General features: G+C 36.5%; 14 protein-coding genes and 1 non-coding gene across 17 annotated transcripts; 5 read left to right on the top strand and 10 right to left on the bottom strand.

Moving 5' to 3' along the window:
• Positions 1–3,905: 3,905 nt before the first annotated feature.
• LOC145639863 (protein FAR-RED IMPAIRED RESPONSE 1-like) lies at positions 3,906–6,231 on the bottom strand. The gene is made up of 3 exons (XM_081691190.1): positions 5,085–6,231; positions 4,840–4,909; positions 3,906–4,143 (listed from the first exon to the last, which is right to left on the bottom strand). The coding sequence occupies exons 1-3, from the start codon at positions 6,229–6,231 to the stop codon at positions 3,906–3,908; spliced, it is 1,455 nt and encodes a 484-aa protein (XP_081547316.1).
• A 7,029-nt stretch (positions 6,232–13,260) lies between these two features.
• Positions 13,261–13,668, bottom strand: LOC145639861 (uncharacterized). The gene has a single exon (XM_081691189.1). It carries the CDS (start codon positions 13,666–13,668, stop codon positions 13,261–13,263), a length of 408 nt encoding a protein of 135 aa, XP_081547315.1.
• Positions 13,669–17,490: 3,822 nt separating this feature from the next.
• LOC145640789 (uncharacterized) lies at positions 17,491–24,700 on the bottom strand. Its single transcript, XM_081692022.1, has 11 exons — positions 24,362–24,700; positions 24,155–24,212; positions 23,964–24,071; positions 23,474–23,611; positions 22,550–22,619; positions 22,392–22,447; positions 20,209–20,334; positions 18,977–19,116; positions 18,394–18,466; positions 18,240–18,314; positions 17,491–17,851 (listed from the first exon to the last, which is right to left on the bottom strand). Exons 1-11 carry the CDS (start codon positions 24,493–24,495, stop codon positions 17,546–17,548), a joined length of 1,284 nt encoding a protein of 427 aa, XP_081548148.1. The 5' UTR covers positions 24,496–24,700; the 3' UTR covers positions 17,491–17,545.
• A 4,956-nt stretch (positions 24,701–29,656) lies between these two features.
• On the bottom strand, positions 29,657–33,395 carry LOC145638800 (butanoate--CoA ligase AAE1-like). Its single transcript, XM_081689838.1, has 3 exons — positions 32,855–33,395; positions 30,600–31,425; positions 29,657–30,424 (listed from the first exon to the last, which is right to left on the bottom strand). The coding sequence occupies exons 1-3, from the start codon at positions 33,050–33,052 to the stop codon at positions 29,772–29,774; spliced, it is 1,677 nt and encodes a 558-aa protein (XP_081545964.1). The 5' UTR covers positions 33,053–33,395; the 3' UTR covers positions 29,657–29,771.
• Positions 33,396–56,053: 22,658 nt separating this feature from the next.
• On the top strand, positions 56,054–59,854 carry LOC145639860 (uncharacterized). Its single transcript, XM_081691188.1, has 4 exons — positions 56,054–57,034; positions 57,227–57,701; positions 57,810–58,018; positions 59,846–59,854. Exons 1-4 carry the CDS (start codon positions 56,054–56,056, stop codon positions 59,852–59,854), a joined length of 1,674 nt encoding a protein of 557 aa, XP_081547314.1.
• LOC145641246 (small nucleolar RNA R71) lies at positions 56,438–56,544 on the bottom strand. The gene has a single exon (XR_014115302.1). It is a non-coding gene; the product is annotated as a small nucleolar RNA R71 (small nucleolar RNA).
• A 13,283-nt stretch (positions 59,855–73,137) lies between the features above and the next one.
• Positions 73,138–80,852, top strand: LOC145638799 (metal tolerance protein 10-like). Of its 2 annotated transcripts, none has more exons than XM_081689836.1 (6): positions 73,138–73,403; positions 77,808–77,920; positions 78,369–78,614; positions 78,938–79,018; positions 79,730–79,960; positions 80,269–80,852. In XM_081689836.1, exons 1-6 carry the CDS (start codon positions 73,211–73,213, stop codon positions 80,611–80,613), a joined length of 1,209 nt encoding a protein of 402 aa, XP_081545962.1. In that variant the 5' UTR covers positions 73,138–73,210; the 3' UTR covers positions 80,614–80,852. The 2 variants fall into 2 exon arrangements, with proteins under 2 accessions (XP_081545962.1, XP_081545963.1); XM_081689837.1 differs by lacking the exon at positions 73,138–73,403 and adding an exon at positions 76,120–76,441.
• Positions 80,853–81,353: 501 nt separating this feature from the next.
• LOC145638798 (butanoate--CoA ligase AAE1-like) lies at positions 81,354–85,185 on the bottom strand. The gene is made up of 2 exons (XM_081689835.1): positions 84,867–85,185; positions 81,354–82,913 (listed from the first exon to the last, which is right to left on the bottom strand). Exons 1-2 carry the CDS (start codon positions 85,062–85,064, stop codon positions 81,444–81,446), a joined length of 1,668 nt encoding a protein of 555 aa, XP_081545961.1. The 5' UTR covers positions 85,065–85,185; the 3' UTR covers positions 81,354–81,443.
• Positions 85,186–86,701: 1,516 nt separating this feature from the next.
• LOC145639859 (putative germin-like protein 2-1) lies at positions 86,702–93,973 on the top strand. Its single transcript, XM_081691187.1, has 3 exons — positions 86,702–86,828; positions 93,187–93,312; positions 93,414–93,973. The coding sequence occupies exons 1-3, from the start codon at positions 86,702–86,704 to the stop codon at positions 93,971–93,973; spliced, it is 813 nt and encodes a 270-aa protein (XP_081547313.1).
• A 1,704-nt stretch (positions 93,974–95,677) lies between these two features.
• On the top strand, positions 95,678–96,904 carry LOC145640788 (protein MIZU-KUSSEI 1-like). Its single transcript, XM_081692020.1, has one exon. The coding sequence runs from the start codon at positions 95,705–95,707 to the stop codon at positions 96,458–96,460; it is 756 nt and encodes a 251-aa protein (XP_081548146.1). The 5' UTR covers positions 95,678–95,704; the 3' UTR covers positions 96,461–96,904.
• Positions 96,905–99,676: 2,772 nt separating this feature from the next.
• On the top strand, positions 99,677–100,468 carry LOC145640787 (putative germin-like protein 2-1). The gene is made up of 2 exons (XM_081692019.1): positions 99,677–99,800; positions 99,921–100,468. Exons 1-2 carry the CDS (start codon positions 99,677–99,679, stop codon positions 100,466–100,468), a joined length of 672 nt encoding a protein of 223 aa, XP_081548145.1.
• A 4,292-nt stretch (positions 100,469–104,760) lies between these two features.
• LOC145640786 (butanoate--CoA ligase AAE1-like) lies at positions 104,761–107,767 on the bottom strand. Its single transcript, XM_081692018.1, has 2 exons — positions 107,570–107,767; positions 104,761–106,265 (listed from the first exon to the last, which is right to left on the bottom strand). Exons 1-2 carry the CDS (start codon positions 107,765–107,767, stop codon positions 104,769–104,771), a joined length of 1,695 nt encoding a protein of 564 aa, XP_081548144.1. The 3' UTR covers positions 104,761–104,768.
• Positions 107,768–108,565: 798 nt separating this feature from the next.
• On the bottom strand, positions 108,566–110,455 carry LOC145640784 (uncharacterized). The gene is made up of 3 exons (XM_081692016.1): positions 110,230–110,455; positions 109,967–110,082; positions 108,566–109,416 (listed from the first exon to the last, which is right to left on the bottom strand). Exons 2-3 carry the CDS (start codon positions 110,079–110,081, stop codon positions 108,917–108,919), a joined length of 615 nt encoding a protein of 204 aa, XP_081548142.1. The 5' UTR covers position 110,082; positions 110,230–110,455; the 3' UTR covers positions 108,566–108,916.
• Positions 110,456–112,303: 1,848 nt separating this feature from the next.
• Positions 112,304–120,014, bottom strand: LOC145638797 (1,4-alpha-glucan-branching enzyme 1, chloroplastic/amyloplastic-like). The gene is made up of 15 exons (XM_081689834.1): positions 119,713–120,014; positions 119,459–119,578; positions 117,850–117,966; positions 117,388–117,598; positions 117,079–117,148; positions 116,711–116,980; positions 115,722–116,628; positions 115,339–115,455; positions 115,114–115,176; positions 114,767–114,874; positions 114,460–114,561; positions 114,246–114,313; positions 114,018–114,099; positions 113,762–113,878; positions 112,304–112,895 (listed from the first exon to the last, which is right to left on the bottom strand). Exons 2-15 carry the CDS (start codon positions 119,522–119,524, stop codon positions 112,593–112,595), a joined length of 2,601 nt encoding a protein of 866 aa, XP_081545960.1. The 5' UTR covers positions 119,525–119,578; positions 119,713–120,014; the 3' UTR covers positions 112,304–112,592.
• Positions 120,015–127,545: 7,531 nt separating this feature from the next.
• LOC145638796 (BTB/POZ domain-containing protein At2g30600-like) lies at positions 127,546–136,017 on the bottom strand. 2 transcript variants are annotated; one of them, XM_081689832.1, is made up of 13 exons: positions 135,790–136,017; positions 134,363–135,198; positions 133,372–133,701; positions 131,779–132,009; positions 131,278–131,439; positions 130,575–130,787; positions 130,432–130,479; positions 129,997–130,055; positions 129,506–129,638; positions 129,322–129,396; positions 129,156–129,236; positions 128,184–128,252; positions 127,546–128,083 (listed from the first exon to the last, which is right to left on the bottom strand). In XM_081689832.1, exons 2-13 carry the CDS (start codon positions 135,158–135,160, stop codon positions 127,865–127,867), a joined length of 2,418 nt encoding a protein of 805 aa, XP_081545958.1. In that variant the 5' UTR covers positions 135,161–135,198; positions 135,790–136,017; the 3' UTR covers positions 127,546–127,864. The 2 variants fall into 2 exon arrangements, with proteins under 2 accessions (XP_081545958.1, XP_081545957.1); XM_081689831.1 differs by lacking the exon at positions 135,790–136,017 and having other exon boundaries at positions 134,363–135,500.
• Positions 136,018–142,990: the final 6,973 nt, after the last annotated feature.

The raw sequence follows: 142,990 nt of genomic DNA, 5'->3' as shown, positions 1-142,990 counted from the left end.
TGAATTATATACTATTGAATTATAACTATTGAATTATATACTACTGGAATTATATTCTAAACTTGGTGGCAGTCCTGGTCCAATCATGTTGCAATGTGATGGTGAGTTTGCTTGTCTGGATTCTTGCCATGATGTTCTACACTGTCGGAGGAAAGTGGGTACCCAGTACGTTAATGTTGTATCAAAGATCTACACAAAGGAATGGGCTATATAATATGAAGGGCACAACTAACGGATCATGATGCATCCGGCTTATGGGGTATGTGAAATTGTGAATTATATTTCATACGATACATGTAGTCAGAAACATGTAGTCATAATGCAAAACATGTACCCATGATGCTTTACCTTCAGTGTTAATGGCAAGTGGTTTTTTATTTTCAGATTAATTTGATGACTGACATGGACACTTCCACAATCCTTGCCAAAAAGCACGGCCAACCTATGCGGGGTGTAGTTGCTAGCCAACTAGCAGTGGTAAGTTAGGGTACTTTTAGAGTGTCCAAGTGTATTTTCATGGGAGAAGTTCACCCACTCACATGTGATGTTGATCTTATCGGCAACATGAACACCCACCCCACATTCACCAGAAAACTTGCGGCCTAAGATAATAATACCCCATTTCCCCGACTCCAGCACATTTTTCTCAACAATTTCTTGAACATCTTCAAACCAAGCTTCAAGTGGCTTAAACAAGGCCAAGAATTTTCCTAGCCAAATGTATGCACGTTTATTTTCCATGCATTATGGCAAGTATTTTTTTAACTTCACAACGTCAACAATGAAAGCCATTTTGTATACATCAACTAAGTAAAACAAGAAGCAATATGCATTTTTTTTAACTCTCTTGGCGGCCCTAGTTCTAGTAGTGTTAAGTAAGGATAATCAGGATGATACCTTAAACCCCGTATAACACCTGAACCTTTACCACCATAAACAGTAAGTTGAAATGGCAGAAGTAGATTCTTTGACCGATTCTCGAGAATAATTGCACCTATGGAATCTTTCACATCCCTTTCTCCCGGTTTTTCAAGTTCCTTGCATATATCAAAATCTTCCACTTTTGCTTTTCCCTTTTCGGCATATGTGTACCGACGGGTCATGCTTCTTGTGGTTCTTTTGGTTGAAGGAGAGGCACCATTGTTGTTGGGTTTGTTTTTCATACTGAAATAGGAGATTTTTAGTAAGGAAAATAGTAGGAAATTTTGGTTAACTTGAATTTTGGGAGTTACTTTAACAGTAGCAAGTTACAACCATTTAGGTATTTATTCTGATGCAACATGTTTTTAATTAAGTGGTTGGTACGATATTAATGTATTGTACGGATCAAATACACTGGATATTTATAAATTGTATTCACCACTCCCATCCAAGGCAAGATTCGTATCTTTATTGCCTAGGTTGGTATCATTTTTGCATACCCATCAACTTCTAATTATATCATTAAAATACATGACGGTGCAGTTCTTTGCATTTAAAACATAATAATACAAGCCATAATAATACAATGTACTTCTAGGATGGTATCTTACAGCCACTGTTAGAACACCATCAATTTTTAGGATACTAATTTGACAATCCATTAGGTGTTATACTAAACGCACAGCGACGCCCTTGTAGGTGGGAAGAGCTGCTCTTTATTACCGTCCATTCCCGGTACCATGATTGACTTTGACTATTGAATTGCTTCAAAATAAACATCTTATTCGAAATCAGACCTTCCCCCCAAGCACTCCCCAGGGATGCTTTCACTTCACGGCCTGAAGTAAAGGTTTGCAAGGTGCTTTCCGGAGTAGTCGTTACGTTAAATACATCAGTTACCTCGTTTACCACAATGAATCCAATGCTATAACATGTGGCGATGTGTTTCATTTTTCTCGCAATACTAACTAACATCCGGTGACGTTGTAAAAATCCTGTCGATGTGTTGTCATGTTCAACACGGAATAAATGTGCTATTGAATCAAGCACAAATACCCTCGTGTCCCTACAACCTTCGTGAGAATTCAATACCATTCGCTCTACTTGGTTCAACACTAATAGAATTTGCTGAGGATTGTCTACTTTTTTTAATTTGAACCAAACTTAGTGGATTTTCATCAATAACATGATTTTGTAGTAAATGTGTACTTATCTGACAGAGCGGGTTCACAGGAAACACTAGACATTCTTGTATGTAAATAAAGGATCCATACAAGCCACCGTCTTCCGGCAGCAACGTACAAGTCAACAGCAACTGCAAACATATTTGTGTTTTACCCACGCCACTTTCACCAAAAATTTCAGTTACCTCACTGGTGCGTACACCCCCTTCTAAGAGCAGGTCTAATCTTTCACACTTGGTCTTAAGTTTTTGAATCATACTTTGAAAAAAAAAAACTTACGACACTATATTTTAGTTTATCAATGTAGATAATGCCTTGGATTACATTATCCACAAGTACATGCAACATATGATAAACACACACGTGACTTTCATTCTTTAGGCATTACTACTTTTTATCCATTACTATCTATGGGCCTTGGATGGTATGTGTTATTGTTTACTGTCTATTGTCTGCCTTCTGATTGGTGTAGACATAAACCTTAATGTATATCATTAACCTATTCAATGGTATGCTTCAATGTTTTTTTAATACCATCCAAGGTATGTATTTCACCCCACATTGATATCATCTACCTTTTCCATGGTATGGTTCTATGTCTTTTCCAATACCATCCAAAGATGTATGTATTTTAAGGAACTCTGTACTAAAACCATCTGTTTCATAAGCCAGACCATTTCAAGGAAATCTATCACTAAAACAAGTTAAATATACATTTAAACTACATAATTCAACTTCATAATTCTTAACTATAAAATCAAGTATTATTCATTGAAAAATTGGGATGTGGAATACGCAAATGGGGATTCTGCATATGCGGATGCGTATTATGCTCTAAGCTCGTCTTGGGCACATATGAAGGGTTGATAAAAATGGCTCGTATCCCCAAACTGTAGTTGACCGTGGTACTCATTGTTGTTGGCGGTGAAGTAACCAACTGCCTCACTTTGCTGGCTCATATGAATCCCACCAACGAGCACCCTCCTGTTAAAAGCTTGGGAAGGGCCACCACCACTTCTGGTGAACATTAACAGGTCATCACCATAATATCCATTGTTGACCTATATATAAAGAACATGTGGGAATCAGAATCTCAAACATATCTTTACTGTGGTGGGATAATTTGACTCATCAGTTCAATTCAAACTCCAGAATTAAAACTAAAAAAATCAACGGGCAATCAAATAAAACTGATTTTTTTAACTGAAATACTTATAGTCTGACTGGCACATAACCACTGAGTTTGGGCAGCATTATATTTTTTTAACTACCTGACTATTTGGGAACATATGATGGTGGTGAGGAACTACATTTGGGAAAGCAACCTGCACACATATATGCATACGTAAATATAAAATAATAGTAAAAAAAGAAATGCTGCCATATACAACAAACACTGAGAACAGGAAGCCTTACTTGTTGATGCATGAATTCAGGTGGATGTTGGTTATTCCCCTGTCCATATTATATTTCTTTGTCTTGTCCCTTCTTGTCCTGTTTCTTCTTACCCCCACCCCTTGTCTTCGCAACCTTTTCTGCTGGGGGGACGTACCGTGTTGCTCGAGGTCTACCCTTTTTATTACCCCGAGGTTCAGGATCTTTCACACATGTAGAAGAATTTGGTGTGTCCGTGGAATCTACAACACTACCTTTATTAACTGAGCTTGGGGTTTTGGGAGTTGGAGGTACAACATGTTGCACAGGCTCCAATTCCTCGCCACTAGGCCTTTCTTCCCCACCCGAACCTTGGCCAGAGCCCTCAGCCAACACATGTAGTTCATCGACTTTTAGGCTCATTATCTAAATCATATCCATTAACACCTCTACAGCTTCATCCGATGCAGAAGCACGCAATACAACAGGTTCAAGGGCTAACATCAACTTATCATATCTTCGAACCTCTTCGGTTTTTGATGCGTCATGATACGCAACTTTGACAAGCGTATGTTTCCTACTAATATCCTTTCTCCACCTATCCACAATGTACATGGATGGAACTTCAGTCACTCCACTCATGTCTAAAACCTTTATTATATGCCTGCAAATAATTCCATGACATTCAAAATGTCGGCAGTCACATTTTGCCTCTTTTCTTTCTGTATTATACATAACAGTGTAGTCCTTAAGCCGACCTTCAAGGGGAGGCTCCTTCCTTTTTTTCTTGCAGTAAATCCATATATGATCTGAAAACACATACTCCTCATTTTGTGACATTAACTTCTTTTACACAAGGGTGAGATATGCCACACGGTTACACTGGTTTTGTACCTTCACAAACTTCGCATCCGTATACACCTTCTGAAATTTACGTTCCAAGGCAAATTCCGATATTAGAGGCCTAACGAAACGCGCAGAATTAGCATCCGCTGCATGCTCATCATTAGCTCAGCTTTCCATCACCTTACACTAATTTGGAGCAAACTCACACAGCCGGGTATGCAGATTAATATAACCATAAAAAAACTGTTGATGCTCTCAACACGTTGAGTAGTCTGCATTCCTGCCCAAAAGACACCTTTAACATAGGCGGGGATCCACATCTCTCGGTCCTTGTATAGGCCTACCCAAAACAGTAATACCATGAATTGAAGCAAAGCACAAAAACAGACCAACATTGGAAACAGACCACAAAAACATCATCATAAGGGGAGGGGAGCAGGGGGACAGAACAAACCTCAACAACAGAAAACCAACATATCATAAAACCATCTAACATGTTGAAGGTATTACTTACAATATAGTTGGTATAATAAGAGTACCATTTGACATATTGAAGGTATTACTTACAATAACAGTACTACCATCTAATAAGTAGACACAAATAGGACTGTAGTACTCTACTGAATGTAAATGGTTTATCCTAAATAGTCGGTCATTCAACAAGAATTTTCACTTACATTCAAAAATTCAAATCATGTCACACAGCACCAAACTTAAAACACATGAATGAATGGAAAAAAATGAATCAAGCTAACTGACCTTCTAGCCACTCAAAGCATTCATACTGTTCTAACTTGAACTTATGCACTACTTCCCACCAAGACTCAACAAATTCATCTGGCGATATGCTGTTGTAGATCACACCTTGCAATGCATCTTTAACAGTTTCGTAATCTTTTACATCACCCAATTTCGTACCAAACTTCTTCATGATGTGCCACATACACCACCGATGTCGTGTCTCCGGTATTGGGAATACAACTCTTATTGCCTTCCTCATCGCGGCATCTTGATCTGTCATGATAGCCGCCATGGGCTTTTCCCTCATGCACGAAAGCCATGTCTTGAATAGCCACTCAAAGGTCTCAGCATTCTCATGTGATACCAAAGCACATCCTAAAAGGATTGTCAGACCATGGTGGTTGACACCAACAAAGTTTGAGAAGGGAAGTTCGTATTGGTTAGTAAGGTAGGTGGAGTCAAAGCAAAAGACATCTCCAAAATACTGATACGCCTCCCTGCTCCTAGCATCAACCCACATGATGTCTTTCAATAGCCCCTTGTCATCAACCTGATGCATGTGAAAAAAAAATTGATTATCGGCGGTCATTCTATCAAAATACTCAAGCATAGCGGCGGCATCACCATTTTTCAACTTCAATCTCCTTTTCCTATTCACCAAATTATGAATATCTTTTTTTGTAAAACCAACATTCTCCACACCGTGTCTTTGGCTCGCCATGTTGTTGAAAATCTGACTAGCCGAGGCACCAGAAGCATGGTCATTTTCAATCCTATTCTCCAAATGCTTCGTAATCTTTTGCTTTCTATACATTGCAATGTGCCTTGATAACTCAGGAGTCACACTATGATTGTGCTCATTCACTGCTTTCTTAATCTGCCACACACCCTCACTATTGCCTTGCCCATACAACATCACTGGATAGTCACATTTTTTACTCTTCTTCTTCTTCGACGGCTCATCATAAACCACAACCCTCTTCCCATTAACCCTCTTCTTGTATGTTGTAACTCCGTAACACTCACACTTCCAAACATAAGTGCTATAAGCCGCTTTATGGAAAACATCATTCTTTCTCCCACCTATACACACAACCCCAAATCCCTCTTGCTCTCCATATCTACGATAGTAATTATTCATGACATCCCAAGTACCAAACTCCATTCCTACTTCTGGATGAGGTACTACAGCTTCCCCTAAACATCTAGCTGATCCTGTATAACTTTTCACATTCATTATTCAACTCAGCATCGTCGCCAAGATTGCTACATTCAGCACCAGCAGGGTCATTATTCAAATTGGGAATGCTACAATCAGCAGGGTCCTTATTCAAATAAAAATCCTCCCCAACATCAATATTGAGATCTTCATTCAAATCAAAATCCTCCCCAACATCAATATTGAGATCTTCATTCAAATCAAACTGCAAACTATCATCACTATCTGATGAACTATCTGAACTACAGTTCACACATGTGCTCCCCTCCATAGCACGGTTCTCATAATTAACATTACAATCCTACCCAAACAACCAAACAATCCAAATATTAATCAAAACTAACTCTGGTCCCATTATAATAAATTACACAGCAACAACACAACAACATTAACAATCCAACATATTTATGAAGAAGTTACTTACAATGACTTAATTTAATTTATAGTTCTAATCAATTTCAAAACAGAAGGTATTCATGTTCTAGTTCTAATCAACTACTTCTTATCAATTAGAAATATAAGGTATTCATTTTCTACTTCTTATGAATTTATAACAGCAGGTGCTCATATCAATTAAATTCAGCTAATATATCCACCAACTTCATTCACAAATTTAATTCAATTGATAAAAGTCCTTTAATATTAACATATACATAGGAATAAAAACCATGTATATTTTCAAACATAAACTACCATCTCACAAGTTCAATTCACCTTTTCCCAAAGACATTGCAATGCTACCAATTCACAATGTTATATTTCACTTCAATTAGCCAATACCAATAACTCAGTTCAACAAACACCAATTACTAAGCAAATTCAAAAAATCGAAAGCAACACTTACCTCAATCATCTCGATTTCTTTGTTAGAAATATTATCATGACTCATATCGCCTACCGCTATGTACTTCAACTCAGAGATTAATTGATGAAATAACACTCAAGTTGCGTCAATTTATTAATAAAAAAACTAGGGTTTCACACAACAATTGATTTACAACTCTGGTCTTGCAAACACACCAATTCGAACTCCTCCCAGCTGGTATGTCCTTTATTGATGCTCCAAATCGGGCCTTCAAAAATGCAAGGAGGGGAATCCATTATTATTTCACACAAAATTTGGAGAGGAGGGAAAATTTTGGGGGATTTCGATCCCGCCATTATTTTGGGGGAAAATTTGAGGTTGGAATCTTTCGTACGAGCACTCTCACCAATGGGGAGAAAAATGCCCATGGGGAGTTTTTGGGTTTTAATCCAAAAATAAAAGTCCCCATCAATGGGCTAAATAAAAAATGCCCATGGGCAAAACATTTTTTGATCAAAGTTTGGGCAAAATTAAAATCAGACCAAGAATGAGTGGGCCCCACGTGCGACGCTGGCAATAGCGTTTTTTTTGCTCACCACGCCTCAAAACGCAGCGTTTTGAGGAAGCGTGTGCTGCGCTTCAACTCAAAATGCAGCGTTTTGAGGAAAGGAAAGCAAAAAAAAAATACTAAATGCACCCCTGACAGGCGCGTCAGCAACATGTGTCCTGTTAGGGAGCTTGGACCAATCAGGAAATTCCTGATTATTGCAACGGTTATATTTTTGAAACCGTTATTTTGTGCTTTTAAAATTAAAATAAAAAAAAAAAATTTACCAACGGCTAGAAAAAAAAATTCCCTACAAATAGAGACCCATTTTGCCTATATTTTCATATTTCCAAAATTCACATAAATTTGTTGTATTTACATTTTCTCTCAATTTCTCCCTCATAATTAGTCATCCTTTTATTATTATTATTATTATTATTATTATTATTATTATTATTATTATTATTATTATTATTAAAATAAATATTATTATTATTATTGGAAGTATAATTATTATTGTTATTATTTTAGTAGTATTGTTATTAATATTATTATTGTTGTTATTATTATTTTTGTTATTAATAATAATATTATTATTATTTTTATTTGTGTTAATTATTATTATTGTTATTATTGTGTTAGTTTTTGAAATTAATAAAAAAAAAATAGATATGGATCCCAATAACCCCTTTTACTCACTACTTTCTCAAAATTGTAATGATTTAGATGAGAATTTCATGAATCAACCTCAATTTCAACTTTTCCTACAAAGAATGAGCAACACCTCTCAGCAAAATCCTCCACAACAACAAATACCTCCACAAATTCCAACTGAAAACACTGATTACGAGCAATCACCTCCTGTCTACCAAGGAAGTAACTCTCAGTACGATGATAGCCAAGAAGAAAATGTTCTTGAGACACCTCAATACCCTCCGTCGACTCAAAGAATGCCGGTGGGTTCCAACCAACGAGTCGCTAAAGCTAGTTGTATTTGGTCAGTCGTAGAAGATGAAGCTCTTATTGGGCTATATTTAAAATACAGTGAAAATGCGATAGTGGGTACGAGCATGAAAGCAGCTGAACTTTGGCGAAAAATATCTGTGGCGTACGACATGGTTCAAGCTAGGCAGCCAGAAATACTACCACCCAGAAATGCGAAGAGTTTGGAGAACCGTTGGAGAAGGATGGCGGCAGATGTACTGTTATGGACAAGTTGTTACGATGAAGCGGGTCCGTTAACTGGAAGTGGATTCAACGAAGTTGATCGAATTCAAAAGGCCTCGAAGTTGTTCCATATATCATCCAAACCACCACACAATTTTGTTTTTCCCCACGCTTGGGAAATGATAAAGAATGACCCAAAGTGGAGGCCGAAGATTAGATGGGCATTGTCACTAAAGGAACGATAGGATTCTCAAGTGCGTTCGGAAGGGGACACCGAGGATAGCAGTGGAAGTGGAAAGAGATCGAGAACTGACAGTGAAGCTGAAGGAGATGTTCCCGTTGGTGGGTTTTCATCAGGAGGTATACCCAGACCCGACGGGGTAAAAAAAGCAAAGGCTAAGCGTAAGGGAAAAGCTATTGCTCATGATAGTGCAATTTTAAGTATTGGTGAACAGATACAGGCTTGTACTGAAGTTAGAAGCTTTGAGGCAAATTTACGGCAACAAAGGTTGGACCTTGAAAGGGAAAAGGAAAAGAGGAAAAACAAACAGGTCTAATTACAAGAGAAGAAGATGAAATTTGATATGTTGCAAGCCATTATGTAAAAAACGACGCCACTTACACCAGCTGAAGAAGCGTGGAAGGAGGAACTAATTCAAGAAGTGTATGGTGGAAAGTAGAGTAGTTTATTATGCATTATGATTTCAAGTTATGTTGCAATGAAATAAAAGGTATTTTGTTTATTATGTTGCAATGAATTAATTTTTATTATTAATTTTATCCAAAAATTAATCAATTTATATTACATTTTCATATATTTTGTTCAATTATGAGTCAAGTACTAGCTAGTGTGTGTAGATTTGTCTTATACAATTATGAGTCAAGTGGTTGGTTTTATCAACCATTGAACTGTCAAATCCCAAAAAGTAGTCAAGTCCAATTGTAGTTTTTGTTTTATACAAGCATTGAGTAGTCATTTCATACATAACTTGAACCGTATGACAAGCATTGGTATTGATTATTAAGAATAGAGTAGTCATGTATTTTGTTTTTACTATACATTGAGTAGTCTTTTCACACTCAGCTGAAGGACATGCACTGAAAAGCTTTCCTATTTAAAGGTGTGAAATCCATAAATTGATCCACAACACCAAAACATTCAAAAACCAAACACAGAAAATGTTTTCCATAAGCTCAACCTCAAGCTCAAATTCTTCTGATTCAGATCAATATACGGAATTTGATAATCTAGTTGACGAATTTGTCACAAATCACTTACCTAACATAATGCTTCCTCAACCACCTCCATCCGAGATCGAAATTGTAAATGAAGATGAAACTGTCCCGCAGCATAGGGGAGATAGAGAAAGGGAGAAAGGGCATTTGCAATTGTACAATGATTACTTCGCAATAAATTCTGTGTATTCCGAAAATCAGTTCCGTCGTCGATTTCGAATGCACAAACCTTTATTCTGTCGGATTATGAATAAAGTGGTTGAGGGCGATCCATTCTTCCAGCAGCGTAGGAATGCAGCTGGTAGGCTTGGCTTATCACCTCTGCATAAATGCACCGCTGCAATAAGAATGTTAGCGTACGGTGTTGCTCCGGATGCCGTAGATGAATACATACGCATGGGTTAAACAACATCTAGAAAATCAATGCAACATTTTACTCAAGGGGTGATCAAGCATTTTGAGGCCGAGTACTTAAGAAGTCCAACAGATGAAGATTTAAGGAGAATCCTTCACCAAAATGAAATGCGTGGATTCCCGGGCATGATCGGTAGCATCGACTGCATGCACTGGGAGTGGAAGAACTATCCTATGGCTTGGAAAGCACAATACGCAGGTCGTAGCAAGAACGCAACCCTTATCCTGGAAGCTGTTGCGGATCAAGACTTATGGATTTGGCATGCATTTTTTGGAATACCCGGCTCTTGTAATGATCTTAACGTCCTATACCGCTCTCCGATGTTTGACGATGTTTTGAAAGGTTGGGCACCACCAATTAGTTTTATGGTAAACGGCCATGAGTACAACATGGGATACTACTTAACAAATGGTATATATCCGAACTGGGCAACATTTATCCAAGGTATCACATATCCTCAACTCCAGAAGGACAAGTTATTTGCAGATAAACAAGCTGCAGCTCGGAAAGACGTTGAACGTGCGTTTGGAGTTCTACAGGCTAGGTTTGCCATATTACGACAACCCTCACTTGTTTTCGACGAAGACATTTTGAGCGACATAATGAAAGCTTGTATCATTATGCACAACATGATTGTCGAGGATGAACGACACAATTACACTCGTGCTGAAGTTTTGAGAAGGTATTATGAAGAAGATCGCTCTCAGCTTCATAGAGCAAGGTCCGGACCGAGTACAAGTGTCACAGTGAATAACAACGAGCCTTTCGAATTTGACGTTGGCCGACCACCAAACGTTGATTTTGACGCGTATATTCAAAGAAGAATTACCCTGCGTGATAGCCAAACCCATTTTTCTTTGAAAGATGATTTAGTTGAGCATATTTGGCAAAAATACGGTTGTACAAATGAATAAATAGTTTTGTAATCGTTAATTTATTTGGTTTGTATGATAGGTGTACGATCATTATGTTCCAATGTTGTAATCGTTAATGTTGTACTAATGAAAAATGAAATTTCGCATAAAATAATTAATATTGTACTTATAAATAATTTAATCAATAAAAAAATTTAGTTAAGAATAAATATTATTATTTTATTAAAAAATAAATTTCGCATAAATTAATAATAAAAATAATTAATATTGTACTCATAAATAATTTAATCAATACAAAATTTTGTTAACAATAAAATTAAGAAATACTAAATTACAAATTTAATGATGTGTAGGAGAGATAAATATTGGTGGGGTATAGGGTTAAAAATAGGAGAGAAAATGGTGGGGATTATAATTTTTGACCATTGGTGTAGAAAAAAAATGACCAAGAAAATGCCCATGGGGAGGAGGAGTGAGAAAGTGGTTAGAGAGAGATTGGGCAACCAAAAAAATGTCCATTAGTGGCAATGCTCTACAAGGGAAAAAGTAATGGTCCCCCAGGTGTTGTATTATGCTTTTCTTTCTTTCAGTAATTTTGTTTGTATTATCCTTTTCCAATTTATGGCTCTTTTTTTTTTTTTTTTTTTTTTTTATTTGGTAGAGACCAACTTGGTCTCAAGTAGGTAGAGACCAAGAATTTTCCCCTTTTTAATTCTTCGTCACTCATATAATGTTGATAAACTACTAATTTATATCGAGTTAAAATAACAAATAGGGTCCAACTTTTTGATAAATATTGTATTTGAGGTTCAAGTTTTTTGTTTTTTTTTTTTTTTTTTGTTAACTTTGTTTCTGGGGTCTTGGTTAGAAATTCTGGTTAGTTAACCTTAGTTTAACTCACCGTTAACCTTACTTTAACTCACCGTTAACCTTAGATAAAAATTAAATAAAAAAAAAACTAGACCCTATTTAAAAAATTAGACCCCTTATCTAATAAATTTATACTCTTAATGAATTTAATTATAGAAATAGCTAATAAATTTATACAAAAATTCCAAATTAACTAATTAATAATAAAAGCTGATACAATGTTAAAATCATAAACCTCTTTTCCAAAATAATCTGATTCTTTAAATTACTATGAATGATTTAGACGCTTATTTTTTAAAAATAAAAAATGCTTTTTTTTCATTAGACTAAAACGTACATCTTTTTTTTTAAAATAAAGAAGACTAAAATACCTTTTTTATGGGTGACAAAAACACTTTTATTAAACTAAAATCATACAAAAATAATCTGGTTTTATTTTAAACGATAAAATATTTTAGTAATAGTTTGTAAGTTCTAGTACTTTATGAAAATAAATATTTTTCATAAAATAATAATTAATATCATAATAGTTATTTCCAAAATAATTTTTATTTTTTTGTTGTATGCCTGTATCTGAATTCTCTAAAAATAAGGGGGTGCGAAAAAACCTCCAATTTTTTTTATTTTTTTTTTTATTTTTAAATAACAGGATACGTCATTTATGCATTTTTTTTTTACTATTAAAATCTAAGTTTATATAATAGGAATCATATTTTATTAAATTTGTTTCAAATCATAGTTATATTAAAAGATTTTACCGTTAATTTAGTTGTTAGTATTGTGAAATATATCAAAATTTATTTATTTTCTTCTAAATTACATATTTATTGAAATGAAGCATGAATTATTATTAAAGAACTAATTAGCTAAATATGTATTTTAAAAGTGTGCTTAACTACCAATAATAATAATTAAAAAAAAAAACTAAGTTAAATTGTTATTAATAATAAAAAATATTATACAGGAAATAATATTACTAGAACTAAAAAAAATACTAGATTATTTAGAAGAAAAAAATAATAATTTTTTTTTTTGATGAGAACCGATCAACCCAGCTTTATTAATCAACTAAAAGGCTCAAGTCAGCCATTACAACATCAGAAATACTCAAAGGAACTTCATCCATCCACACTCGAAGTGAGTCAAAGGAAGAATAAAGTTTGGCAAGAGCATGAGCCACTCGGTTGCCGTTCCTTTTAACAAAAGTAAAATGACAAGAAAGACAACTACTAGAAAGCTGGAGTATATCATGGACTATTGATCCAAATGCAGTAGCAAGTGAACATCGCTTGATCAAGTGGCTGTGAAGCTTGAGGCTGTCTGTTTCCAAACATATTTTCCAAAAACCCAAATCGATGGCAACACTTAAGGCGTGTCTCATAGCAAGAGCTTCAGCGATATCGACTTCAAAATTACCATGGAGGGGCAAGCAGGTTGAGGCAACAACATCACCCACGACATCTCTCATAAGTCATAACACCCCCTAATCCCACTCCGTTTGGTTTGAAAATCAAAGCATCCGAGTTAACCTTAATCACCCCTTGTGAGGAAGGTTTCCATATCTCATTCAGCTTCGGTCTTACATTACTCGCACTAGGAGCACTCTGAGCCAGAGCATACTCCCCTGCCATGCCCATAGCTTTAATTTGTGAATAACCTCACCTATATCCATTTTTCTCCCCTCAAACACCCATGCATTTCTACGAAGCCATAATCCCCAAAGCAAACAGGAAAATAAATACCACCACTCTCCATCCTTATGTCTTTTACGAACAGCAACACACCACTCCTAAAACGAATCCCCTTCGTATCGCTCCACCTCCAATCTTAAAGGGGAGAGATACAAGAGCCTTTTTGAGTCTTCACACAAGCTAAGCATATGCAATACACTTTCATTCTCAATCCCACACAAAGGATATATAGGATCGATTTCCATACCTCGTTGAATCAGACTCTGACGGGATGCCACATCACCCTTGATAGCTCTTCACGCGAAAAACTTCACTTTCGGGGGGACCTCAGCATGCCAAATAACATTCCATCAAAATTGCAGGACTCACTCGAAGAAGAAGCCTTGTTTTGTTTTTGCTCAATCGTGATCAAATTATAGGCACTTCTAACCAAGTATCGCCCATCCTTTGTATGATGCCAAACCCACGCATCCACTTGGTCATATAGAGGAATAGGAATTTTACAAATTTCAGCAATTTCTACTGGAGAGAAAAGAGCGTTTAAAGCCTCCAAATTCCACGATTTATCAATCCACAAATCACGCACAGTAGCAGGACCTCCATCCATCTCACCCTGCGTCGAGGAAACCTTAATGCCAGGGAGATTTGGCACCCAAGGATCATGCCAAATGCTGATGGAAGAGACGTTTCCCACAGCCTTTCTAACACCCTTCATTAACACATTTCGCGCTCCCAAGATCGACCTCCAAGTATAGCTTGCATTAGGACACACCTTTGCATCAAAAAGTGTTGAGTGAGGAAAATACTTGCCCTTAAGAACTCTTGCCGCTAGAGAAGTCGGATTCGAGATAATACGCCTAGCTTGTTTTGCTAATTAAGAGAGCACTATTGAAATTTCTCATATTTTTAAACCTGAGCCCTCCATCTTTTTTTGAGGTATATAACTTTTCTCACGCAATCCAACACAACTTCCTTTATTTCTTCAGCTTTTTGTCCCCAAAAGAAAAGTCGATATAACCTCTCAATTTCATTAAGTATACTAGCCGGAAGAGCAAAACATTGCATTGCATAAGTTGGAATCGCTTGAGCAATTGATTTAATCAATACCTCTTTACCCGCTTGAGACAAAAAAATTTCTTTCCACCCTTTGAGTTTTTTCCAAACACGATCCTGAATATTTTGGAACACTTGTTTCTTCGATCCACCAATGTAAGTTGGCAAACCAAGATACTTGTCATGTCCTTCGACGGCCTTAAAAGATAACTTCATCTGAAGCATATTTTTCCGTTCATGCTCAATATTTCGGCTAAAAGACACCTCCGATTTGTCCATATTCAGTTTCTGTCCCGAAGCTAACTCATAAGTAGAGAGGATATTCAAAACATTCTCAATCTCTTCCTCCGTTGCTCTCACAAATAAAAGGCTATCATCCGCAAAGAAAAGATGGGAAACATATAGGTTCCACATTCCTTCCGATTTTCACACCATGGATGAGTTTCTTACTCTCTGCGTCACGAAGGAGAGCCGACAAGCCTTTCGCACACATGATAAAAAAGAACGGTGATAGAGGATCACCTTGTCTAAGCCCCCTACTAGGCTTAAATCGTCTCGACGACTGCCCATTCACCAAAACATCAAACTCCGTAGAGCTGACACAATTCATAATCAAAGCAACAAATTGGCCCGGCAAACCCAATTTTAGCATCATTTTTTCCAGGAAATCCCACTCCACTCTATCATAGGCTTTACTCATATCAAGTTTGAGCCCCAAGAAACCTTTCTTCCCTGTTTTCTTCTTTCTAAGGTAGTGGAAGCACTCATACGCAACCAGAACATTAATTATCAGTGATCAATCTCCCAGGAACAAATCCACTATGCGACTCATGAATAATAAAAGGTAGAACTAACTTTAAACGGTTAGCAAGTACCTTGGTGACAATTTTATATATTACATTGCACAAACTAATAGGTCTATAATCAACAGGAGACTCACATTCTTTTTTTTTCGGAATTAAAACTATATGAGTCTGATTAATAGAACCTATGCCACCATTATTATTCAAAATATTTAGCACTTTATCTACAACATCCACCCCCACAATATCCCAAAATTTCTGAAAAAATATGGCGTACATACCATCGGGCCCGGGGGCCTTCGTCGGATGCATCTGGAATAAAGCAATTCGCACTTCCTCGGCTGTAAACGCTGCGTTTAAAGTGCTACATTGTCTGTCGCTAACCATTGGAGTCACTTTTTCGATCCCAGGTTCCATCTCAATGTGGCTGCTACCCGCAAAAAGATTTGAGAAATATTGAACGAAGGTTTCTGTAATTTGCTCTTCCTCTTCAAAAATATTCCCTGCTTCATCTTTTATTTTTTTGATGCTATTTCTTTCACGTCTCTGCTTTGCCTTTGTATGGAAAAAAGAAGTGTTTTTATCTCCATTTTTCAACCACTCTTGTCTACTTCTTTGTTTCCAATACATTTCTTCTCTCCTCTCCAATTCATCCATTCTATCGTCAATTGCCTTCATTTGAGCAATAATTTCCTCCGATTGCTCCTCCTTCATCAACCTTTCCATCTCCGATCTACAAGCTTGCATTTCCTGCACAAAGTTACCAAATTTCTCCCTACTCCATGCACTTAATCGACTAGAGGTTGTTTTTCGATTTTTCTAATTGGTTGTTTTTTTGTTTTTTTTAGATTTTTTTTAATTTATTTATTTATTAGTTAACTAAAAGGGTCCAAGTTTTTTTAATTAAGGGTCTAACTTTTTTGCACACATTTAATTAAATCTCACCGGAAAAACTATTCTAGACCCCCGAACACTAAGTTAAAAAAAAAAAGTTAGACCCAACCACAGTATTTTTACAAAGTTGGACCCCAATTATGATCTTAACTCAATTCATATTATTTTTAAGGTATTATTTGTGACACATAAAATATTTCACAGTTATAAATAATATAAAAACGAGGTAGTATTTATAGTGTAGGCAATGATTGCGTTGAGGTATTGAAGATTCCCATAGTGTGTGACATTCGAAAGCAGCCTGATGCAACCACAGATTAATTTATAGAAGTTTCAGTTTAGTTCAATTTAGCTCTAATCAGTTCAATTCAGTGCAACTCCAATAAGTTCTGTTCAATTCAGCTCCAATAAGTTCAGTTCACTTCAGTTCAGCTCCAATCAGTTCAGTTCAGCTCAGTAAATGTGAACATGCCCTAATTTCAATTCATATGAGTAAGGGTTTGTTCTGATTGAATGAACTGAACTGAACTTAACTTAACTTAACTTATTGAAGCTGAGCTGAGCTGAGCTGAAATAAATTGAATATTTTATGAGAGAAGGAAATTAAGAACCGAACTTAACTTAATTTAACTTATTAGAGCTAAACTGAACTGAAATGAAAATAATCTGAAGAGAACAGACCCTTAGGCCTTAGTGTCACTTATACTTCATAGAGTATTTCTTTTTTCCATGATTGCAACATTTTTGGACAAAAAAGAAAAGTAAAATAGTGTGCATAATTTGGTGCGGACTTGGAAGTAATAAAATGGAATTATGATTGGTTGATATTAACTCTACCGCGTTAAAAAGAATACATAATCAATGGGATTATATTACGTTACCAACAAAAATTATGCCAACAGCATCAGGTAGGCAAGACAGGAGCATTAGGCCTCTGAAGCTTGCTCTTTGAAATTCTAGTACAGAACATGAACATCAAAATAATGCAAGATAGCATGAAAAGTCTAAAATAAGATCGTATCTCCTGCAATCCAAGCTCAAACACCTCCATTTTCTTTCCATATCGATTGCGTCTACTCATCAAGTATCCATCTAAATAATCATCAATTGATACCCATTTAGCTGATTCCTCTGAGTTTGCTAAACCTAGCAGCTGTGGCCCAAACTTGAACAAAGTAAAGAATGCTGCCGACCAGTCATTAAGAACAGCCTACAAAGCACAAATCAATATAAGGATTTCAGGTTTGCTTATCACATTTGTACAAAACAAGCAGTCACACCAGTAAAATAACACAAGAAACCAAGTACTACGAATGACCAGAGGGCTGCTCATGTTGGATTGTTGGACCAGCCTAGCCCAGCATAGATTTGTCCACCAGGTGAGATAGGTCAAGGACCAAGCTTCAAGCCCACCTGTGTGGTAGAAACAGTAGTTCAGGCGGCCAGAGCCGTTTACCCTGTTACTTTAAAGCTGACACAGTCTCAGCCCGGTCAATTCTTAGACTGGTACTAGAACCGCCCTGAGCCCCTGACCCATATTGCACAGACCAGCCCACTGGCCACAATATTTAAAAAAAAATGTTAAAGAACTATCATACCTTAAAAGTGGTTAGATTTGTTGGGTTAAACATTCTGAAGCAGTCTTTTGCTGGAGCTGACTCATCCCCATAGATCTGCAAATTTGAATAATTGTAAAACCGTAGCATGAAGACACTTCATCAATTTAATACATCAAACAAGTATCTCACAAACCTCGAAAGTGAAAGCCATGGGAACTTTTGCAACATCGTATATATAGTCTGTTGCGGTGCCATGTGCAAGGTACCTAAAAAACAAAGCAGATGATAAGCTTAAAGGACGATTTCGAAGTGAGTTGCACTTTAAGTGCAGCCCATGGACAGGCAATCCATTGATTCACCTATACTACAAAACATTAAAGCCCATTAGACTCAAGGAACAAACTGTGAATTCTTCTCCCTATTTTTGTCTTGAATCCTATGAAATATAAAAGATTAATATCAATCTAGAATTCTAGACCAATGAACAAAAATTTCTATTCCTTTCTCTCCTTCACCTCTAAGAAGTAAGAACAATACGCAAGTTCATTATTGGGAGCAGCTATGAAATAATATCAATATATCATCATCTCAAGGCTTGTTAAAAAAAGGGCCTAAGGGCAAATGTGCTTCTACATATTAGGCAAAAACCAAGTGTCTCTAAATTCAACTGATAGAATCAATGTGCATTAAGCCATTAACAGAAATGAAAAGACTTTTACAAGAGCTATAGATAAATATCAATACAATTAATTTTAGCTTTGGTAAAAGAAACTTACCCAACAGAGCCTCCCCCTGAACCAGTCATGCAATGACCTTGGAAGTGACGGTAATTCAAATCATTAACCATTTTTTTCATTTTAACTGAAGAAGATCCATCCGGAGTAGTATTTCTGTGGTCATATGGCATGAATAAAGCCTGAAAACAAAAGGTTGGTTAATAATACATATAAGATATAAATAAACAATAGCTTGATGTAAAAAAAAAAAAAAACATCAGATGATACTTTAAGATGTATAATTATTGTCATTCATGATTCATGTGTTTAGCAGCTTGGTACAAAACCACATATTGTGTTATTCTGTCACTCTGTAATTGTTTCTATAAAATAGTAATGGAGAATAAATTGTCACAAGCACCTGATAATTAAGATTCAAACTTGCAATACACCCACTTCGATGTCCAACCATCTAAGGCTTGTTTCACCTTCAAAGGTTGACTAGGAGTATCTAGATGCAAATCCACCCAAACCCTACTTACATACTCCCTTCGTTCCCCAAATATTGCAACATGGGGATGGGACACGAATTTTAAGAAGAGTAGAGACATAGAGAGGAATAAAGTTAGGTACCCATGTGGTGAAGAGAGAGAAAGAGAGAAAACATGTGCAAATAGGGAAATGTGGCAATATTCATGAAACTTCCTAAAATGGTAATTGTTGCAATATTTATTATTCTAACAAAGTAAAATAAAATGCCAAAAACTATGCGCCAGTCAATTGTTGAACTTCAAAAAATCAGAAAGAGCACTAAGTTATTGTTATGGACTGACTTAGTATTTTCTGATTTAAAGACTAATTAAGAGATAAAAGCTTGATACTTTGATTAATAATGGCTGAAATCAGATACAAAAGGATAGATTAATAGCTTAAGGCTATCACTCTCTTGATAACTTTAGGTTATCACTCTCCTAGTAACTTGAGGTTACTACTCTCAACATTTTTCCTCATAATTCACATGATCGCAAATGCATATACTATCCCTTATTTATACTAAGGCTTAGTTAGGAATGAGGGCTACTAACCTAAAAGTACTAAAATTCCCAAACTACCCTTGTTAGTGTTAGTCTATTACAGTAAGAGTATATATGAAATAGGGGAAGGGGTCCACCAGCTTTTCAGTTCTGCCCTTGACGGCTTGACCCTTACAGGAATACATCAGTTAATCTCCAAGTTTAATTAAATTACAGAGTATAATGCAAAGTATCAAACATAAATAAACATGTCATTACCTGCATTCCAGAATGTACATTAACCCATAGATGTGGCTCAAACGACAAAGCAAGTTTCCGCATAATTTGGCTCTCTGGCTCGCTGAAAGGAGCAGTTCCAGGATTTTCTTCATAAGGATCATAATCCTATTATAAAAAACCAATAACAAAAGGTAAAATGGTTAAAGAAAACCCAAGTGGTCAAGTGATACAGAGGTAGTTCAACTACATAGACAAAAAAAAAATAAAATTGAAAAGAGCAAGTAGTTTCTCTCTTTCTCTCTCTTCACCACATGGGTACCTAACTTTATTCCTCTCTATGTCTCTACTCTTGAATCCATTTGCCTCCCTACTGACAATAACTAGCCTATATCAGCTGCTAACATATATGAAAGGCATGATAAAACATTTTTTGCATTATCTTGACTTCTTGAAAAAACAATAGACAGCCATCCTTTAATCACTGCCTATCACTATCATAATTCTCACAAACCCTGAAGGTTAGTCTGTTGACAACTCTCAATTTACATCCTGCATAACTCAACTAGTCTGTTGCATTCTTATCTAACATACAGAATGAATCAAGTGGAAATGGGGGAACTACAGGGTGTTGTCTACTACTCCCCCTGTTTTTCAAATTGTTCCATATGGTCTTTTGCACTATACATGTCTTTCCTTGACCATGTTTTTCTACTCAAAATTAAAAGGTGAAATATTGTTGGATTTGGCTAGATGTATTTTTCAAAATATAAACTTTTTATTATTTACTTAAAGATAACTGAACTTTTTGATGGTCAAAGTTGTGCATTGGCAAATGAGAAAGCCAATACGAAACCATTTTATAATTAATTTAAAAAAAAAGGGAGAGCTTTAAGCAAAAGATAAAGCATTCCAACCATGTCTAAAAAGAAATAGATTGAACTTTACAGCATATAGCACAAACCAATCTTTTAAAGTTAAACCATAATATCAGCCCTGTACGCATTCAATACTGTCTAAGATCCCTCACTAGGACTATGTACGTGACACGGAAAGAATGAGAGTCGCTAAATAAGGATGGAGAGAACAGGCATAACGGTAGAAAGGGGCCACTTTTTGTTTTCTGATTTCTGCTCTTGCTACTACCTAAATTAAAATCCTAGAATTTACTGATAAAAAAAATATAATAAAAATGCTATTGCACTGCCAAGACTTACAACAATCTCCATCAAATCACATCAGCTTAAACGCCACCTACTTGAGACGTTGAGCGCCAATTAACAATTCACTAGGAGATTTTAACTCCCTTCAAGTAGAAATGACAACGGTTCATTCATACACCCATCTCATGTACATTGGAACAAGAGATGTACACGCATTAGAATTTAGACACTTGCATACTTTTCCACAAAACTGAACCTTGTTCAGAAATTCTAATTCATGGATCACAGTCTTTTCTACAAATGAAAAAAAAAAAAAAACTCCAACTTTATCTCCTTAAAAATCCAAGAAGGTTATATAAAATAAATCTCATCTCAAAAATAATTCCAAGGTTTCAAACTGTGCCTCGGTACCTCCAGCCTGGAGCCCTAGAATTTACTTGATGAGGCCCGAGTGATCACATCTGCTAGGCAGAGAAACTCATCTCCCCTAACCAATTCGTGCTCTAAGCCTTTAACATCGCATAAGCTTCAAATCTTTAACACACTCTCACTCATCCAAAAAACCAATGACTTTTCTAGACAATTAACATGTGCTCTCACTTAGCACTCACTATACATTCATATCATAATAAGCATTAAATTTTCACTGGTCTAAGCAAACAATAAGAGAAGTACAAGCAACAATTATCACACACCATACAAGCAATCTCCCATCTCAAACAGGAGGAAGAACCATAGGGTCAGATCACCAAAGTATAATCAATTATCACATAAATGACATTGAATAGGGACCATGATGGGGCAATAAAACAAAATATCTCTTTCCCTCATGTTAAACCAATCCACACTCACCATAGTAGCCAATATATCCCTTACATTCAAGTGTAAAATATGGGAAAAAGATGCTGAACTCCCCTCACATAAAGCTTACTAACCTTCATCCTAACCTATTACTGAGAAAGACCACAACAACCACATGGACTTTATTAAACCTTGTCCTTTTTATATTTATCTCCTGAACATATTGATAAAGAATGATTCAGCACAATGTGAGAGACTAACCTTCTCTTTTTTGCCCCAATCTACACTCCAGTTGCGGTTGAGATCAACTCCTCTTCCTGTCACCCAAACAAGATCAGCATTAAGGGCCATCAGGGGTACACATCATGTTAGTCATCAGATTAAGATTTCATAAAAGATACACAAAGCCATGTACACACCATTTCTCCTTTCACAAAGATCTCCTGCCTCCACACGTTTTCGGCCATTCAAATTTTCCATTGGCACAACCTAATAGATAATGATTAGAGGTATTAGATTCTCTACATCAGATCATGACATGAAATCCAAGCTAAAGCAAAAGGAAAATTAAATGACTCAACATATTCATTCTGACCACCAAAATAACCTGGTCTATAATACAGACAGAGACCACAGAGTACATTAATTAGAGATTTAGGTCTTAAAAGCCAGGTCAGCCCATTGGTGGTGATAACAACTTAAACTCAACCGCTGAGGTTAATTTGTTGGGTCTTCAAAATATCATTTTCTAGGAAAAAAATGAAATTGCTCAGAAATTTTTTTCAGGTTGAAGGTGAATTGAGCCCATGGTAGCAGACAAAGAAGTTAACTTTGTACAAAATTATAAGCTCATCTAAGTATCCATATTATATACACTACAGAATAAATTTGATTTATTTGATGAGACATTTTAGCCTACTATCTGACAATGAATTGTTATATGTGATGTACTCAAATTTGTATACCTAGTGTCTACCTTTGGTTGCCAACAATAACAACAACAAAGCCTTAGTGCCAAAATGATTTGCGGTCAGCTAACATGAATTGTCATAAGGATGTGACTTTGGTTGCTAAATGAAACAAAAAAGAACCAGTTGCATCCTTGCTAATAATTACCAAATTCAACATGACAAACATATCCTCAAAGAAACACTTGAGTCTAAGTAGCATATGTTTGCAGAAATGTCAATCAATGTGAAATAATTGACATGAGGAATTTACTCATTTAGAAGTGAATTATTTCAAATATTAAGTTGAGAGTACATTTGCAAAGAATCACCATTTCCCTCCCTATAATATAATATAGAATTACGGTAACTTGAAGGTTATAAGGAGAAAGTTACCTTGATAACAAGCTTGTCAAGCGTGCTGTTCATAGACTTCCGGTCTAGTTTGGGCAGAAACTCTTCCTCACTCAAAATAGAAAGGATTCGCAATGCAAGCTCGGATGTAATGAGCTCCCTCCCGTGCTGCCCAAAAGTCTGGAAGACAAGGAATCATCTGTCAAAAACAGCACCATCACCAATCTGAGACAAATCTAAATCTTGATAAATGCAGTACAGATTTTACTCACATTGCATTTCATTTCTTTTTTCAATATTACACTTAACTTAATTATACAGCAACATCAACATTGAACAACCCAGCAATTGATCCAGTAAAAAATCATAATGATGCATAAATTAAACCAGAAAATAACAAAATTAACTGCTATACATTTTCAAAATTCTTAGTTCGTATCGTCTTCCGTGTGTTATAAATCTCGTCTACGTCATTGCCCTTAACCAATTAAGGCAACAAAAATAACTCTAATAAGAGTAGAGTAACACTTACAAGAAGGATTCTAAACTTTGATTTATCATCTTCCTTTCTATCCCTGCAGTAAGTTACAACAGCTACTTGTGCTTCATACCCTTTATTTTCAGATTCCATAGTTTCTATCTGTCATAAATCACAAACAACTAATCATTGATCCCAACTATTCATACCATTAAATAATCAAAAATTAAACAAAAAACACTCACACTAAGCTTGTTTGGATGACGATGAACTAATGCCTCAATCTCTTCCATCAAATCAGCACTGTTAAAAAAAATCATACAAAATCATCATAAGCCCAGAAAAATTCGAAGAAACCCCACAAAAATTAGCCGAAAACCCATCAAAATTAAGGTTACAAATCAAACTATCTCACTGAAATTGCAACCAAAAAAGATATTTTATTTTTTTACCTGGAACGATAGAGATCGCGATTGATGGGAGTGACAATGGAATTGGGGTCAACTTCAGCATAAACAACAGATAATAAGAATGGGAAGAAAGCAAAGAATAGAAGAAAGATCCAATGGAAGGAGAAAGAATCCATCTGAATCGAAGAATAGTTGACGATGTAAAATTTCAGTAGATTGGGAAGAATAGAATTAGTAGTACTGCTGTATCATTTTTGGATTGTTAATCGAATCAATGATGAGAGGGGGCAGTTGTCAGTTGGACCTCTGAATCTTGAGTCTTAGACAACTTGCACCGGCAAAATGCCCAATTCGACCATGTGATTATAATGTCAACATTTTAGCATTTTTATTAACAAAACTTCTTTAAACAAAACAATCAATTGTTTGATTACATAATCGTTATGGACTGTCTTGTAATAAATTGATTATATATTGATTTCACATGTTTGTTCATGTTGACATTCTTCATCTCATCTTTTAACTAAAATTATTTTTACTCACTTTAAAAATGACTGTCTTAGGATTTTCACTAGGGGATTTGGAAAAATTCTACTATGTTTGTTTGGCAATATAAAAAGCTAAAATTTTCATGAATTTTAGTTTATTAAGGGGAGGATAGTAATTTAGGGTCTATTCTGATTTACTAAATTGAGCTGAATTTAACTAAAATGAACTGATTGGAGCTGAACTGAATAGAGATGAAATGAATTGTTTATGAGAGATGGATATTATGAACTAAACTGAACTGAGGGCCTGTTCATATTTGCTTATTTTCAGTTCAGTTCAGCTCCAATCAGTTCAGTTCAGTTCAGTTCAGCTCTAATCAGTTCAGTTGTTAATTTTTTTGTTTTAGATGTTTTAGCATATTACAACTACGACAATAATAATAATAACAATAATAATAACAATAATAATAATACAATAATAATAATAATAATAATAATTATTATTATTATTATTTATAATTATTATTATTATTATTATTATTATTATTATTAAATTAAATTATATTCATCGTTCAAAATGGTCACATGTTTTTTATAGTTGAACTCATTGACAAAATGAGAGTACTACACAACAGTTACTAGCTTTCATAATCGGTTAGTTCTTCGTCTTCTTCTTCTTCATTAAGTTGCTCCATTACCTCGGCATTCCTCTGAATTGACTCCCATATCTGATCAGTTATTTGGTTTCGTACAATATCCATAGCTGTTTTTCTGTTATCATCGTACATAGTATGATCTTCTGTTGGTCCCATGACTTCAACTTGGTGCGTGAATGGAATCCCTAGTTCATGTAAACGAACAAAATTATGTAGAGTACAACAAGCAACGATTGACTACAGTAAAATATTGAAGAATACTTTTTATTTATATATATATATATATATTTAAAATATAATACACAAAAATTTAATAATTTAAAATACAGAGTTATTTTTAAAACACTTTTATATTTTTCACAATCCACTATATATATTATCATTAATTTTCATAAACATTTTCATATATTTTTATGCATTTTAATTTTCAGTTCAGTTCAGCTCCAATCAGTTCAGTTCAGTAAATATGAACAGGCCCTGAATTATTTGGAGTTGAACTGAAATTAAGCTGAAAAGAACATACTCTTACTTTCCATGTTTTGTGGAAAGTTTAATTTCACATAAATTCTCACTTCCCTCTCTTCCTTTTGTTGTTGTTGTTGTTGTTGTGTGTGTGTTAACCAAACTATTCACCTTATCAATTCACATGAATTTCCAATATCTACATTTTATGTTGTCAACCAAACAATACATAAATTAGATCAGAAAAAATCGAGACCAAATCAAACGGTCAGACCCAACTCAAACGGTCAGACCCAACTCACCCATCCTCATTAATACTACGTATAAAACAAGCTCACCTTATTTCAGGCAAAGAGTAATTAGGTATAGGTATTAGGTATTACTATGAAAGATACATAAATTGAAACTGTACTAATCAAACCCAATTCGGCATGTTTAGAAAATTCAATTGAAACACCTTATATTCATGATGAGAACGTAGACATTGACTAACTATTATGATGTATTTAGCTAAAATATGAGGAAAAAAACCGAGATTAAGGATTTTTAATTTACTGTAATAATGCTTGTATACGGTCCAAATCACTTTATTTGGGCCAAAGTCAATTTAATGGCCCAATATCCATATAAGCCACAAGCCCAAAAGTCCTATAGGACCTTTTCCACAATGCCTCTAAGTCCAAGTACTCAATTGTCCATAAGGCAATCCATTTGCTACATCCTACATAGTCCAAATCAGCCTATCATTGTCTGGGGCCCACATCTTAAAGGCATAACAAAACCTTTTGCATGCACCCGGTTTACAATAATTTTATTGTACATCAAACATTTTACGAAAAGTGACCATTTTTTCTTATAAAAGGGACCCTTTTTTCTTATAAAAGTGACCATTTTTTTTGTATAAAAGTAACCCATATTTTCACAAAAGTAACCTTTTTTTTTTCCACAAAAACAGAGTATCAAAATCAAAAAGTTACCCTTTTCTTCTACAGTTAGCAAGTATTTTCCTCCATTTTCTCTCTCCTTTAATGGCGAAATCAATCCCAACACCGAAGATCCGCCAAACTCCTCCGACCCGAATTCCTCCCTTGCGTCCTTTGTCGTTCTTTCAAAAAAAAAAAAAAAAACAATTGTCGTAAACTTCTTTCAAAGCTCAACTAGTCAACTTTCACTATTTAATTTTAACCAAAACTTTCACTATTGTTTCGAAAAGGAAAAAAAAAAACAATAGTTTTTTTAAAACAAAACTTCAAATAGAAAGATGCATGAGCATCAGAGCACGCCTCGAAATTAGTTAGAAAAAATTAAAATAGCAAGATCAGTACGTAGTACTATAAATCAATGAAGAATACAGAGGAAGAAGAAACACAAATTAAAGTGTGCTACTGTGCTTTGTTCCTGTAAGGAAAAGGGGAGGAAGGAGAGAGAAAAAGAATAGCGGAGAGAGAAAAAAATATTCTTTAAAGAAGAGAGAGAAGGAAGATTGTAAAATGTAAATGAAAAACTGAAAAAAGAGTTGCTCACACGTGTAAGCAGCAAGTCCCACTTGCTTTAGTTGGGCTGATTTACAATAAAATTACTATACATCCAGTTTTTTTAAACTTTTGTGAAGGCATAAATACCCCAAATTTTACCCCTTTATATTTTATTATTTGTTTTATTTATCTATACGCGGAGTAAAAGAAGGGCTAGTATACATTTACTGAACTGAGCTGAACTGAACTGATTAGAGATGAACTAAGCTGAAATGAATATTTTATGAGACAGAGAAATTAGGACTTGAACTGAACTGAACTGATTGGAGCTTAACTGAACTGAACTGCATTGAACTACACTCAATTGAACTAAACTGAAATTAAGTAAATGTGAACAGGCCCGAAGTGGGGTTGGTGGATGAATAAAGGGAGAAGTATTGGCATATTTGCTTTGAAGCAAATAAGATAATTAAGTTTTAAATATTAACATAAGTATAATAGTACCATAAAATGTTGTAATTAGGGGTGAACATGGTCTGGTTTGGTGTGGTTTGAGTCTAAACCAAACCAAACCGCAAAATACGGTTTGGTCAATTTTCCAAACCAAACCATATTAGTATTGAAACCAAACCAAACCAAACCGTAATAATGCGGTTTGGTTTGCGGTTTATGATGAGACGATATTTTTTCTTAAAAATTGTCAAATATTAATAAATTTATAATAAAGTTCTAATAATTAGGCCAAAAGGATTAAATTAGACTACAAAATTTTAATAAAAATAACAACCAACTAATCAAGTGCTAAGTGCTAACACAATAGTGCATAATAAAAATAATACATAACAAATTAACAATAGAAAAAAACATAATACATTTGTCCAAAAAAAAAAAAAAAAATCATACTACATTATAGTATTTAATAAATGGCAGCAACATGTGACAAGTTGACAACATCAGAGGCTTTCTTCTAATGATTTTTGAGTATTGATATTTGAGAATAAGTATAGAGTATAGAAGTATACTGATGTATAGTCTTCTAATGATTTTTCACTTTTTTTGTTTTTTTTATTTTATTTTTTTTATAATATATACTAATTATTTTAATTTATTTAAAAATTATATAAATATTAAAATGCGGTTTACTGGTTTACGGTTTGGTTTGGTTTATAATTTTTGTAAAACCAAACCAAACCGCAAACCGTATTTCCCAAAAAATCGAAATCAAACCGTATTTTTCCAAACCGTAAACCAAACCAAACCGCTAAAATGCGGTTTGGTCTGGTTTGGTTACGGTCCAGATCAAACTGTGTACAGCCCTAGTTGTAATGGCATAAATATTTTTCTAATGGTACAAATAAGTAGTATGTAAATTGTACATTAAACATTAAAGCATGGTGACATTGGTGAGATATAATAGTTAAAGGTGATGTGCAGGTGATATTCGACCATCTTCATACGGACCGAGCCAGTCTTCAACTCACAGTTAAAGGTCATAATCTTGACCTCATTGTTTTCAATGGAAACAATGCTTATTTTCATTTACATGATCTTCAAGATGTTGACAGCTAACAACTACCCTCACAATTACACTTTAATCTCTAATCCTGTTGGTAGCAATTGTGAACATGATTTAAAGGGGACCAAATTAAAGATCGTTATTATTACCAAAGATCTCAAAACCGAATAAAAACTACTTAAATTTTGTATTTGAACTTATCAGACAAGTACATTCTTTGATTGCATAAAACAATCAAACTAAGGACCACACATCACCCTCAAGCTTTGCAACACAATCAGTTTAATCTCTTCAAATTGAAACTATTATTATACACAAATATCAAAATTTAGACCATGATTTTGACTGAAACTTTGTTTTTACAATTATACAGTACATAGAAATTTTAAGCTTGTTAGTTTGACGATCATCATACATCCATAAAATAGCACTTTAAAGAGATTTCCACTTGATGTTTAATACGAGTGAGATTTCATACAGATGAATGAATAATAAATAAGCAAATGCTAACAAAATTAAGTTGCTTTCATTTATTTTTTCTTTATGGAAAAGTAATGGATAATGATATATACTATCCTTTAGATTGTAAATTTGTAATTTAGCATTTCACACAATTCTTAATATATTACGAGTATTAATTTAGGAATGCATGACTAAATCAAACATTGATCGGTATTTGTAATGCTTGACAACATATATTAGTTCCATTTGTGGCTCCTTATTTTAACAACCCTTAAAAGTTGTAAGTAATATTCTCCAAACTTACTATAGGATATGTGCAAAAGTTTGCTTACAAAAGCTTAAAACAATTTAACACAATCTTAGAAAGCAAACCTATTGACAAATGACTTTTGCTCAAAGTTTGCTGGTTTTTTTGTGAGAAAGGCTCCCCATTGCCTTTGCTTTCTCTCTAAGAACAAATTTCTGTGTCTTTCCAGTTGAGGTCTTTGGTAAATCCCCGAAAACAACAGTTCGAGGAGCCATATAATGAGGCAGTGAATCTCTGCAGAACCCAATTATTTCTGCAGCAGAAACCTGATCATGTCCATCCTTCAACTGCACAAATGCGCAGGGGGTCTCGCCCCAGTGATCATCAGGACAGCCAACAACAGCCGCGTCTAGAACAGCAGGATGACTGAATATTACTGATTCTACCTCAATTGTGCTTATATTTTCGCCTCCTGAAATTATAATATCCTTAGAACGGTCTTTTAGCTGAATATAACCATCTGAATGCATCACTCCTAAGTCCCCACTATGAAACCATCCTCCTTTAAAAGACTCCTGAGTTTCCTGAACATCATTTAAGTACCCTGTCATGACAGTGTTTCCTCTCAGCATAACCTCGCCGATTGTCTTTCCATCAGCAGGCACACTCTTCATGGTTTTTGGGTCTTTCACATCAACGCCCTCTAGGCCAATGTGATGCACACCTTGCCGGGACTTGAGTTTCGCTCTCTCATTAGGAGGCAAAGCATCCCACTCTGGCTTCCATACACAAACTGTACCTGCAATAGCAATTCCAAAAAATTCTGTTTTTTCAGGACTTGTTTTGATTACTACTGAACATTTACTGATTTTTTCTGATGAAACTGTTTTTCTGGATCCAAAACTGAACAAAATTTCTAGGACTATTGTCCTAATATGTACCTATAAATTTACAATATGAATTAACCAATGTACCTGGACCATAGGTCTCTGTCAACCCATACGAATGTGTCACAGAAAACCCGAGATCTTCCATTTTGAAGAGAACTTCTGGAGGAGGTGGAGCAGCACCTGTCATCACCGCGATTTTTCCAGGAAGAGGCTTCTTATCATTAGCAGGACAGTTTATGATCATGGTAAGAACTGTAGGTGCACCTCCCATGTGAGTTACTTTGTGTTCTGCAATATTACTGAATATGCCCTTTGCAGTCACATTCCTCAGGCATACATTCGTGCCACCTTGTGCTGCGACACCCCACGTAAGGCACCACCCGTTGCAATGAAACATAGGGACGGTCCATAGGTAGACTGGCATTGAGTGCATCTCATTTAACAAGACAGCAGCCAACGAGTTTAAGTATGCACCTCGATGACTATACACGACACCTTTAGGCCTCGAGGTTGTTCCAGAGGTGCAATTCAATGAAATTGGTTCTAATTCATCTTTCGGACTGTAAACTTCAAAATCAAGTTTACCTGACATAAGAAAACTCTCATACTCCAGCTTATTCCTAGAAAGATGTGTTTGATTTACAGCTCCGACTGCTTGTTTATCGAGAACTAAGACAATCTGTGGAAGGTTTTTAGCTGCTGTATTCTTGGACAGAATCTGAATAGCATTGCTGGCTATTTCAAAGAATTGCTCATCTACAAAAATGAGTTTTGCCCCTGAATGTTTAAGTAAGACTGATACCATTGCGGCGTCATGACGTACGTTCAGGGTACACAAAATTCCACCAGACATTGGAACCCCAAAGTGTAACTCATATATTGCAGGAACATTAGGAAGCAATGCTGCAACCTGCAGACCCAAAAGATCATTATTCCATGACATTTTTATATAATTTTACATTTCAGACTCACTTTATTGGTTCACACCATCATACTTGGTTGATATTCATGGTTTTACTGAACTAGCTTGAAACATTAGTTTTAAACTTTTGCATACTATTATGACTTTTTGAGGTTTGAGAGGATGACTTGCCCAAACTAGACACTAGTGTAAAGTTAGGCACAGGTCGAACCGTGCAAGCCTATATGTCATGTTGTGTCTAAAAAGAGTCCAAGAAAAGTTGTAATGTATCATATTCCCTCATTTCCTAAATTAGAAGCCTATTTCTCTTTTTTACGTGAGTAATAAATATTAGAAATAGTCATCGACGAAGAGAGTAGCGTATTGATCAAGTTCACACTAACTTTCCATAAATGAGCCCATGCATCTAATGCATGACCCAACTCAATTAATAGAAAACCCCCTTAAAATTAAAAAGTTTGTTATTTAATAAAAGGCGTAACGAATTAACAAACCCCCTTAATAAAATTTTAAAATTTGTTATTTAATAAAAGGCGTAACGAATCAATAATGCTCATGCCAAATTTGGAAATTATTTCCATTTATTAATTACGGTTCATTATTGTGCATCTCATACCATACTCGGCCTAGAATCAGACCAATTTGTGCTAGACCTAGTAGGGCTAATACCTAATTAGTTTAAATAGAGGTGTTAATTCAGATATTCGAGTCGGGTTTGGTGAAGTGTGATCGGATTGAGTTTATTACAAATTAGTTTGTGTGTCGGCCAGACCCATACCTATTTTCTACGCCAGTGAATAATGCACACAAGTATAAGGACATTTATCATTTGTTTTTCATCAACTACTACGTATCTTTTTCCTCCTCCAATTGGCCAAATATCTCCTCTGTCACCTTTCACTTTTTCCACAAGGCTAAGCTGTTACGAATCTCTCATAATTTTGATGAATCAAGCAAGACACGTTTAGGGACCAGAACTTTAGTAAGACAAAATTCAAAATTAAGAGGAAAAAAAAAAAAAACCATGCATACATAATTATTTGCAAATAGCATGGGAGTGATGGACCAATGAACTGGAATTAAGGAAAATTACAAAAAAGAGTAAATAAAAAAGATCTAAAAATTGTACTTGTAATTCCTAGTGCCATAAACTCTACATTTCTAATTACTCCATAAAATCATACATGTACTACGTACAATAGATTTAAGTTTTATACCCAATGTTATTGATACAATATTATTCTTGAAAGTTGTTAGTCTTATTAATAAATTTTTCATACTCTATGTAACGGTGGAAAAATCCGACAATAAACAATTAAACATTAACACGAATGATTTGACTAAATTAGTCGACATCCAGTAATTCAATAAAGTTGTCAAAAATGCGAAAAGTAAAAACAAGGTAAAGAAAACTGACCACATTGCCACGAGAGATGCCTAGCTGAGATAGAGCAGAAGCAAGCTTGGTGCACCTTTGTAGAGTCTCCCCCCAAGTGTACTGCACATCTCCGTAAACAATCGAAGGGCGGTCTCTATAAACAACGGAGGATCGCCGGAGGAAGCTGATCGGGGAAAGAGGCACGTAGTTGGCTGGACAACGGACTACTTCTTCCATAGCACAATGAAACTTTACACAAAATCACAAGATGTAAATGTTTTGTATATATGAAATTAGGAATTATACTATGTATGTGGTGTACAAGTGTTGCATTTTTTAAGAAAGATAAGAGTTAGCTTGATTGTGTGGGCCGTTTAATTTTTTCTAGAGCGGTATGATGACTTTCTATCATTATCATGTCCATCAAGTATAAGGCATCAGTAAATTATGTGGGGAGTATGCAATTATTAAAGGGATGGTGAATTGTGATCATGTAACTAAAAGGTTGGTTTTTTTTTTTCGGCGCAAATCAATAAGATAATACAGATATCAAGAATAACATGTGTCAATTTCTATTGTAGTATTTTTTACCTCAAAAAATACTCCTTCCCTTTTTGCTAAAATCTGCTTTGGAAATTTTGGTATAATAAAGTATTATAATATTATTTCAAATCTTATATACCCGTATCTTTTGTAATAAATATATTCTTTTATAACTAGAAAAAATTGCTAAAAATAATACTCCATCCGTTTCATAATGTTAGTCCCATATGGAGTCAATCACATAAAATAAAAAAAAAACAATTATTTTTGGAATCTAACATTAAAATACAACAGATTTCATAATTAGTTTACCTCATTTAACTTTTTTTTTTTTTCATTAGGAAAACACAAATCATAATTGCATAATTTAAGGTAAACATTTCCTTAATTAGAGTCATGTCATCAATCCACAATAAATTAATTCCAAAAAAAATCAAGTCATAAATGAAATATATTCAATTTGGGTAGAACTTTTTGAAACGTCCAAAATAGTATATGGGACTAACATTATGAAACGGAGGGAGTACAACATTCCCCCCCCCCCTCTTTTTTTTAATAATACAACCTTTGGATTATTTTGTAATAATACAACCTTTAGGAGGTGATTTGGGTATTTTATACCCTGCCAAGTGGCCCAATCAGAGCATGACACGTGTCACTGGAAGGGGCACTTAGTTGGACCATCCAGATGGCGACACGTGTCGAGCAGATATTGCCCCCTGGGAATGGCGGCTTTCAAGGCCCAAATCCCAAGGGGCCCTCAAAAACGGCGTGCCCTAATCCCTAGGTCACCAGATCCTAGGGAGGGCACACTTTCCAAAAGGACCCTATAAATAGGGACATTCTTACATTTATGACAAGACAGAGAATATACACGCAATACGAGACAATACGTCACTTACTACAGAGTCGTCATTTTCAAAGAACAGACAGCACTTTACCTGAGCTTGGAATCCGAGCAGATAACTTTACTTCCGCACGTTTTATTACCGAACGCTTGCTAACTTAATCTTCGGAGGCGGACCACCGACCATCCGGCGGTCCGTTTGCTTTGCAGATACAGGCGTCCTTTGCTGAATCCAGTCTCAGTGTTGTAACTATCCCAAGGGACAAAAACCCCCGAAACATTTGGCGCCGTCTGTGGGGAGAGTACCTCTGAAATGGCTTCACAAGTACCTGTACCGAACCCAGAGGCCAATCGGCCTCCAGAAGATGTAGTGGTCCAAACGGATCACGACTCAGGTGACGACGCTGACGTCGAAACCTATGTGGATCCAAATGGATCCCTCATCTCTAAACGCATCCGCAGTAAGGAGAGGCGGGAGCGTCACCACGACCAGGCAAGGCCAAGCAAAACTGCTGGACAGCCAAAGAAGCCCTCGGGGCGGCCGGTTGATCCTTCCCGTCACTAGAGATGAACTAATGACACTCCTGAGCAGCCTCAGGGGTGAAATCAAACAACTCGCCTCAAAGAAGTCGCCTGCTCCTAGAAAGGAGCAGTCGGCCAAGAAGCCAGCCCAAGCTGGCAAACAGAAGTCGGTCAGGGACCGTCAGCCTACTCCTCATCCTGCCCCTAAGGAGAAGGCCCGACCCCAATTTGACCTTACTCGGCTCCGTTTCCCAGAAACGGGCACAAGAAAACCCATCCGGCACATACAGCCGGATGGTAGCAAGAAAACGTTCTCTGACGCTCGGTAATACATTGAGGAGAAGAGGACCCAGCTATCAGAGTCGGCTTCAACGTCGACTTATCATGATAGCTTTCGGAATACCTCTGGGAGGTGTTCCCAGTCTGTACATGAGACTCCAGCAAGCAGCCTACGGGTTCAGTCTGGTCCTCATATGATTCAGTCGGCCCAGTACATGGCACAACCATTGTACCAGGCGCCAGTTTTACCTTACATGCAACCTGCCCTCTTTGGAGGACAGGCGGCATACGGCTATCAGCCGATGGACTGGCAGCTTAGGCTGCAACACCTTGGAGATCAACCCTCCGCTTTCTCCAGGGAAATAACTGAAGCCGTACAGCCGGCTAAAGTTAAAACCGTTCTGGTTGGAGCCTATGACGGGACCTCCAACCCAAAAGACCACCTGCTAGCATACACCCACCTCATGTATCTACAGGGGTTGGATGATGCCGCATGGTGTCGGTGCTTTCTAGCCACCCTGAAGGGCAAAGCCCAGCAGTGGTTTGGCAATCTGCCGGCTGGTTGCATAAATAGCTTCAAGACGCTTGCGTTCTTGTTTGCTTCAAACTTCTCTATGAACATCCCTGCCAAAAAGACAAGTCTTGACTTGGGCAATGTACAGCAGGGAGATAGAGAAGGCTTGCGTTCCTACGTCAGGCGGTTCAATCTGGTCCGAATCCAGATTCATGGGCTGTCTGATGAAGTCGCTTTCACAGACTTCTTTAAGGGTCTGAAGGACGGGTCTACTTTTAAGTACGAACTCGTCCGCAAAAAAATCTTTACTCTGCAAGGAGCCTTGCGAGAGGCGGAAGCCTATATACAGGCGACCGAACTCTGCTCCTCCAATAAGCAGTCGGACCATAAGAAGTCCGACCGGCAGAAAGAGAGTCTGGGCCATTGATAACTCTGATCAACCGGCCCAGAAGAAGAAAAAAGAGTGGAAACCGTACGTCCCAAGGTACGAATTCCACAAGGACTGCTGCTCCATCCTCTTGGAAATTAAGGATTGGCTGACTCTTGAAAAGCCGACTCCTATGAAAGGTTCCGCTGAGAATCGGAACAAGAACAAGCATTGCCATTTCCATGAGGATGTTGGCCATGATACGAACGACTGCTTTAGTCTCAAGCGGGAGCTCGACCGTCTGGCCGACAAAGGATAGCTGAAGTCCTATGTGAAGTCCAAAGTGACTTCAAAGGCAAATCCGGGGCAGTCCAAGAAAAAGACTCCCCAGCCTGCTGTGAGTGCCGAAACTGATGAAGATCCGGTATACACCATAGCAGGCGGATTTGCCAGTGGTGGCCCGACCATTCGGGGCACCAAGGACCATCTGAGAAAGATAGTCAACTCTTTTGAGGAAGGGGATGCGGCAGGCACATCCACCTTCCCTAAAGTTGTCATCACCGAGCAGGACAGAGGCAAAGTCCGTCGGCCGCATGATGACCCTGTTGTCATAGAATGCAAGGTCGCCAACCAGCTGGTTGGCCGAATTCTAATTGACACAGGAAGCTCCTCTGACCTCATCAGCCTTAAATGCTTATCCAATCTCAAGTACAAATCGGATAGCATGATGGAGGTCTCCCACACCCTTGTTGGGTTTGGGGGAGGACTTGTGCACCCAGTCGGACGAATTGACTTACCTGTCCGCCTGGGAAGCAGGGGAGACGGTCGGCACATGACCATCCATTTCCTAGTGGTTGAAGAGCTCACAGCTTACAACCTCATCTTTGGCCGTCCCACTCTTAATGAGTGTAAGGCCGTCATCATCCCTGCACTCATGCTACTTAAGTATGAGAAGGATGATGGAACAATCGGTTCCCTTAATGGGGACCAAAAGACGGCTCGAGAGTGTTACCTCTCGGACGTCAAGCCCGCGGCCGTAGCATCCGGTCGGGGCAAGCAAACAATCGACCTCGACGATGTCGAGGAAGAGCAGTCGGCCCCACCAGCCGGAAAGAAAAGAAAAACTGATCAGTTGGTGGTGGTCAAAAAAGAAAAACAATAGCAATCACTGACCGGGGAACGGTCAGATGATCTCCGTCCCCAGCCTACTGGCGAACACATTGATATCCCTCTGGACGACAGTCGTCCAGAACGGACGGTTAAGGTGGGGACGGTTGCATTTGCGAAGCTGGGTGAAAGCCTTTACTAGCTACTCAGAGAATTCAAAGACATATTTGCCTTTTGAAGTGGAGGAGATGCTAGGCATCAGCCCGGATCTCGCTGTCCACAAACTCACCGTGGATCCTAAAAAGAAGCCCATCTGGCAAAAGAAAAGAAACCACGGCGAAGAAAGAAGTCAGGCGGCAGCTGCCGAAGTAAAAAAGCTGCTGGATGCCAAGTTCATTCGGCCGTGCAATTTCCTTGAGTGGGTAGCTAATGTTGTGTTAGTAAAAAAGCCGAATGGAACTTGGCGGATGTATGTTGAATACACATACCTCAACAAGGCATGTCCAAAGGATAGTTATCCATTGCCTAAGATCGACAGTCTGGTCGACTCAACAGCCGGACATGCCTTGATGAGTTTTATGGACGCCTATTCGGGTTTCCATCAGATCCCCCTGTGGAAAAAAGATCAAGAAAAGACGGCATTCGTCACTGATCAGGGGTTGTTCTGTTATGCGGTGATGCCGTTTGGTTTGAAGAATGCGCCTTCTACTTTCCAACGAATGATTAATACGATCTTCATTAATCAAATCGGAAGAAATGTAGAGGCGTACATTGATGACATGATAGTCAAATCCAAACAACAAGTGGATCATCTTGCTGATCTCCGAGAAACATTCGCCACACTCAGGCGGCACAAGGTCATGCTAAACCCAAAAAAGTGTGTCTTTGGTGTTGAGTCTGGGAAGTTTCTCGGATTTTTGATTGACCAAAGGGGAATAGAGGCCAACCCCCGAGAAAATACAGGCGGTAATCGACATGCAGTCGCCCCGTACTGTGAAGGAAGTGCAAAAATTAACAGGTTGTCTGGCGGCCCTGGGGAGATTCCTCAGTGGGTCAGGCGACAAGTGCCTCTACTTTTTCCAGGCAATCAAAAAGAAGACAAACTTTGAATGGGGGGACGATGCAGAGGCGGCCTTTCAAAAGCTGAAAACTCATCTGCACTCTTTGCCGAGGCTTGTCAGCCCTTTGCCCAAAGAGAAGCTCTTCATGTACTTAGCCGTCTCTGATCATGCCCTCAGTGCCGTTCTCTTAGCTGAAAGAGACGGCATCCAGCTTCCGGTGTATTTCATTAGCCATGTTCTGAGAAACGCGGAGCTTCGGTACCCCATTGTTGAGAAATTCGGCCTTGCCCTTTACATGGCCATCAAGAAGATAAAACCCTACTTCTTGGCGCATGCGGTAGAGGTCTACACTGACCAACCGATCAAGCGGCCTCTTACAACCTTGGAGTCTTCTGGACGAATGCTCAAATGGGCAATTGAAATGCAAGGATTCGAAATCACTTACGAACCAAGGAAGCAATAAAGGGGCAAGCATTCGCCGACTTTATTGTGGAAATGACAAGGCCGGTTGCTCCGGATGATACTAGTCAGGTTTGGAAAGTGTATGTGGACGGGAGCTCCACTGCGAACGGCTGTGGTGCAGGAATTATCTGTCAGTCTTCTGAAGGAGACAAATACGAGTATGCACTACGGTTCAAGTTCTAGGTCTCTAACAATGAGGCCGAGTATGAAGCCCTGCTTGCTGGCATTTGGTACTGTAAGGCAGCAGGGGCAAAGAAAATTGACGTCTGCTCGGATTCACAACTGGTCGTACTCCAAGTCAATGGGACGTACGAGGCCACTCATCCGGCTATGATTAAATACTTGTAGGCGGTCAAGGATGAAGTTGGGACACTTGAAGAATTCAATCTAAGTCAAGTGCCCAGGTCTTCAAACAATCAGGCGGATGCTCTGTCCAAGCTGGCATCATCCGCCTCCTGTGAAGCGCCTCGGTCAGTTTTCTGGGAGGTTATGGAAAGAAGAAGTATATCTGAGGAAGACCCCATTGGAATTCTTGACCGAAGCTCAACCTGGATGGACAGCATCCGGGCCTATCTTGCAGACGGCACGCTCCCTGACTCACCATAGGAGGCGGCTGTTCTGAAAAAACGAGCGGCTAACTTCGAGTTGCGACAAGGAGAACTCTTCAGGGCTGGTTTTCTGAAACCCCTGTTGAAGTGTGTTACCCCTGAGAAGGGTAAGGAAGTCCTTCAAGAGTTGCATTCGGGGTTCTGCGCCTCCCATATAGGCGGCAGATCCCTCGCTGCCAAGGCAGGCGGCTTTACTTCTGGCCAACTCCGGAGTCGGATGCAATGGAAATGGTAAAAAACTGTGACAAGTGCCAAAAATTTGGCAAGCTCATCCATCGTCCGGCTACAGACCTGACGGCCATCCACAGCCCAATACCTTTTGCCAAATGGGGCATGGACATTCTGGGGCCATATACAGCTGCACCAGGCGGCAAGCGCTATATACTGGTGGCTGTGGATTACTTTACCAAGTGGGTAGAGGCGAAGACAGTCAAAAACATCAAGACAAAAGATGTCATTTCCTTCATCTGGAGGAACATACACTCGTTTCGGGGTGCCCATGTCTATGGTTTTTGACAATGGTCCTCAATTTGAGACGCCTCAACTCAAGACTTGGCTGGGAGACCAGGGGGTCTCAAGCTTATTTGCATCAGTCGGCCGGCCTCAAGCAAACGGCCAGGTCGAAGCCTTCAACAAGTTAATCTCAGACGGGATTAAGAAGAAAGTTGAACGGGCTGGTGGCCTTTGGGCGAATGAATTACCACACGTCCTCTGGTCCATCAGAACGACTGCTAAAGGGGCAACTGGAGAAACCCCATTCCTTATGGTGTATGGAGCAGAAGTTGTTCTGCCCATTGAGCACTATGAGCCGACTCTTCGAATCATGTTGTATGATGAAGAGGCGAACTGGGAGGCCATGCGCCTAGCATTGGACTCACTTCCAGAGCGCAGGGGCAATGCTGCCTTGCGTCATGAGATATATCGTCTGAGAATGACTCGGGCTTACAACAAAAGAGTACACAAGCGTCCTCTCTAAGTGGGGGACTTTGTGCTACGGAAAATGGAGGCAGTCGGTAGGGCGAATGAGCAGGGAAAGCTAACCCCAAATTGGGAAGGCCCCTACCGAATCTATGAGGAAGTAAGAGACGGCACCTACCGCCTGGAAGACCCAGACGGCAGGCAGCTGCCTAGAACTTGGAATGCAGACAACTTGAAAAAGTACTACTTCTAAGTACGAATGTAAAGACCTCAATTTTGTTATCTCAAGTTTTGTTAATGAGAATATGCCTTCATTTCCCAACTTGTCTTTTTATTTAAGTTTCTTAGTGTCGCCTGTACAAAATACAGACGGCCAATGCGTTTGGAAAGCGTCTGTCCCACCAGCAGACGCCCCAATCCTTCTGAAGAAGCCGATTGCTTTAGAACAGTCGTTCCTACGAAATTTATTAAGTTAATATCGACACTTAACGAATATTTACCCAACCATTTAAGAGGCATAAGGCCAGATAAAATCATGATGAAGCCCATGGCCGGATTTTAATAAACAAAAAGAGACCGAATGGTCACAGTCTGCTCCAACATGAGTATGACCGTCTGCTCCAACATGAGTCAGATAACCGGCGACGCCCATTCGGGCGAATTCGTCGAGGAGAAGCATCTCCCATTTGGGTGGCACATTGCTCTACAAGTATAACAAGCGGCCCTACCGAATGCTAAGGCAGCATTCGCAGTCATTTGTTTTAATCGAAAGTGAAATCTAAAAGGCCTGAATTTTCTAACTGTTCTGGCACAGCTCGAAAATGGTCACTGTTTCATAAGTAGAGGCTAATGAGGCAATAAGCCAGATGCGCCTGTTTTTGCCCAGAGGCAAAGCAGGCGGAACATTCTTGTTAATATACGAGTTAAGTTAACTACTTAAGCACCTAATAAGGCTTTTGACCGGATGACGCCTGTTCTTTGCTTTTGGGGCAAGACAGGCGGACAATTCTTTTTAAAGAACATTTGCTAAGTTATAAACTTATCTTATCTTAAAGAGGCCTATGGCCGGATGCGCCTGTTTTTAGCTCACGGGGCAAAACAGGCGGAAGTTTTCCACTAGCAAAATTTGCTAAGTTGGAAATTTGAGTTTTGTTTGAGCCAATGGCCGAATGAAAACTTTAAGTTGCCAATTCTGGATGGACGTCTGCCGAGTGGTTTGGGGCAATCACCATAGTGATTGATTGACTTAGAAACCATGAATACTCTTCTAAGTATCAATAATTTCTAAGTCAATCAATCCAATAAACCGAAACCACTCGACATCCGTCCAGGGGCAAGAACATTCGCATAGTATACAGGTTATAATACTTAGCCAAAAATATGCAATGAAAAATCCAAAAATGCAAAGGACAACAATATGAATAACTTCAGCCAAATGGCCGAATGATTTAAATTAAAAAGACCAATCGCCATCAAACGACTGGTTAAGATTGTTTTCTGGCAAAGCCAGAGAAATTGTCAAAGTACCCGACCCCTCGGTCGGTAATGATACATCAATACTCGGCACGCAGGCCGGAAAAGCAAGTACATGGCCATTCGGCCGCTTAAAACATAAAAAGCTTAAGTGATCAGGGGAGAGTTTCTTCATTGGCAGTCGGCCTATTGTCCTTCGGCTGCTCTTCATCATCTTTCTCTCGTCCCTCCACCTGATCTTCCTCTTCCCCACCAGAGGACGACTCCCCAGAAGAATCGGACCCAGAGCCTTCCTCGGCCTCAGCAGCAGCCTTAGCTGCATTCTCAGTCTCTTCAAGAAGGCGAGCATCGAATGCTTTGCTGGCATCATCAAACTTGGATTTCCAAGTCTGATAGTCCGAGTCCGGCTGCACAGCCGCCCAAGTGTCCCGCATGATGGCATCATAGTCGCTCATCATTTGCTTAACAAGAGCTTATCTCTCTTGTTCAGCTACGGACTCAAACTTGGTCTTTAGCTGATGCTCCTGGTTGGTGAGGCGCTGCTCTAGGCGGCCCACCCTCTGCTTGGCTCTCTCGGCCTCTTCCTTGGCATCCTGAAGAGGCTCGAGCTTCTCCTTAAGACTTTTGACTTCTTTCTTAAGGGAAGTGATGTGCAGGCGGGCTGAGTCCAGGTCCTTCTTCAGCTGCAGATTGGCTTCCGCCTGCGAATACATCATATCAAGCGTCAGAAGCTCATTCTGAGCAATATCAAATTGAGCTCGATCCAAGGCGAACTCGGCTCGAGAATTAGCGGCTGTCACCTCTTTGGACTTGTCCTTGAGGGGTTGCCTGAGCCCTTGGACGCGCAGCATGGCCTGCAAAAAGAGCCGAATGGTTAAAACCAGGCGGATAAAGACTTGAGCAAAAAAAAAAAAGAAGAAGAAGAATTGCTTAAGTTAAGACTCATACCTCGCAGAGGTTCCCCAAGATGCCATCCAAGTCCAGAGTGCCGACTCCTCTGACAGACGCCTTGTCGTCAGGATTAACCGCCCTCAGCATGGACTTGGCCATCTGGATTACAGTCGGCCTCTGCACAGGGACTGAGAAGGAAAGAGAGTTAGAAAAATAACACAAGTATATCTAAATGGAAGAACAAAAAAGGCAAATGGTTTTTACCGTCGTCCTGTGCTTCCTCCTCTTTCCCCAAACTCCCCCTCTCTCCTGCTGAGCCGACAGCAGTGGTGGGTTGCTTGAAACCACCCTTCGATGTCCTCTGGACATCCGGTTTGCTGATCCCCCTATCAGCTTCGAGAGAAGAGGCTTCTGGGCCTCTCTTAGGCTTGTGAGCAATGTGCTTCCGACCGCCCTTGCCGGATGCGCTCACATCACCCGCCCTTGTCTCTTGGATTTTAGGGTCGGATGGTTTTGAGGGAGATTTGGTAGGGGCACCCTACATCAACACAAGATAAAACAAGTCAGGAATCATTCGGACAAATTTAGCATTAGTCAGAAATGATAAGTGTAACAAGTTCTCACCTTAGGGGTGCCGCCAGTTTTCTGCTCATCCACCTTGGTGTGGGTGGTTGCCTCTGCCCTGTTTAGGACATTTGATCTGTATCGAGCAGCAGATACAGCCGGCTTCCTTGAGGCCGAGAGCTTCTCCATTGCCTTGTCTGCAAAAATGAACAAGTGTTAGCACCATCAAACAATTATTGAAAAGCAAAATGAAATTGCATATTAAACAGACGGCCGACTACCTCTCGGCATTTCAGAGCTTAGCCCACAGGCGGCTAAGAACGTTCCTTCCTCAAACCATTTGTACAAGGGGAGATAGCATTGAGGGGTGACCTCCTTGTCCCCCTCATCATTCGTCCTCACGGACACGGTAAATAACCCTTTGTCCATGATCTCCTCCCTTGCCCGCCTAGGAATAGGCGGCAATGCACTCCTGCCTGCTAGGAGAGGTGGATTCTTATTCCACCTGTTATACTTTTGGTTCAGGCGGCTGTCGGCAGACTTGACTATGTAAAATTTAGTCCTCTAGTCTTTCCACTTATTCTCTTTGCCAATAGCCATCATGTACCCCTTGCAAGTGGTCAAGGTGTACCAGCCCTCACCGCCCCTAGCAGGCGCCCTACTCAGATAGTGCATGTGGGCGAACGCTTCAAAGCTTGCCTCCACCTGCAGCATCTCACAAGCGGCAACGTACCCCAGAATATTAATCCAGGAGTTGGGTACAAGTTTTCAGATACCCAGTTGGTATCCATCCAAGATTCTCTCCACGGCCGGATGGAGAGGGAAGCGGAGGCCAGCTTGGAAGGCCGCTTCATAGCAGCCGAATGCTCTGTCCTCATAGCTGGCCAGGCTCGGCCAGGTAATGGTGTCGTCCTTGTTAGGAACCGACAAAGTATAGCCATAGCCCAGAACGACCTTGTGCCTAAAATTGGCAAGGCCGGATTCCATGGAGCTCCGCCTGCTGGGCGGAACATGATGATAGTAGGGGGCTCTCTCCAAGCGCCTAGAAGCGCTCGGATCGGCCCAGCTTTCCCCCTTATCCACTGCCAGGGACTCCCTGGCAGAATCTATTTTCGTTCTTGCCTCCTCCGAAGTTATGGAGGCGTTCTCTGAAGAAGATGACGAGACCGACTCGTCATCAGAGCTCTCATCAGAGCTAGGGGACCGCCGACTGGTGCCAGCGGGGTCCTCCCCCAGACTCTCTTCCAGCGCCTGTCCAGAAGGCCCGGGTTGATATTGTTCATCCGCCTCCCCCAGGATTCCATCACTGGGAGTTCCACTAGATGTGGGCGAATGGTAATAGGTGGGGGTTGGAGGAAGATAAGAAGGGCTATCAGGATGCTCCGACACCTCACTTCGAGGCACCCTTATTGAGCCGTCTGAATATACAGTCGACCCATCCGAATGGTAGAAAATTCCATCGGAGCTATACTGTCTTGCTGTTCTTATGGTTATGGCCATAGTGTCCTGCACAGACACGGAAACGGTCGGATTCGGAGAAGTTCGCAAAGCAGGGTCTTTGGCCAAGCATTCGGCACTGCTAGTTCTAGATTCAGCCGTCCCCGGTGACCGGCTGATCACTATCCTATGCCGTGCCGCATGCGATTGGGGAACCTTTTTTTTTCGAAAACAAAGAAAAAATGAAGAGTAAAAGAAAAAACAGGCGTTACCTTTAGAAGAAGGGTGAAAGACGCTTGGTTGGCTGAAGAACGGTCGGACAGTTGGCCGAGTGTCGGATGCTTGAAAAGTTAAAACACTTAGGGAATTTTGAGATTCTTTAAGTCAAAAGTCCAAGATTCTCCAGAGATTCGCAAAGGTGTGAATCTAAGGGGGGGGGGGGTCAAACCTTACTATTTATAGGGGGGTAAAACCCTAAAAATTTCCCTCCAACGGTAACTTTTTGAATCAGACCACTCGGATACTAACACCTGTCACAGGTGCCACGTGCAATACACGTGACCCTTGTGAGGGGCAAATGATTTGGGTATTTTATACCCTGCCAAGTGGCCCAATCAGAGCATGACACGTGTCACTGGAAGGGGTACTTAGTTGGACCATCCAGATGGCGACACGTGTCGAGCAGATATTGCCCCCTGGGAATGGCGGCTTTCAAGGCCCAAATCCCAAGGGGCCCTCAAAAACGGCGTGCCCTAATCCCTAGGTCACCAGATCCTAGGGAGGGCACACTTTCCAAAAGGACCCTATAAATAGGGACATTCTTACATTTATGACAAGACAGAGAATATACACGCAATACGAGACAATACGTCACTTACTACAGAGTTGTCATTTTCAAAGAACAGACAGCACTTTACCTGAGCTTGGAATCCGAGCAGATAACTTTACTTCCGCACGTTTTATTACCGAACGCTTGCTAACTTAATCTTCGGGGCGGACCACCGACCATCCGGCAGTCCGTTTGCTTTGCAGGTACAGGCGTCCTTTGCTGAATCCAGTCTCAGTGTTGTAACTCTCCCAAGGGACAAAAACCCCCGAAACAGGAGGTGTTCATTTTAAACAAGATAAAATCAAATTTTCGGTGGACTTTGAGCTTAGGAAAGGGGACGGATGAGTTATTGGTGGTGGGGATGAGGAAGGATGGAATATCCCCCGTCCCCTTCTTCCACCTCAAAACTCACCGAAAATTCAATTAAAAGATATGGAAAATGAACACCCCTAAAGGTTGTATTATTACAAAATAATCAAAAGGTTATATTACTAAAAAAAGAATAGGACAAAGGTTGTATTACTTTTAGCAATTTTTCCTTATAACTATTACACCATTTTCCATATCTTTTAATAATGAACAATTTTTAAAATGATGAATTTATTAAACAATAGATTCATACAATAATAATAATGATAATAATGATGATGATGATGATGATGATGATGATGATGAGGTAATTATTATTGTTATTATTATTATTATTATTATTATTATTATTATTATTATTATTACTATTATTATTATTATTACATCTCAAAAACATACAAAGTTATACAACCTATATTATAAAAAATTAGTGGGAAGCCGAGATACAATATGGACCCCCACTCCTCTAGCAATAGAAAAGTCAATCCTAATAAAGATATGAGTTGTAGCACGCTCCCCAATATCATGAGTCTTCGAGAACTTTTATATTCGCTTCAGCAATGCAACAACGTCCTTTTCTAACTCCCCAAGAGAAGAGAAAGAGAAAGGAAGGAAGCCATATCCAATCGCTCGACAACTAGATTCGTACTTGATATTATTATTATTATTATTATTATTATTATTATTATTATTATTATTATTATTATTATTATTATTATTATTATTATTATTATTATTATATCTCAAAAACAAAAGTCATCAACCTACAATAAATTAGTGGGAAAGCGAGATACAATATGGGCCCCTACTCCTCTAGCTATAGCAAAGCCTACCTTAGTGAATATATGAGCTGTAGCACGAGCCCCAATGTCTTGCGTCGTCGAGAACCTCTGAATCCACTTCAGCAACGCAAAAACCTCCTTCTCTAAATCCCCAAGCGAAGAAAAGGAGAAGAGAATGAAACCATATCCAATTATCAGACAATAAGCTTCATACTTAACCCGCTTCTGATGAGCCGCATCAGCCACAACCCGTCCCAGAACAAAGTCAGACAGCTCTGTCCGTGTCAAAGGAGAAGACCCTGTGAAGTCGACACATACATCACGACCACGATCCCAAAAATAAAGTAACACATCGGCAGGTCTGAAGGCCCCGTCATTCCCTCCAGATAATCCTATGTCAACCTCCTTTCTTGTTGAAATCCCAGATCTGTAGCAAATATCAACAAATGCATCCCGAACAACATTGTGCCGATGTTTAATCCCTACAATGCCAGCACACGACACCGCATGGTCGCCGAATACATCCCAGTAAAAACCCGAGAGCAAGCAGAGCACGATGTCGAGATAGAGAACAATGGAACACCCATCCGATAACACAGCACACATTGGTACGTCTTAACGTTCATCGTCTTACCTAATCCAGAAATAAGAACTGCCTGAAGCCAAGCAGAGGTGTGATTGTCCTGCTACAACTAACATAACAAAATAAAGGGAGTTTAACAATATAGCATAACATTATACACACTTTATATCAATGCATTTAATCATGTAAGAAAATTTAATTTGATTAATTAAAATTGGGCTTTTTATCAAAAACTACCTAATAAAACCTATATTTTGTGAGAAATTACCTAATAAAAAAAATGTTGTAATAAACTAACTAATAAAGTTAAAATTTTATAAAAAATACCTAAAAAAAGGTAAAATATTGTAAAATACTACCTATAACATACCAAATTTTAACCATTGATCGACCTCAAAACACTCCCAAAATCATCACTTTCATTCCCAAAACTAACACAACTTGCTTGAAATCGTCTCCGCCACATCTAAACCATCTTTCAACCCCAAAACCACCACCTACCTCTAACCCTAAAAACCACCATCACGAAGCACTAATCTACCCTCACCAACTCGGAATATCCTCCAACCACCCCGAAAATAACCTAGCCACCTTGAAAACCAATCCTCACGGTGGTTTTGGGGGGTGTTCTAAGGTGGACCAACATACTAAAATTAAGTCAACGGTGGAATTTTGGTCAAAGGTAGTATATTACAACATTTTATTTTTTATTAGGTAGTTTCTTACAACAATTTTTTTATTAGGTAGTTTCTCACAAAATTTAGGTTTTATCTTTAAAATGTCCATTAAAATTTTATCTTTTTTTTAAAAAAAAAAAAATTTGATTAATACTTTCATATATTATCATATTTAAAATGAAAAAATTAACTAAATATCATTAAATCAGGGCTATTATTCCTGCTCATTAAGTATAAAATTTAATTTTAAATACTTATTTAATTTGGTTAAAAAAAAGAAATTTGATACTAATCCGTCATTGAATTTTTAAATCGTTCATATGGTCTAATATGTATTTTTTATAGTTGTATTTTATCTATGTTATTTTTAATAGAATTTTTTTTCTTTTATTGATTAAATGTAGTGAAATTATCGTGCAAGACACATGACCTAATCTAGTTCTTTATCAAGGCAAACTTTTATCAATTTATTGTACTACCTCCGTTACATATTATTTGCAACGATTAGACATTTAATCATGCTGCAACTAACATAACAAAATAAAGGGAGTTTAACAATATAGCATAACATTATACACACTTTATATTAATGCATTTAATCATGTAAGAAAATTTAATTTGATTAATTAAAATTGGGCTTTTTATCAAAAACTACCTAATAAAACCTATATTTTGTGAGAAATTACCTAATAAAAAAAATGTTGTAATAAACTAACTAATAAAGTTAAAATTTTATAAAAAATACCTAAAAAAAAGGTAAAATATTGTAAATACTACCTATAACATACCAAATTTTAACCATTGATCGACCTCAAAACACTCCCAAAATCATCACTTTCATTCCCAAAACTAACACAACTTGCTTGAAATCGTCTCCGCCACATCTAAACCATCTTTCAACCCCAAAACCACCACCTACCTCTAACCCTAAAAACCACCATCACGAAGCACTAATCTACCCTCACCAACTCGGAATATCCTCCAACCACCCCGAAAATAACCTAACCACCTTGAAAACCAATCCTCACGGTGGTTTTGGGGGGTGTTCTAAGGTGGACCAACATACTAAAATTAAATCAACGGTGGAATTTTGGTCAAAGGTAGTATATTACAACATTTTATTTTTTATTAGGTAGTTTCTTACAACAATTTTTTTATTAGGTAGTTTCTCACAAAATTTAGGTTTTATCTTTAAAATGTCCATTAAAATTTTATCTTTTTTTTAAAAAAAAAAAAAATTGATTAATACTTTCATATATTATCATATTTAAAATGAAAAAATTAACTAAATACCATTAAATCAGGGCTATTATTCCTGCTCATTAAGTATAAAATTTAATTTTAAATACTTATTTAATTTGGTTAAAAAAAAAAGAAATTTGATACTAATCCGTCATTGAATTTTTAAATCGTTCATATGGTCTAATATGTATTTTTGATACACTTATTTGTCTAATCGGCTTTTTTATTGTATTTCATATTGCATTTCACTATACATGCAAAATAAAAATTAAATATAATAATATGTTATAGTTGTATTTTATCTATGTTATTTTTAATAGAATTTTTTTTCTTTTATTGATTAAATGTAGTGAAATTATCGTGCAAGACACATGACCTAATCTAGTTCTTTATCAAGGCAAACTTTTATCAATTTATTGTACTACCTCCGTTACATATTATTTGCAACGATTAGACATTTTTCCTCTCTAGCTACTTTATGTCAAATCGTTGCAAATAATATGTAACGAAGGTAGTAAGACGGATTAAAATTATCATACACAAGTATTTAAAGTTGCCCTTATATTCTACAAAGGTTACTATTTTTCAGACATAAATTTTACCCTTAAAATACACTTATAGGGGGTGTTTGGTATAAATATTGAAATGCAGTGAAATGGAAATAAATAAGGAGAAGGAAAAGAATCATTTAATCATTACCTTTTCATTTGTTTTGTTTAAACATGGAAAAGAGTCACCTTAATCGAATTTTGTTTGTTTGTTTGTTTGAGGAAGGTAAGGGTAATCGTTACCTTATCTAATAAAGAGGTAACAAATGGATAGAAACACCGTTGCTCTTAAGTAATGGTAATTGTTACCCAATCTTTCTCACAAAATACTTGGTAATAACGGTATGTAATTGTTTAACTGAATCCATTTTCAACCCGGCCTAAAAATACTCTTACCAAAAATGCTTATAATGTATTAGAATAATCATATTAGCCTTCATGCATGACAGCATATATACATTATGAATACCCATTAAAATACAATCGAACCCATTGCAAATTAAAAGTTTCATTTAAAGATACTAAAGTTACCATAAAAATTGTTAAAATTACCATCAAATTAATAGTCAAATTTCAAGTGAAATAAACCCATGTTATTCCTACATCTCAATTATCAGTTTAACCTTTTGGTTGAGATGGTTTTCTAAAAGAACCCATGTAATGTTTGTTGGGTTGGAAACAAATAGTTAGTAAAAAGACATTTTCTTTGACCATAGTGTGAAGGTGGGTGAAGGTAATGTGCCATGTAGGATTTTTTTTTTTTTTTATGCAAAGCCGGGGGCAGGAAATTAGATTAAAATAAAGTCAAGAGAGTACAAGAGTTAGGGAGGTTTATCCTCCAATAATACATCATGATTCATGAACATAGTCTGGAGGGTCAACTAAGATTACAATCAAAATGTCCCTATCCGGGGACTTTCTACATAATTTTGCTAGATGGTTAGCCACTTTGTTAGAACTCCTGCCTTCATGATATAGCTTTGCTGAACGAAGCCTCTCAAGTCGGTCCTTGCAATATTGGAGAATGTACAAATTAGCATCCTTTGCTACCATTGCTCCAAGAATCTGTTTCACCACTTGTTTCGAATCTGATGAGATTTCTAGCCTGTGCCACCCTTTCTCAATTGAAATTTTTAGCCCAACTGAGATTACTAACATCTCTCCCATCATGGCAGATTTGATTCGACACTTTTGCTAAAAACCCAGCACCCACGAACCTGAAAAATCACGAAACACACCTGCTATACCAGCCATTCGCCTTCAAATGTGAAGGAGACATCATAATTAAGCTTAAAGTTGGGTTGTAAGGGAGGCAGCCAACAAGAGACAGAAGAAGGAGAGGTGGAAATACCCAAGGATATCCTTAAAGAGGTGTGAAATTCCCAAGCTAAAGCTTGGGCCTCTCTAAGGGCTTGATCTCGAGATTGATTTGATTGGTTAAAGATACAATCATTTCGATTGAGCCAGAGTTTCCAAAGAATGAAAGAGAAAGAAGTTTGCCAAGGAAGGACAATATCATCAGTAGTCGGAGAGGTTGGAGAGAAGCCAACAATGAAAAGGGAGGGAGAAGAAGGAGGGTGGAATTTGAAGCAATTCCCTGATTCTTTTAGCTTGGTTACAATCTCTGAGAATATATGGATTGAATTCTCAGGCACATTGTGGCAGTGAACACAAGCATCAGATGGTGTGATTAATATTTTACAGAGGGTTACCTTATGAGGTAATATGTCTAAAAAACAAAGCCAAATGAAAAATCTGATTTTAGGGGTTGTCTTAACATCTCAAATCCAATCCAAATTCTTGCACACTCCATTATCTTTTTAAAAAAGATTCAAAGATTTTTAAAAATCGAACTTTCCTTTAGAAGTTAGAGTTGAAAAAATAAAGTCTTGACAATCATGGTTATAGTCAGGGATAGGGACACTTCTACAAGAATTGATAATCTCTTCGGGGAAAACAAAAGACAACTTGGAGAAATCTCAAACACCATTAGAGATGCATTCCTCGAGCATAATATCTTCTTCCTCTCTTTGAAGGGGACCATGGATAAGGTTTCTAAGAGCACCCGCCCCCACCCAATTGTTAGACCAGGAAAAAATATCAACCCAATTACCCACACCCCATTGAATACAAGCCTTAAAGACATCCCAAACCTTCCCCATGCTTTTCCACAAATGAGAACCAAAAGACGAGAAAGCTCGAAAAAGGTTATTTGGTTTGGAGTACTTATCCTTAAGAATCTGAACAACTAGATTACCTTTTTGGTTCAACATCCTCCACCAAAGCTTCAGCAAATGGGCTTTATTTAAGGCTTTAAAGTGCCTAATACCCAACCCCCCATTCTCTCTAGGTCTAGCAATGTTATCCCAACCTACCAAATGAAGACCTTTTGAATTATCACCCTTCCCCCCAGTGGCGGACCTACCCTTGGTCCTGGTAGGTCACGTGACCTAGCAAAAAAAAAAATACAAAAAAAACACGGAATGAGTGTCTGAAAGGGGGAAAAAAACAAAACAACAGACCCAAACACTCTCATTCTCTCTCTTCGCGAATTCGCTCTTCGACAATTTCAGTCATTCACTCATCGGAGTACCGGACTACCACTCCCCTCCGGCCACACCGCCTCGACGGTCGCTGCACGTCCTTCGCACCGCCGCACGTCCGCAGAGACGCCTCCACCGCTCCACATCTCCACTCGTATTCAGCTCTTCGACTCTTCTAGAGTTCTAGGTAAGATTTTAAGCTTTTAAATTCGTAAATTATACACAAATTGTTGAATTGTTGTGTTGAGTTTGTGTTTAATTGAGTTGATTATGTTCTATTGTTCTTTGCAATTGTTGATTTGCTCTTAAATTTATCAAATTAGGGAGTTAGGGTTTCTGATTTTTTAGGAAATGATATTATTGTAATTTGAATTGCTGATTTTTTTTTTATTCCTGTAAATTGATATTGTAAATTGACAATGGGCTAGTAAAATTGATTAATTGATGATTTCATATTAGAACTTAGCTAGGGTTTCTATTTTTTTTTTTGGAATTAATTAGTTTGGATAATTGCATCTGTGGACTGTTGTTTGAAGCATTTGTGGTTTGCTTAATCTAATTGTTAATGTAACTTAATTTTCAGAATGAAAAGGAAAAAAAATGTGTGATATAAGTTTCTTTGATTCTAACTCTACCCGTTGCAACGACAAGTGTAGAAAAGGTATTTTCAGGAATGACGCAAGTGAAATTAAAGATAAATTGCGTAATACTATGGGAGATCAAATATTGAATGCTTGCTTGGTTACTTATATAGAGCGAGATATGTTTTTTAATGTTGACATAAATGATATTATAGATCGATATTAAAACATGAAAACTCGTAGAGAGCAATTGTAATTTCCTTTATTTGGTTGTAATATGGATATTTATTACTTTTGGAATGTAATTTTTTTTTTTTAATTATTAGCTTTTTAAAAATATTCTTGCATTAATTATTGATTAGTAGTCGGTGGTGACCTAGCACTCGAAAAATCCTGGATCCGCCACTGCTTCCCCCATAAAAACTTTTCCAAGGAGCTATTAAGATGATTCAACACAGACATGGGAAGGAGCATACATTGCATATAGTAATTGGGAAGAGTCTAAAGAGTGGCATATACTAGACATAACCTACCAGCCTTGGAGAGCATTGAAGATTTCCAAAGATCAAGTTTTTTGAGGATTTTTTCAGAAATGAACTTAACTTTATTCTTGGAAGGTCTACAACTCGAAATTGGGAAATCTACATAGGGATTAAGATCATCAGTCCCTCTAAACCCCATAACATCATAGAAGAGTTTCCTATCATTTTGAGAAGTATTCCTAGAAATCAAGACTCTACTCTTTTGAACACTAATAGATTGACCAGAGAAAGCACAAAAGGTATCAAGGGTGTCTTTTAGAGAAAGAATGTTTTCAAGAGAGGTCTCCCCAAAGAGAAGGATATCGCCTGCAAAAAGGAGGTGGGAAATGGGAACTTGCTTCCTCCCCATACAAAAAGGAGACCAAGTCTTTCTCTCCACCTCACCATGAATTAACTGAGAAAGAATTTCCATACAAATGATGAACAAATAGGGAGAGAGGGGGTCACCTTGACGAATACCCTTAGAGGGATTAAAATCCTTGGTAGGAATACCATTCACAAGAATAGTGACAGAAGAAACACAAGCTAAGACATGATAAGCTCAATTGAAAAGGGATCTAAACCAAAGAAGACTAAGTGTGGGGAATAAATTTCAAGCGTTAATCCCCTAGCTTGAACCCCACCGTGATCATACACTAAAGTACGGTGGCGTCCAAAAGGGAAGAAGATAGAGTAAAAGAGTCGCCAACAAGTTTTTGGAACTTGTAAACCGTTCACGAGGTGAAGGTTACACCCCTTAACGATCCAAGAGATCGTCAACTCCATAAGGTCTAGAACCAAATAAGGGTTCGGGGATGAAGGTACAAATCCAACCTAAAAGAGATTGAACCTGCCCTAATAATAGGCCTCTACTTTATTCTGATCGTATTCATGTGCGCTTTCTGACTAACATGCAATCAATAGGATTAACCTGTTTATCTATGTTGGTTGAATATTAATGTACAAATAAATCTATTATTGGCGATCACTTGAAATTATAATCAAATTAACCCTAAACAAGATTATTAATTATCTTATTAAGCATGATTACAAGTACAAATTCCCTTTAAACATGCATAAAAGGTGTGATCAAGCAATAATAATAAATATCAAGCAACATAATAAATAAAATCATAACAATAATCATAATAATAACAATCATAATTAATAATAATAATAATAATAATCATGGTCATAAATTATAACAATTATAATCATAATTAACATAATCATGTTAAAGCATAATAAAAATAGCAAGATCCTAGGCATGATACTAACAAGATTAATAACAAACCCTAGCATGTCACTAAGCAATATGATGTAGACATTCTATACCATATTTTAACCTCGATTTATAGCTATTTTTGTATGATTTCTAAGCTCTACGGAGCTATTTCTCGCTAATATCCTTCTTCTAGTGTGGCTTGGTCTATTTGATTGATTTTTGTAGGAATATGAAGACTTTCGGATGAAATGGAGCATTTGGAGTGATTATGAGCATGCCACGACATTTTGAGGTGGATTGGAGAGCTTTATAAAGAGATTTGCAAGTCATGAGAAGTGTATTGGAGTGTTAGATGATGATTGATGATAATGCTACATGGTCGTGTACCCTTAACTACACGGTCATGCGAAGGTTCCAAGTTCGAGTGTTTGCTACACGGTCGTGTACCACGAGCTACACGGTCGTGTACCACGAGCTACACGGTCGTGTGATTCCATCTCCGTATGAAGTCCGCCTACACGCTCATGTACCTCTCAGCTACACGGCCGTGTACGTGTGCGCAGGAGATTTATTTTATTTATTATTTTATGTTTATTTTTAGGAAAGTATAAATAGGGGTTTTAACCCTATTTTAAAACATCTAGTTTTTATTATAACTTTTTCCATTCTACGTTGTTTTAGAGAGAACACATAGAACTCCATTGAAGCATTCATCTTAATTCAATTTCAAGTATTTCTCTTTCATCTTTAATCTCTTTAATTTTCTATTGTTATTATGTTTTCTTTAATTATTTGTCTTGTTATTTCTATTATCATGTGTGAGTAGTTTCATAATCTAGGGTTAGGTTGAACCCTAATATGGATTGATGTGTTATTTGATTCCCAATTTAATTAATTTGTAATTCCTCTTTGTTAGGGTTGGTTTTATTATCAATGATTAACTAGAAATAGTATTGTTGAATGTGATTAGGTTTACAACGAAAGTTGATTCTTAATTGATTTTAGAACCCTAATTAAAAGTTGGAGCTTTTATGCATGAAAATAGCTAATTGTTCTTGCTAGGACTTATAGGATGTCGTTCTCAATGTCTTTAATATGTATGATTCCATGAAAATAGGTATGATTGCATGTTAGGGAAGCTATTAGTTGATCGAAAGAAACTCTTAGTATTGTTTTAGGGAGCATCTGTCCTGTGGAATGTTTATTGATTTAATTGAGGGAAAGGGATTGTTCTATTGCATTGATTCATGTTAGTGGGGATACTTAATCTTAGATGTTTTTAGTTCTTGATTAATTCCATAGTATTATTATTCAATGCTTATTAGTTGATATTGTTCTTAGTTATTAATTCTCACTTATTTGATTTGGTTACTTGCTTAGTAGTTACTTGAGTCTAATTAATTAGCTGAACTATAGTCTCTTGGGATCCGACCCTTACTTGCCCGTCTACATAGTAGTGGTCTTGTTAGGTTATTTTTGTTAGGTACGCGACACGCCTATCAAATTTTGGCGCCGTTGCCGGGGACTAACGGTTTCATTCTAGTTATTTGTGATTCGTTTTACTAAGCATATATTTTGTTGCTTCGGCTATTGTTCCTTGTGTCTTTGATCTCCCATTTTAGTTTCTTTGTTGCATGCAAACTCGAAGTTCAGGTTCAGATGATTTAACACCTTTTGATTCTGAGATCTAAGCTACTGCGAGAAGACAAAGAGGTAGAAGAAGGAGAAATCGAAATAAAAGAAACATGGTCGACCCAGGAACAAAATCTCTTTTGGAGTATGGTATTCCGGATACAACAACCGGATTTCTCTCCAGTATTGTTAGACCACCTGTCACCGCTCAGAGTTTTGAGTTGAAGCCCCAATTCATACAGTTTATCTCCAATGATTCTTTTGCGGGCTCATCAAATGATTGCCCTGTGACTCACATTGATAGTTTCTTGGAAAAGTGTGACACTATGAAGCTCAACGGTGTCACTGATGATGCTATTAGACTACGCCTTTTCCCTTTTTCATTAAGGGATAGGGCAAGGGAGTGGCTACGAGATGAAGGTATTGGTTCCTTTGATACGTGGGACAAGCTTGCTAAGGCCTTCCTAGTAAAATTCTTGGGGCAAGAGAAAACCGCGAAATTAAGGAACGAGCTATCTACCTTCCATCAATATAATGATGAATCCTTATATGAGGCATGGAGAAGGTTTAAGCGATTGCAGAGACAATGCCCTCACCATGGTATTCCAGAATGGATGTTGATCCAAACATTCTATAATGGTTTAACCCATGAGTTTCGCATATACATTGATGCTGCGTCTGGAGGTTCTATCATGACAAAGAATCCAACCGATGCGAAGGATTTGATTGAGAAGATGGCGGCTAATGATAATTACCATCCAAGGGGACAAAATGCTATCAACACAGGTAATAAACATGATGTTGATGCGCTAACCATGTTGACTAGTTCTGTGCAGGCACTAACTCATAAAGTCAATCAACTCCAAGTTGAGTCCTCTCGACCCTCGATGGAAACTTGTCAAATGTGTGGATTGCAAGGCCATACTGCGCGGGAGTGTCAGCCCAATTATGATGGAATGACGATTGATCAAGCTAATGCTTTCTATACCACGACCTCCACAAGGCCATTTGATGAAGGGTGGAGAAATCATCAAGGGTTCTCATACAAGAACACTCAAGCTATAGCAAATCCTCCACCACCACCAGCTTTTCAGGCAATGGCACCTTTAAATCATCATCTCATGCACCAACCACCACCTCAATCTTCAAATCTTGAATCCATTATGGAGACTTTTGCTACCTCCCAGCGTCAACAACAAGAGCTTATATCAAAGCAATTTGATTTACAAGCAAAGCAAAATGAATATTTTGAAAACTCGATTCAATTGCTTGTTGCTCAAAATAAGAGGATAGAAACTCATCTTTCTCAACTATCACAACAAGTGAGTCATCTATCAACTCTTCAAGATCAAGCAAAAGTCCAGACGAAACAATGCAATGCAATCTTCATGAAGAGTGATGAATTGTTTACGGGTGGATTAGAAGAGAAAGTGTGCAATGTGGAGTCAAGAACTGAGAAGCATGAGAGAGAAGGTCCCAAATATGTTGCTCCACAAGCATATGAGGAGCCGATGCCTTTCCCGCAAAGGTTATCAAAAGCTGTGCTCGATAAGCATTTTGGGAAGTATTCCGAGACTCTTAAGAAGGTATATGCTACCATTCCTTTTTCCGATCTTGTAGTTCAAATGCCTCAATTTGCAAATTTTGTGAAAGGAATTCTAGATCATGATCATAATGATAAGAAATTAGAAAGTTTGGTAGTAAAGGAGAAATGTCCTGATCCTTTACATGATAGCTTACCACCTAAATTGCATGATCCTGGTAGTTTTACTATCCCTTGTATGATAAACGAAACATATTTTGATAGGGTCTTGTGTGATTTAGGTGCTAGTGTTAATTTAATGCCTTCTTCTTTGTATGAAAAATTAGGTTTGAAAAAACTTAAACCCTCTCCCATATCTCTTCAAATGGCTGATAGAACTGTTAGACTCCCTAAGGGTGTAGTTGAAGATGTATTAGTTGGGATTGGTGAACTTGTATTTCCAGTTGACTTTGTTGTAGTGGATATGACAGAAGACCTTAAGATCCCATTAATCTTTGGTCGTCCTTTTCTTGCTACAAGTCAAGCTTTAATAGATGTTCCTAAAGGACAAGTGACCATTAGAGCTCAGGATAAACAAGTTGTGTTTAAGCTTTTCAATGACCATAATTTTACTTTTGATGGTGATACCTGTTTGAGAATTGATGCTACTAACCCTTTGGTTAATAAGTGTGTTTCCAATAGAAATCATGTGCGCAAAAAGGACAATATTCCACCACACGATGGGTTTAGCTACATCAAAATAAGCTCGGATACAAAGCACATCAACTCTAATTTGAAGGAGTCGTTTGGAGGTGGATATATTGATGAGAAATACCACAGAGTATCTTCTTCGTGTGGTGACCCAGGTTGAGCTACTAAAGAGGGGTCGAGCTAAAGACCTTAAACAAGCGCTAAATGGGAGGCAACCCATTCCGTTTTTTTTATTTATTTTATTTTCCCTTTATTTTTTCTATTTATTTATTATTATTATTATTATTTTTTTAGTGTTTTGGGGTTACAATGCGACGTTATTTTGAGGGCGGTCCCAGCTCCGCCCTTAGGTATGATCCCTCCTCTGTCAGTAGGGCCTAGTTTTCTTTTTCCCTTGCTTGTTCTTATTCAATATATGTTCACATTGAGGACAATGTGAAGTTTAGCTTGGGGGAGGGATTACTTTTGGCTTTGGGTAGTTACTTTGTGAATCATGACGATGAATGGCTAGTAAACTACTTTTCTGTGCCCCTATCCTTGATGATTTAAAGGTTTTTGGCTTGATTTTTATTGAAAGACTTGCAATGCGGATTAAATGATCACGATCTGATATTGGGTTGTCTTGGCCTAATGGAAATCAACTTTGTGCAACTGTGTATGAATCTGGAGCTTGACTGTGCTAACTGTGAGGCTTGAGCCTTTATTATTTATTCATGCGTGTTAGTTCCTGGTGTGACATTGATCTTAGTTTTGTCTTGAGACTTTTAGTAGTGTGTCATGGTACATTGCACATGCACGATGAGGAGGACGAAGGCCATGTTCATTAGGTAGCCTCCAGATGAATTTAGAAACGTTTGTCCCCTTCTTGCTTATCCATGTTGTAGCCTTGTCCATGTTTTTCATCTAAGTCACAAAATTAACCTATCGGCCCCAATTAGTAACTTATCTCAAGTCTAGCTTGGGGGAGCCATCTATCTTGGTATTCTCTATGGTTTGTGATGATGTTTTGGAGAAGATTAATTTGAAGCTTGAAGGTTCTTGAATTTTTTGCTATATGATCTATTTTTTTTTTAAGCTCTCATAGTTTGAAAAAAAAAATGAAAAAAGAAAAGAAAAAAATTAAGCTTCTTGAAGGATAAATAAAAGAGCTTCAAAAATAAGAATAGTGTGATGAATTGATTATGTAGGGTGAATAAGGTGGTAGTTGCTCTTAATTCAAGTTGTGTTTGGAGTGTGTATTCTTGTGAATTAGTTCGATGGGATTTTGATTTGTATTGTTCATTTTTGATGGCTTCCCTGAGGGGCTATAATTTGCCTACATTTTCCAAATTTTTCCTACCCATTTTCACCCGGCCTACATTACAAGCTTGAAAAAAAAGACCTTCTGACCTTCGTGCATAGTATTGTGTTCATGTGAAACGAGTCTTTTGTCAAAATGCTGGAGTATGTGTAACATTTCGAGTCGACTTTTGACTAGGTTGAGCGGCATTATTACCCTCTAAACACACGAGTGTTGTGAGAATGGGGGGTTGTTATTATTAGTGGGGATGGAGAGAGATCGGGCTCATTTTTAGCTCGCCACATAAAATTGTGCGGAGTGACCACTAAGTGAGATAATCTAGTCATCGATTCCTTATGTGTACATGGTTGACTCTGTTTGATGGCTATTCAGGTTGATTGATAATCTGAATGAGGTGATTGGTTGACTAAGATGCTTGTGTGTCTAATCTCAATTTCGAGTATGATTTTTCAAATGTATTATGGGGTGAAGTATGTTTATTTGGTTGTTGCTAGTCATTGATTGTCTTGCTTGAGGGCAAGCAAGAAGCTAGCTTGGGGGAATTTGATGTAGACATTCTATACCATATTTTACCCTCGATTTATAGCTATTTTTGTATGATTTCTAAGCTCTACGGAGCTATTTCTCGCTAATATCCTTCTTCTAGTGTGGCTTGGTCTATTTGATTGATTTTTGTAGGCATATGAAGACTTTCGGATGAAATGGAGCATTTGGAGTGATTATGAGCATGCCACGACATTTTGAGGTGGATTGGAGAGCTTTATAAAGAGATTTGCAAGTCATGAGAAGTGTATTGGAGTGTTAGATGATGATTGATGATAATGCTACATGGTCGTGTACCCTTAACTACACGGTCATGCGAAGGTTCCAAGTTCGAGTGTTTGCTACACGGTCGTGTACCACGAGCTACACGGTCGTGTACCACGAGCTACACGGTCGTGTACCACGAGCTACACGGTCGTGTGATTCCATCTCCGTATGAAGTCCGCCTACACGCTCATGTACCTCTCAGCTACACGGCCGTGTACGTGTGCGCAGGAGATTTATTTTATTTATTATTTTATGTTTATTTTTAGGAAAGTATAAATAGGGGTTTTAACCCTATTTTAAAACATCTAGTTTTTATTATAACTTTTTCCATTCTACGTTGTTTTAGAGAGAACACATAGAACTCCATTGAAGCATTCATCTTAATTCAATTTCAAGTATTTCTCTTTCATCTTTAATCTCTTTAATTTTCTATTGTTATTATGTTTTCTTTAATTATTTGTCTTGTTATTTCTATTATCATGTGTGAGTAGTTTCATAATCTAGGGTTAGGTTGAACCCTAATATGGATTGATGTGTTATTTGATTCCCAATTTAATTAATTTGTAATTCCTCTTTGTTAGGGTTGGTTTTATTATCAATGATTAACTAGAAATAGTATTGTTGAATGTGATTAGGTTTACAACGAAAGTTGATTCTTAATTGATTTTAGAACCCTAATTAAAAGTTGGAGCTTTTATGCATGAAAATAGCTAATTGTTCTTGCTAGGACTTATAGGATGTCGTTCTCAATGTCTTTAATATGTATGATTCCATGAAAATAGGTATGATTGCATGTTAGGGAAGCTATTAGTTGATCGAAAGAAACTCTTAGTATTGTTTTAGGGAGCATCTGTCCTGTGGAATGTTTATTGATTTAATTGAGGGAAAGGGATTGTTCTATTGCATTGATTCATGTTAGTGGGGATACTTAATCTTAGATGTTTTTAGTTCTTGATTAATTCCATAGTATTATTATTCATTGCTTATTAGTTGATATTGTTCTTAGTTATTAATTCTCACTTATTTGATTTGGTTACTTGCTTAGTAGTTACTTGAGTCTAATTAATTAGCTGAACTATAGTCTCTTGGGATCCGACCCTTACTTGCCCGTCTACATAGTAGTGGTCTTGTTAGGTTATTTTTGTTAGGTACGCGACACGCCTATCACAATAAAAATCAAATCTTTAACCCTAACATGATACTAACAATCATAAATATTAGGAAGAGAATAAAAGGCATCGTAGCAATCATATTTAATATTAAAGTTCCCCTAGACATGATACTAGGAATATCATAACAATTTAAACATGATTTCTACATCATAACATCAATAAAAATCATTAAAGTACTTACTTTGATGCCTCGTTGTAGGGAATAATTTCAAGCTTTTAATCCCACTAGCTTGAACCCCACTGTGATCATACACTAAAGTACGGTGGCGTCCAAAAGGGAAGAATATAGAGTAAAAGAGTCGCCAACAAGTTTTTTAGGAACTTGTAAACCGTTCACGAGGTGAAGGTTACACCCCTTAACGATCCAAGAGATCGTCAACTCCATAAGGTCATGAACCAAATAAGGGTTCGGGGATGAAGGTACAAATCCAACCTAAAAGAGATTGAACCTGCCCTAATAATAGGCCTCTACTTTATTCTGATCATATTCATGTGCGCTTTCTGACTAACATGCAATCAATAGGTTTAACCCTAAACCTGTTTAATCTATGTTGGTTGAATTTAATGCACAAACAAATCTATTATTGGCGATCACTTGAATTATAATCAAATTAACCCTAACAAGATTATTAATATCTTATTAAGCGTGATTACAAGTACCAAATTCCCTTTAAGCATGCATAAAAGGCGTGATCAAGCAATAAATATAAATAATCAAGCAACATAATAAATAATCAATAAATAATCATCATAAAAATAGATTGAAATAATCATGATAATAATAAATAATCATAATAATAATCATGTTAAAATAATCATCATCATAAAATTATAATAATAATATTCATAATCATCATAAATTATAACAATTATAATCATAATCATGTTCATGTTAATATTAAAGCATAATAAAAATAGCAAGATCCTAGGCATGATACTAACAAGATTAATAACAAACCCTAGAATGTCACTAAGCAATAAAAATCAAATCTTTAACCCTAACATGATACTAACATCATAAATATTAGGAAGAACATAGGAAGCATCACAGGAATCATAATAAACATATTTGATATTATAACTTTTTCCCTAAACATGATATTAGGAATCATAATAACAATATAAACATGATTTCTACATCATAATATCAATTAATCAATTAAAGTACTTACTTTGATGCCTCGTACCTCTTTCTAATAACAAAATACACACGTTAGTAACTTCAAGGAAAATAATAAACAAACAATTAAATTAAATAATTGAAAGAGAGATTTGGGACCAAACCCTCAGAAATTAAACCTTTCACGTCTAGGGCGAAGGCAACTTCGAATATGGCTAGGTGTTTTTAGATCTTGTGAATGCGGAATTATTTATTTGAAAACAAAGTTTAGAAAAGAGAGAGAATAATCAAGAAAATCTTGATGAGAGTTGGTTGTAGGTGAATGTAGATGATGAATTGGTGAATGAAAACGGAGTTTTTGATACGATATTTATAGAGAAAATCAGCCAAAAAAGATAATTTAACGAAACAGAGTTTGACGATCGCAAAACAGGATTGGCGCCAACCCTGGCTAGCTGGCGCCAGGCACTAATGGCTAGCGCCTGGCGCCAAGCCTGGTTCCAGGCGCCAAGGCCTGGGGTTGGACGCCAAACTGGATTTCAACGCGTTTTCGAAAATCTGATAAATTTCCCGTACTGGAAGATAAAATAATATAATTCCTTCGAAAACGCTATTTGATCTTGATTAAAACTCTGAAAAGTCAACAAAGTCAACTTATCAATGCTAATTGAATTAGGAATGAAAAGAACCTTCTAGAAGATTCTAGAAGACTAAAACCATTCCTAATTGCATTAGGAATGATAAACCATATTAGGCCCTCCCCTAGATCATTGGGCCGTACATAAAGCTAAAACCGGGCCCAGTTTAGTAAATTGGCCATAACTTCCTCAATATTCATCGGAATTGGGCTTATAATATATCGTTGGAAAGGTCTTTGCAAGCCCCATCCAACTACACCACTATTGGACCCATATCATGGACCAACCAAACTGGATTGGATGTTTTCTTAAAAATAAAGTTTTCAAAAACAGGGAGAAGAGAAAAGAAATAAAACTTTCCGCTACACTAGACCTTTCCACACTTCGTTTCATTCGATTATGATTCGACGTGAAAGGTACTCATCACCGGGTTTGGTTTTGGGGAGACACAAATGGGTGTCTACACTCGTACCTCTTTCTAATAACAAAATACACACGTTAGTAACTTCAAGGAAAATAATAAACAAAACAATTAAATTAAATAATTGAAAGAGAGATTTGGGACCAAACCCTCAGAAATTAAACCTTTCACGTCTAGGGCGAAGGCAACTTCAATATGGCTAGGTGTTTCTAGATCTTGCGAATGTGGAATTTTGTATGTAAAAAGCGAGTTTAGAAAAAAGAAAGAAAGAGATGGTGAATGATTAAAGAGAATGAGAGAATTAATGAATGAAAACTGGTTGTAGGTGAATGTAGATGAATGTTGATGAGAATTGGTGAATGAAAACGGAGTTTTTAATACGTTATTTATAGAGAAAATCAGCCAAAAAGATAAAATATCAAAACAGAGCATTGGCGCACCTAAAATAGAGCTGGCGCCAACGCTGCCTTATTGGCGCCAGGCGCCAATGCTAGCGCCAAGCGCCAATGCTTGGCGTTAGGCGCTAACCTTGTTTTTGACGCGTTTTCTAAAATCAGATAAATTTTGCCGTACAGGAGGATAAAATCGTATCTTTTCCTCAAAAATGTTCTTTGATTTTAATTAAAACTCTGAAAAGTCAACAAAAGTCAATTTATCAATGCTAATTGAATTAGGAATGAAAAGAACCTTCTACAAAAATCTAGAAGACTAAAACCCTTCCTAATTGCATTAGGAATGATAAATCATATTAGGCCCTCCCATAGATCATTGGGTCGCACATAAAGCTCAAACCGGACCCAGTTTAGTAAATTGGCCATAACTTCCTCAATATTCATCGGAATTGGGCTTATAATACATCGTTGGAAAGCTCTTGTCAAGCCCCATCCAACTACACTACTATTGGACCCATATCATGGACCAACCAAACTGGATTGACTGTTTTCTTAAAATAAGTTTTCAAAAACAGAGAAAAGAGAAAAGAAATAAAACTATCCGCGACACTAAACTTTCCACACTTTCACTTCATTCGATTATGATTTGACGCGAAAGGTACTCATCACCGGGTTTGGTTTTGGGGAGACACAAATGGGTGTCTACACTAAGGCATTTCTCAAGAAAATCCACTCAATCTTATCATAAGCTTTCTCCAAGTCAAGTTTAAGGATGAACCAACCCTTCTTCCCTTTCCTTTTTTTTTTCATGGAATGCAAAATTTCATTCACCACAATTACATTTGTCTCAGTTCCCTTCCCCGGGAGGAAACTATTTTGGTTGGGGGAAATTCTAGAGGGAATGAAACCATGAAGTCTATTGGCAATGATCTTAGTCACAATCTTGTACACAGTGTTACATAGACTGGTAGGTCTAAACTAAGTGATTGAGGAAGGGTCAGACACTTTAAGGATAATGGCTATCAGGGTTCTATTGATGTCAGCAGGGATAGCTTTCTCTTCAAAAAAATTTCTAATAAAGGAAGTAAGATCTAAGCTAATGGTGTCCCAAAATTTTTTGTAGAAAAAAGGATGATAACCATCTAGCCCCGGGGCCTTAAAAGATCTCATTTTACAAATAACCCCCCAAATCTGATGAAGATCAGGGATATGGACAATGGATATTAGGGAAGAATGCTCAGGAGAAGGGAGAGGGAAAGCATCCACCTCAGGGGGACTGACAAAAGAGGAAGAGAACAAATTAGAGAAATAGTTTTTTATATGGCTTCAAAGAAGGATAGGCTCAGAGATTTAGGCACCAACCTCCGCACATAAAGAAATAATTCTATTTCTATTTCTCTTGATAAGGACTGATTTATAAAAATAAGAAGTATTCTTATCCCCTTCCACAATCCAATTATCTCTAGACTTCATCATCCAAAAGAACTCTTCTTGTTGAAGAATCTCCAAGAGTTCATCTTGCAAATTCCTCTCCAAGTCAAAAAGATAACTTGAAAAACCATTTGATCCTTAGGATTTTTTTAATAGCCTCTAATCTCGCTATGAGGCGAGCCTTTTTCTTAAAAATATTTCCAAACACATTTTTATTCCAGAACACACAAGCAGGGGTCAAGTCATTCAACTTGTCAAATTTTTTTTTATTACTTTTACACCACTTAGAAGGAATAAGGGAGATGAAGGATGGCTCCATACACCACATGGGTTCAAAGCGGAAAGGTTTTGGGTCTTGATAGCCAATACTTTCAAAGAAGCATAAGAGAATGGGGCAATGATCAGAGGTAAGACGGGGAAGAATTTTTAAGTGACCAGAAGGAAAAAGAGAAATCCACTCCACATTAGTCCAAGCTCTGTCAAGTCTCTCAAAAATAGGTCCAATTTTTCGTTTATTAATCCAAGTAAATTCCTGACCATAAAAACCCAAATCAAGCATATTACAAACACGCATACAACCAAGCAGGGCATTTTCTCTATGCAATTTAATCGGTTTACCACCAAATTTTTCATGAGGATAACAAACTTCATTGAAATCACCCCAAATTACCCACGTCAAATCCATAAAAGAGTTAAGAAATTCAAAATCAGACCAAAGCAATCTTCGCACACGAAATTTAGGATTAGCGTAAATACTAGAAAGAAAATTTTTTTTAGGAGGCGAATATACCTGAAGAATTCCATGAATGCCCTGATCTGTCATTCTGGTGGTTTCAAACGAAACATATTTTGACCTCCACAGAATGGCAATCCCTCCAGAAAACCCAGTCGGTTCCACCATCAGCCATTCATCATAGGGGAGCTTCCGCACAATTTTTTCCGTATCAGACCTACTCACATGAACTTTCGAGATAACAATCAAATGGGGTTGATGTTTCTGAATCAGAAGGCGAATAAGAAGGAGATTCTAGCTATCCCCCTTGCATTCCAATAAAGGATGGACATATCACGAATTATAAGGGGGGCAAGGAAAGGGATCTACTTCTCTGCTTGGTAGATCTCTCAGATACTCTAGATCTTGTCCTATGATTGGCTCGGCTCCATGGATAGACTTATTGACCTTTCTAGTTCGTGGACTCCGACGAACTCCCAGCCTACTATCAATTGAATTTGACGTTCTCGCCTTCTAGTATGGACCAACTTCATCACATTTGTCCAATTTCTCGTTTCAATATTGACTGCCAGAAATTGCAACTGAATCATTTCGATATGCCGAGGGAGAATCGGAGGGGGATCTATTCGGTGGGATGACATCCATAGAGTTTTCAATCATCATCTGTTCCATCCTTCAAAAGAAAAATTGTTTCACCTCCTATGATAAGAAAACCAGATTTGCTACATTCGGGAGGTGGGTAGGAATAAGATTGCCTAGGTTCGTTAACATATTCATTTCTAACCATTCTGCCGGAACCTGAAGCGGGTTGAGGATACATTGCCAGAGAACCTCCCGCGACACTATGCTTACTTCGTCCCACTGCTGCGTTTCCATCATAAACTGGATGAGGTTCGGATTCAGGTCCAAAATTCCGGTTTCTAGCGGAGTCAGGTCCACCACTTGAGTGTTCCAGTTTGGGTAGATCTCTTGAGGAGAGGGAGGGGTCCACGGAGGGGAAGCTAATGGGTTTAGAGTGCTGGTTGGGGCTGAAGATGGAGAGTGGTCGGGGTTTCTCGATGGGTGAAAAATGTCATGGACTGGAGATGGGTTGTAGGTTGCATAATTGGAGATCATCTTGAACAAAAGAAGGGGATTCAGAAGAGAAAAATTGGAAAGGGTTAGCTGAAAGAGGGATGGAGGAGTGAGTGTTTGGACTAGATTGACTAGAGGAGGGAGAAGAAGTCTCTGGAGAAAAGGAGTGCGATCCAGCTGTAAGGAGAGGAGGAGATTTCAAGGGGGCACGTGTCAAAATCTGAGGGATTTCAAATTTAGAATTTTTTTTTACCAAAAACAGAAAATTGGCGCCTAATTGGATGAAGGCTTTGTTTCCTTTTTTCGACCCATTTCATGGTAGCTTGACCTGGTTGCTGTCTTTCTCCGACAACCGATTCCTGGTTGAATTTGTTCTTTGATTTTCCAGCAACTTGAATCCATTCCTCATTACTCTCAGATGTCAAATTGCTCTTACCCGTGACTTGGGTTTGATTTCCTTTAGCAAGGTTGTTTTTACACTCCATTGTCCAGTGCCCATAACCTCTGCATCCTTTGCAGAATTTTGAAGCATCTTGCATTTGAATCGGCTGCAAGAAATTACCAATCCAAATTGCTGATGGAGAAGGTTTGGAGAGGTTAATTTGAATGAGAAACAGTTTGCCTAAAGCATTGCCAATGCCCATCAAAATTTCTTTTTCATAGAACTCAATTGGTAGCTCCGGCAATGTAACCCATAGCACAGCAGAGTCAACTATCACGTCAGAGGGTCTAAAACCAGGTTAACACAATTTCAGAAACAGAGGGAAACCCCTAATTTTCCAAGGACCACGCTCAAGAGTATCTTGGAGATCTTCCTGACATGAAAACTTCAGAAAAAAAAAAAAAACCTTTTTCCCAGAAGATGAATCTCCCATCTCGAACAATGAACAAAGGCTTTCTTCTGGAGCTCTTTCAAGAAAGAGAAAGAGAACGATTTACCAATGACTTTCCCAATTAAAGAAAATTTCCAAGAAGAGCAGAGAGAGGCACACCGATCAACATCAAGCAGGAAGAAGACTTGGCTATCCGCAACAAAGTCAGGAGAGAGAGCGGAGGCGACAAGGGAGCGGAATGAGGCAAGGGAACAAATAAAGGCGGAGGACGGAAGGGGAGAAGAGAGAGCGGATTTAAAGGATTTGGGGCGGAATGACGGCGGCGGTGAGCTCTCGGAAGATGAATGCTGATAGGGACGACCGGATTACCTGCAGGATCGGGGAGGGGGGGGGGAGAGGGGGGAGACATTTTTTTATCTTTCAAATACAAGACTGCTATGTAGGAATTTGATAAGCTATTGTGGCTTTCACGTATGTGTAACTTTAATTTCTTTTACTCCATAGTTAGTTCCTTATTAAAGAGGGCAAGGAAACTTTAATGCAAACTACTAATAATCATATAAATTACTATGTGAAGTTAGTGGGGAACTCACTTTATCATTTTGAGGTCAAACGCCATCAACTACATATGCTTGGGAGTAGGGGGATTCCCTTACCTCCTCCTCTCTACTCTCAAGCATCAACCTGTATAGCTGGGCTGACTTTATCTATGAAAAGTGCCGGTTCAGTAGGGTATTTCATTTATCTACAAATAATAATATATAAAAATACAAGTAACGTAGGAAATATAGCGTTTAATCTGATTTTAATAGGACAAGATTACGACCAAAAGTAGAAATTAAATTCCTAGATTTAGGATAAAAGCGGATCTCCTTGGGTCCATGGTCCATTTTATTTGTTTAGATTAGATCATTTTTAACTACTTAAATATGGATATACTATTTCAAGTGTAAACTTTATTTTTCATTTTGTTCTTAGTGAAAAACAACTACTCTACTCCATATAAGATGATCCAAATTTTAGTTAGAGCAATTCACACGTCATAATAATGGTGTAATTCATGCCTCGTATTTTGTCTGTGGGAATCTTCTATTTTTATGCACGCCCTCAAAGGCTCAAGGACCTTTTTTATTTTTTATAATATTTTTATTTTTATTTTTTATGTTGCAGTCAAAGTATGAATTGATCAACAATCAATTTATATATTATTATTGTTGATGTCAAAAACTACTAAAATATCTTACTACCATAAACAACGAGAGGTTAAGACTCAAGAGTTCTACTTTTTTTTTTTTTTTGAATGGGACTCAAGAGTTCTACTTTAATTTGTATTTATATATGCCTTAATCATAAACATTGAAATATATATATTACGCTCATATAATTAAGTTATACAATTAAGAAGAGGAAATACTATTTATCAACTTTTAACAAGCCCACTTTATACGATCGGGAATTATTTTATCAGAAAGACTTGCTAAAATGGTCCAAATATTTAAAGATAATTAGTCTATTGACCCGTTCGATACACGGGTTGTTCTTATGTTATTTTTCTTGAAAAGCGTCGGTTTTGTTGTGGAATTTAGTTAAGTATATATACATAGATATTGTGAGGTATGAAATGACAATATGACATATTGGTTTGAGTTATATTTTAAGTTTAGGAGATGAATAGACTATTTTATATTTTTTTTGTTAATGTAATTTGCACTAATTAATTTAACTTTAATTTATTATATTAAAAATGAAATACTTAACTTTCTTACTTAAGTTTTATAAGTTTTGGAATGCATAAAGATTAAAGACTTGAATATTATCTATATATTTTGTTTTTATATCAAAAAGAGAATGTAATTAAACATATGAGTGATTATGGTGACATGTGACTTAGGGCCTGTTCTCATTGACTAAGCTCAGCTGAACTGAACTGAACTGAACTGAATTGAGCTGAAGTGGACTGAATTGAACTGAACTAAACTGAACTGAGCTGAACTGAACTGAACTGAGCTGAACTGAACTGAACTGAACTGAATATTTTATAAGAGAAGGAAATTAGGAGCTGAGCTGAACTGAACTAAACTAAACTAAACTGAGCTGAATGAACTGAACTGAGCTGAACTAAACTGAACTGAACTGAATTTCAACGTAAGAGAACAGACCCTTAGTATAGATTTGTTGTTTGTGGTTTTAAATACTCCCTCCGTTTTTAAATACTTGTTCCACTTTCCTTTTTCGGCCGTTTTTAAATATTTGCTCCATTTCCTTATTTGGAAAGTTTTTATAATATTTAATTCATTTCTACCACCTAGTGGATCCAACAAATATCATATTTTATTCATTTCATATTCTCTCACCTCCAATTTCTCCACTACTTTTGTTTTTTACAATTTTTTATTCTTTCAACAACCCCACTACCTCCATATTTTATTACTTTCTACAAATTCTCCTAAAACTCCGCGCATGGAGAAATGAAGCAAGTATTTAAAAACGGAGGGAGTACTAAAGTATAGATATATATATATTGATAGATAAAGATTTTATACATGTATTCATAATAAGAATATTTTTAACAATAAAATTAAACAGAAATAAAATATGGCAATATGGCACACCACCTGTTCATTTCAACTTAATTTCAGTTCAATTTCTAATTTCCTTCTCTCATAAACAATTCAGTTCACTTCACTTCACTTCAATTTAATTTACTTAAAAAAACAGGCTAAGTCATCAATTGATCATAGAGAATGCATCCGAAAGAGGAGACACTCCGTACTTGAATGATGTTCATCTTGGAAAACAGACTCATCAATTCAAGTGTTAGTTAACCAATCCACAACTCTATTCCTTTCCCTATATACACATGCGTTAAGGTTACATCCCAATCATTACTTTTTTTTTTTTCTTTCATCATTCGGCACTTGTGCTATAATGCTGTTGTGCATAATGTGAATACAATTTCCCATATGGTTCTCAGTCCAAAATTGCAGCTTCATTATCTATTAGTACGTGCTAGGAGCTTACGAGTCAATTGTTATTGAATTTTTAGTGCTCCACTAAATTTCAATTGTTATTGAATTAATTAATTTATTTATTCTTTTTTAATGCTTATAAATGGTCCAAACTTTTATCTTCTCCTATATGGAGCTAATGGAGGTATGGATAGCTTGGACTTTTTCTTTTTTGTTTTCTTGATAAGAAGCATAGGCTCATTTTCAGTATTCTATTGATGATGTTCACTCAATTACTGAATTACATGCCAATTTATATGTCTATATGATATCACACATTTTTATCATAAATAAATTTTGTACCCTTGTAGTTATAAGTGTAAAAACTGATCTTACTCTAAACAAGTCTATCTAACCTGATCTAGTACTTGATATACATATATGCCTATATGGACAAAATAATTTAGCATGACTCATGTCAGAAATGCCAACTCGAATAACTCGACATGTGATCTGAATTGACACCTTTACATCATACTTCAAACTTTAGAATCACAAGCTATTTTGAAGTATCATATGTTGATTACTAAACAGCTTTAGTAGTGGAAGTATAACATAACATACATCATTTAAAACTTTTTTTTTTTTTTAATTTTTGTGCTAAGTATTAATGTATGTTCCATATTAGGTTATTATGGAATAAAGCTTTATCTGCTAAAGCTCACTAATATTAGACAAATTTTATCAACCAAAAATGGAACTAAACAAAATATAAAATATAAAATACAAAATAAAAACAGTCGAGTCCAACAAATAGATGATGAATTTGGGGTAGCCGACTAGCCCGTATAACACTAGATTAGGCAGTCACTCTCATTATCGACTCAATCCAAGTGTTAGATTTTATATTTTAGTAGATATGAGTTATATATTTGTGATGATGCGTGAATATCGTGGCACCATATATGTTGGGGTTGGTACATAATTTAATAGTTCCTTGCTTAATTGCAAAGAATTTCCTAAAAAGTCACCGTCCATATAAAAAAACTGTAAAAGTATTCCATATGTCTCAATTTACTTCTATGATTTCTTTTACCGTTGTTTCAATTTTACCTTGTATTCTTTTTCTGACTTTTCCTTCATCTTAGTCACCGTTTATATAAAAAAACTGTAAAAGTATTGCAATAGAAATGTGTTAGTTTCAAGCAATTAGAAATGTGCTAATTTAAATTATGTGGAAGAAGTAATATTTATATAAGTAGTAGTGTGTGGCCCGGACATTGCATTGTGTTACTACTTTAAAATAGAATGTTAATTAAAAAAGCGGCCGGATCTAAATGAAAGAAACTTCCATTGTCTTGAAATTGTTGAACCTATTCTCTTTATTAATTTTTTATAGGCTACATATTTATTTTATTTAATCCATTATTATGCTTACTTAAAGATATACTACTATTGGCTAAGATGGTAGTATTGTAATCAGCACATAAACAATTTTAGGGACGCTTTTTAATATATAAATTATAGTTTTAGGGTCTGTTCTCATACTTTGAATTCAGTTCAATTCAGTTCAGTTCAGTTCAGTTCCTAATTTCCTTCTCTTATAAAATATTCATTTCAATTCAGTTTAGTTCAGCTGAGCTCAGTCAACGAAAACAAGCCCTAAATGTATATATTCTTTCCTAAAAAAAACAAAAAAAAAATTGTGTATATTCTTGATCAAGATATCCGATCCGTATATTAATTTTTTTTAATTGAAAACTAGTTTCAAGCAATGTCTTAATAATACACTATAATTTTTGTAATAAAGTTACAAAAATATAAGAGTGAATTTTTCTCAATAACACTAGATTCACTTACAAACCAGAATAGGACACATAAAGGTGGATGATTAAAAAGTGGAGTGGTTAATTGATGGTTTTGGTGATGATGGCAAAACTAACATACTTTTAGGACATGTATTATTAATTAGGACGTACATCACACATGCTATTATGTAGCTTGTATATGACATAAGCACGCATGAAATATTACTTTGAATAATATAACAAAGATTAGGTGGACCTTCACATTTATACACTTCCTCAGTAACCTCCTATTCATTATTCTCATAATCAAATTAATTAAGCAAGATTATTGTGTAATTAGTACTCGTAATACTAATAATGGAAAACCAAGTTTGTATAGGAGATTCAAGAAGAGAGCTTCTTTCACCTTTGCCGGACGTAGAATCAGTGATTACAACTGAGTTCAACGATGATGAGTTTCCATCATGGAGACTAAGTATAAGCGAGTTTCAACTTCCCAAACAATCTCATCCTTCCTTTCATCCCTTACTATGTCTTAATCCTACTCGTCGTAAGTCTCTTTCGTTTTTAAATTTCACACGATTTGGTTTTATTAGCTTTTTGTACATGTGTTTTATAATTTCAATATGTATGTATAGGGATGACACTCGAACATAGTGAATTAGTTTATATGTATCTTGAATCTAATAAGTTATAACTCGGATCCACCAATCATTTTATTGCACTCATTATGGTTCATTCCCTTTGTTTAACCCATTTTTGTAAATTGTGGCATATAAGCATGATCCACACCTTAATTATGTGCAATGTTTCTCTTTAATAGAACTACATGACCCTTACTTTCAAGCCTTGATTGACGCTTTGTACAATGTTTCATGACCCTCAGTCCCTCACCTTAATTAAGCTTTGTGCAAATAAATTCATACTCTTGGATTGTGCCCATAACATGCATATCTTGTCCAATTTCGTATCAGTTTGACTTATTATCGCTTTGAAGGGTTTTATTATTCTCTAATTTCTATCTAACCCCAATAAAGATAAGGAAAAGAAAACTATGCCGTTGTATTAGTATCATTAATGATCGATATATAGATTCATCATGTTTTTTTTTTTAAAAAAAAAAAACCCATATATAGATGGATTGAGTAAACAATGGTATATATTTTTCTATTTGATAGGAAGTGTATTGTTATAAACTTATAATTACATATAGCCATCTATCAAAGATCTACACACCTATCAAATTTCTTACTCAATCCATTATTGAACTATACTCAAAGCTGGATGGTTTAAAAATAACCCTAGCAAAAATTAACCCGATTTCACTAGAAAACTAATTATATGATTTGCTAGAGTTGATCATTATTTCACAATTAAAAAAAAAAAAAAAGAAAATAGACCTAATATGATCAAAATTAATTTAACATACCAAAATAACAGAAACATTTAAACAACCTAAATCAATATGACCCAATCAAATAATTAAGAATAATAATTAATAAACGAATTTAATCCTAATTAAAGACCCATTCATCACTTCTATTTAGTTTTGTAAAAAAAAAAATATAAAGTCCACAAGTTATTGATGAATAGAAAACTACATTGGAAGTTTCCTTGCCAACAGCAAGGATCATGCACATTACTACATTAGTAGTCATTGGTGCATTGTTGCTGCTATTGTTTATTTGCGTTATTAACTAATTATTCTTCGCACTTCATTGGTGTATTAGTTTTCAAATTTGTTTCCAGCCAATGGCTAGCAAGTTAGCAAGAATTACCATTACATAAATTGTGCCACAAACACCAAATTTTTTTAAAAAAAATGCTAGAACAAGTAAATATTTCTTAAATTAGCACCAATTTACTCATACAAGCTCACAACGTACAAACATACGGATAAATCAATATTCTTAGTTAAATTTTAGGAAATTTTGTATTTTACCACCCACAAATAACCCCCTTATTGATATTACTACACACACAAAAAAAATAAAATAAAAATAAAAATAATACTACCGTTACCCAAAAAATCTCTTGATTAGATGTTAAGATGTAAAATACAAGGATCATGCACATTATCACAATAACAGAAAGTGCAAATGATGGTGATTTTTTTTTTTTAAAAAAATTATTTATTTATTTATTGTCTTTTTAAGTGGTATTTTAAAATACTTTTTTTTTTTTTGGTGGTAATATTAATAAGTGGGTGGTAAAATACAAAATGTCAGCTATCAAAAGAAAAAAAAATACAAAATATCATATTTTTTTATTAAGGAGTTTATAATAGTAAAAATTATTGTATTTAGATGGTTAATACTTGTATAATACTCCATCGGTGTAATGGATTGTTTCATGGGTTATTTTTTTAAATTAGCTTGGGCCAACATCAATTTTATAAAATTATACAGTACTTTTTTTTTTCTTTATACGGAATACTACATATATTTCTATTTTATATAAAATAATAATTTTTTAACGCATGGTCTATACAATAATGCCAAAATAAGCAAAATTAATACTTTCTGCATTACTTTTGTAATTGCGGATTCCTAGTTATTTTTTGAGTGGAGAGAAAAATTAAATAGGGACCACGTGTGATAGGAGATATAGAGAAAATTTATTAACTAAAAGGGAAAGTGCGTGATTAATGCATCTAAATTAAAACTTTTATATTTGAAAAGTGGTGCATCTAATAAAAAACGAATGAAGTAAAGGATCTAACCTTTTCTCTTGATATCATGTGCAAGCAAGGAAATTGTTGAATGGATTATAATGGTTGAACCTTAATGCAAGAGCCCAATACCATTTACGTAGAGAAGTATTATTTATCCTAATTCTATACTTGGTTATTCTACCAAACTTCCCTAGAAAACAGATTACTTACAAACATCTCTCTTAAGTCTTAAGGGATTAGGGATGTATATAGAAAAGTAGAATATATAAATAAATGAATAAAAACAAATACATGGGTGACAGATTACTAGGTAGTAAATCGCGTAAAACATCATCACTGCACCCACGTATTTGATTCAATCCTTTAAGTCATCACATGATGAAATACATTTTTAGATATTTCTCGAGTCCTCACATATTGATTCAATTCAAGGGATAAGGTATCTATCAATCAATACGAGTGGAATTACTCGATATCCACAAGAAAGAATCCAACCCTAGAATACGATGCATTCGCAAGTCAATTTATGAAAGAGGGAGAATAAAAATATTGTTACCTTATAATTAGGAGGCATAGAATTCACAACTTTATTTGCGGACGAAGCTTCGTTGTTACATGTAACTATCATTGATATATGAATATCTTTCACTCAACACATACACAATACACTAACAAAAAAGTAAAGATGTTAAGTTTCCTAATTTACCTATTTTAATCACTTTACTATCGTATCGTATGAGAAAAAGTTTGTCCGACGACTCTTAATAACAATAATAATAACAATAACAATAATAACATGGCGGAGGCCGAGTTAGACGACGTCGAGTCATGGCGACTAAACCTCAACTCTTTCCGACTGCCGGAAAATCGTCCTCCTTCCATCTCTCGTTTTGGCCGCCTTTTCCGTACACGCAGTGAGCCAACCCTGTTTTTTTTCTTCATTTATTTACAAGTTACTCCGTATTATAATTTGCATGCTATTTATGTTTATTATTTTTAAATTGTTAGGAAGATTACAAATATATATGTCATTGCATAATTTCTTTTTAGCTAGGTATAATGTGATTGTATATGTGTGGATTTTTTTCATGTAAAGTTGTTGTACAAACCCAAGATGCTTTATAGGGGTTTGTTAATTTTAGTAATTTTACTGTTCATCTTTAATTTGTTTAATTCTCACTGTTCAAGAGATGTGTTTATGTGCAACTTGTTACGATCATATGTACCTTTATGACTTTGAATAATTCTTTGTAGTCGTAATTAAATTAATTGTGGTATATGTTGTTTCAAACCCTTATTATTATTTATGACTTTATTTGTTTAGAATTAATTATCACATAACTAATACTTCATAATATTGAAAGTTGTATTGGTGTGGAAGTAATCACTACTAAGGGGTCTTATTTGTGAGTCGAAAATGGCTTGATTGGATTGTGCCCCCATTTTCTAAGCTGTACAACGTAACATAATTAAATGGAGAGGAATTCGTTCCCAAATACTTGATACACTTGTGTTTGTGTTAGTGTTCCCGAATACTATTCCACTTCTGTTTGTGATTAATGCTCATTATAGGAAGATTTTTGGGTACATGTAAAATGAATAGGTTAATTTGTAATCGAGTTAATGAGAATATTTATAGTTAATTAGGGGGAGAAAGATTAATTTAAAAATTAGCTCAAGTGGATACGTGAGAGAGCAACAATAATAAATTATTGTAAGTAGAGTTAGGCCTTGCTTAGTTTAACTTATTTTTACTTATTTCAGAAAAAAAATATGTTCAAATCCGATCAGAAAATAAGTTCAATTCAGATCAGATCAGAAAATATAAGTTTAGATCAGGTCATCGTTTTATGTGCAATTTTTTATCGCTAAATATCTTTAATTTTGTAATGAAAAAATTATGAAATTTACATATTAATAAAAATATACATTATTACGAATCTAACTCTTTTTTTCTTCCTAGTTTATGTGAAAAGGCTATTTGCTCGTTTGTCTTCTGCATATACATTTGCATTTAGTGAAATGTGATCCAACCATCTGCATATATTATTTGCATTTAGGTTTCATGACCACATAGGACACTTAGCTGTTGTGTGAGACGGTGTAGAATCAGCTGTTCATACTTTTCTTGTGAGCGCTGATGCTTCATAACATTCAGTATCAGCAACTTAAATACATATTAGCTTCGTTGAATGGATTTGACACTATTGACAGCACGAAGTTAGCAAAGGGAACAATATGAGGCCAATTCCATGGATTTGTGACTTGTTCCAATTTCAGGGAGACAAGGAAAAGTTGCGGATTATTACAAGAAACAGGAAAGACTGTTAGAAGGCTTCAACGAAATGGAAACCATCAATGAAACAGGTTTTTTTCCTGGAAGTTTGACTGAGGTCAGTTGCAGTTTTCCTTAATTTGCACAAAGATTTATATAGCTTGTTTCTTGGTCCTGAGTTTATTGGAGATTTTGGTCAAGGTAAAAGACAAGGATCCTACATTATATTACAAAGGTAGGAAAAATTCAACAGAAACTGCCTTTGGTACTTGAATCAAGTAACTTGATATAGCAGGTTGGTTGAAGAGGGTTGTCTAATAGAAAATTTATCGCATTTGCACATAACAAAGGCATACTAAGGAAGCAAACTGCTTATTTGATATGATCATATGAATGTAGACCATAAGTTTAACTTCGTAATGTTTAGTGGACTATGAAATGAATGAACTTGTATATTACTGTGAGATTTGATTCCATTCTGATTCCTATGTTCTGTTTTTCTTACTTAAATATGCTTCATAGTCTTTTTGAGAAGTAATTTTATACTTTGAATTTTTATTCTTCAGGATGAGATGAAGCAGCTTGCAAAAAGTGAGCGACTGGCAATTAATATATCGAATGCAGCCAATGTTGTTCTTTTCCTAGCCAAGATATATGCATCCATAGAAAGTAGATCATTGGCAGTCATTGCATCAACATTGGATTCACTTCTTGATCTTTTGTCTGGATTTATATTGTGGTTTACTTCCCATGCCATGAGAAAACCAAATCAATATTACTATCCGATTGGGAAGAAAAGGATGCAACCAGTGGTATGTCCTTACTTCATATGCATACTTAAAACAATAATGATTTTATATCAACTTTGATACAGATCTTTCCTGCATCATCCTACAGCGCGACTCCTTTGTATAATATGCGTACTATATCAGCTTTGAATCACTTTATCAATATTTTTTAAAGCTTAGCTTTTAGTGTGACATCAGAGTAACTCTTGAAGAACATTTGGTGCTACAATTATGTAACCTACTTAGTGTGTCAATCTGTTTCTGGATAAAATTTAGATATATTTCAAATTGGACCGGCTCCTACTTGCATTTAATAAGTCTGATTTCGCCTCTTGTGGATGATTCAGGGAATTATAGTTTTTGCATCGGTTATGGCTACATTAGGACTACAAATACTGCTGGAGTCTGCTCGTGACCTCATTACTAAGGTATGTTGATTTTATCTATTGTCTGATGTACAAACTTGCTTATAGTGATGATTAAGTACTCTATTCACAAGATTTGAAAAGAATGAATTGCTTAAATCAACTTTCTACTCTAGGGTGTTTGAAAAACCTTACTGAATGAAATCCAGGCAAATGTAACCAGCAATTGTTCTGAAAGTGGCAGAACAATTTTGGTCATTTAAGTACGAAGTAAGAATATTAAGCCTGGATTCCTGGAATGCCTGACTAGATTTTGCGCTTATAATGCCTGATCAATCACACTTGTCTGCACACCTGTGATATCATATACCCTGTGTGGCTGCGCCCCTGCCTATCCTCTGAGTAGGTCTGTGTCTTTACCTTCACTTAGATACGATATGTACTTTCTCCGTTTCTTGTTAGTGTTACATACAATAATAATAATAATAGTGGTTGGGAAGGTGTAGGGATAAGTATGGAGAAAAACTAGAGGAAAAGGTCACTAATAAAATGTTGTTTAGCACTTAATATGGGACATCCCAACGAGGTATGGTATCTCAAACACTTTGTATCATGAAAAACTGCATCTGCTTTGCATCTGGCCTCATTAAATATGAAGTAAATGGGTACAAAATTGAGCATTTGAGAGTATTTAGATCGAATTTTTAGATTTAGTGCAATTTGCTATTCTTATGTATTGAGCAATTGAGATGCTTATGTTTGCTACTCCTGCAGACGGGGCCTAAAATGAATCACACACAAGAAATGTGGATGATCGGGATTATGGTCTCAGTAACAGTAGTGAAGTTTTGTCTTATGGTCTACTGCCGTAGATTTAAAAATGAGATTGTTCGTGCCTATGCTCAAGATCATTTCTTCGATGTTGTTACAAACTCTATTGGTCTGGCGACTGCAGTTCTTGCTGTTCGATTCTTTTGGTGGATTGATCCTACCGGTGCCATAATTGTAAGTTAACCACACTTACCATTTAAGTTTTCTTACAACTCCTCAACTACATGCTCCAAAATGGTCATAGTAAGAGCTAGAATTATCTAACCTGGCTGTCTGGCACGACAACACAACCAAAAATCAGTACTTAACACAGTAACACGTGCATTTTGTATGTAATGCAATTTTATTATATGAACACAACAAGAAATAAAACAGGTATACAACCATATGATCCACCTAACCAGATTGCCAACTGAGAAAAATTGAGTAAATTTTCAATATTCTACTGAAAAACATTACTATCTCTTGGAACTTTGCTGCAGATTGCTTTGTACACTATCGGTACATGGGCAAGAACTGTCATTGAGAACGTTTGGTCACTGATCGGAAGGACTGCACCACCAGAGTTCTTAGCCAAGTTAACATATCTTATATGGAATCATAATGAGGAGATAAAGCACATTGACACCGTACGAGCATACACTTTTGGTACACACTACTTTGCAGAGGTTGACATTGTGTTGCCGGAAGATATGCTTCTGAACCAAGCACATAACATCGGTGAGACACTCCAAGAGAAACTCGAGCAGCTACCTGATGTAGAACGAGCATTTGTGCACATCGATTTTGAGTTCACTCACCGACCAGAGCACAAAGCAAAAGTTTGAGGATCCTAGAAACAGACTCAAAGTTTAGGAATTTCATCAAGTATTATCAGATGAATTTTTCCATGTTTATAGCCTATTATGTGTACGGTTTTATATAATAATATTATTTGCTGGAAAATTCCTTGCCCCAGGGATCATCTGCACATCTAGTTATCCTGATTTCCTGATATCTGATAATTGCATCCTTTTGGAAGCAAAAGCAAAATGTGAGATTTTATGATTGTTTTTTACACTTCGTATATTCCGGTATTCTCAATATACTCCCTCCGTATTTTATTAAAAAATATAGTCTTATAAGTACTTATTGAAATAGTTTCAATAGATAGTTATTTGTACTGTATTTATTCAATTGTTATTTTTTTAAGCAGACCTTGAAACTTTGATGTATTGTCTTTTGTGTATTTATAGTATAAGAAGGGTTGCTAAGATTATTATAAACCAAGTATTTTGAACTTAAAACTTGTTACTATCTACTACCTCCGGATCATATTATATGCAACTTTGGGGTATTATTTGTGAGATATAAAAAATTCCAAAGTTACATTTGATACGATCCAGAGGTAGTATATTATTTGTATCAGTAGTCTTCAACCGGGCTGTAAAACTCTTAAACATGTGTGTATTACGGTTGACAAAAAAATATTAAGGTACTACTTCGTATTTCAAAAATTAACTTAAAAGCAAGGTATTCTGACCATCTTGCCCTGCTATTATAATGAATGTTATATGTAAGTAAAATATTGAAGAAAAATAATAATTATGACAAATTGTGTAAGGAAAGAAATTACAAAGATGTAGACCAAGCAATTAGGTGTTTAGGTCATCATATCTCAAAGTTTGCTGGTTTTGTTGTGAAAAAGGCTCCCCATGGCCTTTGCTTTATCCCTGAGAACGAACTTCTGTGTCTTTCCAGTAGAGGTTTTCGGTAGATCCTCAAAAACAACAGAACGAGGAGCCATATAATGTGGCAAGTGATCTCTACAGAACTTAATTATATCTGCAGCAGTAACATTACCACACCCATCCTTCAGTTTCACAAATGCGCAGGGTGTCTCTCCCCAATGATCATCAGGACGTCCTACCACAGCAGCTTCTAGGACAGCCGGATGACTAAATAGTACAGATTCTACCTCAATTGTGCTAATATTCTCACCGCCAGAAATTATAATATCTTTTGATCGGTCCTTTAACTCAATATAACCATCAGGGTGCTTAACACCCAAGTCTCCACTATGAAACCATCCATCCTTCAAAGCCTCCTGGGAAGCCTTCTGGTCTCTCAAATATCCATTCATGACAGTATTTCCTCTAATCATAACCTCGCCCAGTGTCTTTGCATCAGCAGGAACACTTTTCATAGTAACGGGATCTTTTACATCAACTTCCTCAAGCCCAGTAGTAAGCACTCCTTGCCGGGCCTTTAATTTTGCTCTATCATTTGGAGGTAAGCAATCCCACTCAGGCTTCCAAACACAAACTGTAGCAGGGCCGTAAGTTTCTGTCAGCCCATATCCATGTATTACAGTAAACCCAAGTTCTTCCATTTTGAAAATTACCTGTGGAGGAGGTGGGGCACCACCTGTCACCATTACCACCTTGTTTGGAAGAGGTTTCTTATCATCATCAGGAGAATTTATGATCATGTTTAAAACTGTTGGTGCACCGCTCATGTGGGTAACTTTATGCTTAGCAATACTACTGAATATATCCTTTGCAATAACATTGCGTAGGCAGACGTTTGTCCCACCCTGAGCTGCTACACCCCATGTAAAGCACCAACCATTGCAATGAAACATAGGAACAGTCCACAGATATACAGGTCTTGTAAGCATTTCATTTATTAGAACTGTAGCAATAGAGTTCAGGTATGCACCTCTGTGGCTGTAAACTACACCTTTAGGGCTCGAAGTCGTCCCCGAAGTATAATTTAATGCAATAGGGTCACATTCATCTTTTGGCCTTCGGATCTCAAATTCAGTTTTACCTGTTGCTAAAAGATTTTCATATTCCAATGTTCCAGAAGGGGACATGACATTTCCAACTGGCATCAACTGTTCATCAATAACTATGACAATTTGAGGAAGCCTTGAGCTTGAATTTGACAAAATATCCAATGCACCTTGTACAACATTAAAAAATTGGGAATCTACAAAGATGACTTTTGCTTTTGAATGTTTTAGCAAAACAGACAACATTCCAGAGTCATGACGGGTATTAAAGGCACAAAGGATTGCCCCAGCCATTGGAACCGCAAAATGCAACTCATACATTGCTGGAATGTTAGGGATCAAAGCAGCAACCTGACATTGGAAAGTCGATGAATATGAAAAGCATAATAGTTAGAGAAAGTGATCATCTTATTCTGGTTTTCAGGGGAACAGTGTTGCTTAGAAAAGCAAGGTGAAATAGAGATAGATAGCCAGATCCACGAAAAAGGCACAGAAAAAATAAATAAATGTAATAATGCCAGGGGCTGAGCTTATGGGAGCACAATCCACAAGAACTAATATATTGCATTGATTTGCTTTCACATATATATCATACAATAGCAAGTTTGCACATCAAAACCAAAGGTCATTTACATTTGCATTTCATAGATGCCTCGTTGCAGTCTACTCTATGTAACAAGCTGATAGCATACAGGTGAGGTCAGAAAAACAAGCTAGAGTAACATATGTATTACCAGCATGACGAACCCACTCACACAGATCACCTGCTATTGACTATACTAATGCCAAAGTCATCTTACCAAGGTCTGCAGGGTGACCAGATGTTAAACATAGCAATGAAAGAACAAATAGTCCTTCAAATCAGATTTTTATTTTAAAAATGACGCATTCCAGGACAAAGTCTTGGTTGTATAAATAGTCCTTTAAATCTTTATCTCAATGAGCACTCCCCTATTTTACAAATAAATAATAATGGAAGAAGGAGATGTACGATCAGAAATCTCTTGTAAACCTCACTTTCAGACGACTTATTGGAATTGATTACAAAATTGGATAAATGGAAAAAGCTAAACCATCCACAGCCACCTCTTGTACTCTATCTCTTTTTGTCCTTGGTTACCCATAACCTCCCCAAACAAAACATAAGAGACCCTGAAAAATTCTTCCACAATCACCATTATTCTGCTATTACTATAGCTTTTAATTGCCTTTGTACCACCTAATTTATTCCGTTAGGACTTAGGAGGGTGCCAAACTTTATATATCACTACTATCAACATAGCTGAGAAAAAACTAAACAAAGTGAAAAGCACTAGGAATTACGAATCCAATTGAAAGCAATTCTGCAGAAGTTGATTAAGGCTTAAAACATAGGTCTGTTGAAATCCTACTATCTCTCACCCCTCACATCTTACTATCTTAGCAGATCAAACAAAATGCAAACACTGATCCTAAGTTGTTCAGCAATAATAGTCCACTAAGCTGTCCTGACTCAATAACAACCAATACAGTATACACTGAAATGACCAAGCACAAGTCAGATATAGTTGTATGTTATTATTGTAATTCGTGCGGCTCATAACCATAACAACATTGTCATTAGTCTAAGATTCAAACTAGTACATACCCTTCATGTTATTCACAATGGGAGGCAAAAAAAAATGCTAATCAGCTTATTCTACGGGTTTAATATATTCAGATCAAGTCAAGACACAAAGTCCTTGAAGCAAACCAATATAGTAATCCCAAGTGGTAAAGTAGGTACTAATTACTAAGTAAAAGTTAATCACTCTCACTCAAAAGTTCCTTATCCAATACATTATGGTGATGATGAATTTGTGGGCCAAATTATAGGCAACTTTAAGAATTTTGCTTGATTACATTATAATTGAGATAAAAAGTTTATACTATCGATTGAATCCAAACCAACAAGCTGGCTAAACTAGGATTACGAGTTGTTCGAAATTCAGATTGGATCATATCATTTCAGTTTGTAGGTAGAATCAAATAAATTCCAAACCAAAAGCCGAATATACACCCCCACTTTATCCTGCTTCTTGATACACGTTTGATCAGCAATTAAACACCAAATTAAGGGTCCCTCACTTTTGATATTCAACAACAATAAAACAGTATATTATGCAAATAACACCCAAATAAATAACAACATCGTACCATTAAAAAAAAAAAAAGAAATATTGGAATCAAATTCAACAATAAAAAAATCCCAGAAAATAAAGAACAAACAAAATCATCAAAAATCAAATTTTTATTAATAATAAAAAAAACAAAAAGAAAACTTACAACATCGCCGTAAGAAATGCCGAGATGGGTAAGAGCAGAAGCGAGTTTAGTGCAGCGAATGAGAGTCTCTCTCCATGTAAACTTGACATTTCCATAAATAACAGAGAAATCATCTCTGTAAACAATTGCTGCTCTTTCCAGAAAGCTTATTGGAGATAATGGTACATAATTTGCAGAACATCGAATTAATCCCTCCATTTTTTTTATGAAATAAAATACTAATCCAAGCTTATATTATAATGGGTATTGAATAAATTATTGGAATTTGTTGTTACCTAGATAAAATGAAGAATTGATATGAGACAGGTTAAATTTGGGTTAAATTGGATATGAACAGCCGTCTGGGGTTTTAGCCTGTTAATTGGATAAGTATAGACTACATGCAATTTTAAGAAAACCCTTTTTTTTTTTTTTTTTAGACAAAGTATTTTAATTTGTTGATTTTCATTGTTGTTTCTGAGTCCATTTCTATTTTCGTCCGTTTTTTTTTCTTTTTAAAAAAAATTATCTAATTGTAAAAGTTTACTACATACAAATATACAATGTAAGATTGTTCGGGTTTTTTATAAAATCAAATTATTGTCCGAAATGGAAAATCAAATTATTGTAATTATTATAGTCTTAAAAAAAATATTGTAATTGTTATAAAACAGAGGTAGTATAAGAGTAATTTGTATAATATTCATTTCTTACAGATAACCTCATTTTTTTTATAATAGTAATCCATGTTGTCCTTAAAAATTTAAAATAATCCAAATTCATTATACGAGTAATATCGAGTAATTTTAAAAAAACCACATTTATTCGTTCGAGTAGCCCTATTGACCTATTGTTTTGTGTTAGGTCTTTTAACTAATAAAAGAAAAACTTCACTACAATAATAATCTCATTGGGATTTATTAACCCTAAACTTCTATAATAGTACAGTAGTACTACTTGGTGAAGTAACACATTGTTAATAAGATCCATGACTAAGGTTAAACTACACAATTAACAATTCACTGATTGGGTTAAACTACACATTGGGGTTTATTAATTAGAGACACGGACTAACCACAAACGAACACCATGAGCCACCTAGGGTGGCTGGCTGTGCGGAAGGCCGGGGAAAGATAGAGGGGAGGGCCGTGAGGTGAGAGAGAGAAAAGGAAGTTTAGGGTTTTGGAAAAACTGGTTGCCTTGTTTTACAATTCACTGATTGTTAATTGTGTAGTTTAACCTTAGTCATGGATCTTATTTATAGATCATATATCTAAATAAGAGTCATGTCAAGCCCAAATACTTAGTACTAATCAAACTACTCTTGCCCAATTCTCTACATGGTATGTCATAATCTCATGAGGCCCATTTATTGGCTTCTTACTTGTTATACCCTTGTTGTGTGACCTCATAGGATCCATTCGATTTTGATTTGGACTATTTGACTAGCCCACATATCATTTATCACATCTAGCAACAAACAATGACAAAAAAAAAAAAAAAAAAAAAAAAAAAAAAAAAAAAAAAACACCATATTATCTCTATAATAGTGATCCTTGATATATCTAATAATTGCACTTATCGAAGATATAATTCCTTCATTTTGTGTAGCCTTGTATTATTGGTAAAGAAACAGTGTCTCTAGAGGAGGTTAGATATGCTCTCCATACTAGAGAGTTGCACAATAAGGCATCTGGTACAGGTACAAATGATCAGGCTACTAGATTAGTAGCCAGTGAAGGTAATGGAAAGGAATTTCGAGGAGAAAATCCAGAAAATCGTATTCCTGGGGTCCTAATGATGTCTGTAATTACTGCAAGGAAAAGGGGAAGTGGAAATCTGAATGTCCCAAGAAGATGAGACAACCAGATAATTATGAGTTTGTAGATATTGCACATGGAGACACCTGTTCAAAAGAGGATTATGTCTTGATTGCTGATGAACGTGCACATCAATCTGATGTGAGCACTACTAAAAAAGAAGGTTTTTGCGACCGTCTCGAACGGTCGTTGAAAATAGCAAAAACGGTCGCTGAAAATAATTGCGACCGTCAACGGTCGTAACGTGGGTGTCGTTATTAACTTGGTCGCAAAAAAAAAAAATTACGACCGCTTGACGGTCGCAATTAATTTGCGACCGCTTTCTTTATTTTCAACGACCGACAATAAAACGGTCGCAAATATTATGAATTGCGACCGTTATCAAATCGGTTGCAAATATGCACATTTGCGACGGTCTTAGGCGGTCGCAAATTTTTTTAAAAAAAATATCAAATTAAACGCATCAACCAATTCCCACTGACCCCCCCCCCCACCAACCTGCTGCATTCTTTCATAGCCAAAACCCCCTAACCCACCACCACCGTCCTCCCTAAACAACCACTACCCACCATCACACCCACCACCACCGTCTTTTCTAAACAACCAACACCCACCATCACCGCTATCTTTAACCTAAAAAAACCCACAAAAACTGAATCAACCAACCATATAAATTTATCAAAAAAAAAAAATCACAAAACTACCCACTAAAATCAAACCAAAAATTGAAATTATAAAAAATGAAACACAAATTCAAATTGAAGTCACACAAAAAATTAACATGTATCAAAACGAATATTAAACCCAAAATTAACAAAAAAAAAATCAAAATGAAAATGAAACCCAGAAAGAACAAAAACAAAAAATAAAATCAACAATCAAACATGAAATTCGAATAAAAAAATCAACCAAATTACACAAAATCAAACCCAAATAAACCGACCAAAAAAAACCAACCAAATTACCCAAAATCAACCAAAACAAAATGAAAATCAACCTAAAATGAGACCAAAAATCAACCAAAACGAGAAAACATAACTCAAACCTGATTTGACTTCGAACTTGACCTCAAATTTGGTTTAATAAGGTCAAATTCGACCATGAAAAGCCTAGATCTATAGTTTTCATGGTCGAATTTGACCTTAAAAACCATGAACTAGTTAACACCACCACCAAAGCATCTTGAGGGAAACGTTTTCGGACTCAACAACACCATCAAAACATCTTGAGGGAGACGTTTAATGTCGAATTTGAACGCCATAATCCGAGGAAAAAAAAGAAAGAGGAAGGAGGAGGGGCAGTGAATATGGTGGCGGATTGGAGGAAAGAATTGTAGACGCCGGTATAGATGGAGGATGAGGAAAGAGGAAGGAGAAGGGAGGAGAGAGAAGAAAGAAAAAGGAAGGAGAAGGGAGGAGAGAAGGAAAGAGAAGAGAGAAGGCCGAGAAAGAGGAGTGAGCGGCGTGAGGGTTAGGGTTAGGGTGAATTAGGTTCTTTTTATACAAGATTTTTTTTATAATAAAAAAGCCTTTTGCGACCGTCTAAGAGACATTTACGACCGTCTAAGAGACGGTCACATATTATGACACTTACGACCGTCTAAGAGACGGTCGCAGATTATGACATTTACGATTGTCTTTGACGGTCGCAGATTATGAGATTTACGACCGTCTCTTTGACGGTCGCAGATTATGACATTTACGACCGTCTCTGACGATCGCAGATTATGGCATTTACGACCGTCTCTTTGACGGTCGCGGATTATGACATTTACGACCGTCTTTGACAGTCGCAAACGATTTATTTTAATTTAGAATTATTTTTAATTGTTCAAACATCCTAGCGACCGTCTAAAAGGCTAAAAACGGTCGCAAATTTGCGACCGTTGTCAAAGCAGTCGTAATATTGCGACCGCATAAAAAACGGTCGCAAATTTCATATTTTGCGACCGTTTTTAAGACGGTCGTAGAAAAACGGTTGCAATTTAGCCGAATTTTAGTAGTGGAGGTGTAGACACCCATTTGTGTCTCCCCAAAACCAAACCCAGTGATGAGTACCTTTCGCGTCGAATCATAATCGAATGAAGTGAAAGTGTGGAAAGTCTAGTGTTGCGGATAAGTTTTAATTTCTTTTCTCTTCTCTCTGTTTTTGAAAACTTATTTTAAGAAAGCAGCCAATCCAGTTTGGTTGGTCCATGATATGGGTCCAATAGTAGTGTAGTTCGATGGGGCTTTACAAGAGCTTTCCAACGATATATTATAAGCCCAATTCCGATGAATATTGAGGAAGTTATGGCCAATTTACTAAACTGGGCCCGGTTTGAGCCTTATGTACGGCCCAATGATCTAGGGGAGGGCCTAATATGATTTATCATTCCTAATGCAATTAGGAATGGTTTTAGTCTTCTAGATTTTTCTAGAAGGTTCTTTTCATTCCTAATTCAATTAGCATTGATAAATTGACTTTTGTTGACTTTTCGGAGTTTTAATCAAAATCAAATAGCATTTTCGAGGAAGTTATATGATTGTATCCTCCAGTACGGCAAACTTATCTGATTTTCGAAAACGCGTTAAAAACAGGCTTGGCGCCTGGAACCAGGCCTGGCGAGAGTTAGCTAGGGTTTGCGCCAGCTCTGTTTTTTGTGCGTCAGACTCTGTTTTGTTTATTTTATCTTTTTGGCTGATTTTCTCTATAAATAACGTATTAAAAACTCCGTTTTCATTCACCAATTCTCACGAATATTCACCTACAATCAGTTTTCATTCATCATCAATTCTCTCTAATTCTCTTCTATAATCATCTCTTTCTTTCTTTCTCAAACTTTGCTTTTAAATACAAAATTCCGCATTCACAAGATCTAGAAACACCTAGCCAAGTTCGAAGTTGCCTTCGCCCTAGACGTGAAAGGTTTTAATTTCTGAGGGTTTGGTCCCAAATCTCTTTTTCAATTATTTAATTTAATTGTTTGTTTATTATTTTCCTTGAAGTTACTAACGTGTATATTTTGTTATTAGAAAGAGGTACGAGGCATCAAATTAAGTGCTTTAATGGTTTTAATTGATATTATGATGTAGAAATCATGTTTAAATTGATATTATGATATTCCTAGTATCATGTTTAGGGAAAAGGTTATAATATCAAGTATGCTTATTATGATTCCTGCGATGCTTCCTATGTTCTTCCTAATATTTATGATTGTTAGTATCATATTAGGGTTAAAGATTTGATTTTTACTGCTTAGTGACATGCTAGGGTTTGTTATTAATCTTGTTAGTACCATGCCTAGGATCTTGCTATTTTTATTATGCTTTAACATGATTTATGATTATTTTTATAATTGTTTTGATTATGATTATATTTTTATTATTGCTATAATTATTATTATTATGGTTAATATGATTGTTATTATGATGATTACTTCATTGTTATAATTTTATGATCATGATTATACTTATTATTTTATTATTATTATGTTGCTTGATATTTATTTGTTATTGCTTGATCACACCTTTTATGCATGTTTAAAGGGAATTTATACTTGTAATCACGCATAATAAGATAATTAATAATCTTGTTTAGGGTTAATTTGATTATAATTTCAAGTGATCGCCAATAATAGTTTATTTGTGCATTAAAATTCAACCAACATAGATAAACAGGTTTAGGGTTAATCCTATTGATTGCATGTTGATTAGAAAGTGCACATGAATACGATCAGAATAAAGTAGAGGCCTATTATTAGGGCAGGTTCAATCTCTTTTAGGTTGGGTTTGTACCTTCATCCCCGAACCCTTATTTGGTTCTAGACCTTATGGAGTTGACGATCTCTTGGATCGTTAAGGGGTGTAACCTTCACCCTGTGAACGGTTTACAAGTTCCTAAAACTTGTTGGCGACTCTTTTGCTCTATCTTCTTCCCTTTTGGACGCCACCGTACTTTAGTGTATGATCACAGTGGGGTTCAAGCTAGGGGATTAACGCTTGAAATTTATTCCCTACAGGAGGGTTCTAGATTCAGGGGCCTTTTATCATATGTGTTCACGTACGGAGTGGTTTATAAACTACAAGCAGGTTAATGGATATGGCCAACAACGAAACAATTGGTATAGGGTCCGTCAGAATTCGGACACATGATGGTAAATTATGTATGTTGAACAATGTTAGGCATGTTCCACATGTCACGAGAAATCCGATTTCACTTAGTTTTCTAGATGGAAAAGGTTTCAGTTCAAAGGTGAAGGTGGAGGGTTGTATGTCTACAAGGGTTCAAAGGTAATCCTGAAAGGTGTTAAACGAGAGACAGTGTATGTGTTGCAAGGGTCTACGTTATCTGGTTCTGAGTCTGATGTTGTCATATCATCTGTTTGTGGTAGTGTTGAGAAATAGGTGGAGCATAAAGTCACTCTAGGTGGGCGTGGTGGTCCACGTCTGGGAAATATCAGTCAACACTAGGGGTGTTCACGGTGCGGTTTGTAATTTTTTCAAACCGCACTTTCAAATAAATCGCACCAAACTGCACCGCAAAATGCGGTTTGGTGTGGTGCGGTTTAACCGTATTTTATTAAAATTATAATTATTCTTTTTAAAACAAAATATTTATTTTATTTTATAATTATTAGTTTATAATTTAAATATTAAACACTTTTTTAAAACCTTTAATTAACTAATAGTTAAAGATTAGCTCATATATTTTAGTCCTTTTATATATTTTTAATAAATGTAGTATAAAAACCGCAAACTAAATTAAAGTGCGGTTTGGTCTAAATTTTTTTGGAAACCGCACCAAACCGCAAACCGCGGTTTGACAATTTTCAAAAACCGCACTGCAATATTCAAACCGACCAAACCGCAAAATTGCGGTTTGATTTGCGGTTTGGTGCGGTCTAAACCGCACTCTGTACAACCCTAGTCAACACACACAATCTGAGTCTAAATCTGAAGCACCACAGTCTTCGCCGATGAAATCAGGTCAGCCTAGTTTGGCTCTTAATTAGTCGGCATGTAAGCTTTAGGAACTCTCCTCAGAGGAAAGGTCAGGAAGACAAGGTAACTTTTGTGCTATTTGTTGGAGAGGTGGATATATATGAGCCGTCCAAGGGAGGTGTTGCTTATGCTGGGGAGAAGCATTAGCAAGCCGTTTGTTCGAAACTGGTTCCGCAAAGTAAGTCACAAGGTTGCTTGGACTTACAAATTATTTGAAGCTGTTAGTAGCCCTTAGCGGCTAATTTGTGCCCGACGGGGCTATTCCGGTCTGGTGCTCAATGGAGCAAATCTGGTGCCTAGCGGAGGCAAATCTGAGCAAGGAGATTTGTTTCTGGTTATTTGTTTTCTGTTATACCCACTGGCATAATGATCAATGCGTCTGGTACATCAGTTTTATTGTGATGGTATTCAAGTTAAGGTGAAGATTGTTAGAAATATGCCTTGAATCCGTTTTCGAGTCTTGGAGTAGTGAGTGGTAGCTCGCGAGGTAGCTCAGTAGTTCGTTGGCAAGGTTGAAGATTACGACGAATGTGGACCTAGATAAGCGAGCTATAGCTCGTAGAGGTATTTAGAGTTGAGACGAATTTGGAGCTATAGCTCCTTGGTTCGGCTGGGTCGAGCGAGAGCTCGCTCGACAACGAGCGAAAGCTCAGGCGTGCGCAAGTGGTTAAGTCGCCCGCGATAGGCGCGCGCAAATGGTTGTGCGCGGAGAGTCAGCGGTCAACGGTCATCGTTTTTTCTGCGTGTCTATCTATCTTATTCCGGAGTGCTATATATATACCCTAGGGTTATTTGTATCCGCACATATGCTTATTAAGTTATTAGTTGAGTGATTATTTAGAAATCTGAGTCTTTTATGTATTTCTCATCTGTAAGATCTGAGAGAGATAACATTAGAAATCTGAGAAACAATCAATCTGTTTTCTGTGATTGGTTTCAAATCTGTTCTAATTTTGTACTCTGTTTTCCCCAAGATCAATAAAAGTATTTCTCTCGACTTCCCGTGGACGTAGCCAACACATCATTGGTGAACCACGTAAATCTGTGTGTGTTTTTCTTGTCAATTTCGCATTCATTAATTTGTTCTTTCTTGCATCCGTTTTAACAACTTGTATATATACTAATATCTGATTTCATTGCTTAGGTACTTCGTTCCCATATTATTTTTTCTTTTCCTTCTTGAAGAATTACATTACTTAGGTAGGTAAACCAAAAGGTCAAAAACTTTTATACTTGGTAAAGTAATATATGCTTGAACATGAACATTGGGTATACTGTATTAATTACCAAGTCTTACCTACTAAAAACAATAACAAAATCAAAACTCAAACCATGCATATGACTTGGTTAACATAATTAAATGTCTACTTTCGACCACTTTCACATGATGTAGAAGTATGTATACGCATGATTTAGGACCAATTCAGCTCCTAAATAGTGCATTATCTATAACTATATAAAGGGACCTTTGTAATGCCTAAGAACCATAACAACTCACAACTCACAGATAATCTTTTCATAGCAGCAGAATTTGGAAAGGAAACCATGGCAGCTTACAGATTATTCACTTAACCATTGCAGCCCTTACTTTCTCTGTTGCATATGCAACTGATCCTACACAGCTCCAGGATTTTTGCGTCGCCACTAATGACATGAATAATGCTTGTAAGATTCAGTTTTAATTCCTATCATGCAGGATTAGTACTTCTTATGTCTGTTCAAATTAGCATTAACACAATCACTTATCATTCTGTAAATATCTGCAGTGTTTGTAAATGGGCTATTCTGCAAGAATCCAATGGCAGTCACAGCAGACGATTTCTTCAAAAACGGCCTAGACAAACCTGGTAATACCGACAATATGCTTGGCTCAGCTGTCACTCCAGTGGCTGCAGCACAATTGCCAGGACTCAACACCCTTGGCATATCACTTGCTAGGCTCGACTTTGCACCATATGGCCTTGTTGCTCCCCACACACACCCCCGTGCCACTGAGGTTTTCACAGTGATGGAGGGTACCATTTATGTTGGTTTTGTTACCTCTAACCCAGCAGATAATAGTGCAAACAAGCTCTTTACCAAGGTTCTCAAAAAGGGAGACGTGTTTGTGTTCCCACAAGGTCTCGTTCACTTTCAGCTCAATGTTGGCAAAACTCCTGCGTTTGCCCTTTCTGCTTTGAGTAGCCAGAATCCAGGTGTGGTCACTGTTGGTAACACTGTTTTTGGGTCTGAAGCACCTATCTCGGTTGATGTTCTTTCCAAGGCCTTTCAGCTTGATGCTAATGTCATCAAGCAAATCCAGGCTAAGTTTGCGATGAGCTCTTAATTTTCTTTTTTCTTTTTATAGTTGTGGATTAATAACACAGTTACAGAGTGTTGATTTAATAAAAGAATCCTTTGTATCGTACAAGTCAAGTAAAATATTTTCTTTGTATTATCCAACATAAAAATATATAATGAAAAATAATGTTATTACAATGATTATTGAATTGTATGTGTAATATGTCACAGGAAAGAATGAGTTATTGTCTTTCAAGTTTGGTACAACTTTCAACTTAGTGAACTTACATGTATTTTTTTCTGATAACATCCAATGTTTTCAAGTCATATTTCTGTGAAACTTATTTAAATCGAAGAAATACAGAAATCATAAGTTGTTTGTGTGATGTAAATCATGTAATAGACAAGGTTGACATCAGTGAAACAGAGGACTTACCTGTTAACAGATCATTTGAGAAACACCATTGCTTTTTGCTCCCTTAAAGAGTAGACTGAGATGGGAACTTCACCAGATCACTACTACACAAGTTGTGACAAAATCATCGGCGTACACTCAATAATCTGCTGTTTCATGTACATTTTGTGTATTATACCTATATAAGACATTTTCAGTTACGCATGATGCATTCCAAAGAAGAGAATTATTCCTGTTTTGAAGTACTGGTGATGTTTTTGAAGCATTAAGTGCAAAAAACCAATCTCAATTGGCGTTAGTTTGAGGTCTAAACTAAATCTTTAGATCAAATCAACTAAATTAGATCTCTCCATCAATAATATGATTACACCCTTTCTACAGATGAATTAATATTACAGATTTTATCTCAATTAGGCCGATGTTTTCCATCAGCTCAAATAAACTATCAAAGTGATTGTCCTATTATTTTTGTCCCTGCTATGGAACCATCTGCCTGAGTAGCCTTGAGAATTCTCGAGTATTTCCTCTAACCATAATAGCCTTGCTTAATAACTTCCTATCAGTATGAGCACCAAATTTGTCAAGTCCAAGATGAAACACTCCTTTTTATTTGAGTCTTAGCTTTTGCCTCAACGCGAGCATCCAATCATAAACTGTGGCTGACTGACAGTCTAGTATTTTTCTGTCTTCCCAAATCCGTGTGTGTTGCAACAAATTTAATTTCTTCCATTTTTATATGCATTAGTGCAGGAAGTAGGGGATCACCGGTCACTACTATGATTTGAAGATGATTTTTATCATGAGCTGATGACAATATGAGTCATATAGTGTACAAAGTCATTTATGTGCTTAGCAATATTACTGAATATATCATACGGAGTTTGTAACAACTAACAAACATTATGCATAGTGAAAGGCAGATAGTTCCTGAACCTTGCGTTCATGCGTTGCTACGTCACTACAATTTATGAGACTTGGAATTGTACTTGTATACTCTCCCATTACTCCATTAGACCATAGTAATACGACTCGTAGCATAACATGAAATGTGTAGTACTCCGTCTGCACCAAGCTTAAGCCGTAAGAGGTAAAATGGGTCAAGTAAAATTATTAATGTATCCCCCATTATAAATTATTGCAACGATTAGACTTTTTATGTCAAATCCGAGATAGTACATGATTACTAAACCCAAATCGCTGACTACAAAATCTACATAGTAAACTCGCAAGACCTGAGTGCAAGAATTTCCCGCCCTTTGTTCTATATATACCCAATTAAACTGAAGTCGTAATTACTATTCATTCCTCTATTTCCCAAACTCAAAATTGTACTCACCCAAATTCTCTCTCCTCAACCAAAATATGTCAAAAATAGAATTCCTCCGTCGTATGCTCCTCGGCTGCTTCACCGTGACCACCGCACCCACCACCTCCGCCACCGTCACCACCGCCGCCGCCACTACCACCACCACCACCAAGAAACGGCTGAGCACCTCTCTAAGAGACGATATTCTCTTCGACATTTACAAAACTCATGATTCTTTCGACGATGACGATGACGACGACGACGACAACGACAACAACATTGTGATTTCCGAAATGGCAGCACCACCGCGGCCTTCGAAATCGATGGTAATCTGCACCTTCTTCGGGCAGCGAGGTGGGTCCCAGTCCCAGTCCCACGTCTGGTTTTGCGTGCAACTGAACCGTCTCTCTCCGAAACCATCTCTCCTTCTAGAACTTTCTCTCTCCACTCGAAGCCTGGTTCAAGAAATGCGAAGCGGGCTCCTTCGTATTGCTTTGGAGTGCAGCAGCTTGGAATTCAGCTCTTGCCCACTTCATCAAGTCCCTGTTTGGAGCGCTTTCTGCAACGGAAGACGGGTCGGGTTCGCGGCCCGACGAAAGCCCAATCAAGAAACCCGAGAAATGTTGAAGAAGATGGAGAGTATTACAGTGGGTGCTGGAGTAATTCAAGAATTCATGTATATGAGGGCCAATTATGAATGGGTTGTTGGAGGTGCCAATTCTCAGTCCTTTCATTTGATCAGCCCGGATGATGGCCCGGCTCAAGAGCTCAGTGTTTTCTTGCTCAGGTCTTCTTCTTCTTCTGTCTCATAATTCTATCAGGGGTATTTCCGGTACTAACTTTTTTTTACTTGGCTCCGTTTTCTAGAGAGAAAGGTGCTTGAAAACTATGCGTTTTCTTGCGACTTAGACTTGTCACTTTATGGGGTCTTGACTTCTTTAATTCTTTTAATTGTAACTTTTTTTTTTTTCTCTTATAATTCTTGTAAAAGATAGTCTAATTGATTGATGGTGGGAATTAGAGTGTTTTGGTATGTTTGTATGTAAAAGATTGATTGGTAATAGGAAAAGAGATTGATGATGTATTGTAATAATTGAAAGCTGATACAATGCAGAAGATGCATGAAAGCACATTGATGATTAAGTGAGGAAATCATTGCTTTTAGTATTCAACCAATTTTAAACTATATAGATTCCTACTTTCTTCATTTGTTTTTACTTGATATGTTTTATTTATGGTGAATTCATGATTGTTATGGCGCAATTTTAATCATCAATAACTTTAATTCTCCATGGTTAAGACGATTTTATCAAGATTTCACGTAAATATGTTTTTATTTTCTTAAATATAATTTACAAAACACAATTAAAGGAGGGTTAGTAAATAATGTAAAAGTAAAAATGAGTAAGTATGAATGAACAGAAAATATATTTTAATTTTTATAAAGTATTTGTAGTGGCTTTTGATAGTGATAGGGTGATCTTAAACGCATTGGGCTGTAAGACCAGATAAGTAGGATGTAACATTAGGCCATTATGGTATAGCTATTATATATATATATATATATATATATATATATATATATATATATATATATATATATATTCACAAGCGACTCTGTATGTTTCTTTAGTACAGAGTAATTGTTTGACTTTTATAATTTATAATATAAATACGTATATACTTATAAGTTTCTCTAGCATTAATTATTTTGTTTATTTTTGTATGAATTAAACTTTAATTACTTATAGTATTTATTATTATAGAAAAATAATAGTAATAGCTCCTTTTGTACAAACAAAATTATAGAAATTATAAATTTTTTAAAGAAAACAAATTACATGTGGATCCGTGTGAAATTTTGGACTCGTGGATCCTGATGAATATCCTTAAAACAAGTATGGTCCGAATCTAGCAGGATCCGGTTTAGTTTCGTTCCGTTGCCACCCTTACTAGTTCTTATCATGAGCCTAAGAAATTATGATCATGTAATGAAAAAGAACTTTGGTACATTGCTCATTAGTCATTTGATACGTGATGCTTAGAAGTATTACTAAATAAATCCAAAGCAACAGCATTGTGCAGGGTTGCATGCATATATTTCCTGCACCTTAAGTTTCTACACATTCCTCATGTAAGGCACCAACTATTGCAAAAAAACATATGAGAGTTCAATCAGTCCAAAGATATAGGTCTGACACCAGAATTTCTTGGTCTCTACCTACTTGAATCTAAGTTGGACTCTACCAAGGGTTTAAAAAAAATATTAAAAAGGCTTGTTAAAAAACAAATTAGCTGAAAAAGTAGGATAAAAACAAAAGAACTGGATAAGAGAATGGACCCCTTTGTACCATGAGTTTTCATCCCCAAAATTTTTACAAAATCATGGCAGGAGATTTTTTACCCGTAGAAAATGGAGTGGGTCTTCACATTGCCGAGAAGATCAACATCACATGTGAGTGGGTGAACTTCTCCCACGAGAATTTGAGGTACGAGCTTCAAGACATCGAAGAAAACTTCTTCACGCTCAAAAACATGATGATGGAGGCGAACGGGTTAGATGTTATGGGAAACAATTAATCAATTCTAACTAAACCCAGAAAGGCGTTTATAATCAATACCATTGAACATCAAGATGGTATTCTAAGCAATTAGGTAGATACCATCAAAACAATAGATGGTATTACAATGGTACCAATATTTGTCTAAAATTTTTAACACATAACATAAAATTACTCCAAATTAACGGAAATAACATGTTTATAATCAATACGATTGAACATCAGGATGGTATTCTAAGCAATCATGTAGATACCATCAAAACAGTTGATGGTATTGCAGTGATACCAATATTTGTCTTAATTTTTTAACACATAACATAAAATTACTCCAATGGTACCAATACTAACTATACGCTACTTCGGAACCGCGACAACTTCACCGACCCAGAATTTCTGAACTCAAAGGCTTCGTCTCCTTGAATTCTTGGTCTCTCGTCTCTTCGCCCCTTTGATTTCTCTCTATTCAATTTCTCACTCTCCTCAGTAGAGTACTCAAATTGCTTTCTTTCTCCTCTAAAAGCGCACCTCTTTACAATTAACACTAGCTTCTTTTTACACTTTATAATTCAAAATTTGTACTGAACACGAGGGGCCCACACCTCTGCGTTATTTATTTATTTTTATTAACAATAGGACAAATTTTATGTAAAATTACCTTTTAACCTTGGTAGAGTCCAACTTGGACTCAAATAGGTAGAGACCAAGAAATTCTGGTCTGACACAAATTTCTACATTATTAAAGCACGCTGTTTAAAATGATATGAATTTGAAAGACGAATGTTAACATTAAATTGCACTACACTACATATCTTCATTGTTGAAAGTATTCTCCATTTAGAGATTTGAGAGTACAATTTTTATTCGGCTTAAGACCAAAATAATAACTAGGTTAACATGATAAGTCTAGTATGCATCAAGTTTATGAGGTAAAATGCGTGTAGCTAAGATACATCATCACTAAAGACAATTCGTTGACTATAAATTCTAATAATAATTCTAATAATATACCAAGTATTACTTAGTGAAAAAATATTAACATATTATCAAAAGAGGATTGAATATTAATCTGAGAAAGAGTCAATTTTTTTTTACCAATTCACGCCATCTTACACTGATTTCATAGTTTTATAACAGCAAATACTCCCAAGGATTGTTTGTGAACACAGAAATTGGCAGGTAATACCAAGTCAGTACCTGCTTAAAACAGTAGTATAAGTTAATACATCAACTACCTTAAGACTTAGTTAACATGACATGATAACTTTCTTTGACAAATTTATGTGCTCAACAAAAATATGGCCAATTCAACTCCAAAACAATCCATCAGTAAAACCTATAAAAAGGGTGTGTTCCCAAGCAAGAAACCATCACAACTTACAAGTGCTCAAACTCATACAAAAGAAATAAAAGTTCATTATATTACAGCTAGTAGAAACTAAACGATAATTAAATCAGACATCAGAAACCATGGCAGCTTACAGATTCATTGCGTACTTAACACTGTTAGCTCTAACATCTAGTGTAGTCTTTGCCACCGATCCTACGCAGCTCCAAGACTTTTGTGTTGCCACAAATGACCCTAAAAATGCATGTAAGATTTAATTCCTGTTTAACTGCATAATATTCCAATATTTGTATCCAAGTAGGAGTTAACTGTATTTTTTTTCTAAGCAATAACACTGATTTATGTTATGCTATTTATTATCTGCAGTGTTTGTAAATGGGCTATTCTGCAAGAATCCAAAGGCAGTTACAGCAGAAGATTTCTTCACCAATGGGCTAGACAAACCTGGTAACACTAACAATAAGCTAGGCTCAGCAGTTACTCCAGTGGCAGTAACACAATTGCCAGGACTCAACACCCTTGGCATATCACTTGCCAGGCTCGACTTTGCTCCATATGGCCTTGTTGCTCCCCACACACACCCCCGTGCCACTGAGGTTTTCACAGTGATGGAGGGTACCATTTATGTTGGTTTTGTTACCTCTAACCCAGCGGATAATAGTGCAAACAAGCTCTTTACCAAGGTTCTCAAAAAGGGAGACGTGTTTGTTTTCCCACAAGGTCTCGTTCACTTTCAGCTCAATGTTGGCAAAACTCCTGCTTTTGCCCTTTCTGCTTTGAGTAGCCAGAACCCAGGTGTGGTCACTGTTGGTAACGCTGTTTTTGGGTCTGAAGCACCTATCTCGGTTGATGTTCTTTCCAAGGCCTTTCAGCTTGATGCTAATGTCATCAAGTACATTCAGTCCAAGTTCTAACTGATTACTTCCTGATTAGGAACAAACAGAACTATGTAGTGCAGAGTGATCAATTATTGATTTCATTATGTTTGCAGATGTTTTTATTTTCTAATACCATTGTTTATTCGTTCAAATTTTACAAAAATAAAAGAATAACATATTTATACAGTATTGAAAAAGTTTATTGAGCTGTTATGAATACACTATCTGTTTAATATTTGCCATGGAAAAGAAAGCAATTAAATCATAAGTTTGCTCCCAAGTAAACTAAGGAAATGTTAAATGATAAACACAAGATGTATTTAGAGCTCTCTGACTTATATGACACATACTATTTCAAATAAGAACAATAAAACTACAGCTATAATCTTACAGACAGTTAGGTAGCACAACAAATTTCAATGAATAAGTGAAGAACTTGGGGATAAACTTTTTTTTTAATTTTTTTTTTTATTTTTTTTTTATATATTATTTAATAGAAAAAATGGACATCAATAAAACCACAAACATGTGGAATGCAACAAGTCATTGATGTGTACTAAAAATTAATGCACAATTTATTCACAACATCATTGCTGAACGCACATTCTATATCATGAAATCAGAAATAATACAACAGATCACATGGTAACTTGGTGAGTGAGGTTAAATGTTCTTGAATGAACTCACAGTCACACTCACATATATTAAAACATAAGAGGAACGATCACAGGAGGTTTTGTATAAATAAAGGATATGAAAGCTTCAAAGTCTTAATCCATGTTTCCAAAGAAGCATTTGAAGTTTTGAACTGTTAGAATCTGAAATGCTTCTGATAGAAAAAGGGGTGGATGAATATTGAATATGAATCGACTCTGGTACTGCTAGCATAAGCTCAATATCATTTTGCAGAAAGCATAAGGAACGATATAACTATGACAGGAATCGACAAAGAAATAAGGCCATCATAACTTAAAGTTTACTGGTTTTTGTTAGACTTCCCATAACTCCGCCAGTGGGTTTCCCGCTGCCAGTCCCAAGCCTGGATAAAGGAGGAGGGTTACGGTAGGCCAGTGACAGCCAGTATAAAACTTCGTCACATCCCATGACATGAGCCAAACAGATATTTTCGTGGGGGCGTTCCCTACTCAGCGACGCGCTGCACTTCCTAGACCCGGGTGTAGTGATAAGTATGCAAGGGTTGCTAGGTCGTCGCCCAGAAGCGACGCGCCACATTGCCCGAGTGTGGTGTCAAATGAGCAAGGGCGTGCCATTGGGGCGTTCCCTACCGAGCGACGCGCTGCACTTCCCAGACCCGGGTGCAGTGATAAGTATGTAAGGGTTGCTAGGTCGTCGCCCAGAAGCGACGCGCCATATTGCCCAATTGTGGTGTCAAATAATCAAGGACTTGGAGTTGGGATCAGGAGGGAGCGTGGGAGAAAAGAATTTAGTTTGCGGATTGGTTCTTGGAATGTGGGGTCTCTTACGGGAAAATCAGCAGAATTGGTAGAAGTAATGAAAAGACGACGCGTGAACATCATGTGCCTCCAAGAGACAAGATGGACAGGAGAAGGAGCTCGAGGCTTGGTTTTGGGGTATAAGGTATGGTATGTTGGGCAAGAAACGAGCCACAGAACAAGGAATGGTGGAGCTAGGAACGGAGTTGGTGTGGTTCTCGATGAGAGGTTGGCAAAAGAGGTGATCGAGGTCTATCGGAAGAACGATAGGTTGATAAGGCTGAAGTTGCTATGTGGCAAGGAGATTGTGAATGTTATCAGTGCTTATGCTCCCCAAGTGGGTTTAGATGCAGAAGAGAAACGACAATTTTGGGAGGACCTAGACGAGGTGGTGCAGGGTGTCCACCACTCAGAGAAGTTATATATTGGAGGGGATCTAAATGGGCACGTTGGGGCGAGCCGAGATGGCTATGAGAGTGTCCATGGAGGCTTTGGGTATGGGCAGAGGGACGCCGGTGGTGAAGCTATTATGGATTTTGCCCAATCATATGATTTAATTTTGGCTAATACTTGGTTTAAGAAGAGGGATTCACACTTGATAACTTTTCGGAATGGAGCAAATGCAACTCAAATAGACTTCCTGCTCACAAGGAGCATAGATAGACAAAGTTGCATAAACTGTAAGGTTATCCCAGGGGAGAGTGTGGTCACCCAACACCGGCTATTGGTAATGACTATTCGTCTGAAAGAGAAGGCGAAGAAAAAAGTTAGACAAGAAGAACCAAGGATAAGATGGTGGACCCTAAGGGATGCAAAAGCTAAGGTTTTTACAGAAAAGGTAATTGAAGAAGCGGATTGGGATGGAGAGGTGGATCCGGACATGACCTGGTTACGAATGAAGAACTGTTTCCTAAGAGTGGCCAAAGAGGTCTTAGGGGAAGTAAGGGGAAGAACTTCGGTACAGAGAGATACTTCGTGGTGGAATGAAGAGGTGAAAGCAGTAATTAAGCAAAAAAGGGAATGCTATCAAGCCTTAGGAAAATGTAGGAGTGATGAAACCTTTGCAGCGTATAAGGAGGCTAAGAGTAAGGCAAAGGCAGCTGTTCGCCAAGCAAAAGAAAAGGCATATCAGGAGGTTTATGAAAAGCTTGATTCCAAGGAGGGAGAAAGGATCATTTATAAGATGGCAAAGAGAAGACAAGAGGCAAGGAAGGATATTGGCATGGTGAAGTGTGTCAAAGATAAGAACCAAATGGTCCTAGTGCAAGAGGAGGGCATCAAGGACAGGTGGAAGGGGTACTTCGATGAATTATTTAATGGAAGTAATGGAGTTGTGATAGGAGATACCTCTATGAGTGATGAAGAAATCAACATGGAGTATGTGCGAAGGATTAGGAGAGTAGAGGTGGAGATTGCACTGAGGAAGATGAAACCTAAGAAGGCGGTTGGCCCTGATGGGGTACCGATAGAGGTGTGGAGGTGTTTGGGTAAGATTGGTATTGATTGGTTAACAAACCTTTTCAACAAGATATGGACGGCTACAAGGATCCCACAAGATTGGAGGAAGAGCACCTTGGTCCCGGTTTATAAAAACAAAGGAGACGCTCAAGATTGTTCTAACTATCGAGGAATTAAGCTTATGAGCCATACTATGAAGTTGTGGGAAAGGGTGATTGAACAAAGGTTGAGGGCATGCACAAGCATTTCAGATAACCAATTTGGTTTTATGCCTGGGAGATCTACTATGGAGGCAATCCATTTGATAAGACAAATGATGGAGTTTTATAGGGTAAAGAAGAAAGATCTTCATATGGTCTTTATTGATTTAGAGAAGGCATATGACAAGGTGCCAAGAGAGATACTTTGGTGGGCAATGTTGAAGAAAGGTATCCCACGAAGGTATGTAGACCTAGTTAAGGATATGTATCGGGATGTGTCAACAAATGTGAGGACATGCGGAGGGTTGACAAAAGATTTCCCTATTACAATCGGATTGCATCAAGGGTCTGCATTAAGCCCTTTTCTTTTTGCAACGGTTCTAGACGAATTAACTAGACCAATTCAAGATGAGGTTCCATGGTGTATGCTGTTCGCAGATGATATCGTTTTGGTGGATGAGACTAAGGATGGGGTTAATGTCAAGTTGGAGCAATGGAGGCAAAGGTTGGAATCTAGAGGGTTTAAGCTAAGTCGGAGTAAGACTGAATATTTGGTATGTCGTTTTGGCACTCAGAGGGGGACAAGCAATGAAGTGGTGAGTTTGGATGGAAAGGATTTGACCATGAGTGAATGTTTTAAGTACCTAGGGTCGATCATCCAAAAGAATGGTGACATTGATCAAGACGTGACCCACAGGATTAAGTCAGGGTGGCTTAAATGGAGAGCGGCCACGGGAGTGCTATGCGACCGCAGCATTCCCTTAAAGTTGAAGGGAAAATTCTACAGGACTGCCATAAGACCAGTGTTGCTCTATGGTACAGAATGTTGGGCTTCTAAGAAAGAGCATATTAAAAAGATGGAGGTTACGGAAATGCGCATGTTAAGGTGGATGTGTGGAAACACTTTAAGAGATAGAATCAGAAATGAGGTTATTCGCAAGAAAGTAGGTGTGGCGGGCATTGTAGATAAATTAAGGGAAAATCGTCTGCGTTGGTTTGGACATGTAAGACGGAGACCCGAGGGTGCACCGGTGCGAAGAGTGGAAGAGTGGGACCATGGAGGGATTAAACGAGGAAGAGGGAGACCAAAGATGACTTGGTTGGAAGGAGTGAGGAAGGATATGAAGTGCATGGATTTACGTGAGGATGAAGTTTTGGATCGTAAGGGATGGAGGAGAAAGATTTATGTTGATGACTACACGGAATAATCAAATTTGGTTCATGTTAGCCGACCCCACTTTTGGGATTAAGGCTTTGATTGATTGATTGATTGATTGTTAGACTTCCCATGGCTCTTGCTTTCTCCCTGAGTATGTATTTTTGTGCCTTGCCAGTTATTGTGCGCTGCAGATCCTCAAAAACAACTGTCCGAGGAGCCATATAATGAGGCAAGCGATCTCTACAAAACTTAATTATATCTGCAGAGGTAACATCATTACACCCATCCTTCAGCTTTACAAACGCGCAGGGTGTCTCCCCCCAGTGATCATCAGGACGAGCCACAACAGCAACTTCTAGAACAGCAGGATGACTAGATATTACATCTTCTACCTCAATTGAACTTATATTCTCTCCCCCAGATATTATTATGTCCTTTGCTCGGTCTTTTATCTGAATATAGCCATCAGGGTATTTGACAGCTAAGTCTCCGCTATGATACCATCCATTCTCAAAAGCCTCCTGAGTAGCCTTCTCATCGCTCAAGTACCCATTCATGATGGTGTTTCCTCTAAGCATAACCTCGCCCATTGTCTTTGCATCAGCAGGCACACTTTTCATAGTCATAGGATCTTTTACATCCACTTCCTCAAGCCCAAGATGGAGCACTCCTTGCCGCGCCTTAATCTTTGCCCTTTCATTCGGAGGCAAAGCATCCCACTCAGGCTTCCAAACACAAACTGTAGCAGGGCCGTAGGCTTCTGTCAACCCATATCCGTGTGTTACTGCAAACCCAATCTCCTCCATTTTGAAGAGTACTTGTGGGGCTGGTGGAGCACCACCTGTTATCGCTACCACCTTTCCTGGAAGAGGCTTCTTATCGCCATCAGGAGAATTTATGATCATGTTAAGAACTGTTGGTGCACCACCCATGTGGGTAACTTTATACTCAGCAATACTACTGAATATATCCTTTGCAACAACATTGCGCAGGCAGACGTTTACACCACCTTGAGCTGCTATACCCCATGTAAAGCACCAGCCATTGCAGTGAAACATAGGGACAGTCCACAAAAAGACAGGCCTCGTAAGCATTTCATTCACTAGAACTGTAGCCAAGGAGTTCAGATATGCACCTCTGTGGCTGTAAACAACGCCTTTAGGACTTGAAGTTGTCCCAGAAGTATAATTCAATGCAATTGGATCCCATTCATCTTTTGGCTTTCGGATCTCAAATTCAGGATCTCCAGCCTGTACAAGATTCTCGTAATCAATGGTTGTATTTTGAAGCATGTCAATTCCAACTGACATCAACTGTTCATCGAGAACTAAGACAATGTCAGGAAGGCTAGAGCATGACTTGGACATGTTTTCCAATGCTCCGCGTACAGTATCCAAAAACTGATAATCTACAAAGATGAGTTTTGCCTTAGAATGTTTTAGCAAGACAGACAGCATTGCAGAATCATGACGGATATTCAAAGAGCAAAGGACTGCTCCGGCCATTGGAACAGCAAAGTGCAACTCATACATTGCTGGAGTGTTGGGGAGAAAAGCAGCAACCTAATGTAGAAAATGGACAGTCAGATGTACCTAAGCCGAAACAAACAAACAAAAACAAAAATAATAATAATGTATGTACAAGCACAGATTTTTTTTATTACACCATTTTCAACCTCCGTTAGTACTAAACAAAGCTAAAACATCGTGCAATGCATCATTTGCATGATAGAAAGCATGTACATCATAAACAAGAAGAAGGTTAGGCCTAACAGGACGTTTAGATGTGAAATATGTTTCACCAGCATTACCAATACACTCCCTTTAATTTGATCACCTGCTATATTTTCAACAATCAGCTAAACAACCATTTTTCTCTTCTTTAAATGGCTTCGAATTGCCTACATTACACTGGTATGATGGTATATATCTAATGTAATGTTTGGAATTAGGGGAGTATGTCACAATTTTTGTTAAGTACCACCCAGAACTGATCCCCGAATCCAGATTAGCCCATGGGTAAATCCGGTGGAACACAAAAATAAAACAATTTTTGTCAAGTCAAAAGTCAAACTTCCCTTGATCACTTCAAACTGTTTTGTAAAATTGACCACATATATACCAAAATCAATTGGAAATATGAGAATTAGTACGATGATGAAAATTCGTTTATCAAATGTAAGTTTATCTTGTAGCACGATCACTTCATTACTTGGAAGTATAGCCACAAAAACGGACATCATAAAACAGGATATCATTTGATACATTCCTTGTACTACCTCCATTTCATATTATTTGCAATGATTTGACATAGAGTAGAGAGAACAAATGTCTAATCGTTGCAAATAATATGAAACGGAGGTAGTATATCGAAGCAAATCGGAGGAAGTATGTACAAAGTGCACAAAATATACATGGATTTGATCAGCAAGGGTCCACACTTTAATACGAGTACTAGAAATCATGACAAAAATAGTCATATATAAACATACCATCCAATCATAGTATATTTTCCGTTCCTAAATGGCTAAATGCATGCAACTTATTGCAACATTTAAATCTATACACCATTAATACATTTATTTCGATCACAATATATGAAAATAATAAAATGTTATCATGTAATATGTTCATAAACTAGTCTTAATGTGTATATTTTCAAGTATCAATTTTCTTAAAATTTCTAAAATACAAAAATTTCATACACAATCAAACTGTTACAAGTATTTAAGAACATGTACAAGCATAAAATTGAACGTGTTAAATCAAATTCAATAAAAACTCAAATTGAGAACCAAAGAACAACTTATCACCTAAAATTATGCGCAACGATAATTGAGCATAATCGAAAAAAATTAAGAACTTACAACATCGCCATAAGAGATAGACAATTGGGTGAGAGCAGAAGCAAGTTTAGTACACCTAATAAGAGTTTCTCTCCAAGTATACTTAACATTTCCATAAACAACAGAAGTTTGATCTCCATAAACAAGTGCTGATCTCTCCAAAAAGCTTATTGGAGAGAGTGGAACATAATTTGCTGAGCAACGAATTAATCCCTCCATTAATGAGTTCTAAAGCTTTATTGTGAATTTAGTAAAGTTTTGACTTTATTTTTTTGGGTGGAAAGAAGAGACAAAAGAGATTCGTTAAATAGAGTTTAAACCGTTAATATATGGATTGTTTAATTAGAAGTCTACTTTAAGTTTTGTGTAATAATTCATGTTTTGGTCAATTTTAATTTGTAATGCAATAATTCATTTTAAAGTCAATTTTAAGTTGTTAGCTTGTAGTAATGCAATAATTCATTTTAAAGTCAATTTTAAGTTGTAAACTTGTAGTAATGCAATAATTCATGTTTAGTCAATTTAAACTTTGGCTAATCAATCAATCACCGAACTATTTGTAATAAACAAGTTCGTTAAATAGTTTGGAATGACAGCGTAAAATTGCAATGTTTGTAATGTACCCTTTTAGTTATTTGCAAATAAATCTTAATCATATCATTTATTATGAACTCTTCACTAATATTTCAAGGCTAACAAGTTTCAAGGTTATATCATTATATTATTTGTACATAATATCACAATAGTTAGTAATATAGTCGAATACAACAAAACCAGAATAGATCCGAACAGTCAATAAAATAACCAAAATGTTATAGATCCGAACAGTCAATAATATAAACGACTTATCATCACATTATGTAGCCTAAGATAACCCAAACTGATTAACAAAATTTGATAAAACGACCTATTATGATATTATCCACCTCACCTATTGATACAACACAAGCATAATACACCCGAACAATCAATAAAATAACCAAATTGTTAAATAAATATGATATACACTACTTATCATCACATATATGCCTAAGATAACTCAAACTGATTAACAAAATTTGATAGAAACGACCTATTATCACCTCACCTATTGATGAATAAGGAGGGAATGATCAACATTATAGAAGATTCAATTCGAAAATCACCGAATTTAGTTGTTCCGAGACTTGATAAAAAATTTATGATGTCCACCATTGATGGACTACAACAACATACAAGCAAAACATCTACCATTATAATGTCCCATGAGTAGAGCTTATCCATCAACAACTTTGACATAGGCAATTCTACCACCCATAGAAATGAAATGTGACATATCAATAAATCTTTCCTCAATTTTGTCTAAAATCTATATTCCTTTCTCCCCCCTTACTTCCTCCTAGCTCTTGTACTAGGAGCCTTCCTCGCCGTCTCATCGACATTCATCGGTGCCACCGGAAGTGGAGGCTTCCTGGCGGTGCTCCTCAAAGCATACCTCGGGTGCTCGCTACGATCCACAGAAGAGTAAGTAGCCGCTGCCATCATTGTCTTTTTAAGACTATCTGTTTTCTTCCTAGTATCCTTCTTCTTAGTAGTAGAATCAAGCTTAACACCTAAATTATAAGCAGATTTAGGCTCATCATCCCCTGTTTCACTCTGTTTCTTCCTTAGCCTTTCATTCCTTCTTTCTGAATAAGCATTGTAAAACCGACCCCTCTCAAACTGATTAGTACCTCCAATTGATGAATGACTGCCAAATTCAGTATTTTTCGCGTTGATTGCGCCGAGCTCATCTTGAACCATCTTTGCTAGTGCCCTCAATTCACAAGAAACTGTGTTGTTTTCTGGCATATTTTCTGATCCTTTCATCTGGGGTTTGTTCATCATAGCTGCAATTACAGATAATTTACAAAATAAACCCATTATAAAGCATATATAATACGTGTTCTGTTCAAAACCAGAGTATATAAATATAATAATCACACACAAAAAATTAGAGCCCTGAAAAACATACCTTATCATAAATTGTATCGGTTCATTTCTGATTAACAATAAATTAATCCATTTTCTTTTTAATTACAAAGTTTTTGAATATAATCAGAACCCAGAAAAACAATCAAAAAATTATGTAGGTTCATTTCTGATTAAAAATTACAGAAAAACAAAAACAATTATCAAGAACACCCAAAATTAAGAAAAAAATTGGATCCATTTCTAGTCAGTTTTAATTTTGACAAACACAACCTTATAGTCTAAGTGTCTAACTTAACGCGTTGATTGGTGTTATTAATCAATGATTAAGAATGAATAAACTAACGGGTATCATCAATTTTTTTGAACTAAATTATATTTCATCAATTATACAAGTATATATCATCAACCCACCAAAAAAAAAAAAGAAATAAATAAATAAAATAAAAACTTTGAATTGAAAATTACCTGGTGTTCGAAGAGGGGTGTTGGCAATGATATTGGAATTGGGTGGTTGAAGAGGACGACGGCCGCGAAGCGTCATCGGAGATCTTGCAAGCGGTGGTTTCCGATCAGATTTCATCCTGAAACAACAAAACATACAGAGAAAAACAAGAGCAAGAAAATGGGCATTAATAATAAAATATAATTCCAAGTTTTGTGATTGAGAAATAATAATGGAAAATAAAGTAGTAAAAGTATGAAAGATTGAATTTTTAATTGATTTTGACCTTGAAAAATTGGAAGAACTTGGTCTAACAAGTTTTACTGATTCTGAAATTAGGGTTCTAGTTTTGGGGTTTTTGGTTTGAGAATTGTGGATGTTTTGTTCGTAGAATTATTATTGTAATGGAATTACAGCGACAACGGGCGGCTGTTTGAATTTTTAAAGGTGAAGGAGCGTGTAACGGTCAAATCAATCCGACGGCCTTGGACTATTTTAAGTGTTTTTGGACGGATGGATTATCACCTTCCATGTTTAGGAAAGATATTTAAAAAGAAAAGAGAAAAATAAAATAAAATAAAATAAAAAATGCTGCTAGTCCACGTCACCAACTAGAAGACCAATACTAATTAAAACAATAATAAAAAAAAAAAAAGACAAAGGCCAAATTTAAGGCAATATTTGACTCATGGTGATCTAGTAATATGTAACTCGATCTTAGTTTATTCGGAAATTTCACCGAATGCCCCTAAGTTATTTTTTATTCACCAAATACCCATCAAAATTTTTAAATTCACCAAATGCTCCTGAGTTTAAGAAAAATATCACCAAATGCTCCTGAGTTTAAGAAAAATATCACCAAATGCCCTTAATATGCCACGTGGCGGCCTCTAATTGGTTTTTGTAATATTATATTAGTTAATTAATTATTAAAAAAAACTTTAAAAAATTAAAAATAATTAAAAAAAAATTAAAAAATTAAAAAAAAAAAGAAAAAAAAACCCCACCACCCAAGACCCACCCCACCCCACCACTGCCACCATGCCAGATCCCACCCCTCCCCCTGCGCCGGTGGTCCCAATCCGCCGGCAAGGCAAGCCCCCCCACCCTCGACACCCTTCCCCTACCCCCAGCCCCCTCTCCCTCCGTTTCCCCTCCCCTTAAACCCCTCCTCATCCCTCGAAACCACCCCCCTCCCTCGCAGCCGGTGTCGAAACCCCCTCCCCGGCGCCGACGAACCTTTTTCACCCCACCCCCGCCATCCCCACCCCATTTCCACCCTAAACCACCACCCAAAAAAACCGAAAAACCCCTTAATCGAAAAAACCCCAAATCGAAATCTAGGGTTTTGATTTGGGGGTTTTCGATTTTTGGGGTTTTAGGGTGTCGACGATGGTGGTTTAGGGAGGGGGGAAGTAGGTGGAGGTGGTAGGGGGATGGGGGGAATTAGCGTCGCAGGCGCATGGGGATGGGGGCTGGGCGCCGGTGGGAGGGGAGAGAGGTGTTTTTCGAGTGTGGAGGGAGGGGTTTAGGGTGGGGGGAACGTTATTCTGGGCAAGAGAGGGGCGGTGACGACATTGGATAAGGGGAGGGAGGGTGGTCGGCGACGCAAAAGAGGACATTGGTCGCCGGTGAGGTGGAGGCAAGGGGTTGGGCTGTCGTGTGGGGTGGTGGTGCGATGGGGAGATTGGCTGGGGGTTTGGTTTAATTTTTTTAATTTTTTTTTAATTTTTTTTTTAATTTTTTAAAGTTTTTTTTAATAATTAATTAACTAATATTACAAAAACCAATTAGAGGTTGCCACGTGGCATATTAGTCATTAATGACTAACGATGTTTAACACCGTTAGTTATTAAGGGCATTTGGTGACATTTTTCTTAAACTCAAGGAGTATTTGGTGAATTTAAAAGTTTTGATGGGTATTTGGTGAATAAAAAAATAACTCAGGGGCATTTGGTGAAATTTCCGTAGTTTATTTGACTCGTTATTGTTAACTCGTCTATCATTGATCAAATCAGTGAATAACTTGAAATCAAATCAAGTAATCATTTGTTCATATCATATATTCCATAACTCTGTTCACAATTATATAGGTCCAATAGTACATTCGTAACACTTGGATTGTTCAAATTATGAAATGCTTGATCGAAGTTCAAGGATGACCCAATTTAAAGATTATTCGATCTAAAATTAATCCTACACAAATTTGACCCAAACTTAAGTTTACTAGCTAGAAACCCATCTCAAACTTGGCTCAATACAACCCAAACTTGTAATTAAACCTAACTTTAATTTGAGTCTAATCAAAGTCAACATGCACCCACAATGGTAATTTACCTAACATAACATGACCCAACTTTAACCTGACCCGTAAACCCAAGCTAGAAGCTAGATTCACTAAACAGACTTGTTCAAGTTTGAATCACAACCTAATTTGATCTGTTCCCAATCTGACCTAAATATTCGAGTGAACAGCTTAAAATGGAACTTGTAAGCCTCTTGACTCTTTGGCATAACTCCTTGCTGAAATTTTACATTCACAATAACATACATTGGTAACAAAACTCTTCATTTGATTTATTCAATCTCTTCCATGATTACATGATGAAACTGCAATTACATAACCATGTAAGCAATCTAGCTACTTATTTACACTAAGAGGTAACCACGAACAAAAGGAAAGTGCATGGATGACAGAAGAGGTACACTGATTTTGAAGTCACTTGCTGTGGAGGGATTACAATCTGAGTCACCAGGCCGTCCACTAACCATGATCTTGTCTGTTGATGGAATCTCCTCTACGCTTGGAGCAGCATTTTTTTCCACGGGAGCTGGTTTTTTTAGTACAGGGCTAACATCCTCAGCTCCATCAGCCTCTTCTTCTAGACTATCAGCAACAACGGTAGTGGTTGCGACAGTCTCATCAGGATAATCTTCTACTCTGTAATATGCCTATGGAACAAAGAGATATATAGTTAAAAAATGGTTGTACTTAAAGGAGCGAACATATTCTTTGTAACTCAACAGAACCAGGGCAAGGAAAACAACATAACCGGCTTGACAGTTGCACCATTGACGTGGTGCATTGATTATCTTACAACCACTCAACAATTAGAAAACTAAATTTCTCATTATCAATTCTCAAAATCACACCCACCCAATCATTTAGGCATCGTGAGATTGTTGTACGGTTAATTAATGTAGCAAGAACTTGATTGTGCAACACAACCATTTATTTGGCAAAGATATGACTAGCTCTTGATGTGTGTAGAATTCATAGGTTAGTGGAATAACAAGGCAAGAGTCACTAGTGGCATTTGTGTCGTGTGCACAACTCTATTCACCCCATTCTTCTCCTCCCCCAACAGGAACTTAAAAATATTGAGTGGGTTGGGGATTATCAGCTGGGCAACCAACAAGAAGCAAAAAGATCATCATTTCCATTGGCAGCCCTCAACTTCTCTCCTTTCTGTTCTATTTAACCAAAAGATACTCAAGTTTGGTTCATTAATGAATCAGTTATTATTAGGCAGATAAAACTGAAAGAGAAATGTGAAATAATCTGAATTTATGGCCAAAAAGAAAAAGAAAAAAAAATATGCATTAATCAAAACCAAGACCACCACATAATCACATCTCTTGATTCTGACCAGCTAATAAGACTAGATGAATTACCACAGCTGCTATGAAAACATTGCAATCAAGCAAAATCATATGAAGTAGATGTCTGATGGGATAAAGTTTATTGTAAGCTAGCAAATGAACCATGTTTCTTTTCAATACAATGAAGCGAGAGAGTAAATAATGTAGATGTATACCACACATGTACGAGCTGGTGATAGGACTTTAAAGGAATTAGGACGGTTGTTGAAATTTGTATCAGGAACTCCTGGTATTCCTTCAGGATTTGTGAAATGATCAACGTCATGACCCACCTACATATAAAAAAAAAATATTGCACACAATTGCTCAGTTATGGTCAAGCAAGGGTTGAAATTGTATAAAGTTATATGAAATTTTGTTTGAGAAGCCAATACAATATGGTGAACAACCAGCTACATCCTTAGGCCTTACCCTTCCTCTTCCACCGAAGTCCAAAGCATCACTATCAAGTGCAACACGATACTTTCCAGGCAGATCACACCCAATTTTGTAACTGCAAATGAAAATCACACATAAAATAATTCTAGAAAGGGAAATTCGTGGGAAAATCAATCATCAGCAAAGTAATAAATAATTTATTCCTAAAATGATAAGGATTAAAATTCTCACAGCATAAAGATCACAAGAGAATTTGTTTACCCTTCGTATGTATTCTCTGGATGGAAGTTGAAGACAAAGACCAAATCGCCTCTCTCAAACACAATAACCTGTAAAATTTTGAATATATATGTCTTGCGTTACAGGAAATGGGAGAGAATAACTTGTCATCGTTATTATGACAACTGCATAAACATCAACTAAAAAGCTGCAAGTATGAGAAACAACACTTAATGTTTGCTTCAAGTACCCATACCTTGTCTTCTTCATTTGTACTGCTGACAATTTGTTTTGATGAAGAAAGAAATGAAAACTTCTCATCCAACAAATTCATGGCACGATTGAATGCATTCAGGAACTGGACAGAAGAAACCAAAAACTGTGATCAAGACCCCTTTTATAAAATTAAGATTCGATATTAGTGACAATCAGAATCTCAGAAAGTAGATGACCAGCCAGCTCTCGTTTCTTATGTCTATAGCACTCAAGAACTCTGTTTGAGGCTTGACTGCTTCAAAGTGGTAAAATGTATATTTTGTTTCGGCAGGTGTGTGTTTTAATACCTTGTATCTCAGGTGATCTGTGTCAAGCAGATTCCACTGACGTCTGCACATATCATAACTCCAACCATTTCCTTCTCTGGGGAAGTCGATCCATTCAGGATGGCCAAACTGATAATCAATAGAGGATGCATTACAGCCAAAGAAGAAAAACATAAATTATACAAAAACATTATGTTCTGTTTAAGCTGTATATTGATACATTACTCTGAACTCAATCTTAAACAGGTTTTCCCTGCAGTGTAGAAGGTATGAAGTTTTATCGCTCTAGACATCCCAACACTGTCATTAAAAAGAATGGAATCCCCAAGAACTAACAGTCTAACAAGATCTCAACCTCAAACGCTTACCTCATTACCCATGAAGTTAAGGTAACCTTCCCCTCCAAGGGCCATTGTAATAAAATGTATCATCTGCAGAACAGTTAAATGATTTTTAGAGAAATATCTAGAATCTTCTAGCCTTCAAGGTAAGCAATTTAAGGAAAATATACCCATAAGTAATTGAGTTTATATAGGAAAATATACCCTTAATCAATTGAGATTATATAGTAAAAAAGTGACAAAGAACCAAACCTTATGAAGTGCAATCCCTCTCTCAACTATGGGCGAAGCTTCAGTCAAGCAGGACATTCCAGTATACATTTCTTGGTCCATTAGCAAAAATGCCATTGTTTTGTCTCCAACTATTCCCTGCAGAAAATGAAATTACAATCATGAGACATATATAAATATATAAGTAAAGGATACAAAGGAAAACAACAGAGAAATAAATAAATTGATTTTACAAGAAATACGAACATGTACTCTATTCGTATTCAGTGGTTCAAAAGTGAAAAGAAGTGCTATATGTAACTCTTGAATTATGAAGTGAAGTAAAGATTGTTTTCAAGACAATAGTATTTGAACTGAATAAACTGCAAAGAAGCAGCCACTGCAGAGAAAGGAAGAACTTGGACCTGATCATGACTTTCAGCATAAGCTACACACTTCTCAGTGTATCTTCTATTAGTCAAGCTTAACATGATTTCATTCATGGACCATTCTTCATCCTTCTTATTTTTCAGATAGTCAATCCACTTGTCAGGGATAGCCATTGCTAGGCGATAGTTAAACCCAACTCCCCCTTCAGAAACAGGGCGGCATAATCCAGGCATACCAGAAACATCTTCTGCGATAACTGTAGCATCAGGAAAAATGTTGTAAATCAAACGATTAGCCAGCATCAGATAAACCACAGCGTCAACATCTGTTGCCTCACTGAAATACTCATTATAATTCCCAGAGAAACCCATGTTAATTCCATGATGATGATATAGCATGGAGGTTACTCCATCGAAACGAAATCCATCAAATCTAAACTCTTCAAGCCACCACCTTACGTTTGATAAAAGGAATCGAAGAACTTCCCAGTTTGCATAATTGAACAACCTGCTATCCCATAGCTTATGATAACCACGGTCTCCAGTATGAAAGTATGATTCCTGTGAGCTTTGTCCAACATCGAAACCATTCAAACCGTCGGTAACATTGTTGCTGGCATGGCTGTGAACAACATCCATCAATACTCGCAAACCTAAGCTGTGAGCCTTGTCAATCAGATACTTAAGGTCCTCAGGGTTTCCAGATCTACTGCTCACGGCAAAGAAGTTTGTCACATGATATCCAAATGAAGCATAGTACGAATGCTCCATGACGGCCATCAACTGCACTGTATTATAATTGCTTGCCTTAATGCGAGGCAAAACATCATCTGCAAATTCCCTATATGAATTTACACGTGGCTCTGAGCTACTCATTCCAACATGGGCCTCATATATTCGAGGAGCTTTTGGTTTTGGAGGACGAGGATGCTGAAATTGGTAGCTTGCATTATGAAAAGTAAACTGAGTTAGCAAAATCTCACTCCATTATATATAATGCAGTTTTATGTCGATTCAACCAGTACCTTTCTTCAGGAGGAGGCTCCCAGTATACCCCATCATATGGTGCTGCAAATCGCGAGGGATCCACAGTGGCATATTTGATCCATGCCGGAATTCGGTCAACCCAAATTCCATTTCCATGCTTAAACCGAAACTTAACCCTTGAATTGTGAGGTATAATGGATTTTCCACCTACATCTGGTATTCTAATGCTCCAAACACCAAACTGGTTCTTTTCCATCTTGTAGTTGGAACCATCCCACCCATTGAAGTCCCCGATAAGTTGAGCCTCCCTAGTTCAATGAAAAAAGTTACGATATTTTAGAGATTTAGAAAACCAGAAATCTCAGCTTAAACAAATTAAAGTCCTTTAGACATGTAACAAACTTACTGAGCAGCAGGAGCCCATTCACGATACACAATGCTCCCTTCTTCACGATTGAAACCAAATTTCAAGTATCCTATACAATAAACATAAACAATATGAATGTATAACTAATATTCCTACATGCCAAGCTACATGGTGACAAATGGTGGCAGCATAGACAGGCTATAGGCATGAACCAAATATTCTTCACTTAATACAGCATAGAGACATAATTTACGGTTGATGCATTACTGGATACTTCAACCTAATTAAAAGATTAGTGTTTAATCGGTAAAGATTTTAGCGGGATGTCAGTGCAGATAAGAATATCACCTTGAGAAAATTGCTCAAGACCGCCTTCGTAATTTTCAATGAGCTGATTTTGATCCACGTATCTCTTCACTCTGTATTCAAAATGATCTTTGTAGGGTTCCAAGGAAGGATCCACATCCAGGATTCCCAGATTCTCTGTCTCTACTTCAGCATTTTCCATTGCTTGACTGCTTTCAGTCGCACTGGCTGAGATTGCAGGACAATACTTCATCTATCAAAGAAAATGGGCATTTTCCAGTACTGTGAGGGTTTACAGGATATATTGCACATCAATAAAAACAATTAAATTTTCAGCAATACTCAGTTATTGCAAGATGTTGATGAGCTCTTCAACATTGGAGATTAAAATCTGATGAAAATTATTTCATAACCTCTTCAACCACCGAATATACAGATGATTACTTTAAGCATCATAAATACTCATGGGATCCAAAAAGTAGCATTTTAGTAATGAAAACATACTCGATGCACTATGTCAACTTTTGACTTAGGATGCAAGGTATTGCGCCTGAACAGATTTTTTGAACTGCAGTTCAATGCTAATGTCTGTGCCAAAATTAATTCTTTGCTTGTTGAGCCCTGTAAAATTGCTAGCAGTTTTTAGTGAAACAACCAACAACAAGATCCTAGTATTTGCATGCAAAATATGAATTGACTTTATAAGAAAATAAGAAAGACCACATCAAAAAGAATCTCCGTTATACACCTTGACAGCATGATATCAAGTTAAAAGTAAGGCCAACAATTTAATTTATATCAGTGCAAGAACATTAAGTACTTAGTCACCAAAATCAAAAGATACAAAATGAAAGGAGAGGCACAAAATAAAATTAGTGTAAAAAACTGATAAAATAACAGACAGAGGGATGTTAGGAAACTCAGTATACTCTTTACTTCTTGCTGCTAATTTTAAATGATAATGAGAGTGATGGGAAAGAACAATATTTAATGTTTAGCAATTTGACAAAGCCCTTCTGAAATTATCTCCCTTTCTAATTCAGTCTTATACTTCCTTACACAAAAAGCCAGATCATTATCTTTGCACGATGAGCTATAGTGCATGGCAAAATGGCAAATAGCTCAATTCAACATCTTCAAGCTGATTACTAGTTTACACATTCAGCCATACTCGTTTAATTCTTTCTTAGTTAGCTTTGTGCAACCCAACTGCAATACAAAACTTATAAGCTTAAAAATGCCATAACTAATTTATTTATTTATTTTAAAAAAAAAAAAAAAAAAAAAAGCAAATCATGTCATGCACTAACACACAATACCATCTAAACAGCCACTCATTATGGCAATATACCGACACAATTGTGAACAAGTAATTGTTATCATCCACCAGTCTTACTTGCACCACAAAGGATAGTCAGAAAACTCAGAACACACCCATTAAAAAGGAATTATACTTGCCTTAAGCTCAAAGACAGCAATATTTGTAAAACTGCTTAAGTTGTCATTAAAATTTAGTTAACTTTTATAGCTGGTGCAAAAAACAAATGATGTTAGTAAAATTGTAAACTGTCATTTGTTTCATCACATAGGCCAATCATTAACGACCGGCATTCGAAGGCCTTACAAGTCTTCCAAAATCAAGTTTTGCAAGGGAAACAAGTCATTTATACAATTCCTTTTTCAATTACATACAATGATACAACAAACAAAGAATGCAAAACAATTCATAGCCAATTTGATTAAAACCCTTGATTTCAATTCCACAATTCAGATTTATAGCCATAGCATTCAACATATCAGCATTTTCAAGCATTTATGCAGACCTCAAATTCATGCAATATCTAACCATCATATTCCCCCAAAATAAATGATTTCCCACTGAAATTCCTTCAATAATTCAACAAAACTTCTCAATTTTCTCCTAAAAACCAAAATAGAATGTCTAATTCAATGAAATAAACAATCTTTCAGGTATTCAAAACTCACCCATTTGAAATTGTTGGCAGAAATTAAAGAATCATTCAACAATTTGTCATTTTTCATCAAAATTCAACAATAATTGCCAATTTATAAAAATTAACAAAAAAAAAAGTTTTAAAGGGCATTAAATTACCCTATTGGCTGAAATTAGAAATGACCCAACTGAATTTGTTGCTTGAACACCCACTGCAACATTCATCTTCGTCTTCTCCACTCAAAATATCTGCTATATCATTTACTTACATGCCATTTTCTGCAAAATATTTGATCATACAAAATAGTAAAATTATATAATTATGTAGAGCGATTATAAGTACTATATATATAAATCATATCAATGAGAATTAAACAACAGAGATTACTGTAATCAGTGTTTAATTAACTTACTAAGACAGTGACTGTATTTGGGTTGTAAACGTGGAAATTCTTGACAAAAAAAATCGCTTTTTTTTCTAAAAAAAGTGTAAAGATTTCTTGTGACGAGGTTATAGGATCATTCCACCTGACTCACGATTCACTTCACTAGTGTGTAGTGAGTGAGTGCCGTCTACGTATTCCCGCTTTAATTGATTTGTTGATTTTGTCGATATTTTTAATATTTTTTCGAAAATTAAGGAACATACACAAGGCTAGCCTTCAATCAAGGCTAATATTAGGACTTGTTCTTATTTGTTCCTTTTATATAGTGCATATTTTCATGGTTTAATCTTAAAAGGTAGGTTTGATTATCAATTTTTAATTAACTATTAATTTAAATTATATTAAAGTTACTATAGATTTTTAAAGTGATATTATTAAACTCAAGTGCTATGGAGTATTATAAATGCTTTTTATGGGCCAAATTTATAAAGGGTTTGTTTATGCTTCTCTCCGTCCTATTCAATTTAGAATTTTTATTAACTGATTCAAGATTAAATAAGTTCTAATAAATTAAGTTTGAAAACTCAGCTGCCAAAAATAAATAAAAAAAAAAAAAAAAAAGGTTTGAACTAAGCCGGATCTTGCATATGCAATCAGAGTACATGTCTCGGGTTCCCTACTGCTAGTGAAATAGGGAGTGTGATGTATGATATGGTTTGGACTAAGCCGGATCTTGCATATGCAATCAGAGTTGTTAGTAGGCTCATGGTTAATCCTGGTAAGGAGCATTGACATGTACTTAAGAGGATTTTTTGTTACATAAGAGGTAGTCGGCACGTCTAATGTTGGTCTCATTTTTTTGTTACATAACAGGTTTAAAGAGAGAATTATTGGGGTGAGAAACCTTATGATCAAATTAGGAATGTACTTGGAGAATTGATGAAATATATATATTTGGTGATGATAAACTACGCGAGAGGAGTGTATGAATTTTGCTTTGGTCAAGCCGCATACTTTAAGGAGAGTGGAGACCCTGCTTTTCTGTAGAACTAGGTAGTGAAAGATGAGTTTTTGTTGTTTTGAATTGCCATGAGAATTTGAGGAGCATAACTTTGGTGGAAAGAGAATAGGGATACGATTCGTGAGACAATTGACTTTCGTTGGGAGAATTTGAAAACCAAGTTGGAGAGAAGAAAATTTTGAGGAGCACATGGATTCATAAACATGGAAATATAAATCAGGCCTTTTGGGTTAATTAATGTATTAACAATCATTATGGATTTAATGAATCGAGTATTTCCATGAGTACAGTAATTCGATAAATATATGGCTTTATTAATGATATCTTGCTATACATGAAGAGTGAGGAGAATTATAATAGACATTTGAGGATTCTGTGACATTTTAGGGACGACTTGTAATTTGCTCAGTTTTCGAAGTGTGAATTTTTATTAATGAGAGTAAGTTTCATTTTGGGACAAAAAAATTCAAGTGGTGAGTAAGTGGTCTACACCTAACAATGTGGCTGATATAAGGAGTTTATTGGGATTAGATGTTTAAAGAGGGTTGTGAAGGACTTTTGAGGATTGTTGTATATACCTTGATGAAAGAGAGTTAGTTTGAATGGGATGAGAAGTGTAAACAAGCCTTTTAACTCTTAAAGAACATTTAATCGTTGCACTTGTTTTAGTCTTGCCTAATGGGAGTGGTGGACTTGAAGTTTTTACTTAATGAATGTGTGTTGCAACAAAATGGAAAAATGATAATGCTTCTTGCCAAGACAAATCTTATGAGACCAATTACCCTACCATGATCTTGAGATTGCGTATATATTGTTTACATTGGAGATTCATTCGAAATACAGTGTCACCTGTAAGATTTTTACAGATCTTAATAGCCTTCGGTTGTTAGCTAAGGAGAGCTAAAGGGATTATTGAGTGCCTATGAATTGAACTATTCAAATTTGAGGAAATTATAGAATAACATGTTATGGATAAATTATTGCAGAAAGAAGAAATGAAAAAGAAATGCCTAATGATGTTATTGAGGTGAGTTACGGGGGCGTAACTCTTTTCTTTAAGAGGGGTAGAATGCGATGTAATTTCGCGCTTTTTACCTCAATTATGTTATTTATTGCTTGAGTTTGCATTATTTTGCTTATTAATATGCACTATTGTTGTATTTACATGCAATTAAAGTATGTAAACTTTGGCCAAGTACGAGTCTATTAAGCATAAAGTTCAGTTTGTTGAGTGTGCATGTTAAGAATCAATCAATTTACAGCAATATAAAACACAAAAGTTTGAATGGTTTTGGAAAATTTATGGCTTTTGGGTTAAGTTTCGAGGGCGAAACTTCTTTTAAGAGGGGTAGATTGTAATCCCCCGTATTTTTAAATATTTTATAAATGAAAATTTATTTTATTTATAATATTTATTTGTTATTTTTCATAATTTAATTTCAAAAGTTTCAAATTATTAATTTGGGTCGAAAATTATTTGAACAAATTATTTTATGCGCCTTTATTCTACAATTTATGTCCAATCAATCTTTCTTTTTACCCTACAATAATTTTCTCCTATAAATACCCCATGAATCTCCAAAAATTTCCCACACAAAAAGGTTAGTCTTATTTTCATCCTCCTTTGTTTCATTATTTTGCTTAATGTTAATTTAATTGTTTTGGGTTTTGGTTTTAGTATAAAGATTATATTTTTAGTATCAAATTATATTTTAATGGTATAAAGATTATAAATTTCAGATTATATTTATGTTATAAATTTCATATTTTATGAATTATAAACCTAGGGTTTCAATTTATTGAAAATCATGATTTTAGGGTTTTTATGAACAATTGATTTAGGGCTTTTATAGTAATGATTTTTTTGAAATTTTGGTGATTATAACAACTGATTAGTTTAACTTAATTCCAGATTATTTTGAACACATAGATTCGTGTTTTAATTTTTAGATTTTCGTTCGTTAATATTAATCCCGTTTTAATCCCAATCAGATTCTGAACTCATCCGATTTTGATGAAAAAGTAGTGTTTTCCATGTGGAAATAACGTTTTAAGAAAGAATCACTACCTTTGGTAGTACGCACCACCCTCTCGTGGCCAAATTCAGCCTCTAAATATGATTTTCGGGCAGTTTATTATTTTAACGAAGTTTTTTTATACTTAAAATATTATCCTTGAGTTTGATTAATAAAATTAATTATGTTTAAAGTTAATTAAGCATAAATATATGTTTTTATTGAAGTTTTAAGTGTTGAAAATAGTTTTTAAGTACTACTTTTGATGTTTTATAAAGAGGGTTTAATCACCCATTAAAAAGGGAGATTTTTAGGGGGTTTTATATAATTTTCAGATTTTTATTAGACTTTGAACTTGCTGTAATTTCATGTATAAGAGTGTATTTTAAGGTTTTTATGAAGAAAATTTAAAGAACTATATATAAGCCTTTAATTTTAACTAAAGGCAAGGTTTTAAAGTGTTGTTTGATTTGGATTTTTAAGGTTTTAAAGTAAGTTAGTATTGCTGTAAATTTGATTGATTGGGTATTGATTGAGATGTTATTATTTGGCTTAGGAGAGGAGTTTATTGAAGGTGATTTCTAGTTAGTAAAGTGGCATACCAATTCGTTTGCTCAAGGTACGTACAAGTTACGAAACCTTTCTTTTAGGTGCATGTTTAAGGACGACAGATCGAGAACTTAGTATCATGTATAGGGATGACTGAGTTAAATTGTTTGGTTATACATTGTGAATTTCGTATGACGTGCACTATTTTATATTGCAAGTATTATTTGTGCTCTAATTATGCAAGGTGCGCTTAGAGGCAAAGGTATATGATTGGTGTAATGATTAATTTATTACTCATTCATGATTATGCAAGCAGGATGAGTAAAGGAAGAATTTAAGTCTTTTAAGACGAGGTTAAGGTTTTGGGGTGCCTTATGCACTCAAGGTGTTTATACACTGAGGTAGTAAAGGAATAAATAATAAATGTTGCTTGCCACTAATAAATCAAGAATTGAAATTGAAAAGTTGTTTTACTTGATTGAATTGATATTGGATTGATTGTATTGTTATGCATATGAGTCATCACCAAGTCTAAACCTGTAAATCACGTAAAGTGCAAGATGGATGAGCAATAAAACTCTGGATTGGTAAACTTTTGGAGTAATGACAATCAGGGGTTGGGGTACATGGGGTATTAGCCGTGTACTTTTCTCGAGGCCGTCTGATCTACGAGTCTCTTATTTCAAATATTTCTCAAAACTAGGAGTTAGGTGAGATCTCATACTAACTACGGTCACGGAGTCGCGCCCGTGGTCGTTGGATGTTTATTGATGTTTCCGAAAGGAGGCATGAGGTTTTTCTTTTATTGATGTTCCAAATGGAGCATGGGTTGGACAACCTTGTCTATTGCGTAATCTAATGAATAAAAATAATGATTTACCTATTATTAATTAATGGAGTCTTAGTAATATAAGTAGTTGAGTCGTGTGTCGAGTCTATAATTTAATGATGCATGATGATTGATTATTAGTAGCATGTTATGGATTTCTTAATTTATTTCGCAGCTTGTATGTACTCAGCTTTGCTGATTGCGTGCTTTGTGTGTCTTTCTTTGGTCATGGCCTTCGCCTTTCAATGACCTTGTGACGATCCAATTTTTACACTTGTAATATTGGGGAGCAGAATTACCACAGGTTCTTACACATGCAGCATTCATCAGGGTTGTGGGATCTTGAGTAGAGAGTTGGTTGTTTGCATTTTATTTCTTTTGCAAGTTTGAATTTATTTTAATTCGATTTTATTCGACACTATTTCTTTTGAGTTTGAATTTATTTGAACACTGAATTTAATCACTTACTACTTTTATTGGGTTTTGAATAAGGGTCTTAATGGTTCCAAGTTGTATGATTTAATTTGGTTTCATTCGTTGGTTTTGAAACTTATTTATAACTGATTTAGTTTTTCCGCTGCTATTTTCTGATAAAGCCTTAACGTTTGAACACGTGGCGGTAGCACGCCAGTAATTCTCTTGAATATTGTTCAGGGTCCTCACAGGTTTAAAGAGAGAATTATTGGGGTGTTACAGTAATGGTGAAGCATGTTTAGTTACAGGTTATTCAATTCTAATTATGCTAGTGATGTTGATGGTAGAAGGTCTATGATTGGTTATGTGCTCACTCTTGGTGGTTATGTTGTTAGTTGGAAAGCTACTCTGCAACCTATGGTGAATTTTTCTACTACTAAAGCAAAGTATATGGTCCTGATAGAAGCGACCAATTAAAGAGGGAATATGGTTGAAGGGACTAGTGAGTGATCTAAGTCTACATCATGATCAAGCTAGCAATAGTATATTCCGACAGTTTGACTGCAATATGTTTGGCTAAGGATCAAGTGCATCATGAGAGAACTAAACACATTGATGTCAGGTATCATTTTCTACGAAGTGAGACGAGAATTAAGGTGAAGAAGGTAGGTATTGCTGATAATCCTGCAGATATGTTCACCAAACCGATTTCGTAGAGTAAGTTCCAACATTGCTTGGACTTGCTCGACTTGCTCGATGTTCGAGGTTGTTAGTAGCCCTTAGGGGCTAATCTAGAGCTCTACGAAGCTAATCTGGTGTCCTACGGGGCAAATCTAGTAAATTTGGTCTGGTTATCATTCGAAACAAATCTGATTGCATGATCAATGCATTTAGTTATCTGTAATTTGTGAGAAGGATTCAAGTCAAGATGGAGATTTGTAAGAAATAGCGCCTTGAATCGGGAGTTAGGAAGCTTGTGTCGCAAAGTTAGGAAGTTACACCAAGACAAGGCCATGTCTTAGGTCGACATGGGTGTGCCTCGACGGAGAAGATGAACACTCGCACTGACACACCCATGTCAAATTCTGACACGCCTGTGTCGTTTTGTTTTCAAGATATTGCTTTGCTGCAGATCCAAGGCACACCCATGCCCTGTAAGACAAACCCATGCCTGGGGGGTTTTGGCTAGGGGTGTTCATATCCGGGTACTCAGGTCTTTGGGTACCCGAATCTTCAAATAGTTTGAACTTCGGCCCATGTCCCGACCCGAGAAGATCAGGTATCCGGGTTTCGGGTACCCGAGTTTTTCGGGTCGGGACGTAGGGTAGCTAGGTATAATAACTTACTTTTTGTTTTGTAAAGAGTATTAAAAAAAAATCAAAATTATTGAATTAAATTTTCCACTACAAACAATAATTATTAAATACTCGTATCACACACTACCAAAAATAAAAAACCTATCAACCTAAGCTATAATCCAAAAATCTAGAAAAAAAATAATAAAATTAAAATAAAGCATGTTTATAATATTTAACAATTTAAAGCAGGGAAAACACCATTAGTTTTTGTTAGCGTAGATCCGTCTGTCTCCCTATGGTGGAGTGTCTCCCTATGGTGGAGTCGTTAGTTTTTGTTAGTTTAGTTGTTTGTTTATGTTTAGGGTTTGTTTGTGTGTTAGGGTTTATGAAAAAGGTAATCATATTTTGCCCTATTGTCAGTTCTTTGGTAAAGATTTGTTCGGGATCGCAACGGTTGTCAAGTTTTCAAATGCGTTCAAGCGAATCAGATGAAAATCATCCTTACGACTACAACAAATCGTTAGATTGTCTCTCCGAAAAGGTTGTATATTTCAGCGATGTGTGCGAGAGATGTACCACAGTGCATGATTTTTTCAACAATCGTAGCCTTGATGAAGGAAACCCTAATTTGATTCAATTTTATGTATCTGTTAATGTAGATTTCATTTGTAGGTGTCATGTGACTTTTTATTAATGAATTGATTTATTTCAAAAAATAAAAAAAATAAAAAACACCATTAGCAACTACAATTGAACAACAAGTTTCAAATCTAATTTGAACTAGCACCTTATCAACGCTGCTTCCTGTCCATCGCGTCTGCTTACCGTGGAGGACTCTCAGAGTCTCAGCCGCTGCGGTGGGAGATCTCTTGGCCGCTGTGGTTCGATTCGCTTGTTGAAGGCTTTAAATTCTCTTACAAGTTTTGCCTTATTCTCTTGATGTTGGCTATTAATTTACTTATTTGGAATGTGTGTGAGCTAGCCATATTCTTAATGAATGAGAGAGAGAGAGGAGAAGGAAAGATAGAAAGAAGAAGGATTGACGGCGATGGAATCTAACGAAACTAAGATTGAATTGAGGAATCCGTGAAAGAGAGATTGAACACAGGCTGTGCTTTTTTTTTTTTCTGAGGGGTGAAAAAAATAAAACCCTAAGTGAGTAAGTGAGCTGGTTCAACTTAATTGAAGGAGGGATTTTTCCCCCTTTGTTATTAATTTATTATCGGGTACCAAGGTACCTGCGAAAACTAAACCGCGGCCCATGACTCGACCCGCGAATTGGCTATTTTTTTGGGTCGGTCCGAAAAAATAAGAAAAAATGGTAAATTACCCGTCGGGTTTTTTTTTTTCCGGGTAGTCAGGTCGGGTTTTTTTTTAACACTGCTAGTTTTGGCTGATTTTGGCAAGTTTGTTTATTTGCTTTATTCCTTAATTAAAGCCTTTCTATCCTGGTGTAGGGGTTATTATGAATTCCCTTAGGTTTTCCAAGCCAGTAGCCACTATGATATTATTATCAATCAAGATCAATAAAGTTTTTCCTCTCGCCTACCCGTGGACATAGCCAACTCATTGTTGGTGAACCACATAAATCGGTGTGTTACTCTTTATTTGCTCTTTCTCACATCCGTTACAAACTTACAACATACTCCATAGTCATATAAATATGCAAAAATAATGCTACTCTATTACATTAATTCCACTAGCAAAATGGCACGAAAAATTCCACAGGCAAAATGGCACGAAAATAGGTGCAGGTTGACACTGTTATTAGAAAAAATTGTCATGCTATAAGAGTCTTTAACCATGATACATAGGCCATGAGATATCTAACATCCTAAGAAAGGCAACAATGCCCTTGCACCTTCTCTCAAGACCCTCATTGCTTAAATAAGAGTGAAAATGGTTGATAATTATTCCATACTATAAACAACGGCATGTAAGCAGAAAAAATTTCAAGGTAGGCACTATCAATAATACACAAGACAACGTCGTAAAGCATAGTATACTTGATGAGACGCACGACTATATCCTACGAATCCTAAAACAGTTAAAACTAGCGGAAGTGGCCATAAAGTTCGAGGAAGCAAATGCAAAATTTCCACGGTTCTGTGGGATCAGTGGTGGGGCCAGTCAAGAATACCCGAAAGAATCTGAAGGGAAGCAGAGCTTGGGGACCAGTCACAGGCCATGATGCAAACTGGCCAGGCTTGCAAATTTTCTGGTCATTGTTGTGTTCCCGTAGATTTGTCCAGTGCTTCCCATCCAAAGATCCCTGTAAATGTTATTCAAAAGTATTATATAACTCTGTACAAATCTGCAAAGCTAATTCTCATTCGTTTCTTGAATAAACAGAAGGGAAATCTTCTTTGTACCTGAAGATTCCAGTGTCTGATAAATGTCCGTGAACCATCCTGTCTTAATGTATAGTAGTTGCACATGAGCTGCGTCAATAAAATTTAGGAGGGATATTAAGATATATAGATAGTCAGTGCCAACACAGAACACCTTTGCTTGTTCTACACTTGGTTTATGTTTAGACCTAAATAAAAGAAATAAAACAAGCTCAAAAAAAAAAAAAAAAAATCGTTGGCTTTTAATTACAGTCCAACACCAAATTTTTTTCCTTCAGTGCAAAGATACACTCCTTCCATCCAGAGATATACTCCCTCTTTTCTTACAATAGTCAGGGATTGTAATTGGTTTAACCATAAAACCTTCGTTAAGATTAAGAAATGGGAAATATACTGGAATGAAGGAAAGATCCACTATTTTAAAGCCTGTCCAGTAAAATTATGTAATATATTTAATTACAAAGGGTTGAGACAATGCGGCTAAATATTTGAAGGAGAATTTCTCAACATTTTCTAATGCCACCCCTGTTTCAAGGCTCGGTTTTGAAATACAATAAAATTGAGGCTACAATTTCATGATCCTGATCTCAATAAGCTCAACAGTTGAGCAGTTGAGCTTGAGATCCCAGTTCCAAGGACCATAAGTTTGAGGCTTCTGTTATATTGTGGTTTGTCCTAACCTTGTTCTTCTGTTATATTGTGGTTTGTCCTAACCTTGTCCTTCTGTTATATTGTGGTTTGTCCGAACCTTGTCCTTCTGTTATATAGTGGTTTGTCCTAATCTTATAGTTCCAACCATAAATTTGAGGCTTCTATTATACTGTGGTTCCCCCCCCCCTCTCCTCTCCTAAAAGCAGGAAAGCCTCCAGCTTTATCTAATCTAGGAAGGCGAATGGAAAGCCTTGCTTCGAAAATGAAAAAGGGAGGGAAACACTCCAAGCTAGTCAGTATACATTAACCAATACGCATTGAATAAAGAAGCTGAGATGAAACCTGATGATCTTCACCAACATCAACCATCCACCAAGAGCAAATCCTCCCATCATCATACCGAGGTCCAGAAAATGAGGTTCCCTAGAGGGAAAAAAAAAAATTATAACCTTAATCTGTAAGAAAGTAGAATGAGCAGTACAAGAGTTGTTTGTCCAGTGGAATGAACCTGATAAGTCCTGGATGCCAGAACCTTTGGGTCAGTAAGCCTTGACATAGGGCTGCTGGCAGTAATGGTAATCCTCTGCAAAAGACAATTAAGCAATTAAATACGGAGTATTATTAGACAATGACATAATAGAAATTTGACAGCATCCAATGTCATCTAATGAGTGCATAAATGGAGGACTCACCTTGGAGAGCATTGGATTCACCCAGCAGTGTTCCCCATATGACGTCCCCGCATAATATAGAACCCCATTGCTATCACCGTCACATATATATTGCAACTCTTTGTAACTAGAGCGCCGGTGGTGAAATCGTGGGCTACAATTATAAATGTTTATCAATAGTGACTCCCAAATCAGCAATATTCTTCTAGTAAAAGAGAGTGGGGAAGGGGGTGGGAAGGAGGAGGGAGGGGAGGGGGGGGCTTCTAACAATTGATTTGAACAAAAATTATGGTTATGGCAATGCTTTGACAAATAGGAATTACAACATATATTAAGACCAACATATCCCAGCATCCCAAAACATTCATCAAGTGTTATGATACATTAATTTTATTGATTGGTAATCAATATCTGGCGATGAAAATACAAAACCGATTCTAGGGAATATAATGAAAAAAAAAATAAGAAAAGAAAAGAAAGGAAGGAAGAAAGAGAAGTGCCAATGGACTTACTTTGGTTCAATATCCGTCCAGGTGACACCAAAGTTTGCATAATCTATAGCTTCCTTCACCTTAAATTTAACAGAAAACATTTACTTCTTTATATTTGAAACTTATTTGTTCTTGTTTAAGTTTGAAACAAATGAACATAATTTGATATCAAAACATAATCTGTTCATATTTTTTTAAATCATATTTCCACTGCTCTTTTATAATCACGTCATGGGAGATGCACAGTTTTTAAGAAGAGGAGAGAGACAGAGAGATAAAAAAAAAAAAGTGAACCCATGTGACGAAGAGAGAGATAGAGAACCATTGATCAAATACAGTTATGTTGCAATCAATTTGCAACTTCAGAAAAAAGATTACATTGCGATTAAAAAAGAATTGAGGAAGTATATATATTTATTATGTGGGAAGAGTGAGAGAAGGAGGGTCATTACTTACTAGATTTGCAAATGCGGGGATTGACATCATAAGATTAGAGTTCTCCAACTGCAATATCAAATAACAATAGTGAATTAAGATAGCTTCTGCAAACCTTCACTACTTAAAATTCAGAATTTACAAGTCAACAGAAGCATTCTCACCTTCTTTAGCAGCTCAAATGGCATCAGAGGAAACCGAACAAGTGGCAATAAGTGGTTCAATGAATCAAGCCTCTGGCCAAATAGAACCTCTGGAGTTGAATGAATCAAGAACTCGTCCACAGCATCCCATCCATAATATTCCTTTGCTTTCATACTCCATAACAAGATTGCATTCAGAACCCTCTCCTCTGACGTCACTGTCAAATCTTGATTCTGCAAAAATAACATTGTCTTATTACAACAGCTAAAATACTGTGGACATAACAGCAAACTAGCCACTCTGTGATCAGCTGTAAATTGAGGAAAAGATGAAGAAATTATTCAATAAAGAAGTCAGGGGATTCAATAGATGTGCAAGAGGTGTTCAAAATTTTAGGATTGACCGTGAGACACATTTATAGTAAGAACTAAGAATCAAAGCCCTACACTATGAATGACTGTTGACAATTGCGATTCATGACTTGCTCAGGAGAAGAGCCAAGCAGGGGGGGTTTATCACCGCTCTAAATCAAAAACTTCGCATTAATCAATCTTTTCCAATTCTATCACCAAGACACCAAGTATCTCCATTTTGGCCTTTTCTCTCTATGGATCTATATCAAGCAATCATCTGTTTTATCTGGTATACAAATATACATTTAGATAATTCTAATCCACAAGCATACAGTCAGATAAGTGTCTTGCTTTAAAAACAAAAACCCACCTGTAGAATGTTCCTGAATGTGGTCTCATTTAACGAAGTAAAATCCATGCTTGCGGTGGTACAATAATCAAACTGCATTGAGAATTTCCTCTTGCAGAACTCTTCAATTACTTTACAAGAAGGAACTGATGAAATGACTTGAAGTATTTGACACACGGAATCCTGCAACAAATTCAAAGGGTTAGCTTCAGAAGTATCAACTATGCCAAAAACTCTGTTTCCTCGTCCATTAAACTTGTGATAAGAAAAACGCTTGTTGTATGACCTGCTTCCATTAGAAGACGCCATCCCTGCATTCATATATAGATAGACGTATTAATATCTAATAATTCATTGTAATAGGTGTGCCTCTTCATTTGTTTTTCAGAAGTCCCAGACTTCATGTCACTTCTCCGCTCTTTTAGGACAATGTCATGAAACAAAACTTCATTGTATTGAGAAAAACAACTATATTCCAATGATGAAACCAGGGTATACACAAGATAAGTAATAAAGAGCTACCTCATAGAGGCATTCTAGCAATATCTTGCAGCATTCTTGCTGGAGGTGTGTGATGCCAAATTTGTCAGCCAATAGAAGAATATGGAGTAACAAGGTGTCATTGTCTTTAATATCTTCCATATTAAGCTCCCCACTATACATGTAATCGAGCATTGCTTTCAATGCTTCTGGTGATGCCTCCCTCAGATGAACACTTGTGGAAGCACTCTCTCTCATCCCATTTGTGAACATCTACGAACAGAAGTTAGGTTCATCAATAATTTAATGAAAGCACAAGAAATCAAATATTGATGAAAACAGTCAATAGACTCACTATTGAGATTTATAACGAAACAGATCAGACAGAAAGTCTATACAGGCTAGCAACCTCAGTGAGAATACAAATGATTTGTTAATGGTCGCTTCCTACACCACTGAAGATATTCAGGCATCAATAATCATTCACAATTTCCATAAGAAATAAAGCAAAGGAGAGAAAAGAGGATGAAGGAAAAAGAATATAAAGCAATAAGCCCTTTGACCCAGACTAGATATACTGGATTGCTGTGCTAAACTAAAAGTTGTTTACTTGTTCATACATAGATCAGATTTTCCCTGATAAATTGTCACTACAACAGACAAGAGAATATAGAAGCCCTTGGGTTGATAGAGATATGTATTATGGACCTATGTACCTCTTTATGACTCAAAATAATCTCTTAAAGTTCATATCAATAAACACAACAGAAGATCATCTTTATTTTTCCTAGGAACTTCCACTTCTCTCATTAGTCACAAATAAAGTAGCAAATGTAAACCATTCTCTTTAAGCCTTTTTATCATTCTCTTTCTATTTTCATTCCTTTTCCAAATTCAGAAGGACATGGTTAGTCAGTTACTATACCAAGTCTATGTGATGCATCAGGTTCATGAGGAGGGTCATGAAAGATCTTGTTACCTTTTTTTGTATACATAATGCTCATAGGCAGTTACTGCAGTTTCACTAGTATCTTGAGGAGGAAGACTAGTGGGTGAGTAAGAGAAGGAATCTTATAAATTGAGCAAATTAGGGAGATAGGAAGTATGATGAATCATGATGAGAAGTTTTATTTTGTTAGCTTTATCTTAGGAGCTAACTCCTGTTTGGTGATATAATCATATCAAATACAAACTACCATCAATCCTTACCTAAATTTCTTCTTCTTCTTAACTCTATTTATTCTGTTTATCCATTCTATAACAATCTATAAACAGTATCAGTACTGCAGTGGAATAATATGTAACCCTGAGGCCCATATATTGTAACAGGCAGAAATATAGAACTGCAACCTCTTCAAAAAAAAGTTATCATGCTAACTTACACCTTTCCAACCTTATCCTTTAGTACATCGGAAAAGGTACATAACCATGCCACATGATCAAAACAGTAGTTTGAAATGTAAAAATTGATTAGAAATAATCCGAGAAACACAAATTAATTTTTTTTTTTCTTGGGGCAGGGGGGGCACTCAATCTCTTCTGGTAAGAGTTTCTATTCTGGATTTAATTCAAGAGCTAACCGTTCATAAAAGCAACATAACAGACAACAAAAAGAAACTATGAAGCTTCACTAACCTTCAGAAATGGAATACTCCACAAACTGATAATTATCTTATGGGCGCCAGCAACAAATCCATAATCCTCGACATAAACCTCCAAGTCACTGTAGTTACCAGTTAAATAGAATTCCTTGATTCTACTCACATTGAGAGGCAGCCCATTGGGGAACACCGTTGGACGAAGGGATTGACAATTTGGGTAGCAAATTTCAACATTTTTTCCAGAATCAAACAATTTTTTATTTGTTTTGAAACGTTCCATACTCTGCTCACATTGCTTTACCAATGGCATGACCTCAAATTGTAAGCTGATATCCCTCAAGTTCCCAAGTTGTGACTCTGAAACCTACAACAACAATAGCAACAATCATCATGAAAAGTATGAAAATCAAGCTCCACCCAAAATGGAGAGACATAATCAACTAAGTCTTGTGACAGTTAAAAGGGATGGAGTAAGACATGGTTATATGGATCAACAATTTCAACATACTATACTCACACAGAACAGAACAACCTGCATCTATGAAAATGTTTAGCTTGTATAATGGTTGTTGAAAGTGAAACTTCCTCTTTTCTTCTAAAATTGCACCATTTGGAGTTTCACACTTGCTTATACACGCCTTATACCATTAATATCTTTAATAAAATTCTTATTAAAAATTATAAAAAGTTGATATTTTGGAAGAATATATTGAGATAAATCTAACAAGATCCCACAAGAATATATTATTCTTGCATATAAATCATAAAGTATGGTCAAAGGAAAGTGTATGAAAGTGTTAAAGTCCAAATGGTGTAACAATGAAAGAATGAAAGTTACGAAAGGAAGAGGAAATATATTGTTTCACTGAAATATTTTCAAGTAAAGCATGATGATCAACATGAGTTAGCTCCTGATGAAGATTATTGAAACTAATCATTTAAAAACAATAAAGGTTCAAAGAAACTATCATAGATAATTCTTCTCTAACCAGACTACAGAAATAAGAAAGGGAATTAAAACAAACCCGGGTCTGGCCAGTATAGATATACTGGAGAAACGCATGCAGGATTGGATAGCCAACTTCTTGAAGCTGAATGATATCTTCATCTGGACCAAAGTGAAAGTTACCAGCTGCTGCCAAGATGACCTTGTGAGCAGGAACAGGCCTTTCATCTATTCCTGCAAGGAAAAGCACATCGGAAAGCTCCCAACTCTCGAGAAAATTTTCTAATCCCCACTTATCATCATTACACAAAGACTCCTCATAATCATCTTCATTTTCCTCTTCTTCATTATATGCTCTAGAATCCAGCTGCTTCCATAGGGATATATGGTTCTGAGTCAGAGGCAATACATTAACGTTCCTATACCCAACATGTTTATCCCAACTGCTCAACCCGACATATTGAACATTACAATTTGGGTTCGAATCAAGCCACTGAAAAACAACATTCTGAAATGGGTACCTCCCATTTCCAATGCAAATCAACCCATCATAAATACTTATCCAATAGCTCTGGAAAGCGGCTGAAGAACAAAGGCCAACACCTTCAACATCGACCACAGCTTTACCGTCCACCTCAATCTTCAATCTCCTATTCCTATGGCTTCCCAAGACAACAGTGTAGTGAGGACTACTGTCAGTTTTGTAATGATAATGTTGACTCCCTACATTCTCCCGAAACACGACCGTCACATCATTCCGAGCAAATGCTTCGAAAACCACACAGCCCCGCCCTGCCTCTTTAAATTTAAAGTCCTTTTGCCAGGCACACTCAAAGGGGGCAACAGTCAAGAACTTGTGCTGCCTTTTCTCAATCATCTCTTAGGATTCACTAGCTTTGTATCACTCAGACTCAACTACATTATACAAAGCAATCAATCAAATATGAGAGAAAATTAAACTAAATTGAGCTCATTACATAAGCTAGAATTAGTTCATGTTTAGGAGAGTATAAAGGCAAAGGAGAATGGAAATTTATGGGCATACATAAAACAGAAAGCTTCCAAAAGGCTTTTATAGTACAAACGAAGAGTGTTGATTTTATAGGATGTTGGATATACTTAACTTTAGGTACAAATTAAGTGTCCATATATTATCGACAGGTACACCCGTGTGCATAATAAACTTCACATACAAATGCGAATAAAGAAATTATGATGCTAGCAAAAAAACCCAGAAACTTCTAGCAATTTTTCCATCACAAAACCCACTACAAGACAATTTAGACACTCAAATTACAGCTTGAATAAAAATCAAAACTTGCAATTTGTTATCAATTATACACCATATTCTTATCCAATAAAACCAAAAATATCTGAATCCAATAATTTACCATACAAATAACAAAAATACAAATACAAAATACAAGTAAAACTCAAATTAAAGTATTGTACATAAAAATAGCGACATCTCAAAATAAAATAAAAATCCTAAATCAGAAAACTTACCACCTTGACAGGAAAATACCCTCTTTTTTTTTTTTCCAAATGATTTAATAAGTCCAAGAAAATCGGTGGGTAAAAATTAAAAATAGTGGGTGAAACGAAATTGATGAAGAAAGAAACGGGTGAATTGGGTGTTTTTCATTTTTTGAGAAAATAGCATGAAAATTGAAGTACAAAGATTAGATGCGGCTAAAGTTGGAAAGCAATGAGATTTTTTGTGAAGAGAAGCGAAACGTGGCGAATGAGGATGAAAGGAAAGAGGAAGTAGCTATCAAATCTGGCGTGTATCCACCTTGGAATGAATTGAATTATTTAAGGTTCTCTGTCCTATATTGGTCATAGTCATATCCTCTCAAATGATTTTGGGTTTTAAGGTCAACTTTGCCCCCCTATCCATGTTATCGATTTCACGTGTTTGTTTGTAACAAAGTATATACTTACTCCGCCCATAATTATGTGTAACAAATGAATATTATTTGTGAGATATAGAGTATTTTTTATTTTAGATAATTATGGGCGGAAGGAGTATATGTCATGTCACACACTAAGAATTAATGTTACAAATTTGGGTTTATGGTTTGAGTTATGTTATCAATTCAGTTGACGATTTAGTTTGAATTAGGTTAAAACGAATTTGATTTGAAACCAAAAGTCCTTAAGCTAAGCAAATTTATATGAAACCAAAAGTTTTATTTTTGTTTCTCAAAAAAGTTTTACTTCTTTAAATTGTTGTTCTTGCTTCTTGAAAGGTAACATATGGATGATGTCTTATAGATTAGGAGATCCTTTGAACAAGATTTGTTAGCAAAAGTTTTTTCTTTCTATAACTTATATATCTGAATCAACGACATTTCCCCTTTGTTCTCAAATTAGATTTAATTGTTCTTATTAATAGTCTTATTGATTCTCTAGAGATGAGTTTTACTTCCATCAGAATTCTATTCTTCAAAGGTAACATCTCGATGATATTCTTAATTATACTTTATGTATCCGAATCAACAACCCCCCACCTTTTTATGGTTAGTGTTAAGACCACGAATAAATGAAACAAAACATCCTTAACAAAATCTATACCAAATTGCATATGACACGTAATTGACATTGAACTGAATATGTCCTATACTGTTAGTGATCCAAATTGAAATGTCCATTTCAACTCGAGGAAACTCCGTTTAACCATTGAAGATATGTCCCATTTTATTTTATTTTATTATTTTACTTATTTATTTTTTTTTACAGCTAGTTCAAAGGGATCAATCCCCATAGTTAGTAACAGAGTTAGTTAAACAGTGAAAAGAAGGCATTAGAGATTCGATTTTCTGCAGCCAGTTCCTGTCATCCGGCATTCCTATTCTTCTCCCTTGCATCCACTCAGCAGCTCGTGGATCTTGACAGCAAATCTGCAGGTGCCAAATGCGATTGTCTAAAGCAGCTTTCATCCCCCTGTAAATAGCACATAGCATGCTAGCAGTACCTATCTGTTGTTGTACTAATTCTTCACCTTGCAAAGGAGTGAGCTCATTAGTCATAAGTTGCCAGCACTAGCTCTTTTGTCTTCTCGAGGCCTTCCCTTTTTGCACAATCAAACCTGTAGTTCTGCAACCACCTGTTCCACCAACTAAAACCATGTTCTCCTCTTTCTGCTTTCCTTTCCTGCAATTATTATCACCAAAACCAGGAGGTACATACACTGTTATCCTGTTCATGGTTTTGATCACAATCTTCTCTTTTTGCTGTAAGCTTCCTGTTAGCCAAAGCTGCCCTGCTTTCCATCTTCTTGATTGTTCCAAAAAGGTTAATCTTTGAGTTATTGAAAGTCACAGCATTCCTTGCTTCCCAAATACTTTCCAAACCAGCTAGGAATAGTTGACAGCTGCCTCCCAAGCTCTTGTCTTTCCCTCCCAGAATTCTATGCCAATTACTTATCCAATCTGCAATTGGAATGTTGCATTGAAAGGCAACATTCATGCCAAGATTGCATCATTTCCACACATGACTTGCAAAAGAACAATCTCTAAAGAGATGTTCTAAAGTCTCAAGATGATAATTATTTTGTTTTTCATTATCCCTGCAAAGAAGACATTAGTGATTATCCCCTAGACCCCGTTTTTTCCTCTCACTACCCACGGGCAAAGCTCCATTTAATATCTTCCATATAAAGGTTTTTTGCTTTAGAGTCCCAGAAAATTTCCAGAATCTCTTCCACATGGGGCTACTGGTTTCCATGGGAGTTTGACTAGTGTGAATGTTATTCCTAGCATAAAAAACAAACATGTATCCATTGTTAATTGTGTATGTGCCATTATTGTTTCCTTTCCAGAAGATTAAGTCATCACAACCTGTTTCCATTATTGGCATATTCTTAATCTTCTCAACAATCTCTTCTGAAAACCACATCCTGCACTTATCTAAATCCCACTCTCCATTTACCTTTCTAAGACTTTTAACGTTCTCAGTTGTTAGGATATTTTGATTCTTCTATTCTGGTGTCATGGCATTAACCCAGGAATGGTGAATCTTAGCATAGCATCCATCTCCTATAGACCACCCACACCCTTGTTTAAGAATCTGTAATCCCCACTTGATTCCATTCCAGCCCCAAGATCCAGCTCTTTCTCTTGTCCCATGTTCCTTCAAACAAACTTTTCCTGTCAATTCCATATTTCTTGCCAAAGACCTTGCTGAGCCTCATATTCCTGAATGATACGCCATCCTTGTTTTGTTAGAAGAGCTTGGTTAAAAAAATCTAGCATCCATTATGCCTAAACCCCCTTTTTCCTTAGATTGAATCAGGAGAGACCATTTTTTCCAGTACACTCCTTTGCCTATCTTGTTCCCCAGCCACCAGAACTTGGCCACAATGCTGTTAATTCTCTTTAGAATATTTTTGGGCATTTAAAGACAGACAAAACATAGGTTCCCAAACTAGAAAGGACTGACTTAATCAAAGTAAGTTTGCCAGCAGGGGAAAGAAAAAGTGAGTTCCATGCATTCAATCTATTTTTCACTCTGTCAACCAGAGTTCCAAAGATTTGTTGTTTAGAAGTTCCAAAATCTGCTGGTATGCCTAAGTATATCCCAAATTTGTTACTTCTTTTAATACCCAATAGCTCACTGAAATTCATGGAGTTATTCTCATTTATATTAGGGCTGGATAGCAGAACAGACTTTTCTTGGTTTATAACTTGACCTAAAGCCTTGCAATATGTGTCTAGCACCCTGCTTAGTGATTGCACACAACACCACTTACCTTGGATAAAAAACACAAAATCATATGCAAAGAAGAGATGACTAATTTTTGGGGTTTGGTGAGCCACACTGATCCCCACAATATTTCCCGAGTCTTCTTCTATTCTAATTAACCCAGACAAATTTTCCAAACAGAGAATGAATAAATAGGGTGACAGGGGGTCCCCTTGTCTTAGGCCACATTTAGGAAAAAATCTTTCCCCTGGAGAACCATTGACAATTATGGAAAAAGAGGTTGAGCTTACACAGTTCATGATGGTTTTGACCATCAACTCAGGTAAACCAAATTTATAAAGAACTTTCTCAAGAAAATTCCACTGGATCCTATCATATGTCTTACTCATGTCTGTTTTGATAGCAATTTTTCCTTTGAACCCCTTTTTGTTTTTCCTAATGTTCTCAAGCAATTCATGAGCAATCAAAATATTATCTGAGATGACCCTACCAGGAATGATAGCATTTTGGAATTGTCCTACTAAATCATTGATCACTGTAGACACCTAAAAATGTCTCCCCAAAACCAAACCCGTTGATGAACACCTTTCACCGCCATTATTGGTCGATTTGAGTATTTAATCTTTGGAGTGCTTAAATCCATTTTCTATCCAATATATTTCATGAACCAATCCAATTTCTAGCTCATTTCCCTAAACCATAACCTATTTTCCACTTTTCGTGTCCACATCGCAAAGCTGAGAGAAACTGATTTTATGACTATAAAATTTTGATCCAATTATTATTTTGTTGGATAGGCCTTTAAATAAGCTTTCCAACCATATATCATAATCCCAATTCCGAGCTATAACGAAAAAGATATGAGCAAAACATTAAACTCGGCCTAAAACCGACACCCTTCCACTAAAACGTTCATATCTTAAAATCTACATATCATTTTGACTTGATTCTAATTGGGTTGGAAAGTAGACTTGATAATATTTCTAATTATATATCATATGCCTTATTCCGAGTTACGGATCAAAAGTTATGATTATTTTAAAAACGGGTAAAAAACTGAAATTACCGCGCAACAGCAAAAATGCCGCGACGCGGCAAAAGCTTACGTGTCACGGGGCTGATTCCCGTGACACGGTTCCCATTTTAGTATTTCTGCACAATTTTCTCCCGTGTCACGGGATTTTGCACCGTGTCACGGTGCAATTTCCCGTGTCACGGTGCCCATTCCGTGACACGGGAATATTCCGTGTAATTTCCACGTACTTTTTACACCGTGACACGGCATACTGCACTGTGCCACGGTGGACAATGCCGTGTCACGACATTTCTTCCCGTTTCACGGTGCACATCCTGTGCCACGGGATTGCTCCGTGTTTTCTCCACGTAATCCCTAAACGCGTTTTCACTTCCCGTAACCTAAATATTTCCCGTGTCACGCAAATTTGTACCGTGTCACAGGAAAGTTTCCCGTCTGACGGTGGGATTTCCTGTGTCACGGTACACTTTTCCGTGTCGCGGGATACTTTTTTAGGGTTTTTATCATTTTAGGGTTCCGTGTGCTCCCTCAGCACATTTTCTCTATAAATACCCCCTCATTTCTGATGTACGGGGCACCAATAATCATTCTCTCTCACCTTACACCAAAAATCAGTCTCTTCTCCCTCTTTAACCTAATTTCTAGCCTCCTTATTCTTCCATAATAATTCCCCTAAGCACTCCAAGGAGTCTATTCTTAACCCGAGGTTCCGTCCTTACCAAGGCGTGAAAGGTACAAATAACTGAGGGTTTGGACCAAATCAATTCTACTTTTTATTTAATTTAATTTCCATTAGATTTATATTTTTATTGAAGTTACTAACAGTTTATTCATGATGTAGCAATTTAAAGGAACGCGCGGAATGTGAGTAATTAATTAATTTAATTACTCTTATTTTATTCTAATATTGCTAGCATCATGATTAGGTTATTTTATATTTGATTTGACTAACGATATTATTGTTAAATTGCTTCCAATATTAATGTTTATTCTATTGTTATTATGATCACCATATTGCATGTTAAAGGGAATATGTAGAGGAAATTCTTGTTCATCAGACTGATTTGCGAAATCAGTAAATCAAGGGGCAAAAATGTCTTTTTCCAATTAAAGTTGGGGGCAATATGGTCGCATCGCTTGTTAAAGGGGAAAACGTCTGAATGACATGGCAAACGTTCTTCATAGTCAAACTAACGCTTGACTAGTCATGTTCTAACGTCCGTCCTCAAGCCAATTGTTCTAACGTTCCTGGATACTTTCCCAATTTCTGAAACCCTAAGGTCTACATTCTCACCGATTGTTTTATCAGTGGACGGAACTATGACATTCCATCGTTGGTGATCAATTGTATGTGAAATTGAGGTTCTTAAGGGTTAAGCGGTAGTCGGAATACAACCAAAAGTTACAACCGCGTCCGGTCGAAATCAATTAGAACAGGTTAGTGGAAGTTCTGAATTTGGTATTTTGTCGAATAGTAAGTAAATTTGCGACATTGTGCTCATGCTATGGTTTCAATGAATACTATTTATGTGTATGGTTGTAATTGGGAATTAATTTTGGCTGTTAGTATGGATTGAATTGAATTCAATACTGATTGTGTTTTGTAAATTCTTGTTTTACCTATTGTTTTGGCTTTATGTTTATGAAAATTAAAGGGGAAAAGCAATAAATTAACTTACAAAGGTAATTGAGGACTGCAAGCTTTATCTTCTCTTCCAAAGGCTGATTTGAGTACATAGGTCAGAGGAGGAAGAAGATGCAGATCCACAAAATTTTTTTGTTTTCCTTTATTTTTTGGATAAGGGGGAAGGCCGTTAGATTATCATCAAACGACGTAAGTAACGGACTTTGTAACGTTGAAAACTTCGACCGTCAACATAGCATGTCACCATCAGTGGAACTCAATATAAAAATATTACTTTTGCTGAGGAGGGCCCACAAATGCCGCTGATTAACAACATTTCGTTAATCAGGCTGATCAACCGGGTCGGCCTCGAATATATAATTGAAAATCACGCCTAATAAGATAATTTGGACAACCGGTTTAGGATCCTTTTTAATCTTGTTATTAATTCAAGTGATCACAATATTTTAGATTTATATGTTGCATTAATATTCAACCAATTTAGCTTAATAATATTTTGGAGCAAATTGAATATTTTGTTTGTATGCCTTTGAGATCGCAGGAATCATTTTTCACTATAAGAATCGAGTAGAGGCCAATACGGGTGAATGTGACTCCATGACTCACTTCGTACCATCATCCTCGATCCTCCTTTCGTGGTTCCGAACCATATGGAGTTAGTAATCTCATGGATTATGAATGGGGTGTAACCTTCATGGGTCAATCGTTGTCCCTTATCGTGGTTGCCTTTTTATGATCCGTGAACGGTTTACAAGTTTCTTAAAACTTGTTGGCGGCTCCCTACTTTCCTTGTCCCTAATTGTATATGCCAATTCCCACTTCCTATGAGTGCCAAGCATATTTACAACATGCTTTTAACGTAGACGCACTTCGAACGACGCCTACAATCACCCTCCTTAATCTATTGATAATGCATTTCGAAAATTTTTTATAGGTGACATTACACAATCCAATGGGTCTAAGCTTGTCCATAGTCTCCGGATTATCACATTTAGGGATTAAGGCTAAATTTGTGCAATTTAATTATCTCAGTAAGTTACCTGAACTGAGCATCGATTGTATTGCTTCAATCACATCATTTTGAATCCAGACCCAGTTCTTTTGATAGAAGCCCGCCGGAATTCCATCGGGCCCAGGTGCTTTCCACGGTTGCATTGCAAAAAGAGCGTTTTTTTATCTCCCTTCTCGTGTAAGGTCGTGAGAGCAGATCTTTCTGGTCCTCAGAGAGTTTCTTGGTTATACCTTTAATTCCTTGTTCAATCTCTGCATTCCGAGTTGTGTTATTGGTATTATCATTGCCTCCATATATACCTTTGAAG

The sequence above is a fragment of the Chenopodium album genome, chromosome 7 (genome assembly GCF_948465745.1).
Source record: "Chenopodium album chromosome 7, dcCheAlbu1.1, whole genome shotgun sequence".
Lineage (NCBI taxonomy): Eukaryota > Viridiplantae > Streptophyta > Magnoliopsida > Caryophyllales > Amaranthaceae > Chenopodium > Chenopodium album.
This window is presented reverse-complemented; position numbering and strand designations above follow the sequence as displayed.

Excerpts from the sequence above, each read along its gene's own strand:
- LOC145639863 (XM_081691190.1), bottom strand. The coding sequence starts at position 6,231 with ATGGAGTTTGGTACTTGGGATGTCATGAATAATTACTATCGTAGATAT. Across the intron at positions 4,910-5,084 it reads ATGCTTTGAGTGGCTAGAAG|ATGGTAGTACTGTTATTGTA; the intron begins GTCAGTTAGCTT and ends TCTACTTATTAG. Across the intron at positions 4,144-4,839 it reads CTTATTATACCAACTATATT|GCATATAATAAAGGTTTTAG; the intron begins GTAAGTAATACC and ends AATTATTTGCAG.
- LOC145638800 (XM_081689838.1), bottom strand. The coding sequence starts at position 33,052 with ATGGAAGAAGTAGTCCGTTGTCCAGCCAACTACGTGCCTCTTTCCCCG. Across the intron at positions 31,426-32,854 it reads GCATCTCTCGTGGCAATGTG|GTTGCAGCATTGCTTCCTAA; the intron begins GTCAGTTTTCTT and ends TTGGGTCTGCAG. Across the intron at positions 30,425-30,599 it reads GACAGAGACCTATGGTCCAG|GTACAGTTTGTGTATGGAAG; the intron begins GTACATTGGTTA and ends TTGCTATTGCAG.
- LOC145640787 (XM_081692019.1), top strand. The coding sequence starts at position 99,677 with ATGGCAGCTTACAGATTCATTGCGTACTTAACACTGTTAGCTCTAACA. Across the intron at positions 99,801-99,920 it reads AAATGACCCTAAAAATGCAT|TGTTTGTAAATGGGCTATTC; the intron begins GTAAGATTTAAT and ends TATTATCTGCAG.
- LOC145638798 (XM_081689835.1), bottom strand. The coding sequence starts at position 85,064 with ATGGAGGGATTAATTCGATGTTCTGCAAATTATGTACCATTATCTCCA. Across the intron at positions 82,914-84,866 it reads GCATTTCTTACGGCGATGTT|GTTGCTGCTTTGATCCCTAA; the intron begins GTAAGTTTTCTT and ends TTCCAATGTCAG.
- LOC145640789 (XM_081692022.1), bottom strand. The coding sequence starts at position 24,495 with ATGGATTCTTTCTCCTTCCATTGGATCTTTCTTCTATTCTTTGCTTTC. Across the intron at positions 19,117-20,208 it reads ATGTACATTCTGGAATGCAG|GCTTTATTCATGCCATATGA; the intron begins GTAATGACATGT and ends TTTTGTTTTCAG. Across the intron at positions 18,315-18,393 it reads CCATGGCTTTCACTTTCGAG|ATCTATGGGGATGAGTCAGC; the intron begins GTTTGTGAGATA and ends TCAAATTTGCAG.
- LOC145638796 (XM_081689832.1), bottom strand. The coding sequence starts at position 135,160 with ATGATTGAGAAAAGGCAGCACAAGTTCTTGACTGTTGCCCCCTTTGAG. Across the intron at positions 131,440-131,778 it reads TGCTAGAATGCCTCTATGAG|GATTCCGTGTGTCAAATACT; the intron begins GTAGCTCTTTAT and ends AATTTGTTGCAG. Across the intron at positions 128,253-129,155 it reads ATGTTGGTGAAGATCATCAG|CTCATGTGCAACTACTATAC; the intron begins GTTTCATCTCAG and ends TTATTGACGCAG.
- LOC145640788 (XM_081692020.1), top strand. The coding sequence starts at position 95,705 with ATGTCAAAAATAGAATTCCTCCGTCGTATGCTCCTCGGCTGCTTCACC.
- LOC145639861 (XM_081691189.1), bottom strand. The coding sequence starts at position 13,668 with ATGAGAGATGTCGTGGGTGATGTTGTTGCCTCAACCTGCTTGCCCCTC.
- LOC145640786 (XM_081692018.1), bottom strand. The coding sequence starts at position 107,767 with ATGGAGGGATTAATTCGTTGCTCAGCAAATTATGTTCCACTCTCTCCA. Across the intron at positions 106,266-107,569 it reads CTATCTCTTATGGCGATGTT|GTTGCTGCTTTTCTCCCCAA; the intron begins GTAAGTTCTTAA and ends TTTCTACATTAG.
- LOC145638799 (XM_081689836.1), top strand. The coding sequence starts at position 73,211 with ATGGAAAACCAAGTTTGTATAGGAGATTCAAGAAGAGAGCTTCTTTCA. Across the intron at positions 73,404-77,807 it reads ATGTCTTAATCCTACTCGTC|GGAGACAAGGAAAAGTTGCG; the intron begins GTAAGTCTCTTT and ends TTCCAATTTCAG. Across the intron at positions 78,615-78,937 it reads AGAAAAGGATGCAACCAGTG|GGAATTATAGTTTTTGCATC; the intron begins GTATGTCCTTAC and ends TGGATGATTCAG.
- LOC145638797 (XM_081689834.1), bottom strand. The coding sequence starts at position 119,524 with ATGAATGTTGCAGTGGGTGTTCAAGCAACAAATTCAGTTGGGTCATTT. Across the intron at positions 116,981-117,078 it reads GAATGGGCTCCTGCTGCTCA|GGAGGCTCAACTTATCGGGG; the intron begins GTAAGTTTGTTA and ends TCATTGAACTAG. Across the intron at positions 114,314-114,459 it reads GTACAAATGAAGAAGACAAG|GTTATTGTGTTTGAGAGAGG; the intron begins GTATGGGTACTT and ends AAAATTTTACAG.
- LOC145640784 (XM_081692016.1), bottom strand. The coding sequence starts at position 110,081 with ATGAAATCTGATCGGAAACCACCGCTTGCAAGATCTCCGATGACGCTT. Across the intron at positions 109,417-109,966 it reads CACCCCTCTTCGAACACCAG|CTATGATGAACAAACCCCAG; the intron begins GTAATTTTCAAT and ends CTGTAATTGCAG.
- LOC145639860 (XM_081691188.1), top strand. The coding sequence starts at position 56,054 with ATGGTCGACCCAGGAACAAAATCTCTTTTGGAGTATGGTATTCCGGAT. Across the intron at positions 57,035-57,226 it reads CACCACCACCAGCTTTTCAG|AGGATAGAAACTCATCTTTC; the intron begins GCAATGGCACCT and ends GCTCAAAATAAG. Across the intron at positions 57,702-57,809 it reads ACCTAAATTGCATGATCCTG|GTTTGAAAAAACTTAAACCC; the intron begins GTAGTTTTACTA and ends ATGAAAAATTAG.
- LOC145639859 (XM_081691187.1), top strand. The coding sequence starts at position 86,702 with ATGAGACAACCAGATAATTATGAGTTTGTAGATATTGCACATGGAGAC. Across the intron at positions 86,829-93,186 it reads GAGCACTACTAAAAAAGAAG|GAAACCATGGCAGCTTACAG; the intron begins GTTTTTGCGACC and ends GAATTTGGAAAG. Across the intron at positions 93,313-93,413 it reads TAATGACATGAATAATGCTT|TGTTTGTAAATGGGCTATTC; the intron begins GTAAGATTCAGT and ends AAATATCTGCAG.